The 133,697-nt window shown below is 40.5% G+C and overlaps 11 protein-coding genes and 1 long non-coding RNA gene across 15 annotated transcripts in view; 4 read left to right on the forward strand and 8 right to left on the reverse strand.

Moving 5' to 3' along the window:
* Positions 1–406: 406 nt before the first annotated feature.
* Positions 407–39,781, reverse strand: LOC6039054 (nuclear pore complex protein Nup153). Its single transcript, XM_038249664.1, is given in 9 exon segments — positions 407–1,959; positions 16,642–16,755; positions 16,958–17,098; positions 17,171–18,114; positions 26,290–27,030; positions 27,033–28,076; positions 28,175–29,903; positions 29,984–30,241; positions 39,094–39,781. Coding segments are annotated over 9 exon segments (5,463 nt in total). The 5' UTR covers positions 39,205–39,781; the 3' UTR covers positions 407–1,578.
* Positions 39,782–53,100: 13,319 nt separating this feature from the next.
* Positions 53,101–55,109, forward strand: LOC6039050. The gene has a single exon (XM_038248955.1). It carries the CDS (start codon positions 53,232–53,234, stop codon positions 54,891–54,893), a length of 1,662 nt encoding a protein of 553 aa, XP_038104883.1. The 5' UTR covers positions 53,101–53,231; the 3' UTR covers positions 54,894–55,109.
* A 5,982-nt stretch (positions 55,110–61,091) lies between these two features.
* LOC6039049 (forkhead box protein K1) lies at positions 61,092–76,223 on the reverse strand. Of its 4 annotated transcripts, XR_005277497.1 has the most exons (5): positions 68,693–68,838; positions 64,035–66,002; positions 63,639–63,973; positions 62,311–62,413; positions 61,092–62,238 (listed from the first exon to the last, which is right to left on the reverse strand). XR_005277497.1 is itself a non-coding variant. In XM_038255918.1 (4 exons), the coding sequence occupies exons 2-4, from the start codon at positions 65,906–65,908 to the stop codon at positions 62,075–62,077; spliced, it is 2,373 nt and encodes a 790-aa protein (XP_038111846.1). In that variant the 5' UTR covers positions 65,909–66,002; positions 75,871–76,223; the 3' UTR covers positions 61,092–62,074. The 4 variants fall into 4 exon arrangements, 3 of the variants coding, with proteins under 3 accessions (XP_038111846.1, XP_038111840.1, XP_038111851.1); XM_038255918.1 differs by lacking the exons at positions 62,311–62,413; positions 68,693–68,838 and adding an exon at positions 75,871–76,223; XM_038255912.1 differs by lacking the exon at positions 62,311–62,413.
* A 4,489-nt stretch (positions 76,224–80,712) lies between these two features.
* Positions 80,713–81,766, forward strand: LOC6037153. Its single transcript, XR_005279122.1, has 3 exons — positions 80,713–80,987; positions 81,091–81,601; positions 81,663–81,766. It is a non-coding gene; the product is annotated as an uncharacterized LOC6037153 (long non-coding RNA).
* A 2,969-nt stretch (positions 81,767–84,735) lies between these two features.
* LOC6039048 (proton-coupled amino acid transporter-like protein CG1139) lies at positions 84,736–88,745 on the reverse strand. The gene is made up of 4 exons (XM_001848674.2): positions 88,586–88,745; positions 85,422–86,515; positions 85,180–85,352; positions 84,736–85,116 (listed from the first exon to the last, which is right to left on the reverse strand). Exons 2-4 carry the CDS (start codon positions 86,513–86,515, stop codon positions 84,872–84,874), a joined length of 1,512 nt encoding a protein of 503 aa, XP_001848726.2. The 5' UTR covers positions 88,586–88,745; the 3' UTR covers positions 84,736–84,871.
* Positions 88,746–89,369: 624 nt separating this feature from the next.
* Positions 89,370–90,891, reverse strand: LOC119765051. The gene is made up of 2 exons (XM_038248134.1): positions 90,293–90,891; positions 89,370–90,230 (listed from the first exon to the last, which is right to left on the reverse strand). Coding segments are annotated over exons 1-2 (585 nt in total). The 5' UTR covers positions 90,877–90,891; the 3' UTR covers positions 89,370–90,229.
* A 760-nt stretch (positions 90,892–91,651) lies between these two features.
* Positions 91,652–93,037, reverse strand: LOC119770486. The gene has a single exon (XM_038265476.1). It carries the CDS (start codon positions 93,035–93,037, stop codon positions 91,652–91,654), a length of 1,386 nt encoding a protein of 461 aa, XP_038121404.1.
* An 8,204-nt stretch (positions 93,038–101,241) lies between these two features.
* LOC6039047 (proton-coupled amino acid transporter 4) lies at positions 101,242–113,889 on the reverse strand. The gene is made up of 5 exons (XM_001848673.2): positions 113,524–113,889; positions 104,836–105,216; positions 104,504–104,716; positions 101,607–102,234; positions 101,242–101,542 (listed from the first exon to the last, which is right to left on the reverse strand). Exons 2-5 carry the CDS (start codon positions 105,193–105,195, stop codon positions 101,316–101,318), a joined length of 1,428 nt encoding a protein of 475 aa, XP_001848725.2. The 5' UTR covers positions 105,196–105,216; positions 113,524–113,889; the 3' UTR covers positions 101,242–101,315.
* Positions 113,890–124,070: 10,181 nt separating this feature from the next.
* On the forward strand, positions 124,071–128,701 carry LOC6039046. Its single transcript, XM_038249219.1, is given in 4 exon segments — positions 124,071–127,611; positions 127,614–127,793; positions 127,870–128,023; positions 128,083–128,701. Coding segments are annotated over 4 exon segments (3,471 nt in total). The 5' UTR covers positions 124,071–125,042; the 3' UTR covers positions 128,651–128,701.
* On the reverse strand, positions 128,682–130,373 carry LOC6039045 (minichromosome maintenance domain-containing protein 2). The gene is made up of 3 exons (XM_001848671.2): positions 129,315–130,373; positions 129,022–129,257; positions 128,682–128,963 (listed from the first exon to the last, which is right to left on the reverse strand). Exons 1-3 carry the CDS (start codon positions 130,364–130,366, stop codon positions 128,701–128,703), a joined length of 1,551 nt encoding a protein of 516 aa, XP_001848723.2. The 5' UTR covers positions 130,367–130,373; the 3' UTR covers positions 128,682–128,700.
* Positions 130,356–132,180, reverse strand: LOC6039044. Its single transcript, XM_001848670.2, has 3 exons — positions 131,893–132,180; positions 131,540–131,837; positions 130,356–130,710 (listed from the first exon to the last, which is right to left on the reverse strand). The coding sequence occupies exons 1-3, from the start codon at positions 132,134–132,136 to the stop codon at positions 130,374–130,376; spliced, it is 879 nt and encodes a 292-aa protein (XP_001848722.2). The 5' UTR covers positions 132,137–132,180; the 3' UTR covers positions 130,356–130,373.
* Positions 132,181–132,409: 229 nt separating this feature from the next.
* The window catches only part of LOC6048613 (cyclic nucleotide-binding domain-containing protein 2), a 5,441-nt gene continuing 4,153 nt past the window's right edge, over positions 132,410–133,697 (forward strand). The window contains exons 1-4 of the mRNA XM_038265480.1: positions 132,410–132,433; positions 132,496–132,675; positions 132,761–133,009; positions 133,191–133,302. Coding sequence (XP_038121408.1) covers positions 132,410–132,433; positions 132,496–132,675; positions 132,761–133,009; positions 133,191–133,302 — 565 coding nt within the window. The remainder of the gene's footprint in view (positions 132,434–132,495; positions 132,676–132,760; positions 133,010–133,190; positions 133,303–133,697) is intronic.

Here is a 133,697-nt window from a genome sequence, read left to right on the forward strand (position 1 = left end):
ACCACATCATCAATTCTTTTTTAATTCCTTCACCCACATAGAGAAACGGACATTGAACGGACATGCAAAAAAAATGATCCTTTTATTTTGTTTTCACTGATGGATTTTTCCACTTTATTCAAATTTCATTTCATCAGCACGATTTCCATGAAGAGTACTTTTTGTTGTTGCTGTTGCTGCTGTGTATTTGTTTACCAGTGTGTTTGTGTGTGTTTTTGTTGTTGTTGTAGCTTATCTTAATAGTTAACTTCCCTAAAGTGGTCTCGTGCAGCAAGACGCGCGAAGCGCGCCTTCGCCCCACGGGAATCCGATAAAGTCTATACATTGAAGGATGCCTGAACAATATATCTCGCGGTAATAACAATTCTTTCCTCTCTTTTTTTATCGTTTAGTACATGTTTCTTTCCTTCTCTCTCTCTCTCTCTCTCTCTCTTTAGTATTTAGTCAACAGAAAAAAAAATAAACAGCGTTCAGTGTCGTCGCGTCCTTCCTAACATTCGACGTGTGTTTGTGAGTTTGTAACGTAAGTGAGTTTGTTTAGTGTGTGTAGTTTAGTAAGGTGCGTATGTGTTTGTTTTACAAGGATTTAAAGCCCTTCGCTCCCTCCGCCCGGTTCAACTCTCAAAAAAAAAGAACACGATTGCGTTGGAGGGATTCATTCGATTTCATAAATTAGTGTGCAGCGAAGAAAAATAACAAAAACAAAGGTTCGTTCCGCGAGTCCCTTCTTCCTTCCTCAACACTGTGTAGAGAAATAGGAAGCAAAAAATGGTGTCGGTAAGAAAGGGGGCAAAATAGGCTCTTAACGAACAAATATATTATATATTTCTAGCAATTTGGACAATGTATCGTCCACGCGAAGGGACTCTTGCTGCGGGTGCTTCTCGATCTGGCGTGTTGAGGAAAATAATCTGCTTAAATTCTCTCGTTTTTTTCTCTCTTAATTCAACTTTTTACACATACTTTCGCGCGCGCTCGTCTTTGTCTCAGTGTTTGTTTGTAGTTGGTTTATGTTTGTGTTTGAGTCCTCTAGTTTATCATCAGTTCCGATTATTAAAGCATCCTACAATCGTACTATTTGTGTAACCTTAAATAGTATTGTTTTTTTTTTCTTGTTTATCTTCCTTTCTTGATAATTACAGTGTGATTTCGATACTTTCTCGACCTCCTCTCGACGTTCAATTCGGCTCGAGAAGCCCTCTCCCAGCGTTATTAATTTCCTTTCTTCATTATCTATATCAAAACACTGCACAGCTGCTGGGAGCGAGCTTCGACTAGCACTGCCAATCAAACGATTATTGATTCCTGATTTTTTAAACTTCCCCTCCTTCTTCTTCTATTACACTCTAAATTTGATAAAGATCATTATTTAGATAGTTTTGTCTGTTTTTAACTTCCCCACTCACTGACCCCTGGCATGGCAAATACACTGCGTCGTTCCACAATCGCTCCCAAAACAAAACAAAAGAAACGTTAAATGTCTCGTTTTTTTTCTTTCAAGTTGAGAAAGCGCGAAAAGGCCATTGCGAATCTCCCCATTCGAATCTACTCTGTACAAAAGAGTGTATTTGCCACCGTTCAGTGAGCGCCACTTCCACCTTCCTGCTGACCTCCACCATTTCCGTTTCCGGCCATCTTCATCTTTAGCTCCGGCGAGACGTACTTGAATCGAGACTTGTCGTAGGAAGGAACCGCCGGAACCGCCGTCGTCGTTGGATTCGTTTGTGAGTTGATGGTGTTGCGGTTGTCCTTTGTCCACACTAGATTGGGGTGTTTGCTGCTGGTACGAGTTGTTGGTGCCGACGACGGGGGGAAAGTGCCGGCTGTTGCTGGTGCAGGATAGCGGCGGCGTCTTGGCGGCGATGACGTTGCTCCTCCTACCGGGGCGTCATACGTCGGCGGGCGCTGATTTTTCGCCGCTGCTGCTGCAGCTGGGTTTGGCCAGGCATACTTGTGGCGCTGTTTGGGACGAGGGAGGAAGAATTGTGAGATTAAGTATTAGACAAATGTATGACAAAACATTAAACAACAAGAAAAGTAAAAAAACACTTCATTGAATTAAAAGTTTTGTAAAATGTGAAAAACATAAAACAGGCAACAGAACAGTGAACGATGTAAACAAACCTTAGAAGCAACTTACTCAAGTCAGATAAATAGCTCAATTGGAAGTGGGCAAGCAGGTTTCAATCAACAGTTTTATAAAAAAAGTTGTTTAAATAGTGCAAACCACAAAGTTGGATGGAGTTAAGAGCGAAGGCTTAACCTGCCAAAGATATGAGATTTCCCCTAATTCTTGATAAGGATCTAAAAACTAAAGGCAAACATATCCCACTCACTTAAACATTTGGTTATTAGGTCCCTGTTAAAAAAAATCTGAAGCTGTTTTGCCTTCCTCACCTCAATGAGGAAAAGGTATAAAATGACTCGAAAAATGAACTTCTTTATTAGACCTCGTAGACCCACCTTCACGTACACCTATCGACTCAGAAACAAATTCTGTACAAATGTCTGTGCGTATGTCTGGATGTGAGTCCGTGCACCGAAAAATATGCACACGATTATCTCCGGATTGGCTGAACCGATTTCGACCGTTTTGGTCTCATTCGATCCGTCTTGGGGTCCCACAAGACCCTAGTTAATGTTATTAAGTTTAGTAAAGTACTTCAAAAGTTATGCTAAAAAACGATTCCGAATAAAGTTCGGATGATTGTTAAAAGGGTGGTTTTTGTAAGAAAACTTGTCGGAAAACGGAATCGACGTAACACCTTATAATGTGGCCCTCTTAAACCTTGCGGTTTCGTCAACGGATTCACAGGCGTGTATCGTTCTTTTTGCGACAAGACTCCGCCTCCCTGGTCTCCTAAGTGTGAAGGTATGGCACGGGGAGAGGGCACCGAAAACCTATATTTAAACTTAGAATTTTTTGCGTCCGCCTCGGGATTCGAACCGGCGACCTCTGGATTGTGAGTCCAGTGCGCGGTCCGATTGATCCACACAGGCAGACACATTTGCTACACATTTTTAAAAATGTGATATTTAATGTGTATTTAAAAGACCTTTCCAACGAGCCCAAAACGTTGAATATCTGACAATCCTATCAAAAGTTATAAGCACTTAAGAGGCAGTATTTGTAAATTCTGCTCGGTTTGTTCTAGAGGTCGTATCGAGGTGCTCCGATTTGGATGAAACTTTCAGCGTTTGTTTGTCTATACATGAGATGAGCTCATGCCAAATATGAGCCCTCTACGACAAAGGGTAAAACGGGCTTCGAAGTTTGAGGTCCAAAAAACCTAAAAAATCTTAAAATTGCTCGCATTTCCGTAAAACTTCATCAAATCCAACTCTCTTAGATGCATTTGAAAGGTCTTTTGAAGCACTTCTAAATGGGCCATAGACATCCAGGATCGGCTTGACTTTTTCTCATAGCTTTTGCAAACTACTGTTAAAATTTGATTTTTTTTAAAACCTTAATATCTTTTTCCAACAGCCTCCAACACCCATACTCCCATAGGTCAAAAGATAGGTAATTTCATGGACTATACTGCCGTTCTACGCATAATTGTCCCATGTCAGTTTTGGACGATTTTGACTTTATGACATTTTTGAGTTTAGTTTGATGTATACTTTAAGAAAAACACATAAAATCTGGTACTTTGTTCGCAAACTCATTAAAAACAACACCAAGTCTGTTTGTCCCATCGTTAAAGTTCTACGCATAATTGTCCCACCAAGTATTTTCTTACACGGAATCATAAGTTTTACTAAGCTTTATGTCTTGTTTACCTGGTGTATAGCAAGAGAATCACAAATAAGGATGATAAACTGCTAACTGGGGTGATTAGGGACACATAGGGCGAATAGGAAACCACGGGACAATTATACGTAGAAACACAGAAATCGGTCGAAAAAATTCAATCGCGTTTTTCTCAGTTGCACTTTTTTGAACATGGGACAATTATGCGTAGAACGGCAGTATAAGCCTTCGGAAATAACTTTTTGGCCAATCGCAGTTTTTCTCATCGTTTTTCGATTTTTCTATAACAAACTTTTTACAACGTTAGTTTTTGTCCTGTAGACCGTCATAGCGGCACATATTGGTCTCAATTTTGTCATATTCGGAATCCTCGGAAAATTTCACGTTAGTTAGAAGTATTGAAGTTGTAAATTTGATTTAAAAAATAATTAAATAAAACATTTTCGAAAAAAGAAATAGATCTTATTTACCTTGTGATCAAAACGTCAAATGCCGTATTAAGTAGGCGAATATCTGTTTTACCCCTAATCCGACAAAATGTTAAAAAATATTTTAATTCATTTTAAATGGCATTTTTTCCAATGAAATTTACAACTCCAATACTTCTAACTTACGTGAAATTGTCCGAGGATTCCGAATATGACAAAATTGAGACCAATATGTGCCGCTATGACGGTCTACAGGACAAAAACTAACGTTGTAAAAAGTTTGTTATAGAAAAATCGAAAAACGATGAGAAAAACTGCGATTGGCCAAAAAGTTATTTCCGAAGGCTTATAGTCCATGAAATTACCTATCTTTTGACCTATGGGAGTATGGGTGTTGGAGGCTGTTGGAAAAAGATATTAAGGTTTTAAAAAAATCCATTTTTAACAGTAGTTTGCAAAAGCTATGAGAAAAAAATCAAACCAATCCTGGATGTCTATGGCCCATTTAGAAGTGCTTCAAAAGACCTTTCAAATGCATCTAAGAGAGTTGGAATTGATGAAGTTTTATGGAAATGCGAGCAATTTTAAGATTTTTAATGTTTTTTGACCTCAAACTTCAAAGCCCATTTTACCCCACTTCCCTTTGTCGTAGAGGGCTCATATTTGGCATGAGTTCATCTTATGTATAGACAAACAAACGCTGAGAGTTTCATCCAAATCGGAGCACCTCGATACGACCTGTTACACATTGGTGAAAAACTCGCTCTTAAGTGTTATTTATACATTTTTTTTAGGCCGGATCTCAGATAGTTTGATAAAAATAAGCCTTATTTATACTCTTTTTTGAGGCTCTGTAGTGTAATAACATTATGAATGTAAGGAAGGCACCACCCACCTAAAGGTGGATTAAGTAAAGTTTTTTTTTCAAACGCTTCAGCATTTTCAATGAAACAGGCTAATTTGTTATGATCTTTAGAAACTTTACACCCTGGAGTTTTTTAAGCTCCAATAAAAACATTTTTTGTTTTACTTTTTGGGTGTATTTGAATACCCCTGAGTCCTGACGGTTTCAAAAATACCCACAAAACTAAAAAAGGAAAATTTGTTTTAGGCTGGTGAAAGTTTTATTATCATTTTCACTGAGATCTTTTCAAACACGCACGAAGCAAAATGATCATCGTTCGGTCAAAACGTTCATCGTTTGTGCCAAACGAGAGAGAATTGAAAGAAAAATGTCCATTTCCGGTCTCTTTTCGCTCAATTCTCTCCCATTAGCGTCGAATTCCTTCATTTTCTTGACATTCGCGTCCCATTTCCTGCTCCCTTATTCCTGTTTGTGACTTTTTACATCAAGGGTGACCAAAGTATGGCCCGCGGGCCAAACGTGGCCCGCGAGGTGTTTTTTTTTTGTGGCCAGCGGACCCATTTTGAATAATCATGTAAAATGGCCCGCTGATCACTTGTAAAGTGATTTTATACTTTTTCAAAATTAAGGTATTTTAAACTTTTGCTAATCTTTTTTTCTTTTTTGTTGATAATGTGTGATAAAAGTGAAACTAGTAAATATTTATCAAACAACTGAAGCTATCGACTGGTGGATCAATTCTCAAATTTAGTTCTCGGCTTATCAGTTCCAGTAGCAAGTAAAACGAAAGTAAACGAAAGCCCGACGTTTCGATATATATAATATCAATTTCAAGGGTTCTACAAACAAGACATAATACATGATTAAATTAAAACATACATGAATTACACAAAGCGAACAAAAAAAATCTTACAAAAAATGGTTCGTCATTTTGTATCGTTTCGGGCATAAAAACAAAAATTAGTTTTACTTGCTACTGGGACTGATAAGCTGAGAACTAAATTTGAGTTTTTTTTGAAATTCTGGCTTTCAGGATTTAGGCAGATCAAATAGTGAAATCGGAAGAAATATGGCTGTTGCAAGTATTTCACAAAGTTTTCGCCAATTATCAAAAATTGACTCGAAAAATCTCGTGCAAAAACAATTTTTTTTTTCATAAAATCTCAAAATATTCCTAGAAATTTGAGTGCAATCAGCTGAAATCAATTAAACATACATTTCTCTGCGTTTAGAATAATTTTGAGCATGTTCAGGTAAACAAAAAAAAAGATTTTTTGGGAATTTTCGATGAATAAATGATTTTTTGCTAAAATGTTCTTTGTTGAATCTTGTAATTGTAAAATTGTATTGAGAACACAAGTAAATTCAGATATTTTTTTTTCCAAATATCCAAACAATAAAATCAACAATACCTATAGAAAACAGCCATTATGTTTTCTATTTTTTTTTAATTAGCGAAAACTTTGAAAAAATACAAAAAATTAAAACTTCAGCTGATAGATGTATTTTCTAGCTATTTGTTTTTTTTTTAATATCTCATTTGGCCCGCAAGCTCATTTGAGCTTCAATTTGGCCCGGCCTCCAAAAACTTTGAGCACCCCTGTTTTACATGCATTGGAGTTCATTGCTCATGAAAAAGAGTTGCTCGTTTGAATATTGACGTTTTGCCAGTTTTAGTGAACAAAAAAGCAAACGTCGAAAAAAAAGTCACCGAGGACGGACAATTGGAAACAAAGATATGGTCGGATTTTCACCGAAATTATTGTTCCGGTTATATGTGTCACGCGTGATATGATACAACACTGAATTAACCACATGACCCATGTTCCGGAACCCAGATTGAGATTGGCCAAAAGAACCAAAAAAAATTCCAGTTTCTATGTAAAACTTCATTACAGAACTTCAACAATAATGCGGCTTTGATTTTCACAGAACTCAAAATACAGTCATCCCTCATATTCGGAACAGTTTACAGATCGGCTAATGTTCAAAAAATCATAGAAAATCGATAATTGAACATAATGATTCGCTTTTACCTTCATTTGAAAGCTGTTTTTGTGATCTTTCGAATGCTGTATCGAACAACTGCAAATTTTAACGTTTTATATCAAGTGTTTGAAGAAAAACTTTGACCCTTGAAATTCACAAATTCAGAACACTTTTTTCTACTGATATTACTTCAGCAGGTAAACGTTAGCAGGGAAAATTTTAGTTCTCGTATTGGCCACCAGATGGCGTCATTGAATTTCACTTTCCCTGCTCACTTCACATCGTCAGCAGGGAAAAAAATGTGAAGACAGCAGGGAAAGTGAAATTTCCCTGCTAACGTAAACAGGATTTTCCGAACTATAATTTGTATCGTAAATGCAATCTTTTCAACAATATATTTACTTTGATGTATTTAAATTGTTTTTTTTTTATGTATTGCAATGCCTTCAAATCTGAACAAATATTTTCCCTGCTAACGTAACAGTTAATGAGCCAGAAGATAATTTTAAAGTCATGGTCATGGAGCACAGAAATAGGCATTTTCAAACCAAAATATGAATTTAAGTTAAAATTTTCAATCAAACTTTTATGCAAAGGTACTCAAATATGTTGGTGTAAAATGTTTTCAAGGAATTCCTGTTATTCAAATGTTAATTTTACACTAACACATTTTACTACCTTTTCATAAAAGAACGATTGTAATGTAAGCTCAAATAAATATTTTGTTTGAAAAATACCTTTGTCATTCTCTGACATTTCGTGCTTGCCATTTCATTAGGGCACATAACTTTTCTAAACAAGAGTGTGTCCCTTTAACACCTTATGTAAACTGTGATTTGAGTGAAAGGGATACACTATTGTTTACAAAAGCTTTGTGCCCTTTTGAAATGTTAGGCTCCATTTAAGTTTATTTCTGGCTCAGTAACTGTTACGTGAGCATGAAAATATACATCCGATAACAAAGCCACTCCCCCATCCGCTAAATCAGGCCTGCCCAACCATTTTGGCTCAATTTTTATATTTTTGATCGTCTAATTAACAATTGCCAACATTTTCATGATTTATTTGATGGAATCGGTTCTCAGTTTATCAGTGAACATAACTTTGATAAAAGTTTGAAAAAGTATACATTTTAGTCATTTTTATCTCCATTTTAAGTCGAAAATCGGACTACTTTAAAAAAAACTGAGATTAAATTGCATTGAAAGATACAAAAAATGCTTATTTGATCAAATCAGCAGGAAATTGTTCAAATAATTACATTTTTCTCATTTAGAAAACAAAAAATCGTGCTAACGTAAGCAGCAAAAATAAAAAAAATCGTTTTGTTAATTGTAGTTATTTTTTTTTTTAAATTAACTATTAATGTGTTTAACTGACTTTTTTGTTGTATTATTGTGTTTTGATTTGATTTAGATTTTATAAAAACTAAGGAACATTTGGCCAAAACTGCTAGCGACATCCATCTGAATTATTTGAAAATTCATAATTTTTTTTCGAAAGTTAAATCCGTGTCTCATAGTTGATTCTTTTAACTGAAGTCGCGGACAAAACCACCCTGCTTGCGCATTCCAGAATTGATTTTTTTTTTCAAACTGATGTCCCAAACAATTCAAAAAAAATCTTTTCCCTGCTAACGTAACAGTTTACTGGGCCAAGTGTTACTTCAGCAGGGAAAGTGTAGGCCACGCCCCCACAACGTTGTTAGCAGTGAAAAAAGTGACGTCAGCAGGGAAAAAATCTGCCCATTTTTTTTATTATGTTTTCAAAACATATTGGGGCATGATAAATTTTTGTGGCTTTAATGTTTTTTTGCAATTATATATATTGCTTATAAAATAATATTTGCCATTTGCCCTGCTGACGATGTTTTGGCTCGCTTGCGGGCGTGGTCTACGTTTTCCCTGCTGAAGTAACACTTAACTCAGTAAACTGTTACGTTAGCAGGGAAAACATTTTTGATTTGTCTGGGACTTCACTTAAAAAATAAATTCTGGGACATCCATCTGAAAACATTAAAAATTTCGAAAAAAAAATTGAAATTTAATTTCTTTAAAATAACGCTCTTATACCAAGCAGTTAATGGTAAAGTGGTAATATTTGCTAGGAAATCCAAATCTTTAAGAGTTATCCAATAAGAAAAGATTGAATATTGTTTTTTCAAACAAAATATTCATTTGATTTTACATTACAGTCGTACATTTATGAAAAGGTTGTAAAATGTGCTAGTGTAAAATTAAATAGATACCTGGACCTTAGCTTGTACAAAAAAACAAAAACAAAACGCTTGGTAACTGTGAAGTTAGCAAGGAAAATGCTCATCACAATAATAAGCCACGCCCCAATTATAGAATTCGCTGCTGAACACTTGAAGAACAGGAATCATTTAAAAATACTTGAGTACCTTTGCATAAAAGTTTGATTGAAAATTTTAACTTAAATTCATATTTTGGTTTGAAAATGCCTATTTCTGTGATCCATGACCATGACTTTAAAATTATCTTCTGGCTCATTAACTGTTACGTTAGTAGGGAAAATATTTGTTCAGATTTGAAGTCATTGCAATACGTAAAAAAAAAACAATTTAAATACATCAAAGTAAATATATTGTTGAAAAGATTGCATTTACGATACAAATTATAGTTCGAAAAATCCAGTTTACGTTAGCAGGGAAATTTCACTTTCCCTGCTGTCTTCACATTTTTTTCCCTGCTGACGATGTGAAGTGAGCAGGGAAAGTGAAATTCAATGACGCCATCTGGTGGCCAATACGAGAACTAAAATTTTCCCTGCTAACGTTTCCCTGCTGAAGTAACATCAGTTTTTTTCTTACGATGTAAACAATCTTTTCTATCGCTCCATGGGTACATATTTAAAAAAAATAATGACTTCATATTCTGAAACCAATAAAACTCATCCTTAGTAATGTTTTATGAATGGTCTGCTAACTTTTTTGTTGAAATATCAGTTAAATTCAGGTGTTCAACAATTGTGGGAGAAACAATAACATCCCACAATTATGGAACAGGCAATTTGGAAGCAGCGTTTTGCTGAATAAAATAGTCTCGAAATGCAGTTTTTTGTTTTAAAAGTTCTACTTATATTAATGAAATAGCAAAAGAATGTCCAAATAAAGGTCCTAAAAATAGTAGGGTACACAGAAAAGATGCATTTGGCATGCTTTTGACAAATTATCACAAAAGTGTTCCGAATTTGTGGGTGTTCCGAATATGTGGGATGACTGTAGTGCATAGTGATAAATATCCAGGTTCCTTGGTTATCTCCTTTCAAAAAAAAATCAAATTTCAAAATATTTTTCAAGTACAGTCCAGACTCGATTATCCAAAGCCTCGAAAAAAATTCACTTTGGAAATGAAAAATAATAAACTTTGTCGTCTTATTTCAGCTTGTTGAGATTAAATGTGATCCCAAAACTGCTCCAAAGTGTTCAAAAAATCTATGAATTCAAGATGGCAACCAATATGATGGCCAACATGGCGGCTATGAAGTTTAAAAAAATAAATTTAACAGGCAATCAACCACTCAAATCAAGATCTGGACTGAAGTTGTACCACAGAGTACTCTGTGGTTGTACAAACTACTAGATTTTTTGGCATTGAAAAGTAGGCTTGCGTGAAAACTATGTTACCACACAAGGATTTTTCACTTCATGACCATTTTGAACAACTTTTTGATTAAAATGAACGAATTTAATTGAAAATAATAAAATGAGAGAATGAGTTTTTCTTAGAGGGAATTTTAATTAAACATTTTAGAGCTCATAAAATCAATTAAGCCACCGGAATTCTACAAAATTTTGAATTCATTCTTATCCTCCCTCTCCTTCCATCTGGTTGCTCTTCTGATTCCCCACTTCTGACGCAATTTTTCATCACGTTGAAAACAAAAATGGACTCTTTTGGCCACCCATCGCTTAGTATACGAACAATAAAAGCACAAAGCACTTAAATTTTCAACGAAAACTTTTAAAATCAACAGATCCAAAATGTTTCAAAACGAGTCACTTCAGCAGCAAAAAATATGTCACGCTTGAGCTTGAACAAAACCTTTTACTTTGTTTTTGTTTACAACTGCAGTGCGACAGTTTAGGGGGTCGCGATTGTTCACGCTCCATACAAAAAAGTTTTTTTTGTATGAACAATTGTCCACGAGGGGGGGGGGGATTGAGATTTCCAAAAAAGTGTCCACGTGGTTTGTGGATGGTCCCTATAGAAATTTCCGAAAACCACCAAATAACCTATTTTTTCAACATTTTTATTTTTTAAACCGCTGATCTTCCCAAGGATTGTACTTAGGGCAATGGTTAATATGGAGACGTTTATATAAAATTGACTGGGGAATCGATTCCCACTATCGATTCTGAAAAATTTTGACGTTTAGACCACCTTTCAAAAAAAAAGTTGTAGTAAATGATTTTTGTATTTTTTAAGGAGAGACATACCATCCTGCATTTTTCGTGAATCTTTTTGTAACATTGTAGGCAATTTCCTCAGAAAATTTTGAACAAAAAAAAAATCGTGACATCACTTTAAAAATTTGACTTTTAAACTTAAAAATAAAAAAATCTCATAGAAGTGGCGTGTATTTATATTTCAGTGTATTTTATTTTCAGAAAGTCCGTCCAATTTCCTACAAGTTTGTCTTTGACCACTTTTTGATACGATGAAACGGATTCGAGATTCAGTATTTTTTAAATCGCAAAATACAAAAATATTTAAATACCTTACGCCCTTCTCAAATGTTATTTTCGAGTACGATTGGCTCCATATACACAAAAATGGCTTACATAGGCCTAGGATAACATGTCTACAAAGTTTCCTTGAAATCGGAGAGAGTCGGGTACAAAAGTACTAGAAAAAATTGCTTGGAGGAGAACACGGGCAGATGGCGAGTTGCTCTCGGCAGCTCGGGACTCGCGACGAGGACTCGAGAGAGTGGAATGTTTCTCGCGAGAGCGCGAGAATACCAACACTGGCAGAAAGTGACAGCTTGTTCAACAGATATTTTTTTCGTTAAATTGCATGAAAATCAATTTTTTTTCGCAATAACAGACAGGCTCTCTACTTTTATCGAATTATACTGAAATTACCATTTAGGACAGTTATTGTTCAGTTTAGATGGCAGATTTTATTACCAACAACTGACATAAAGATAATGTTTTTACATTTTACGCAATAATTCGATGTACGAACATCTTAGTTTTAAAATATAATTTTCATTTTGTTTTCCATATAAAAACTTCACTGCCTTTTTTCACTGTAAGTATTTTCTCAGTGACAACCAGCCCATGTTTTCTTAACTTCGTATATTACACAAAAAATATAAAAAAAGTCACAAAGGTTCTCTGACATGACTATTATTGTTGTTTGCTGAAAATAACATAAAACTTCATTCAGTAAAACTCTGTGTTGATGAAAATTAGCGAATGATATTAAATTGGAAAAATCTTCAGTGAACATGTCCATGAGTGAGTTGTGCAGAAATAAACAAAATGCTTTTTCATGTTGGGATGTTACATAGTGAATTGGTGTTGTCAGTTAAATATTTTTACAAAAACAACCCTGAAAAAATTTTACTCATGAAATACATACATCGAACACGCAATCAAAAGGTTAGTGAACTATCTTGCACAAATGGTTGCACACTAAACAAAATAACTAATGATTTTGATCACACATAAAACATACAGTTAAAATGAAAGGGAATAAACAAAAACAAAAGAAATAAAAAAAACAAAAAAATGGCGGCATTATACTTACGCAAACGGATTCTGCTGTGGCATGATGGGGGCGGGTGCGGCACCAAATTGGAAGGCCGGCGCTGCGGCAACGACCGGTGCGGCCTGATGTGGGTGTGTGTGTTTTTGTTATAGATTTTTTTTTTCAAGGGTGTGTCAAGCGTATTTTTTTTGAAGGCACACGCACACACAGACACACGATTGTAGTAGGAAGAAAAGAAGAAGAAAAAAAACGAAATCGAATTTGCGTCTTTTAGTCGTGTGAAGTCATTTTTTTTTTATTTTGAAATGTTGGAGAGAAATCCCTCGTTGAGCAGAATCAGGCAAAAAGAAACAATAGTGAGAGAACAAAAGAAAGCGGCAGGCAGGAGACAAAAGGAAGGAGGGGCGGGGACAGAAAAACACCGGCGAGCAAATGTGAATGGAGAAAGTGGATGGTGTAGTAGTGGTGGTGGTGAGCTCGGTAGTACACTATGTTGCGTAAAAAATCTGATTGAGGATACTGTAAGGCATATTCGCTTCAGAAAACAAAAATCAACGGGGTTTAGGAGTATATCATAAATATCTGGTGAACTAAAAAGAAAACATTTACCAAATTTAGAAAACTTTGATTGAAATATAAGCTCAATGCGAAAATTAAGCAACATGTTTTTGTTTTTCTTTTTATTTTAACACCGAAAACAGATGTAAATTTAAAATTGCTCCGTCCCAATAAATTTTATGTACACGGAACAAATGTACACAGTAAAAAAAATTATTTTAGAAATCCAAAAATCTTTCCTGAAAGATTTGTGGTTCAAAAAATCATCATTTATCAATTTGTGTTGAATTTTACTTTTACATATTTTTAGGAAAAAATACGCAACAAAAAGTGAATAATCAACCATTTAATTTTCAACCTTCCATTTTTTTCTACTGTAAAGTTTTTTTCGCGGGAAATTAGCATGTAGCCTTGAGTAATGGGACAAACTTGCCTTGCGTTTTTCCAGGTTTGCTACTTAGAAATTTTCAAAAAAGTGCTCACGTTGTTTACGGATGATCCCATTACGAATGTATGACAAAAGATCGAAAGAATTAAGGTCAAATTGACATAGGTTCTTCTACAGTTTTTTTAAATGAGCCTAAATTGAGAAAAAGGTATGAAAAGGTGTTTTGAACGGTTTAATTTTCATTGAAATTAAGAGGCTTTTTGAAAAAAATGCCCACGGATTTTTGGATAAGTTTTTCAAAGGGTTGGAAGACATAAACTTTAAAGAAAAAAAAAATAAATAAAATTTAAAAATAACTTTAACAATATAAAAATAAATTTAAAAATCCAAAAATCACACATTTCAAAAATTTCAAAAGTTTAGAACATGCAAATAAAAATTTAGAAAAATTCAAAACTCAAAAATAGCTTCAAAACAGTTTGTACTCTTTAATCTGAAGTTCTCGTCAAAATTTCAAATCCCATCAAAAAAATTACATCTTTCTCAAAATTTGGGATTTAAAAATTTAAAGATTTAAAAGTTTAAACAATTAAAAATTTAGAAAATTATGAGAATTTAAGAATTTAAAAAAATAAAAAAATAAAAATTTAAAATTAAAAGATTTAAAAATTGAAAAATTAAAAAATTGAAAAATTAAAAAATTTAAAAATTTAAAAATCTAAAAATTTAAAAATTTAAAAATTTAAAAATCTAAAAATTTAAAAATTTTAAAGTTTAAAAGTTTAAAAATTTAAAAAATTAAAAATTTAATAATTTAAAAATTTAAAAATTTCAAAATTTAAAAATTTTAACATTTCAAAATTTAAAAATTTTAACATTTCAAAATTTAAAAATTTTAACATTTCAAAATTTAAAAATTTAAAAATTTTAAAATTTTAAAATTGAAAAATCTAAAAATTTAAAAATTTAAAAATTTAAAAATTTAGAAATTTAAAAATTTAAAAATTTAAAAATTTAAAAATTTAAAAATTTAAAAATTTAAAAATCAAAAAATTTAAAAATTTAAAAATCTAAAAATTTAAAAATTTAAAAATTTAAAAATTTAAAAATTTAAAACTTTGAAAATCTAAAAATTTTAAAATTTTAAGTTAAGTTTTAAAAATTAAAAAAATTAGGAATTTAAAAATTTAAAAATTAAAAAATTTAAAATTTCAATATTTCAAAATTTTAAAACTTCAAAACTTCAAAATTTTAAAATTCAAAAATTTAAAAATTTAAGAATTAAGGAATTTAAAAATTTTAAAAATTTAGGAATTTGAGAATTTAAGAATTTAAGAGTTTTAGAATTAAAAAAAAATAGAATTAAGAAATTCAAGGTTTTCGAATTTAGGAAGTCAGATACTTTTCAATCTTGAAATTTCAGGATTTTTTTATTCAGAAATGTTAGGACTAAATTCAAAAGTTTTAGGATTTTTAAATCAGAAATTTCAGGATTATTCAATTTTTGAATCAAACATTTTGAGAATTTAAGTATTTTAAAATTTTCAAATTTAAAATCTTTTAATTTTGAATTCTGGAATTTTTATAATTTTGATTTAGACATAGTTTTTTTTTATTTTAGAATTTTTGTTTTTCATTTCATTTTTTGTAAATTTTAACTTTTTACAATCTTTAAATTACATATTCGAGTAGGAATCTCGCAATCGAGAACGCCAAGGCAATGCTGTAGAGCGAATAACTTGATTTTTGAATTACACATCACAACTATCAAGAATAGTTTGATTTTAAAGAATGGAAAATCTTTGGAAACTATTTTTAGAAGTCAGTTTTTTCTTGTTGGTATTATGGTATAATGAAAGAATGAGATAACTCACAATATTATTACAAATAATATTGGATTGGAATATTATCGAAAAAATAGTATGAAACTAACAGAAGAGTAAAATAATTTTTACAAAAATATGTTTGAGGACTGACTGTTTCTGCAAATGTTGAAATACTTTAAATATGAAAAAATGCACAAAAACAAGGCAAACAAGTCCGCCTTAGCAGAGCGCATTGGATGGCACCGTCGACGAAATCGTTTTACATTTTGAGTGGTAATATTTTTAATATATTTTTAATAAGTTTGAGTACCTTCAGATATATTTATGCAACTGACTATACTAGTGCTAGTAGTGTTGGTATAGTGAGATTCCAGTGTATGAATGAATGACGGTGAAGATGACAAAAAAGGATGAATGAAGGACGCTAACTAGGCCAATCCGGTGTTGTGGGTGGTGGAGGAAGTGAGCAGTGAGGTGCGGATGCTGCTGTCTTGTGCTGAATGTGTAAGCATGTGTTTCAAACACGAAGCAGCGTGAACCAAAAACAAAAATTGAGGACGAGATTGATTTTTTTTTGATGAAAATATTTACAAAAATAAGCAAATGATGGCATTTTGCGTGTGGACGTTGCCGAGTGTGGACCGTTTTGTAATTGTTTTGGATCGCGCACGAACCACAATTTTTCCCTTTCGAAGGTCGAATATCCTGTTTGCGTCATTATGTATGCCACGGGTGCTGAATTATACAAACAGTTAGTTTGAGAAAATAAGAGGGTTTTGTTTTGGGAACTCTGTGCAAATCACGCGCAACAACATGCTTAAAAGGAAAACTGATGGTTATGCAAATGAGATTTGACCTCCGTCACGATTGCGTGCGTGCGTGTTGAAATGCAAATTTCAACTTTTAAAAAGTACTGGTTAGTTTCAGCAAGGTCAATCGGCAACGTTCACGCGCGGTCGTGACAAATTTTAAACTTTTGTGTTAAAGCAAAAAAAACGAAACAAAAATAATCGAGGGGTTAGAAGTGCAAAAATCAAACACACATGAAAAATTCACAACAAAAAAAAAACAGATCAAATCTTTGCAACGTACTTCGCCCATTCCTCCGAGACCGACGGTGGTGGCGCCACCTCCAAAGGTGAACATTCCACCGGCCGGGCCGGGCTGCTGCTGTTGGCCACCACTTCCGAAGGTGAAGGGAGCCGACTGGATGTGGTTGCCATTTTTGCGGGTTGGAGGTCGAGTGTTGGAGGAAATTCGAGGGTTCGTTGCAGGCGGGGCGGGGCGGGGCAGGATTTTTCAAGGCGAGGGAAAAGAGAAAAGAATGTTTAGTATTGAAACTTTCTACGGGAAAATTACTCGGTAAAACCTAGGGATTAAGTAGAGTAAGAAGTCGGCGCAAACTTACCGTTTGTCCCGCGTTGGAGCCGGCGGAAAAGTTAAAGTTGGGCGCCGATTGCGCCGAAAAAGAGAACGGCGGTTTGTGGCCACCGCTGGCGTCATTGTTGTTGTTGTTGTTATTGTTGCTGCCGGAGCCGAACTGGAAGGGCTGAAAATGAAGGTAAGGGTGGTTAGCGTTACTTACTCGATTGCCTCATCAACGGAATGCATATTAACTTACCGTGGCCGCCGGTTGGCTGTTGTTGACCGCGGAGCTTCCGCCAAAGTCAAACATCTTCTTCGCTTGCGGTTCATCGGTCGAAGCCGCCGTCACGGCCGCCGCTCCACCGAACGGACTCCCACTCGCCATTCCTCCAAACCCGGAAGGCGCCGCTCCGAAGGCTGGCGCCGACGATTGGCCAAAGATGGACGTAGCCGCAGACTGACCGCCCACTGTGGACGAAGCTCCGGTGGCCCCGCTGCCAAAGCTGCTCGAGCCAAACGTCGGCGTGGTGTTGCTACCGACCGCCGTCGCTGCGGAAGCTCCAAAGCCACCGAACGTCGTCGTCGTTCCGGACGACGCCGCCGGACTGCCAAACATGGGCTTGGCGGCGGCGGCGGCCGATGCCGCTGGAGATCCAAACACTGGCCCACTGTTGGTTTGGGCCGCTGGAGTTGGCGCGGGCTTTGCCGCAGCACTAAAGCTAAATGCAGGTGAAGACTGTTCCGCCGGTTTCGAAGCTCCGGTGAAACTGAACGCCGACGAAGCGCCTCCGCTGGCAGCCGCTCCAAAGATCGACGACGTACTTCCGCTCGTAGCCGGAGCCGGCTGGGGCGCTCCAAACGAACCGAACGTGGCCGTGGTGGGTTTGTCCGCGGTTGCCCCGAAGCTGGGAATCACCTTGGCGGCAGGTTGGCTGCTGCTTTGACCAAAGACGAAGCTGGAACTGCCGGTTCCGAGTGGGGTTGCCGCCTTCGGAGGTTCCGTCGGTTTCGTCGAGGCGGCGCCAAAGCTGAAGGTGGGCGCAACTGTGGCCGTTGAGGAGGTGGCGGCGGGTGCTGTCGTGGAACTGCTGCTGCTGCTGCTGTTTGCCGCTGGAGTCGGACCGACTGCCGATGCTGGCGTTGATGACGAGCTGAAGCTGAAGGCCGGGGTTATCGAAGGGCCGGTTGGCTTTTGAGCACCTGGGGATGGGAAAATGTATGTTTAATATAACTGTTTTAAGGTTGACTCGTAACTTTTGCTTTTGTTCAAAAATTACGTCCAAGTAAAAGGGAGGGGGGGGAGGGGGGTCTTGGGTTTGTGACAGCCCATGTTAAAGGTATAGGAAAAGTGCTTGAGAGGGGGAAGGGGGGGGGGGTCTGAGATCCCGAAAATCTTAAGATTTTTATCTACGTGGTGATTATTGCAATCGATTGTAATATTTCGATCGAGATTTCGCGATAGTAAGATTTCGATCAACCATCGACTATGGAGCTTATATCGATGCCTCTGTGCTATCTTAAGCAAACTAGATAGGAAAACCAGCAACAAGAGAGCACAGAGGCATCGATATGTGAGGCACAATGTTACTCTCGGGGTTCCAATCGAGCGACAAGACCTAGCAAGAACAAGGTTAAAATTACGTTAAAATATGTTTGATAACACTATTGTTCCAAATTTAAAAACTTTTGTGTTTATTTTTATTTAGGCCGTTGCAAATATTTTTTTAAACTAATTATTGCTAAACAACTGGACGGGTGTATAATGCGTTTTAAAAAACTTTTTTCATTAAAATTTTGAAACCATAGCTTTTGCACTTTTTTTTATTTTTATGAATAAATTTTTTTAGAAATGACAAATTTAAAAACTTTCAAAACCTAAAAATAATAATACATTTGTGAAATAAAAAAAAATCAGAAATTACCAAACTTATGAAAACTGCAAAATAAGAAACTTCCAAGAAAATATTGCCTATTTTATGCACACTTATACCACGAACGAACGGACATGACACGGGGTTTCAAAAAGTGAAGCAGGTTTGACATAAACAATCTCGCTTGCGCAGGTTTTCGCCAAGAAGAAGAAGTCTTGGCGAAAACCTGCGCAAGCTAGATTGCTTATGTCAAAATCTTCGCGCCACGTGGTCTTAAACGTAAACAAAGCCAGCTGATGTACTGTAATAAGTACTTCTGGAGAGAAAAAAAGTTTGTTTACATCGTAAGAAAAAAGTGTTCCGAATTTGTGGAAAAAAACGTAAAAATATACAGCCGGACTATACATCAATCGAAAGATCGCAAGAAAAGGTTTCACATAAAGGTAAAAGCAAATCGTTATGTTCAATTATCGATTTTCCATGATTTGTTGAACTTTGGCCGATCTGTAAACTGTTCCGAATATGAGGACGACTGTACTAGATTTTATATGTTTTCTCAAAGTATATACGATAAACTAAACTTAAAAATGTCAAAATGTCAAAATCGTCCAAAAATGACATGGGACAATTATGCGTAGAACGGTAGAATACTAATGCTAAATGTTTTAATTAATTATTGCAAAATACATTTTGAGAAATCATGCCTGATCGCGCAATGCTACTTCGTTAACTTGAGTGTAGATGGCGCAAGTGATAGTATGCTTCAGGAATTTGAAGAAAATTTGTTCCCGGTGTCATGTCCGCTCGTCCGTGCTTAGGCTATAATCATTTTTAAAGTCTCAACTGTCTAAGTTGTATGAGTTCAAACCTTGTTTACATTTTAAAACCGGCTATGAGGAGCCCTTGGTGCGAATGAAGTAATAGATTTGTTCAGTGTTGCGTTCCTCACGCGCTCACGCGCTCGTGAGCGCTCACTTTTCGCTCATTCGTGAGGAGGAGCGCTGCGCGAGCTAGCTCACGTTTGCCCGCGCTCACGTTTGCTCCGATTTTTTCAGCTCGCGTTTGCCCCACGCTCGCGCTCGCGCTCATTTTTCGCTCACGGAGCGCTCACTTTGGAAGTATCGCGAATCGTTTTACTTTTGAGACAGTTTTTGTTTTTCAATCTTAGTTAGATTTTGTACTTAAGGCGCAGCATGTCAGTGGAAACAAAGGAAGGGTATGAGCGCGTGAACAAAAGGACTGTAATCCTTAGAAAACTTAAAAAACAATGAAATAATTCAAGAAGATTTATGCTGGGGTAAGTTCGATTCTATGTTATATGCTTGGTTGATTAAAATATAAAATTAAACTGTTTTATGTACCTAAACAGTTTGTTGGCTATTCCAGCGTGCGGATCAGAATGAGCAACCATTAAACAAAAGTCATTCCATTTAATAAATCGTTCAGTGCTTGGAAACGGATGATCATTTTTATTAAGTTAATCTTTCTCATTCTAGAAAATAGGGTAAAATTGTTGAAACATTTATCTTTTTACAAAAAGCCTCCAAATTGCTAGTGTTTCAAATAATCTATTTGAATGAAATAATATAAATTGTCATTGTTACGTTTTAGCACATAAAGGGTGGTTCCTCTTCCGTCAAGTAAATTATATCTAACACTTCCGCTACCAAGCCTCTGAAAATATTCAATTACAGATTCAATTAATGATTTTTTGAATGTGGACATTCTCTAAAATGATCCGAATATGAGGGATGATTATAACTTTATAAAGCTCACTGCTGTTTTTATAAAGGTTCAATAAAACAAATTTTATTTTTTGATGTTTTAAACCACCTTGAGTCAAAACTCCGGATTCTAACAACTTAAAATAAACATTTGTCAATTAATTCAATTTTTTATACATATCAGTGCATCTCTTCACGTCAATGATTTTTCACATTAAGAATGAGTTAGCTCTTTGTTAGTGTTGTAATACAAACAAGTACGGGACACGACGTAATTATACATTTATTACAACAAACTACAAATAACAATTTAAAACGAAACTAAGACGACCCGAGCCGCAGACAGGCTGTGTCGCGGTGGACGGTCTACAATAGAATAAAGACAACACAAGTGACGACGACAATTTCTCCTCTTCCTTGCGCGCGGCTGGCATCGATCTTGTGTTGACGATCATCACAATGAGCCACCGCGCGTGATGATGTTGTGTCGTCAGGGTGGTCCTCCCAACACCTCCCCCCTTTAGTTTGAAGATGTTGTGGTGATCCTTCACGGGTGCTCTTCCAGAACGTGAAGAGTGGCGAAGAACTCCTGGCACTTGCTGAGGAGTAGCCTTGGATGGTGCGGATGTGGACTGCGAAGAACCACCCTAGTTGATCTTCAGCTGCTTCTTGCGATCACACACAAGAACGCCGTGTGGAGTTTGCGGGCTGCTGATGTTGTTGAGCGGGATCATCGATTGCGAGTCCTGGCGATGCGATTAGCAGCCAAGAGATGCACACCAGTCGACCCGACCTTCCTTTGGGTTGACCGGGGTCCCAGGGCCAAACAGTGCATCGACGAACGGTGAGGAAACTGCCACCGGCGATGATACGTTGCCGTCCGATCAGCTGCAGTTCTGCTGGCGATGTCATAAACGCTGCACGTCGACCCAAGGAGGTAAAGTTGAACAGCAGAAAAGCGTTGATTGATTGCCGGAGGGCCTCTCCCCCCGTTGATGATGAAGATGAGTGCTTGATGATGCTACACTCGGCAACCCCGTTGTTGTGTGGGTTGCGGTGGCCTGACCAGCTGGTTGGTCGGCCGGACTGCACGTCCTGTTTGATCTGGAGAACTGAGCCGGGTGGCGTTTCTCGCTTGGCGAGCGAAACGTACCGGAACGGGACGATGTCCGCAGTAGCGTGCTCTCCTGGACGCTGCAGTGCTTGACGTGGGTAGCTACCGTGCTGAACCTGTGCGTGTCCTCCAACCAAGCTGTCATCGATTTGACATGAACCGCAAAGTTTGCCTTCGTTGTTGTCCACCAGCTGAGTAGACGCCGGCGCGGATGTGATGCCCGGTGTGCTTGTGATGGTGGTGGACGACGGCTGAAGCGGATCGATGACTGTCAGGTTGGCGTGCTTGAGATCCGCCATCTTGTCGATGATGATCGGCGGAAGCACTGAGTGGTGCAGGTTCGTGGTGGATGTTTGGCCGGAATTACGGTGTGTGCTTCCGTTCCGGGCCAACTGGATGCACGGGTGCTTGAACTCGTGGTTGCTGGAACTCCGGCGCTTGATCCGACTCCGCCGCTTCTTCGCCGGGTTGATCGCAAAACGGTGGGGCATCCTCGGAGAACGCACGATCATGAACGAGCTCGTGGTCGGCCAGCTGGGTAGCTGCCTGAACGAGCACCGTCAGAAGCTGTTGTTGCTGGGTCAGGATCTGGAGCAACAGCGGAATGCTGTCCTCCGACAACAGATCTTCTTCCAGCAGCTCCCACATGGTCCACCTAACCTCACTCCGTTCGCGAACCGGAGGAAACTGCGGATTGCGGTCTTTCGCGCGGAACCGGCTAACCGACAATCCTCGTCGCCACTTTGTTGTAATACAAACAAGTACGGGACACGACGTAATTATACATTTATTACAACAAACTACAAATAACAATTTAAAACGAAACTAAGACGACCCGAGCCGCAGACAGGCTGTGTCGCGGTGGACGGTCTACAATAGAATAAAGACAACACAAGTGACGACGACAATTTCTCCTCTTCCTTGCGCGCGGCTGGCATCGATCTTGTGTTGACGATCATCACAATGAGCCACCGCGCGTGATGATGTTGTGTCGTCAGGGTGGTCCTCCCAACAGTTAGCACACTCAAGAGTAAATCATTCTGCCCCTTGGCTAATTCTGAATTTAAATAGAACGTATATTTGGGTTCGCCGACTACATCCATTTTATTGCTTACTTTTGTTTGTTTGACCACTTTCTTGTTTGTTTTTGCTGCCTGTGCTGAGATAGTTCTAGAAACTTCGTTTCAAACAGGCAGATGCTTCAACAGGGAAAAACAACTACCTACTTTGGCTCACCAGCTCACGTGAGCGCAAAACGCTCCGGTGAGCGTGAGCGAGCACGAGCTACCTGATAAAAACTCACGCTCCAGCTGGAGCGAGCACGCTTTCCGTGAGCGCTCGCTCATTCGCAACCCTGGATTTGTTCAACAAATTCGGCCAAGTTTACCGAATATTCAACTGCTGAACAGCTCGGCAAACTGAAAATTACCGAATTCGGTAAAAAATTACCGAAAATAAAGAAGGTAAAGAAGTTTGTTATTGTTCATCGTACAACCGATATTCGGTAAAGTTTTGTTAATTTTGACAAATGGTTTACCGATTTTTCAACTACCGATTTTCTCAACTGCTAAACAGTTCGGTAAACTGAAATTTACAATTTACTTTTTGGATTCCGGACAATTTTGAAATATTTGATTTTTTGATTTCTTACACATTTAGCTTTTTAACCGAATTCGATGAAGATTACCGAATTTTCAAATGCTAATCAGTTCGGCAAACTAAAAATTACCGAATTCGATTAAAATTTACCGAAATTTGGTAATGAAATTCATTATTTTCCATCGTACAACCAATATTCGGTAAAATTTTGTTCATTATGACAAATGGTTTGCCGATTTAAACTTTACTGAATTCGAGCATGAGCATGAGAGACCACCCATTGTTGTCCTTCTCCGTTGCTGAACAGGACCGTTATATGCTATTAGCACAACCAATCATACGCTTCAACGATCTAGTGGTGTTTCCCTTATCTACAGCATGATCGATTTAAACTTTACTGAATTCGGTAAAAAAAACTAAGTGTATCAGGGTGACAATAAAAAATCGACATAAGGGATACGTACCCCATAACCCGATTTCTTTGGCAAAATTTAGTATGAATTTTTTTTTTTTTGGTTCTAATTTTACAAGATGGCGCAACTAATCTGCCCACCATTGAAAAAACGGCTAATATCCACTTTTAGCAAAAACGAGATATTGGCACCAGGTGGTAGAGGATGTTCCAACGCATCTTCTGAAACTTGAATTTCACTAAAATAGTGTTTAGATTTGGCTGCCGATGCGAAAAACCAAACGGCTAATATGCCGCTCTTATGGGAAAATGTCCTTTAGATAAGTAAGTCAGACACCCCTTCAGTAAAACTCTAATAACTAGGCAGGGTTAATGCAGATCGTTTTGCGGTTCTTTAATACAGTTCATTGTCATAAAATTGTACATAAGAATCTCACACATGACAATGATCCGACATATTTAACACTATCTTATGGTGAAATTTTGAATTTATGCTTGTCCCCATACAGTTTTGCGAGTTTCCCCATACAAACTTCAGCAAAAAAAAAACGCGACCTTTAAAACATAGGGTAGAGTAGTCATCAATGAGACACGGGGAACAATGATAAAATGGCTCTCACAAGTCGTAGTTTCAACCAATCAGGCTCATATTTGGGGGAAAGGTGTGTCTACTGGATACACGTCTGCCATTATAGTGGCTTTGGTTATGGACGCTCCCTTGAAAAGTTATTCATAAATGTTTGATGCTGGGGTGTAAAAGTAAATTATGGACAAAAATTACTTTTTCGCTCATAGGCTGCCATTAACACCAAAACTAATATTTCTTCAAATTTCTTTCGACGTTCCATAGGGATTGAGTTGGGCTACAATGTCCTTTCATTAGGTTTGGCCAAAATTTAGAATATACTCAGTATCCAGGACTGTCTCATTGTTCCCCACTCATTTCAGCTCATGGGTAACAATGAGACACTTTGATTTTTCTTCATTAAACTTTTCAAAATCTATGGAAATCTTTCAAAACATGAATTAAAAGTGATTTTTGGCATATTTATAGAGTTTTAACTTCATTTAACCAAAAATACAAAGTTATTTGGTATAAATATACGAATTTTACAAAATTTAAATACTTTTCAGTATAACTTTTGTTAATTAAAGTTTCATGTTGGCAAAATTGCTCTAAAATGTTCAAGGCAAGTCACCTGCAATAGAACAATACAAAAACATGATGTTTTACTAGAAAAATCTTGATTTTCGTAGAGTGTCTCATTGTTCCCCAGCTGTCTCATTGTTCCTGCCAAGTGCGTCTACAATGAGACAGTTAAATAACTCTGGCTGTAGATGTCGGATCGATCTCATATTTTAGTCAATGTTAGAACACATTAAAAGAAAGATAATGCAACAAAAAGCTAAAAAAAAATGAGAAAAATCTTTAAAAGTTGAAAACCAAAAGTGTCTCATTGATGACTACCCTACCCTAACCGATTTTGCTCAAAATTTGCACAGTAACTTATTTTTTCCTATAGAATCGATATCTCTTACGAGCTGCCTATTTTTGAAAATTTTGAATTATTGATAACCGATTCGCACACATATCGATTTTTTTCCGATCGTCCGACGTAATTTGTCCATGGTAGATCAAAGAATGTAAAATATCATGAGATTTCAGAATAAAGATCATTTTAAAAAATTCAAACAGAAATAATTAATGTATAAATCCTAAAATTTAAAAATATGAAAAAATATTCAAAAATTAAAAAAAATCTAGGTGGTTTGGTTGAGCGTTTTAGCAAAGGCCGTCGCATTTTTTTTGGAAAAGCTTATTTTGAAATTTCTGAATTTTGAAAATGTTAATTTTTTTAAGTTTTCAATTTTTGGAGTGTTTAAATTTATGAAACAAGCTTTGAACACATGACTTTCTCGATCGTCAATCGTAATTTGTCGATAGAAGATCAAGTCTTGATTGATAATCGGGTAATTACAATCGAGTGCAATAGTCATCATGTTTCAAGTATTTTGTTTAATTTTTTTTTTAATTTGTAAAAATACACTATGTTTTTATTTTCTTAATACAGTTAGGCCGATGCAAATATTTAAAAAAGTTTTTGTCCCTCGGCCCTGGCCGAGGTCAAGGGGGGGGGCAAAAAAAATAAAAAAATATAAAAATTTAAATAACAAGCGATAGTCTACACATTTAAATGAAAAAAGTGTTTTAAAATACATTTTACACTAGTTCAGTTGTTTTGCAATCTCTAGTTTTCAAAAAATCTAAGATCTGACAAAAATAAAAATTGTATCGAAAAAAAAGATTTTGCATCGAAAATTTTCAAAAAAATTTAGGATTTTTTAATAAACCCAAACATGCTAAAAATGATTTTAAACGCAGAAGAATGAATTTTAATTTGATTTCAGCTGGTTGCACTTGAATTTACATTGAAATTTTGAAGTTTATTGTAAAAATATTTTTTTTGCCCCATTATTTTTTTAATTTTGAAGGGGGGGGAGTGACAAAAACTTTTAAAAATATTTGTACCAGCCTTATAATAGAAAAAAAAAACATTATTTTATTTTATTTTTGTAAATATCAAATAATATTCTTAACTTTTGAAACCCCTTAATTTTATGTATTTTTTCACCCAATTTAATCCCCGCACTTACCACCAAAGATAGGAACACTGGTCGCTGTCGTAGCCGCGGACGACGCCGAAGCGGCCGCCGTCGTAGCCGGAGAAGCACTGGAAGTTGTCGAGCTCTTCAATTCTGTGTTGGCGGCGCCGCCCACCACCGGTTTCGGCGATCCAAACGAGAACATCCCGGATGCAGGTGTCGTAGTCGCCGATGCCGGTTTGCTTTCCGCAGGTTTCGCCCCAAAGCTAAACGACGGACTGCCGGACGCAAGCGTTCCGAACCCGACCGTTGCCGGTTTGGTCGGTTCTGCTGGCGTACTAGAGGGCGAGGGAGACGCGGCGCGTTTGCCGAAGGTGATGGGAGACGATTCCGCCGGTGTGGTGGTGGCGGTGGGTTTGGGTGATCCAAAGCTGAAGCCACCGCTGGGGGAGTCCTTTTCGGGCGCTTCATTTGCGGGTTTTGCACCGAACGAGAAGCCTCCGGAGCCGAAGGTCGCCGGTTTGGGCTCGTCTTTCTTTTCGCTGGCTTTACTGCTGTCAGTAGTGTCGGCGGCAGGTTTCGCCCCGAAGCTGAATCCGGTTCCGGACGGTGGCGTTGCCGTTGTAGCAGTCGTACTGCTGCTACTTCCAAACGAAAATTTGGGCTTGTCGTCGGAACTGGTTGGTGCTGCTGCGGCTGCGGTCGGTTTGCTGCCAAACGAGAATCCTCCGGAACTTGGAGGTGGCGTAGCGCTCGAGGCTGGAACTCCGAAGGAGAATCCGGATTTAGGGATTCTTTACTGTCGGCGTTTTTGGGTGGGATGCCAAAGCTGAATCCTGAACTAGCGGTTGTCGAGGCCGCCGCAGGTTTGCTTCCGAACGAGAATGACGGCGCGTCCGTTGGGGTTGATCCGGGCTTGGCCTGCTCGCAGCAGGCGCACTTGCTGCGGGTGGCCTCGTTACGGGTCATGCAGGCACTGCACTCCCACTTGCCAGCGGCTTGCTGCGCGACCAAACTCTTGAAGCCCTGGTCGGAAGCGGGCGCAGCGGGCATCGTAAACATCGACTTGATGGCCGCCGGGACGGCGGAAGCAACGGCAGCAGCCGGAGCTGCGCCCGGCTTTGGACTGCTACAGCAAGCGCAGCTCGTTTTGTCCGCTTCGTTCCTGGTCATACAGTCGGAGCATTCCCACCGGGCGGATTGCTGGGCCACGAGCGCCTTGAAGCCGGCGTCGGTGGTCTTCGGTGCCGCCGTCAACGGTTTAACCGGCGTTGGCGCCGGTTTCGCACCCGGCTTGGGCGTTTCGCACGACACGCACTTGGTCTTGTCCGGATCGTTCCGGACCATGCACGCGTCGCACTCCCACTTGTTCGAGCCGGTCAGCTTGAACGCGTTGCCGAAGCCAGCCGCGGGGGCCGCCGGTTTGGGCGCCAGTGCCTCCAGACAGCTACCGGACTTGAGCGCGTCCAAACAGCTACCGCTCTTGAGCGGTAGAGGCGCCTTCACCGGGCTGACACTTGCCGCCGTCGCCGCAGGTGTAACGCTCGATTTGACCTTGGCCGTGTCCGGGTTAAACTGGAAGCCAGTCAGTTTCGCTGGCCCGCTTGCCTTTCCGAGTGGTTCCGGGTTGCTAAACTTGAAGCTGTTGAGCGTGGCGGGTTTGCTCGGGGTTTGGGGCAGATTCAGCTTGGCTGGCGACGAGAATTTGTACGCTGCTGCTGCGTTGGAGTCTTTCGAGACGGCGGCGGTGGCCGAAGCTGGCAAGATGGTGGCGTTGTTGGATTTGAAGGTGGTGGCGGAGTTGCTGCTGCTGATGGTGCTCATCTTGGGTTGGGTTTCTGTGAGAGTTGGAAGAGAGAGAATGTAGAATTTTAGTGAAATTTCAAACGAATAAGTACTGAAACAATAGGTACTGCTTTCAATAGGTAGGACTTACCGCTCGCACTGGTCGCCTTCTTCCACGCGGGTTCCCCGTTTTTGTTGGCTCCGTTGGTGGCCGCAACGCTGCTTCCCGACGACACCTTAATATCGAACTTGGGCACCGATTTGAGACCCGCCAGCTGCACCTCCGGAAGCACCAGCTGCGGCACGGGATTGCTGCTGTCCCGGTCGGCGGCCGACTCTTCCCGCACCCGGTGCAACTTGCTGCGAATCTTGTTGGTGTGCTTGCTGGAGTTGTTGTTGTTGGAGTCGTCCGGCTCGGCCGCGCCGGGCAGTTTGTACTCGGTCGGTTCGTTCAGGATCGTGCCGGCGTTGGACTCGGTGGCGAGTCGACGCACCGATTCGGTGTTGGTTTGGAGGCGTTTCATCTGGAGCAGCTGGGAAATGCTGGGGATTTGGAGCTCGTTGGTGGGGGGTTTGTTGGTGGATGTCGAGTTGGACGCGGAGGCGCTCTGGGGCCTGCTGTACGGGGTTCGCGGACTAGACATTCGTATGCTGCGGTTGATGGTGAGGTCTTCCTCGTTGAACCGCCGGCGGGCTTGCACTAGGCCGGGAACTTTGGCGGACGCCAGCGTGCTGTTGAGGCTGAGGCTGCTGCCCAGTTTGCGGGCTTCGCTGAGCGGTCCCGAGCACTGGTTCATGATCTCGAGAATACGCTTGGCGGTGTTGGACAGGGCGGACGTGTCCGACGCGAGGCTGGTGTTGGAAGAGGAAAAGTTGGAGAGCGCCGAAGCGGGCCGCATCTGGACGGGCACGCGCAAGGCCTTCTGGCGGATGTCTCGGCGAGCGCTGTAGGCGGAAGCTCCCCCGTACATGGTCTTGCCGTTGTAGAACGGCGAGTTTGCAAACAAACTGCTGTTGCTGCTGCCCAGCGAGGAACTGCTGCCGTACAGGGACGCGTTGAACGTGGGCCGTCCAGAGACTCCACCCGCTCTTCCAGCGTTCTTCGCCGAAAACAGACTCTTTTCCGTTTCCAGATGCGACGAGAAGCACAAATCTCCAGTCGAACCTCCCACCTTTAGCCGCTTGCTTCGGCTTACGTTGCCCATAAAGCCGGACAACCTCCGACTTCCACCCGCCTCAATCTGGTCCGACTGGCTCAGATTCAAATTCGATACGCTGCTACTCTCCGAAGCACTCTCGTTGACATTCCCGTTCGAGAGCAGTCCTCCACCACCTCCTCTTTCGACATCCTCCTGCCTCAAATCCTCGTTGCTACTTTGCTGCGGCAACGCCACGGAACGTCCAAAAACCGTACTCCGCGTGCCAAAGATCGGCGCCACAGGCGGTTCCGAAATCGAACGGTCCACCCCTGCGGGCGCCACCGTCTGCGGTATATTCAACCTCTTGCGGCCGCTCACTTCCCGAATGCTACGCCGCTGCCGGATCGAGTTTGAAAATCCCGACTCATCGTCGACCTCGGCCACCTCTTCGTCGATTGGATCTGCGGCCGTCGCGGCTCCAAAATTGTACGGCGCCGTCGCACGGTTCGCGTGGCTGATCCTCTGCTGAAGCTGCTGCCGCTGGAACAGTCCACCTTGGGAACTTGGCTGATGTTGCTGCTGGGGAGACGTCGACGGCGTCGACGAGGAAAACGCACTCCGACCCCTCGGAACCGTCGCACTCATCGGCAGCGAGCTGCGCCGGTCGATGGCCGAGATGTTGAGCCCGCTCGGGCCCGGCAGGGCACTCAAGTCGTCGTTAAAGTCGCCGAGCGATGTGTTCTGCAAGAAACGAATACAAAATTAGTCAAACTCCACCACAAAAAAAAAAAAAAAATAAATCAACCCCCCAAAAAACTTACAAATCTCTCCTCGACCCGCTTTTTCTTCCTGGTCGGCGGTGCCTCATCCTCGTCCTCCTCTCCTTCTTCCTCCTGCTGATGTTGTTCCTCCAGCTGTCGCAGCAGGTTCCCGTTGCGACCTGCTGCGGCCACGGGAGGCGGAGAACTAGACGATTCGGCCATTTCGCGGGGACGCTTCACCGCCGACGGCGAGAACCACTTGGACAGGGCGTCCGGGATGATGCTGGAGACGCGCGAGCGCACCTTCCGGATGATGGACTGCGGAAACAGAAGCAGAAAGGTGCGGTTGGTGTCGGATGGTGGTGGTGTTGGTGGTTGTTGGAGAGTCTTTTTTTTTTGTTGATAATTTGAAGCCGTATTTTGGGGGAATCGAGATGTGCAGCGATTGAGACCGGAATGGGAGGTGTTTAATTTTGTTCATCGAATAGGTGACGAATGGAGGTGAAGTAATGGGAAGATAATTGTATTAATTATTTATATAAAACATGAGTGGAGAAGAAACGAACAATACGGTACAGTTTATTGAGTTGTAAACGTTCGACGGCAGAAGTTGCTAATGAAATTGATTTACAACAAGGTTTTAGGAATAATTGGTACGAACAAGGTTTAGGAGAATCAATCACTCACACCAACACTTTTGTTCGCAATTCGCAATTCGCAATTTTCAGTGTAAGAACGGGCCTTGACCGATCTTATGCTCCAGGTTCCCAACGAACACGCACTGCCCTTACACCTACATCTCACCCTTGCTCTGAGTCAGTACGAGCAGCACGCTAGAACACGCTTTGAGTGTTCGTGCCAGGCATGCACACCTTCTTTTCCGGTTACGCATTTTAACTCGGCCGGGGGTGGTACATTACGTAGGGTTTGATGTAAGTATAAGCGCCTAACCATTTATAGTGTGCCTATCAACTTTCATTAAAGCAAAAACTGTTATATTTTTAGTTTGAGTTCAAAAACTAATTGTTATTTACTGTGTATTGTTTTCTCCTGAAATCTTTCCTAATGTTGAGTCGTGTTTATATGTTGCTATTTCTTTTGTCGCGGTGTTTTGTTACAATATTTTGGTCCTAAGCATTTTAGAAAAGTTTTTCAAAAGTACAATAGTAATATTTGTGTTAATTCTTTGATTATTTCAAAAATTGAGTAAGGGTTCGAACCTCATTTGTTTGAAGAAAAGGGTGAAGATTGAAAACAATGGACAGTGAAAGAAATATACTATTTGAAGTATTAATAGTAAAAGAAAGATATTAATTTATTAAGTAGATAATGAAATTAACAATAGTTAATAAAAAGAGGTAACAAACAAGCTTAGATTGTATTAAATGCAATTTATAGGGCAGATGAAAAATTATTCAAATAGATAAATAAAGATAAACAATATTGACATCGCTGCCAAATTAAGGAAAACAGACAGTTTGTTACAGCAGCATCAGTTGGTAAAATAGAGTGGAAAAGCGTTGAGAAATAAGAGAATCAAATGAGTAAAATCGAAATCAAATGGAGTTAACAGAAGCCGCGTTACAAAATCAGTGAAACAAAATAAACAGAAGATAGGTGGTAGATGAAATGGAAAGAAGAGAAACCCCGTTGTGCGATGTTTCAGGTACATCCACAGCAGTTGACTCAACATACTGCGAATCAAAACAATACCGTCTACAATCACAAATTACTTCCCTTTCCCACATTGTCGCGCCCCTTTCTTTTAGCCGTCTCGACTTTGACCCGCGGTGGTCAAAGGTTTACGATCCGTTTCCACAGGCCACCAGCTAGGTCATCATGAAAACCAAGCCAACGTGGAGGTAAGAAAATAGGACACTTGCAAGGAACCAGAGCTATACTGTCTCGATCAAGAAATGATCTAACAGGACTGCGGACGTAGTCAGTGACGCTCCTTCCAGGATGTTCCTCGCCTGAGCGTCAACTGAAGAGGTATCATCAGAATCATTCGCACTTGGCCTGCACTCACACCAACACTTTTGTTGTTATAAAATGGATAGGGTGGCCAGATTGAGTTTATCTGTTTTAGTATAATTTAGATTTTATAGCAAATTTTTCTAAAATCGAAAAAAAAATTGATAAAAGTAAAAACTAGACTACAGAAGATAATCCAAGCATACGAAAAGAAACCATTTACCAACCTCCGAAAAACCCGGAACATTTCTAGGATAATTTCCTCGTCAAATGCTACCGGTTTGTAATTGTAATTTTCGGATTAGTTTTCAAAAGTACGTAACTGCCCCTGAGCCTATAACATCCAGTACTTCAAATGCGTTTTTCTCAGCTTGCGGTTTTTGCATATGGGACATTTATGCGAACATAACTCCGCAATGAAAGCTCGAAACATTTTGCTGTCTGCAGCAAAAGTGTGTGATTTTATGTTATAAACAACTCTTCAGAACATAGTAGGTAGCGAAAACGCTATCCTTGCGAGTTATTACCAAAAACGTTACTTAATCCACCCTTAAGTGGTTGATGCCTTCCTCACATTCAGAGGGTAATGCTATCCAAAATAAATAAAAAAGGGCGGACCTTTCAGTGTTCTATCACCTTGATTCATTATTCATACTATCAGATTTGTTAGTCAGATTTTCATAATTCAGGGCTTATGACTTTTGATAGGGTTGTCAGATCTGCAATCTATCAAACTCGTTGGAAAGGTCTTTTGATCACCTATCCATCGACAGGTCCGGACAACGGTTTCATCGAAATATATGAGACTCCTCTAAAAACGCCTCTAAAAAGTGCATAAATAACACTTAAGTGCGCATAACTTTTGATAGGGTTGTCAGATCTTCAATATTTTGAACTCGTTCGAAAGGTCTTTCGAATACCTTTCTAAAAATGCATAACATGACAAGGTTTCTTACAAAAACCACCCTTTTTACAATCTTCCGGACTTTTGATAGAATTGTTTTTAGCATAACTTTTGAAGTACTTTACTAAACTTTATAATTTTCAATAGCGACTTATGGAACTCCAAGACGGATCGGATGAGACCAATACGGTCCAAATCGGTTCAGCCAGTGCCGAGATAATCGTTTTCGTTTTCGTTTTACGGAGCAAGGTGGGGGGCGCGGCCTCAAGTCAGTCCAAGTCCGGTTTCTTGTGGAAAAAAGGGTAGTGGCCGAACTAGTATTGCATACCAAATGAACACCACCGGAAGATATAGGGGATCGGGAGGGGGAAGGTGAAAGAAAATTAGTGTAGGTGTGAGTAGTAAGAATTTGGATGACTTGAGCAGTTACGTTAATCTAACTTTAAAACTGAATATAGGAAATCTGAAATTATGATTCAATCAAAAACTCAGTTGAGATTTATACAAAGGGAAGCTATGATGTATTTCAAATCTAAAGGTAATCAAATAAATTAACTGGAAAATGAAAGATGAAAACTAACTTGTCAGGGGCATTTTTTCTGGACCCCGTCCTGTCGCGTCCGTCAGTAGTCTTGTCGTACACTGCAACTAACTTTAATTTAACTAATCATTTATGTCCAATTATTCATTTCAGAAAAACTAACTAACTTGAAACAACAACCTCAACAAAACTGTCTGAAAGTAACTTGAATCTCAAATCCCCGAAATTTTAATTACAAAGCCAAACATTTCTTTGCCTATTTTTAAACCTGTCTTGCTGCTTCCAAAAACAATAAACATTAATGAAACGTTCATATTTTACAAGTTGAACACTCGTTGTTAAGACGAATATTTCGTGCCTTCCATTTCATTAGGGCACACAAGCTCTGCAAACAAGAGTGTATCCCTATCATATATCTTATGTAATTTGAGTGAAAGAGACACAATCTTGTTCACACCTGTGTGTCCTTTTGAAATGTTAGGCTCTATTTGATCGTCAAAACTCCAGTAGATCCTCGATTCGCAACAATGATCGATACAACCATAATCCGAAAACCGTTAGTTCAACAGATTAACGAATTTTGTCCGATATCATTTCATTATTGATTGATCGAGACTCTATGGATTTTGACAATTCAGAATGGTTAGTATACCACTTCAATTGAAATCAGAAATTCTGATAGCATTACTAAACTGGCTTACACATAACTGAAGTCTGGAATTATTAAACAACCTAGAAAAAATTACAAAAAAACTAACTATTCCTCCCCATTATCAAACAGTTTTAAACCTGTTTCTAACAGATTTTACGAACAAGAATATTGAGACTCGAATAAAAAATTTCAATATCTTGTAATTTTACATATTATAAAAGCTGTGATTTCTATCAACACAAGTATATAAATATAAAATAAATGTGTGATATATATCAACATCGGAAACCATCTTGGCAAATAGCCCTGAAACGACGGCAACGTGTGGTTCCATCTCCAGGGGGTTCCGCCAGTGCCGAGATAATCCAGTGCAAATTTTTTTGATCAACATCCCACCACACACACAGACATTTGCTCAGAATGTGATTCTGAGTCGATTAGTATACATGAAGGTAGGTCTAGGAGGTCAAATTAAGAATTTCGTTTTTTGAGTGATTTTATAGCCTTTCCTCAGTAAGGTGGGAAGGCAAAAAGTGTTTTTTTTTTTCAAGCATTTTTGAGAAAAGGAGTATATCTTAAGTAGATCAAGAGCTAGAAATTTGGCGTCTTTCATGAAATTTGCTCCTCTACAACTTTGCCCAAGACACCGAAGCCCTAAAACGTCATCCAACAAAGTTAGATTTTTAGCGGCCCTTATCAAGTATAATGGCCTATCTACAATCACTTAGCTTAGAACATCTAAGTAAAGTAGTTACTTAGGAAAGTCTGCAACTTACGTTCGTCATCCACAATCAACTTAGAAAACTTGCTGGGCTGATATACGTTGCAATGCAGTTGTTTGTTTACCTTTGATATGGAAACGTCAACTTACCGTAGATTTTGAAATTTTCCAAACCAAACGTCAGTTTCTAATTTGATTACTTTTCCATTGTAGAAACTCAGATTCATTTCCATTGATTCAAATTCCTAAGCTAAGTGAAATTTTCTAAGCTAAGTGATTGTTGATAGGCCATAACAACTCTTCCGCATACAACATTTGGCTAGGACGTCAAATGAAGGAGTTTCACTTAATTTTGATATTGTTCATCTGCACGTCCTTCAAGTGTCCTAAACTACAAACAAAAGAAATTTTGTTTCAATTTGGAGGAAAACAAAAATAAATGCTGGAGGTCACCGTGGTCTTATGGCAGAGGTGCTCAAAGTTTATAGATGCCGGGCCAAATTGTAAGCTCAAAAGAGCTTGCGGGCCAAATGTACAAAATAGATTATTTGAAAAAAAAAAAAAACATTTTTTAGCTTTATTTGGAATAACTTCGTTGATTTATTTATCTCCGTTTTCTATCTTAAAGTTACCTCCTTAACCTAATAAAAAGTTGTAAACTAACAGGCTCTCATCACAAATAAACAATCAATTACAATTATTTTGATTTGAAATACACTTAGAATGACATCTGTCAGTTCAAGTTTTTTTTTAATTTCTGTTAATTTTTGAACATGTTTGTTATTTAAAAATAAAAGAGAAAACAGAAAATGACAGTTTTCCATCAGATTTGTTGCTTTATTCTTTGTGTTTTTTTTTAATGGTTTTTAGTAAGTTTAAACTAAAATTTATTTGAAAGCAATTTGAAAGTTTTGTTTACATTGAAAATGGTGACATGAAATCTGATAATTTATGTAACGGCGTGATATTCGTTTTCGTTTTACGGAGCAAGGTGGGGGACGCTGCCTCAAGTCAGTCCATGTCAGGGAACATAAATCTTGAGGCCTTTATCCTGGACCCCGTTCTGTCGCGTCCGTCAGTAGTATTGTCTGTCGTACATGACAACTAGAAGCAGATCTACCAATGAAATAGTACACTTTGACCAATTTAACTAATCATTTATGCCCAATTATTCATTTCAGGAAAACTAACTAACTTGAATCAACAACCTCTACTAAACTGTCTGAAAATAACTTGAATCTCAAATCCCCAAAATTTTAATTACAAAGCCAAACATTCCTTTACCTAGTTTTTAAACAAGTCTTGCTGCTTCGAAAAACAATAAACATTAATGAAACGTTTATATTTTACAAGTTGAACACTCGTTGTTAAGACGACTATTTCGTGTCTTCCATTTCATTAGGGCACACAAGCTTTGCAAACAAGAGTGTATCCCTATCATACCTTATGTAACTGTCATTTGAGTGAAAGAGACACAATCCTGTGCACACCTGTGTGTCCATTTGAAATGTTAGGCTCCATTTGATCGTCAAAACTCCTGTAAATCCTCGATTCGCAACAATGGTCGATACAACCATAATCCGAAAACCGTTTGTTCACCAGATTAACGAATTTTGTCCGATATCATTTCATTATTGATTGTTGCTTGTTTGATTTTTCAAGCCTTTTTGGAAGGGTGGGGAGAGGGTTGGAGTGATAGAAGCTTTGTAAAATATTAGCAACAGCATTATTCCTGAAATTTTAACATTTAGTCTACCTGAATCTGATGGTAGTCAATTAGATTCGTTATCCAACTGTCATGAATTCAAATCCGGAGGTGGAAGGTTTCTAAGTGCAAAGTAAGTTTGAGAATCAGTTTATAAAAAGGTTAACTTAATATTTAATACTTATATTTTTGCTATTATTACAGTTGTGTACCTAATAGGGTGGGTACGGATTTTGAAAAGTTCTCAGATCAAGTTTTGGTGTGGTTCCCCTTGTATGGCATACCCATAGGGACTCACACGCTAAATTTCAGCTCATTTGGTTGAAAACTGGCTTGTCTCAAGCGGGTTCAAGTTTACATGGAAATTACTATGGCAAATTTTGAATTTTCGTTCATTCGCTCCCACAGGCCTGGGGAAAACATGTAGAAACTTCTAGGATAATCAGAAATGAGCGGAACCGCCTGGAGAACAACTTTCCCTAAGAGACCAGGTCGATTCGTTCAACCCCCATCGAGCTCAACGGCAATACATCCGGGGTTTTCGGAACCAACGGTTTTCCCCAGAAAAGCATCAAATTTTCCTTAGCATGCTATGAATGCTTGATAAACACCGCGACGCCACATGTCAGACAGCTACCACGAGGACTAGCATCGCCTATAAAAAAATAATTTTTATTACTTTTTGAACTATAGAATTATCATTTATGGAGATCCTGATACTATTTAGCTGTCCAAATAAGAAAAAAACATGTTATGGTGAAAATTTTACAATCACGTGGTAGCTGTTGACATGTGGCGTCGCGGTGTTCATCAAGCATTCATAGCATGCTAAGGAAAATTTGATGCATTTCTAGGGAAAACGGTTGGTTCCGAAAACCCCGGATGTATTATAGACATCACACCGTCTTTTCAGACTGAATTTACTAACTAAACGGGACAAACACAGAACACCCAGAGGAGGTTGCCGTTGAGCTCGATGGGGGTTGAACGAATCGACCTGGTCTCTTAGGGAAAGTTGTTCTCGAGACGATTCCGCTCATTTCTACATGTTTTCCCCAGGCCTGTAGGAGCGAATGAACGAAAATTCAAAATTTCCCATAGTAATTTCCATGTAAACTTGAACCCGCTTGAGAAATATTGTACCAGCCTTAGCAAACAATAAAAAAAAATCATTACAAAAAAGATTAACATTAACTTTCATTTTGAAAAATTATAACTCACTTTACAAATAGTCCACGGGTCATTTCACATGATCATTCAAAATGGGTCCGCGGGCTATACTTAGGTCACCCCTGGCCTAGAGTGCTCATATTTAGCTGGACAAGGCCTATTTTTCAAAGTTTGGAGTAGGAATCTCGCAATGGAGAACGCTAAAACAATTATTTTATTTTATTATCTTGACTCATGACTCATAAGTTGTTTTGAAAATTTACTCTAGAAATATATTAAAGAATCAATTTTAGGAGGTATCAAACTATGATAAACAAACTCGCACGCTGACGTTTCTGCGAAAAAATGCAGGCAAACAAACAAAGCAGGTTAACTACCAAAAAGTTTCTTTGTCATAGTCTAATACGTCCTTTAAGCAGTTTTTGTCCCGAACTGACACCATAGAAAAGCTTCTAAAATCCTTTTTTATTTTCTTTTAATAATTTTATTCAGTTTAATTTCCGATTCAATCCCTCAAGGACGCATTAGACTATGACTATGATATCAAACTTCATGGTATTCAAATACAAAATTGCAAAATTAAAACTTGCGTAGTAACTTTTCAAATTGGCATTCAAGGTTTCGTTCTATAGAAAATTTACTACGGATTATCTTAGATGTTTCGGCGTAAATATATTAACTGATCCTATATAAGTGCGTTTCAATCACTAAAAACTACATAAGTTATAAGCAGGATGAACTCTAGATTAAATTTTCAAAACAACCTGTCCCTTATGGGTTTCCTATACAGATAGGACCTTTTGAAAATTTAGTCAAGAACTGTATGTTTACAGTTGGTACATTGGACATTATACACAAACGCCAGATTTCAAAATAAATCGCTCTGGAATTTCTCAATAATCACGCTAGAATAGCAAAATCTTGGTCATATAGAATTTCATAAAAAACTAATAAACCAACATCTGGTAGCCCTACGACCACACACTCTCATTCACTACACAACTACAACTTTTAGCACACTCCATCTCGCTCTCACTACCGGACAGCGTAAAATCGACCTCCACTCTTCACACTGGTACGAGAGCGTAGTATGCGTAGAGTACTTTACGAGTGTTTGTGACCGTCTTCGCCCGTCGTCGGAGTAAAGCTGAAGCAAGGCTAACTCGAAAGAAGACTTGGAAACAAAATTGGTAAGAAATATAAAAATGTAGGTAAAAAGACGTCCCAAAAAGTGTGTGTGTGTGTGTGTGTGTGTGTGTGTGTGTGTGTGTGAGGGGTCTTCTCTCGAAAGAAAAGCAAAAAAAAAAAAAAGAAAAAGCTTGGACCCTGAAAAATGGGACAAAGCGAGACCCTTAGCGGGACGAGCGAATCCTTGAAGTTTCAGGACGTTCCGACCTCGTTCCAGGAAGGGGGTGATGGTGGGTGCGAGGGGGGTGGTTTGACCGTATGAAAATGTGCTTCTTCTCTGCAAAGTGGCCGTGCGCCGCACAGAAGGCAACTCACATTGTTGGGGTCATCGTCTGGGTTGCTGTCGGTGCTGGTGTTGAGCACGGATGCTGCTGCTGCCGCCGTCGTGGCCATCGCTGGTGACCGACTGCCGGAACCCTGAAACATCGGGTCGACACTCTGACCTGGCTCGTTAAAATCAGGAATCACTCCACCGAAAATTTCGAGGCCTCCTCGGATGGCGCGTGTGACTTTTTCTTCTTCCCTTCCCTCCCTCGCGCTCTCTGAAATAAGTGGCCACAACACAAAAACTCTTCACTTCACCGTCGCTATACTTTCGCGGACATTTTCCGTGGGGAGACACAAGTCACAATTCCCGCTGCGGGAACCACTTTTTCGCCTCGATAAAGCGCGCGCGGCCCCACAACCGCGGCCACACGCGAATTTCACTCCGAGAGCTCAACCTTCTTCTTCTTCTTCCTGGTCTGCTGCGCGCTGATGCTTGGCCCAAAAGGAGGAACCTGCCGGCGCTGAAAACGCCACCACGGCCGGTGCAAAGTAAGCTCCAAGGCCGCGTGCTACCCGCGGGGACACTCGCGATCCGGAATCACGCACTTTTGGAGGTGGCCAAATGCGCCACCGATTTCCAGAAGTTTTTTTTTCTTCCTTCCACTAGCTGCTCTGGTCACACACGCACACGCGACGACTTCTTGGTTCGATTTGAAGCAGCAAGGCGTTTTGAGAGTTTTTGACAGCGGGCGAAATTCAAGATGGCCGCCAATGAAAAGGGTTGCCTGATGACAGTGGGGTTGCCGGTTAAATACAAGAACTCTGTTCTTTATTTTGGAAAACTCTGTAGTGAGTTAGTCATAGTATTCTGTTCAAATGAAAATATCTGTACCTACTTCCCAATGAGAAATTTCACGCCCCGATTGGCCTTCGACCTCCCGCTTTTATCCAACAATCAGACTGATCAGGGCGTTACATTTCTCAGAGGGTCTTTTCAAAGCATCCAAATCAAATACTCAGAAAAATTAGGCATTTGAATTTTCAAATATAAATAAAATTAACAAAACGTTTTGTTGGTTTGAAACACAAGATTTTTGATGAATCTGAAAATCTGTATCATTCGCAATTTTAATATATCTGGCATCACTGTTATTACAGCTTTCATTTATTACGTAACGCATTTCGGAGGAAGGGGATCTAAAAATCACACATTTTGCTTAACGTCATAAAAGAACGCACCCAAAGCATGCGGCGAAATAAAAATAAAACGACGACGTCGGTTTGTTTTTGATTTGATTTTTCTTGCCTGGGGGTGGCGTCGGTTTTTCAAAATAGGGGAGATGGGGGTAAGACGGCCACCCTAAGGGAGAAGTCTAATAAAATTTACACAACAGATTATTTTGATCTCAAATTACGTACATATTTTTCTACTACTAGTCCATTATAGAAATGACATAAATTAGTTAGTCTAAAAACCAATTTTCAATACTTTTCAGGAATTTTAAAAATATAATTGAAATCGTATATATATGAAATACGCGGTAAGACGGCCACCCATGTGGGTAAGACGGCCAGTGCTATAAATTAACTTAATAACTTTGCTAAATCCACCCAAATTCCTACAAGGTTGGTTGAACAGACTTCTCTGAACATCATAACTATTTTGGTTGAAAAATCAGGTTTCAAATGTGAAGAAAAATGCTGTTTAAAAATTTTCATATTTTGGCTCAGTGAATTTCATATTATTGCGACCACATTTTATGAAAAACTGTGAATTTTACTACAAAACAAACACAATTTGATGCAAAATAATTAGTTTGTGTATTTTGATTAGAATAAGTAAATCAAAATTATGTAAACAATATTAAATTAGCGATTTTTATGAAAAGTTTGATAGGATTTCATACTATTCAATGAGTTTTGCTATATCACAGTAAAGAATGTTGTCGAAACGGTAGTTAACAGCATTTTGATTAAAAATGGATAGTTTTATTGAAAATGCGTTTCCTTATCTACAAATATGTCATAATAGTCAAAACCGTCAAAATATAACCTATATCAATTAAAATCTACAAATTACGGGTGGCCGTCTTACCCCGGAGGTGGCCGTCTTGCCCCAAATAAATTATTTTTAATTTTTTTGTAAATATCTCATCGCATTTTCTAAACTTTTTCGAGGGACATAATCTAGGGAAAACTTCAATTTAACATGAAAAAATATTTGAAGACAGGAAAACATATTGCTATCTAACAAAAATGCCTAAGTTGTAATTCATGAAAATTACATCCAGTTTCAAGTTCAAAAATTATTTGTTTATTTTGATCTATTTTTATACTATTTCAAACAATATTTTTGGCAAAGGTGACTCCATATGCATTATTTAGCATGAGGAACAGTATTGCTAAACATTTTAGTAATATTCATTAGTATACTTAGTAAAACAGTGGGGTGGCCGTCTTACCCCCAGCTCCCCTACCTGCACACACACGTTCGATGCAGGCGCCGTTGCGCGAAGATGCGCTTGAAGTAGGGGAGCTGGGGGTAAGACGGCCAGGCGAGGTAAGACGGCCACCCCACTGTTTTACTAAGTATACTAATGAATATTACTAAAATGTTTAGCAATACTGTTCCTCATGCTAAATAATGCATATGGAGTCACCTTTGCCAAAAATATTGTTTGAAATAGTATAAAAATAGATCAAAATAAACAAATAATTTTTGAACTTGAAACTGGATGTAATTTTCATGAATTACAACTTAGGCATTTTTGTTAGATAACAATATGTTTTCCTGTCTTCAAATATTTTTTCATGTTAAATTGAAGTTTTCCTAGATTATGTCCTCGAAAAAGTTTAGAAAATGCGATGAGCTATTTACAAAAATTGTTTAAAAAATAATTTATTTGGGGCAAGACGGCCACCTCCGGGGTAAGACGGCCACCCGTAATTTGTAGATTTTGATTGATATAAGTTATATTTTTGACGGTTTTGAATATTATGACATATTTGTAGATAAGGAAAAGCATTTTCAATAAAACTATCCATTTTTAATCAAAATGCTGTTAACTACCGTTTCGACAACATTCTTTACTGTGATATAGCAAAACTCATTGAATAGTATGAAATCCTATCAAACTTTTCATAAAAATCGCTAATTTAATATTGTTTACATAATTTTGATTTACTTATTCTAATCAAAATACACAAACTAATTATTTTGCATCAAATTGTGTTTGTTTTGTAGTAAAATTCACAGTTTTTCATAAAATGTGGTCGCAATAATATGAAATTCACTGAGCCAAAATATGAAAATTTTTAAACAGCATTTTTCTTCACATTTGAAACCTGATTTTTCAACCAAAATAGTTATGATGTTCAGAGAAGTCTGTTCAACCAACCTTGTAGGAATTTGGGTGGATTTAGCAAAGTTATTAAGTTAATTTATAGCACTGGCCGTCTTACCCCACATGGGTGGCCGTCTTACCCCGCGTATTTCATATATATACGATTTCAATTATATTTTTAAAATTCCTGAAAAGTATTGAAAATTGGTTTTAGACTAACTAATTTATGTCATTTCTATAATGGACTAGTAGTAGAACAATATGTACGTAATTTGAGATCAAAATAATCTGTTGTGTAAATTTTATTAGACTTCTCCCTTAGGGTGGCCGTCTTACCCCCATCTCCCCTAGCTGTTGCGTTGCGCGTGAAAAGGCAAGTCTGGATTTTTTTTAAAGGTCCAATAAACCAAATTTTCAGTTTTTGCTTTTTGGGTATTTTTTAATACCCCTGACTCAAGGCGGTTTTAAAAACACCCAAAAAGCAAAAACTGTAAATTTGGTTTATTGAACCTATTCAAAAAAAAAAACTCCAGAAGTGCTCTAGAGTTTTATTCGAGATCTCAAATTCTACATTCATGTCCAGCTTTTCAAGCGCAATGACAAACTTGTTGAAGGGGAATCAGTATTTTAGTTGTAATAATGGCGGTTCGTCGCTCTTCATACAATCCAAAAAAGCACGCAACGTGTACGAGAAGCGATCCGCCCTAATTCTCAATACAAACTTTGGTTTGGTTTTTTGATTTTTTTTTAAATTAAATATTTTTTTGTATTTTGTGTCGTCCTTCGTATGCTTGACAATGTGGGGAAACTTGTGTTAATTAGAAACATCAAATTGTGCGCTAGCCGTGTTAGGACCCTACATCTTCTTTATTGTATTTTTTGTTTTATTATTAACTGTTCACATTGATTTATCTTCTTCAAATTGTTTTACATTTTTGCATTGAATCGAATACATTTGGGTAAAAAAGAAAAAAAAAATCACTTTAACCGCTAATCCCGACCCAATGAGAATTTTGGCTCGAGTCTCGACTCGATTCAGGCTCGATCTCGAGCCAGATCGACTCGAGGCTCGAGCCAAAATTGGATACTAAAGCCCTATGTCAATTTTTATGTACAACGGTAAAAAACACGATCAAAAACCATTTCTGATCATTTTTTTTTTTCATTTTAATGCAAAAAAAATTATGACAAGACAACATTTTTTCGATGGATCAACTATGGTCCCCTTGGAACGAGCTGTCAAGTAGGAGCTTTTCTGTCAAGAAGGACCGCTAGGATAATTTTTCAAAATTGATTTAAAAATCCATTTTAAACTCATTGTGGTCGTACAAAGGGTCATTGTACTTAGAAAAATAAGCTTTATCGCTGTAAACAATAATATCAGCAATCCAAGCTTCATTTTAGGACCCAATTCTCAGTGGGCAGTCTCTAACTCAGTTTAATCATGCCACTGAGGAAAAAGAATGTAAGATTTTCATAAGACTACATCTTATGTGCTGCCTGATTTGAGTATCCACTAGGCTCTCGCGATTTTCATAGACAATCTTATGACCGTCACTATAAATTCATATGGTTATAACTAAACTTAACTTATGTATTTGGTCCACTGTTGATAGACTATGGACTTCATAAGAAATTCTTATGGAATTCGTCTGTGATTTTTCAATGGTTTTTGCGTATGATGCTAGTGTGAAATTTTTTGACATTTCAAGATGGCGAAAGGACGGATCGAGCAGACAATTTTAAACGCTCGCTACTTCAAATCGCCCCGTACACTGAAAAAATCTGACATAGCAAATTCACATGTTTTTTCACGTGAGCTTCTCTAAAAATGAACACGATAATTCAGAATGCTTTTCCTTAGACCCTAACATGATTTACATGTCACATGGATATTATAATCATTTGAAACCAGCTGATTGCTAGCGTAAGTATTTTCATTCTTTTATCGCATGGTGTTCACGTTAGATTCAAGTGAATTTCTCTTGGATTGGCCCCATCAGTCTTTTCCTTTGATAGTGAAGTGGAAACCACGTTAAAACTGTATGTTTTGAATTTGAAAGTCAAGTGTCGGTTTTTTTTTCGGAAATTCATTAAGCAAGATGGCGAGTAGGAGTAAGACACGTTCGGAGCTCGTCCCGAGGCCCACAAGTTTCAATTGATTAAAATTAGGATTTTATCATGAGGAATCGTGTTTGGTCACGGTAAGCACTTTGATTATTTTAAAATATTGCTAAGCTGAAAAGTTGTTCTATTTCTTCTTAGGAAACCGAGTAAAAAGTGGAGTGCAAGTGGACCGAATTTGGATTAAGCTTCGAGTGCGCACAGTGTCCAAAGAGGCCTCAAAGAAAAATCTGGCGATTTTTTGCTACCAGTGACTGAGGAACAGCCAAAGGCAACCAATCGATGTGGCAACGCAAGAGAATTCTTGGTAGAATTCTTGGTGGATTGTGTAATTGCGACCTGGCCGGATTTGCCGAGATGTGCTTATTTTCTTTCAGTTTTTTAACTAAATAAAATGTGATAAATATATTTTTCAAAAATAATTGTTGTTTTTATTCGATATTTTACCTACGGGATTTTTTTTGCTTGCTGTCCATTTCATATTCAAAAGAATTTCACGTGCTAATTAATTGTTGTGACATGTGAATCTCACATGTTTTTTCATTTCATTTCGATGAGAATTTCACATGAATTTATCGGTTCTCGGAATGAAAAATTTCTATGTGATTTACACACTCAGAAAAAAGTACTGGCAAAATCCATAAGAACGTCTTATAACCTTTCGACATCAGGATTTTATTCGGATGTCATAAGATTTTCTTATGGCTGGGAGGGGAAATTTGACAAAGCCGTCAATTAAGATTTCCATTGAGTTATCTTATGACATTCATAGATGGAATTGTGTACAGTATATATGGCAATACTCATGGAGATTATATTAATAAACATTGTTTTTTATACCCATTTTTTCTTATTTTTAATTGAATGAAAACAAAAATTTATTTAAATTTTAAACGTATATATTTATAAATTATCGTAATATATATATTATATACCCAACACTTCATTTCCTTCCGCTGCTCGTCGTCCCGTTGGTTTACGCAGCCTCCGGTTTAATCGTCTTTTGCTAGTGATTCGGCATGTTCAGCCGGATGGCCACCACCTTCGGCATGACCGCGTCAATCAAACTTAAACCTTCGACCGCTGCTCGGAACTGTCCTCACCGATGCTATTCTCCGGATCCTTCTGGAGGATGCTGGGGAGAGCCGCCGGCGGAACCAACGGCCATTGATATTACCTAAAATACCAAAACAAAATATTCAAATTCGAACCAAAACTCACGAAACACCCGCCACAGAACTTTCCTGTGTCTTGGAGGTCGCGGTAAAACTCATAGCGGCGGCGGCAGCTTTGTGAAGTAGTTACCGGAACGAACTACGGGGCGATTTGGAGTAGCGAGCGTTTAAAATTGTCTGCTCGATCCGTCCTTTCGCCATCTTGAAATGTCAAAAAATTTCACACTAGCATCATACGCGAAAACCATTGAAAAATTACAGATGAATTCCATAAGAATTTCTTATGAAGTCCATAGTCTATCAACAGTGGACCAAATACATAAGTAAAGTTTAGTTATAACCATATGAATTTATAGTGACGGTCATAAGATCGTCTATGAAAATCGCGAGAGCCTAGTGGATAATCAAATCAGGCAGCACATAAGATGAAGTCTTATGAAAATCTTACATTCTTTTTCCTCAGTGCACATGACATTCATATGCGAAGTCGAATGGGGTAGATTCATGTGTAAAACATGTGACATTACTATGTGCCTTTCTTTCAGTGTATAGTTAGTATCGAAATCGAAACACAACTACACTCAAACCCCGATGGTTTGACACCAACTGTTGTCAAACGAACGGGGTCACTTTTTAGTTTGACACCCCTTTTACACGGAGTTCACACACACTACTGAACGTTTGTTTTGATAGTGTGCGAGGGCGCCGTGTAAAAAGTGACAGTTCGTCACTTTTTAGTTTGACTTTGACCAACCAACGGGGTACAAACTAAAAAAGTGTCAAACGAAAAAGTGACCAACCACCGGGGGTTGAGTGTACCTCAAATATATAAAACCCGACACGTTTTTCCGAAAATAACACATTCCTCCATGGCGCCTTTCTTCGACCCGTTTGGTGCATCTCCAGCGCGGGTAGCAAACATCGAAGCAAATCAAATTTGCACCCGACGTCAACCCCACCGCGCCCAGTCACGAAATATTCTAGCAGAGCTGATTCTGTCAGAATCCTGCTAGAACGGTAGAACATTTCTGCTAGAATGCTGTAAGAATATCCAGCTCTGTAAGAACTCTGCTAGAATCCTGCTAGAACGTCGTGACTGGGCGGTACCTGTCGCGGTAGCAAATTTGCTCTCAGTTCTTCGAGATTTCACTTTGCTACCCGTTATTCTGCTGGTTTGCTACTGCGACAAATGGAATGATGCACGCACGGGTCCCCCAGAGACCGTTATTATGAAAAAAAAATTTCCACCCAAACCAATGATTGGACATGGTTCCTGGGACCATTCTGCACCTCTGGGCCGAGTTTCAAAATATTTGCCGGCAGAAATTTCGAATACGGTCAGTTTTAGTGTTTTCAGTAGAAATTAAGGAGAAATCACATGTGAAATGCGTAGGAAATGATCAAAATTTCAATGTTTCAACACCAAAACATTACTAGTCATGGTTTTAAATTGTATTAACATGTAGCAGAATGATATAAAAACGATTTACAGCTCTGACTTAGCCGGATTAAGCGAGGGGTAGCTCACTTCGCGTTAGAAACAGAAAACGCACCAAAACTGGCTCGAATTTCAAGAACGCAGTACAACGCCTTGAGAAGGCACGATAAGGCAAGCTAACGCGCGTTAGCGCTCATAGGGCGGCTTGTTTCAGCTCGAATGAAGAGCTGCGAGATAAGATCTTGCAACCTTGTCATCACAGATCGAGCAGTTTTCCCCTAGTTTTGGCAACCCGGCGTTTGTTTTGATTTTTTTCAAGCAGTTGAAATGTCACAACCTGGACACAACGAAAAAAAAAAACTATATTGTGTTCAAAACTTGTGCTTTTGCACAACTGGACTGGTAGGCAGAAACCGGTGCGGTGCGTTGACCGCGGCCTCTGCCGAAGGTGCAGGAACAAGTGCGATGGTGTGCAGCTGAAAAACATACGATTTCCGGAGGCCGTGTGGGAGATAGATGTGATGGAAGTTCTCCAGAAAGGTTCCGACCGACCAGTTCCGATAGTGCGTGCGTACCAAAAGGTCCCCGAAATGGACAAGCCTCCGGAGTGTAGACTGCGGCGACGGTCGAGTCCAAGAGGAATGGTTTCGGAAGTAGGCAGAAGAGCGGTGGCAGGGAAAAAATGGAACCGATTCCATTAAAGATAACCTGTAGGCAGCGGGAGTTACGACATTAATGGCCACACGTGCGACTTGGAGCAGCTGATGATAACAGCACACCAAGACGTGGGGCCCTCGCGGGATGATGCTGGTGGTGATAACCATTTTGGAGGGTAAATATTTGAGGTAAAACGCATAAATTGGTAGAATTTAAAGGAATTTCTTTTTGCAGTATCGACGCGGTCGTGCGATGCGAAAGAGCGTCTACCAGCTGGCCAGTCTCCTGGCTACTTTGATCGTCGGGTCGTAAAGGATAGCGAGCTACGTGATCATCAGGTTTGGCTTGGCTCAGTTGGTGAGGGTTAAAACTGAGGAAGGCGCGCAACGTGTTGCGGCACGCCAGGTCGGAGACCTACGGAGGGTTAAAGTTACGGTTTCCGGTGTGGATATTGGCGTTATGGTTGTCGGCCATTGATGTCCTGAACGATAGGAGGATGACACAGGTGAGGCTTGGTATCGACTCCGCAGTGAGGGAAGTCAGGAGCCGTTTAACCCCTCAAAACCGACCAGAAATCTTTCCTTTGCCCACATTTGGCAATATATATATATATTATTTTTAAATCGTAAAATAAACTGATTTCAAGTATGATTCTGGAAGTGTTGTTTTTATCATTACATGTTTGTTTGAAACTGTTCTTTATTTTATTTTGTTCTCTATTTATAACATTTCCGAAGTCGTATCCTGCACTTTAGGCACTTTTCCTCAAGCGTTTCATGCTCCGTCAGAGGATTCAGCTGGTATCGTCGTTGATGAGCGGTGGTGTGGTGTGGTTGCTTAGGGTTGTCGGGGTTCCGTCGCGGACGTGTGCGGAAGGAGAATTTGTGAAACCTGTCGAATGACCTAACGGCAGGTTCCCGATCGAAGACGCTGGAAGAACTGTACTAGAAAACAGAGGGGAAATTGGGCAATTGTTATTAATTACACATACTATACCATAGCCGGAGATTCCTGGCCACCTGCCATGTTCTGATGGCGTCGCCGACTTCGGCTGGAGCGGGGATGTTGGCGTGATGGTGGCGTCCGCAATCGGGCCAACCGGGAAAAGTCCACGTTACCCCACTGGGAAAGTTCGCATTCCAGCACCAGAATGCGGTTCTGGAGCTGGTTTGACGTCCAACGTCGAGTTTTCCTAGAATGGGGCGTCGGGATTGCTTCGCCGAAAACAGACTTGTTTTCGATGGTTTGAATCCTGCCGCTCTGTTCTGGCTGTCCGTCTTGACCGAGGAGGAGGCTCTCTGCGAAGGAGGATGAAGCGGAACTGCTAATTCAGACACCTTTCAGCCTAGAGCTTTTTCGCCGGAAAAAGCACCGGCTGTTAATAGTTTTGCTCTGCTTGGAATCGTCACGTTATCCTTCGAAAACCACGTCAATTCCGGGCTACAGTTCTGCAGCCCCGGACATAGAAGCGCTTGGCGGACCGTTTTTCTTGCGATTTCACTTTTACCGGAAGTGGCTCATGTGGTCCCGGTAAAGTGGGTGAGAAGGAGGAGAGAATCTCATAACAGACAGCTCGTCTCATTCCGAGCTTAGGAGCAAGTGCGTTCAGAGTCACCGGTGCTGCTCCCGAGGATTTAAAGTTTGTATCAACGGCCTCAGCGGTTGCGCTGGACGATGTTATCGCGATCGGCAAGGGAGTCATATTTGTGGAACTTGCGCTGTTGCAGATCAAGGACACGGAGATAATAGAGCCGGTTCCGTTCAAAATCGTAAAGTTTTCCTCCGGCATTATGCCATTTAGGGCCAGCGGAAACGTGTTAGTCTTCTGCGATGAAATATAAGCGACCCCGTGTGAGGGCTCTTCGGTAGAGGCGCTTTGTGAACCGCTTCTTCGCGCAAAGGTTGCTTTTTCCGGAAAAAGAATCCGTTTCGCGAAATACAGTTGTGAAAAGGTACAAAATCTATCCAAACAAACTGCTTGAATCATTTGACAGCGAGAACTGTCAATTGCACTTGACAGTTCTTGTTGTCAAAAAATCGAGCAGTTTGATGAGAAAAGGTGACCAAAGGGAACAGAAAAGGCGAGCTAACGCGCGTTAGCACAAGAAAAGGTCAGAGAAGGCGAAATAAGAAGAACGAATACCGAAAGGTCTTGTAAAAGGAGCTTTATCGCTCGGTCAAGGTGGAAGTGAACCACCCCTCGGGATTAAGCCTAAGTCAAGTGACTTAAATACATTATTTACAAGTTTATACCTTAATATTTAAAAACACTCCTGCATCAAAGAATTTTAAGTCAAGTAAAACTAAATTGAACAAAAATAACTTAAAATGGGGTGACTTTGAGCCAAGGGGTGACATTGTACCAAATTTTACGATTTTATAATAGCCAGATAGCTTAACAACAAGCTCGATAACCTTGAATTGCAAAGTATAATCGTTGCAAATATTGTTCGTAGATTATGTTGTCCTCTGCCATAAAAAGTTCAATAAGTACGCAACACTGAAAAATAAATAAAGCTTTAGTTTCATAAGCCTTACAGTTTCACCCCGACAAGAGTTTTAGGACACAAGTCACATTGAAAACTTACATCGCCTGTACATACTTGACTATACCGGGTTCGGTGGTAGAGTGTTAAACGTGGTTACCTCTAACCCAGTTAGGCTGGTAATGTTGTAGAGCGATCATTTTGATTTGATTTGATATTTAACTGTACTATTTTCATGTTTTCATAAGATATGCCAAGCTTGTTAAAATATGGATTGTGTTTTCACATTGGGCAGAAGTAGGATTTTTTTTTGTTGAATACATTATTAGTGAACGTTCTTAATTATCAACAATATGTTGTATTGAATTCAAACTATGAGTGTTTCAAAATTAATTTAATCAATTATAAAATGTTATTTTATGACGATAACTGCAATATTTGAAAATAATTGATTGGTTTGAAATATTAATCCTGTGGGAAGTTGTATCATTAAACATTTGCTAAGTATAGTCATTACACATGATAACAAAAATATATGAGCTAAATGATATCTGGAGTACTCTCCGGATTTCATTCGTAAGGTTGAAATTTGTAAGCGATTTAAAACAAAAAAGAACAATTTTATTCTAATTGCAATGTCACAAACTTGCCACGACACAAAATTTGTTTCCCTAATATTTTGATTATTTTATTTGATTTCAGTAGGAATTGATTCAGCACTGAAAAATGCGAGCATAATTTTAAAATTTGGAGGATTCCAGGAGATTTCAAATTTATTTTAATTAATTCAATTTTAAATCAACACGCTTTATTCAAACAGAATAAGCAGATTTGCGTAGCAATATCATCAAATTGCGTTGGGGGAACATAAATAAACCAAATTAATCCGTCTACAAATAAATAAATTAACATAAAATTCAAGTTTATCAAAGCAATCTTTATGAGTTTATGGGTACAATGTCACCCCTTGGCTCAAAGTAAACCCATTTTAAGTTATTTTTGTGCAATTTAGTTTTCCTTGACTTAAAATTCATGGAGTGTTTTTAAATATTAAGGTTTAAACTTGTAAATAATGTACTTAAGTCACTTGACTTAGGCTTAATCCGGCTAAGTCAAAGCTTTAAATCGTGTTTATATCGTTCTGCTACATGTTAATACAATTTAAAACCATGACTAGTAATGTTTTGGTGTTGAAACATTGAAATTTTGATCATTTCCTACGCATTTCACATGTGATTTCTCCTTAATTTCTACTGAAAACACTAAAACTGACCGTATTCGAAATTTCTGCCGGCAAATATTTTGAAACTTGGCCCAGAGGTGCAGAATGGTCCCAGGAATCATGTCCAATCATTGGTTTGGGTGGAAATTTTTTTTTTCATAATAATGGTCTCTGGGGGACCCGTGGCACGGAAAACTGAATCTTGCACGGAAAAAAAATTAAATTGTTTTTTATGTGTAAAAAAATCAAAAAATTAAAAATAAAAAAAATAAAATAAAAAAAAATATCAAAGAAAATAAAAAAAAACTAAAAAAATTATAAAACTGAAAAAAATTAAAGAGATTTAAAAAAAAATATAAAAACCTGAAAAAAAAAATTAAAAAATTAAAGAAAATAAAAAAAAATCAACAAAAAATAAAAAAAAATTTTCAAGGTGGCAAATTTGATCTCGGTATTCATGAGCCGGGTGCAAATTTGATTTGCACCCCAGCGCTGGAGATGCCTTTATGTATATTAGGGTGTTTCATCCAAACAAAAAAGTTCTCAGAATCAGGCAAACCGAGGTTCCCCTAGTAGAGGATACCCATAGGGACTCTCATGCCAAATATCAGCCCATTTGGTTGAGAATTGGCCTGTCCCCAGCGGTTTAAAGTTTACATGGAAATTGCTATGGGATTTTTGTGCTTTTCGTTCAATCGTTCCTACAGGTCTGGGGACAACATGGATTCACTCGGAATAAAGACAGGTGTGTAGGGGATGGTCCAATGAACAAATTCCAGAAGGAATTAGGCTTGTTCATTCTGTCCCCAAGGTGCGCATTGGATCGACGTCCGGTGTCTCCAGAATCATCGATTCACCCTTCAAATGTACGTATTGTCCTTAGTATGCTATGACGGCTAGGTGAAAACCTGTGAAAACCACGACGCCCCATATGAGACGGTGAACACGTGGAGAGGCATCGATTGCATTATTAACACAAAATCATCATTTTATGTTATTTAGAATAGTTGAAATTCTTCCAGGAACATCAATAATTATAATGTTAGTACTTTAAAGAATGTTTCTGAGCCAAAACTCGAGTAGATGCTCTGCCACGTGTTCACCGTCTGACATGGGGCGTCGTAATTTTCTCCTAGCCGTCATAGCATACTAAGGACAATGCGTACATTTGAAGGGTGAATCGATGATTCTGGAGACACCGGACGTCGATCCAATGCGCACCTTGGGGACAGAATGGACAAGCCTAATTCCTTCTGGAATGTGTTCATTTGACCATCCCCTACACACCTGTCTTTATTCCGAGTGAATCCATGTTGTCCCCAGACCTGTAGGAACGATTGAACGAAAAGCACAAAAATCCCATAGCAATTTCCATGTAAACTTTGAACCGCTGGGGACAGGCCAATTCTCAACCAAATGGGCTGATATTTGGCATGAGAGTCCCTATGGGTATCCTCTACTAGGGGAACCTCGGTTTGCTTGATTCTGAGAACTTTTTTGTTTGGCTGAAACACCCTAATGTATATATTTTAATGCACCTTCGGTTTCGCTTCTGTTTACTTCTCTGCCAAACAAAACACACACACAGCGCAGTTACTCTGTCAAGGTTCCCCCATGTGCGCGCACACCTTCAGTTCAACCCCACTCCAGCCATTGAGAGCCGGAGTTCAACAACACCATGTTGTATTATCATTCAACTGTTCTACCGAGTTGGAGGTAGAAGCGTTCTAATTGAAGAGCATGGACACTGACTGGGGCGCGCTTCCCCTGGAACCGCTGGAGCGCATCTTCCGGCAGTTAAAGTTCAAGGATCGACTGTTGGCGTGTTCGCTGGTTTGTCAACATTGGAATAGAACGCTGTTTTGCTGTCCGGCGTTGGCCCGAGGGATTGTGTTGGGGATTAGCGGTGACCAGCCGGCACAAGTTCGGGAGGCGCTCCGTGCAAGTCAACGAAACTACAGGCAGCTATCGATCGTGCTGGGCGGCGACGATGATCAACCTGACAATGGTAGTGTGAACGAGTTTTTGACGGAGGTGGTGGGTTTGTGGAACGTTCAGAATGTTTCGGTAGTGGGGGAACCGACTTCGTTGCTCGATTGCTTCCGGTTGAATGGGGCGTTGTTCGGTGGGATTACGGAGTTGAGTCTGGAGCTGACGAAGAACATCGATTGGTCGCCGTTTGGGAAGCAGGACGTGATGATGGGAGAGTTGAAGAAGCTGCACTATTTACAGATGTACGTGGGTCGTGAGCGGGTTAGTACGGCGTTCCGGTTGATAGTGCCCAAGCTGGAGTCGGCGGGGATTGTGCTGGATTCGATGGCGAACGAGGAGGCACTGTACTGGGAAGATCCGCTGATTGATCTGGAGGGTTGTGACAAGTTGGTCTCGCTGGAGGTCGACTTGAATACGACCATGTGGGAGCCATTTTTCGCCGTGGACAGGCCACACCTGGAACGGCTGTTGATCCGGCGGGCTAGTGACGAGTTTCAGGAACGAGACTGGGACCGTATTTTCCAGCACATGCCGAATCTCCGGGATGTAGAGATGGTCTTCTCGGGCGATGTCATGCTGGCCAGTTTGAAGCGAAACTGCAAGAAATTGGAGAAGTTGGTACTGAACGGATTCTGTTTTCACGACGGTAGCTTCGCCAGCAACATGGGCTGGTCTGCCTCGATGAAGCAACTCTTCATGGATGGTTGGCTTAACGGAGGTGTCTACTCGAGAGATCCCGCGCTGAACCTCTCGGCCCTGGAAGATCTCCAATGGAAGTACGTCGAACTAACACCTGCCCAAGGCTACTTTACCCTTATCGTCCCCAAACTACGGAAGCTCACTTTGCGTGGCTGCGACTACAAACGGTTCCACTTGGAAGTCGGTCCTCACCTCGACCGCGTCGATATCGACTACTACGGCCCACAGCAATTCGCCCCCAACTTCTTCTCCTCCCTGCACGCCGTCACCCAGCTCATCCTGCACATCAACGGAGACTCGTTCCGGGTAGTGCAACACCTCACCTACACGATGCAACTCCAGCGGCTGGAGATGATCTGCGGTACCGAGCACCGCGGCTACGAAATCAACAACCTGTTCACGGCCTTCGTCAAGCACTGTCCACTTCTCGAGGAACTTACCGTGCGGAACGAGCACGAGAACCAACTTAAGCTGGATTACGAAGCATTTGCCCTGCTCGAATGTCTTAAACTCCTTCGACTTTTAACCTTCCAATACATAACCCTGACGAATGTTTCCGGAGCGGCGATTCGAATGGAGCGCCTGGACCGGTTGGACGTGAGCGGGTGTCGCGTCCAGGATCCGCACGGGATGCTGGCGGGCCGGTTCCCCATCGATGGGCACGTGGCAGCCACCGAGAATATGGAGTGGACTTTGAGTAGTGCGCTGTAACCGGTTTTTTTAGAAGTTGAGTGTAGTCCAATTTTATAGCAATCGAAACATGAAGTTCAAATCGGAATTGAAACGCGTAGTTCAAACAATGCAGTACTGTGGAAAGCCACCTCAAACATCACATTTTAAAAACTATTTATGATAATTTATTGTAACGATTGTATACGAATGCTCTTGTGCAAATCGACATATCCTAATAAACTTTTACATTTCAGATTCACGCTTTTTTTCTGAGAAAGAAATAGCTAATAAGTAGGACTCATTCAAATTCTCCATTAGTTGACAAATTTTAACAACTCCATTTCAACATTTGAGGTAGCAAAAACCACGCAAGAACCTGTCGGTGTGGGATAATAACTTGCATACTTTCTAATATTATTTAGTAAATCGCATCCAGTCTGAAGATCCGCTTTCTGGAAGACCTTGAGGTTTGTTTACGTCCCAAGTTCTCACTTGTCATTGTTGATGATCATTGAAGCGGCCAGGCTTCAACACTCGGTTACGACAGCTTGTAAAGAGTAGACGGGTTTTTGACGTGCGTGCTAAAGGCATCGTTGCGTGCCTCGAGTTGTTTGACAGATGGAGGTGGAAGAGATCTCCGAGAGACAGATGATTTTCAACTAATCCCCTGAAATTGGAAGCGGAAGAAGTCCCCTGAGGAACTGTCGTCCGAGTAGGAAAAGTGGAGCAGAATCTGCTCAACAACAACAAGTTCAGACCGCTAGTGACAAACAAAAACAACAACCCTGGCGGTTCCAAATTTGGTTGTAAATTTGCTTTCGACCCGATTTACAAACTAACCCGATTTGGAACCAAGGTGACCTGCTTCTCTGTCAAAGATTTTTACAAGATGCAAGAGCTCCTCAAGAAGAAGAATGTGGAATTCTACACCCACGAACGACGGAGCGAACGATACCATCGGGTAGTTGTTAGTGGTTTACCCGATGAACTTAAACCGTATGAGGTCAAGTACCTGCTGAAGAGGGTCGACAAGCTGGAGGTGCATGTCATCAAGCGGAAGGAAAAGTCCACCGTGGACGAAACTCCGTACATTGTGGTCTCCCCCTAGGGATACCAGAAGAAGCTTTCTGCAATCAAAGTTGTGGCAAGCACTATCATGCGGTAGGAGGCCTACCGGAACAAGCGGCCGAACTGTCACCTCAAGGCCAGGTGCAACAGCTGGGGGGGTCCCCACATGACGAACGACTGCCAAGTGTAAGAAGCTGAGCCGAAGCGGTGTGCCAACTGCAACGGAACGCACGAAGACATAGACCGAAGCTGCCCCAAGCGTGCGGATATCATCCGGATGCGGCATCAGTCATCTAAACCGAAACAGCAGAATTCAGCACGTCCGGCGTTCACGCCGGCGAAGTCCCGCAAGCAGGAAAGAATGATCAATAACCTCGAACCACAGGAGACGCTGACCCTTGCGCTGGAGGCACGAAGGAAGGAGGTGAGGAGGAGCTCTACGGCTCTGCGGAACTGTTGAAGAAGTGCAAGACACGCACGGAGCGGCCAGGCTTACTATGTAGCATTTACCGCAGATTCTGTGAACGAATCACATTTCACAGAATCTACACGGGGAGGAATGATGCGTGGACATACCGTGTCAAAGTAACGCCAAAGGGTGCCTAAATTTGAACAACGAAGCATGGTTTCTGCATTAACTTTATGGGATACAGTACTCGTTCGGCAACTGGGCGTTGTTTAACTGGACTGTTTTTTTAACGGGGCGCTCGATAACTGGGCTGTAGCCCTCTTAAAAAGCAGACAAACGTCAAAAACCAAAAAAAAAAAAACAAAATGACCGAGGGGTCATAGGATGCAACAATCAAGTGTAATAGTTAAAACATTTTTATATAGGGTATTTTAACCCCCTAGTAGAGCCGAAGCGCATTTTTCACATTTTTTCAATATTTTAAGCACTTTATCATAACCTTTTGTACAAAACAATGAAATCAGAAGTCTTTTGAACAATTTTGACTATTTGTTTCATCAGCTGTTTGTTTTTGAGCAGAAAAATAGCCATTTGAAAATAAAGTGTTTTTTGCCTGTTATGGACCCCCTTTTCCTATAGTGGACCCGGGTCCATAATCCGATAGTGGACCCGGGTCCACTATAGGCTAACTGTTATTTTTATACCAAATTTCAACGATATTTGATGTTTTGATGCATGGTGTAGGTCTTATGATAGATATAATTAATAAATGATGAATATTGCTCACTTTTCCTGATAAACAAATATGTTTTGTTAACAATTTTAGCTTAAAACAACAAAAAACCTAACAGACATTTAAACACATTTATTTCCGTAAAGGATCAGATAAAATGTTTCAAAAACTACTGTAAACATAAAAATGATTAAAAAAGTAATTTTGTTGCAATTTTTTTTTTCATATTAATTACATATACAATTACAAATAGTTGACCGAAACAAAACAATAGATTTGTTTACAGTTACTGATAAAATCAGGCGTGTTTACTTTCCAAATATGTTTTGTTATTGATTTACCATTATAAAATATCATTTCAAACTTCAATTTTGATGTTTCAGTTGAGTACAATAAAGTATAGTTTTTATTAATAATAAATTCTTACGGCTTCAGCATTTTTGATACTTTTAACATGAAAACAACTATATTTATACTCATAATTGAAAAAAGTTTGCAATCAGGTTGTTTACAATAAGCATTTATTGTATGATTAAGAGACACTTTTGCTTAAATACACAGTTTTCTTCATTTTTGAAGGTTAAATTAACAGGGGTCCACTATTGGAAAAGTTTGGATTTTCGTTGTCCTATATTAGACCCCGAATTTTTGCTCGAAATTGAGCAGTTCTTCGCTTTATTTAAGTAAAGTTACTTAAACTTACATTATTTCGACTTGCTGAAGTTAAATAATCAGTCCAAAAATGATTGGATAGCTAATTCAATCATAAAATATAAATGCAGTTTTGTTGTGAAAATGCTAGTGGCCTTGGCAGATTTCAGATGTCGAACTTAAAACATTTATTTTGGTGAAAAGGACAAATTCAATGTTAGTCAACATTGTTTTGAATGATGCTGAACAGGCCAAATAAATGATTTGTACACAACAACAAGCTTGAAATTGTGATTTTATTGAATTTTTCATCAAAAACCCTTCAGAGGCTCTACTATAGGAAAGGGGTCCACTAATGGATAACGTACCCTATGTTTTTGTGAAATTTAAAGTCATAATTTAAGGAAACTTGAAAAATTGGCCCTGAACAAAAATTCAAGTAACTTTTATTTTAAAATTAAACCAAAAAAATATAATACATTGATGGTCCGTTCCCTCGGCATTTTCCGTTCAGCCCAGTTAGCGAGCAGGATTCGGAACAAGTAGGTACTGTATTTATATCGAAAAGTACATTGGTTTCGATTTTTGATCTCCTTGCGGCAAAAGTGGTCCACTTTTTACGAGAATTATTTCTCAGTCAACCATCTGCTGCAGCGGACGTCGCACTGAGCTGAAATTAGAATTTGAAACGAAAATATTAGCAAAACCGCAAAAGAATAAATGCAGAGTTTTTGCCTTCCTCACAGTACTGAGGAAAGGCTATAAAATCACTCGGAATATGAACTTTTTAATTAGACCTCCTAGACCTACCTTCATTTGTACATATCGACTCAGAATCAGCAGCTGAGCAAATGTCTGTGTGTTTGGCTGTATGTAGACATGTGTACCAAATCAATGTCACTGGAATATCTCGTCACAGGCTCAACCGATTTTGGCCGGAATGGATTTAATCGATCCGTCTTAACGTCCCCTAAGTTGCTATTTAAATTCATGCAGTTTTATCATGTATTTAAATAGCTATGTTAAAAAAACTTTTTCATATTAAATTAAAATTATGGTAAAAAAGGGTGGTATTTTTCATGAAACCCTCACATCTTATATATTTTTAGAAAGCATATGAGAAGACCTTTTATATGGAGTAAGAATTTTCAAGATCTGACTTACCTATCTTAAATTACAAGCAGTTTAAAAAATGGTCTGAATTCACATAACCTCAACTGGTCGGGTCTAATCGCCACGAAAAAGCCGTGTAGAGGGATGCCATTTTCCTCAAAGGCCGTGTCTGTATAATCTTGACAATAAGTCAGTAGGTTTTTTTTACTCATCACTTATTTTTATTAGGACCGAGATTAGGACCTCTTAGGTGCTGCGAACGCTAGGGGAGATCCATAAACATGTGGACACTTTAGGGGGGTTGGAATCACTATAAATGAGAGGAAGGCACCAACCACTTAAAGGTGGATTAAGCAACGTTTTTTTTTGAAAATCATATCAACATATGAAACACAATACTATCGCGGGAGTCAATAATTAGATTTCACGCGTGCTGATATGACCACAGAAGAATGAAGAATGGCCGCATGACAGCCGCAGAACAAATTTTCGGCTGTTGTCAAAGGTTGCCTTGAGTTTTCAGCTGACTTTTTGGAAAATATTGAAAAAAAACAAGTTGAAAGCCAAATCAACGCGGAATTTCAGTTCAGCTTGCTGACTTTTATACCACGGTAGTTCGGCTGCTTTAACCTCCTGTCAGTCGAAGCAAAGGAGAATCGTGATTTTATCTGGCAATAGAGTTATCTACGTGCGCATGTATTGCGTGTACGTACATGAAAAAGATTGAGGTTAAATTTTGTACCCGCCAGCAAAACAAATGGGGTGCTAGTGTGCGTGAGCTCGGGCTTAGATAACTCTATAGAGTTATCTAAGGGCGATCTCACGCACACTAGCGCACCGTTTGTTTTGCTGGCTGGTACAAAATTTAACCTCAATCTTTTTCGTGTACGTACACGCAATACATGCGCACGTAGATATCTCTATAGAGTAATCTACGTGCGTATGTATTGCGTGTACGTGTACGAACGGGGTCACTTTTTAGTTTGACACCCTCTTTACACAGAGCTCACACTTACTACCAAACATTTGGTTTGATGGGTAGTGTGACATGCACTCGAAACAAGGATCAAAGCAATCGAACATCATCAGATGAAAGAAGCGCTTATTAGATAAATGTAAAAAATCGAAGCTCTATCTGTCAGTAGAAACATTTATAGGATGATTAAGGCTACCAACTCTTGCTTAGCAAAAATCCGTACACTTTGCCGATATGACAGCATGGTATAACAAAAACTGTCAAGGAATTATTTATATAAATTAAATTAAATTTGAGATTTGAACATTTAAAACTGTGTCGTTTTTACAGCTTACTGAGCGCTTATGATTTGCACGTTTAAATAATAAATAAACCGTGATTTGAATCAAAACAGTACGTACTTCATTTTTTTTTGTTAAACGTTTAAAAGTTCACGAAGTGTCAAGTTTGCTTTTACGAATAATATCGTTCTCAGTGTTTTCGCAAACACATTTCCAAGTTTTTTTTTTATGAAAAGGTCCTATAACATGTGAAACACAACAGTTTAAAGGACCTTTAAAAAAACTCTAAATTTGTTAATTCAAATGTTCAAAAGTTTTCACAAGTTTTAGAAAGCCGTTCAATGGATCAATATGTTTAATAAGAAATTTCTAAAAGAACAATTCGATTTTTTTAAAGGACCAACATATGAAAGACAATAGTTTATAGAACCTTTTTTTTAAACTCTAGAATTATTGATAATCATGTTTGTATTGGGGAAAACCCGGAAAACTTCCTTTTTAAATCAAACTCACTGTTAAATAAAAAAAAAATGTCTAGTTAACAAAAGCTTTGATCAAATAAAAAAAGAAATTCAATGTTTAAAAAGTTGTTAAAATTCTGTACAAATCCGTATTATGCGAAAAATCCCTACAAAAATTCCGGCCTGTTAAAAATCCGCGAAGAGGGTCGAAAATCCGTATGGTAAGGAAAAAATCCGTACAGTTGGTAGCCTTAAGGATGATAATGCATTAAAATGCAAGGATACATCACAAACGTTAAGGCAGCCAGGCCTACTGCGCGAAGGTTGCCGCAGAGAGGGTTCGTTGGACTAAGTTGAGCTCGGGGAAGAATGCTTAAACAACAACAGAGTATTTAATCTAAAGAGAAGAAAAAAATACGATTACAAACGTTCTGAAGTAAAGATTTCTCGATTAAGGCTGGGAATTAATCTTTGTTTTACTATAGTCTATTTTTTTTAATAAGCAAGGCTTTCGGTTACGCATTAGACCAGTAAAGACTCCGTCAGACATCACGAACCCAACAGTATAATAACAATCGACTTTCCAGATGCATGAATGTGTGTGTGTGTCGCTCTTTCTCATGTTTGCCTCTTCCTCCTTCTGTGTGTATGTGAAAGAGTGTTTTGTGTCAGTGTGCACGCGTGTGTCTGTGTGGATGTGGATGGATGAGTTCGGTGGCGATTCTTTTTCGCTACTTCCAACTTAAAATCAGTTTGTTCGTTAAGCTTAAACATTTTGTTAGTCTATCTGTGTGTGTGTGTATTGGTTTGTTTGTGTGGTTTTGATTCCTACTCAACAACACTCGGTTTCGGGGTATTTTTTGCGCAGATGTTGTTGCTACTTTGCTTCTGTGGGTGTGCACGATCGTTTCCAGAAATCTTGACAGTTTGGTTCGCTATTGTTCACTCCGCTCGCGTTTACCACTCTCAAAAAGTGGAAACAACGGGCACGGAGAGCCATTTCACCGAAGAAAGTGCGCCGCGGGCGGACAAACAGAGGTGGACCAGAGTTTTTTTTGTTTTGTTTTATAGTTTTATCTAAAAAGCAACAACATCGACATTTTATACAATCTTTTCGTTAGCCTGTTACACGCTCGATACATTCAACTACAAACCACTTCTACTGAAAGAATAGATTTTTGTTTTGTTTTGTTCTACTCTGAGAAGGTGCACGTGTGGTGACCGTGTGTGGTTGGGTGCTCTTTCTCTTCTACTTTGTGAACTCCGCTCTCTTTGTTTGTTACAAACCAATTTATTTGCTCTAGCCAGGTTTGATTCTTGCACTAAAACAATATTACATACGAACACAGTAGCGGCTTGTTCGCGCTTTGGACTTACTGTTAGTAATAATATATATAGAATTGTTGTTTTTTTTGTTTATATCTTTACCATACAAATAGTTTTTTTTTGTAAGAGTGTTTTTGTTTTTTTTGTTTGTAAAAAGAAAGGTGGAAAATCTCACTGCGCGCTTGGTTACGCACGATTGTACCTACAGATTTGCTGTCGATGAGGCCACCACCTGGGCTGTTGACGGTTGCGGTTGTTGTTTGATGGCGGACCTGTTGCCACCGCCGGCGCCACCATTGTTGGCCGACTCCGGATAGACGCCGCGCTGTTTGGTGGATGACTTTGAGGGAATATCTGGAAATTGAACTGAAGAAAAGTTTGCGTGTTAATAAATCTGCATTGAATCTTCAAAATTTATAGAATCAGAAAGAAACAAACCTTGGACTGAAGAAGATGGGGTTCAAATAAATGCTATTTAGGTCTCTAGAAACGACGTGTACAACAAAAAAGCAAACTTAAACCATTGAATAGTTGTTGTGTTCTGAGTAAAGAATGGGAAAACAAAACAAAATTAATAAAGCGATGAAATTGAGAGACGACAAATCAGAGGATCAGTGTGGTTTGAACAGTAATTCGCCAATGCTGTAACTGAAAGATTGAGAAGTATTCTATGATATCACTTGGTAACCTTGATCAGCGAGTCGTTTGTTCTTTTAACTGTCTACTGTGTCGTATTTCACTCTACAGCACCTGTGCAACAGCCTTCAGGTCATGAGCTGTCTCTAGATTCGTTGCCAGTTGTCTGGGTTACTGATTTGAACACCAACTTAACCGAATTGGTTAGCTTGCCTTAGAGATGTAACAGCTCGTGGTTAATCCTTCTCCTCCATACATTGTTTCCACAGAGAACGAACAATCTAATCAGCGTTACCTAGATGGTGCACTTTGTACGCCGGGAAAGGTTACTAGACCTTAAGGTCTTGTGGAGTCCATAGTAAACCCAAGTACCGGTGATAATGCGCCTCCGAAGTTCCCTGTTGCAGTTGTTGTCCGACGTAACGTCACCTCAACCTCGAACTCGTCCCCGTCAATCGTCACTCTCGGTTCTGTGCGAGCCCTAAGGGACTTGGTTCCTTCTGCCAGCAGATCTTTTGTCTTCCCCACATTGGGCATTAATCCAACCTTCGGGGCCACCCATTAACCACAAACAGCTTCGCTTAGAACGCATCCTTCTCGGCATTACATTTTTCCTTGTGGGAAAAAAATGCACGTTGAAGATTTGATAGTTGAAGCACTAGCCTCTAATCCTCAGTCTTCACATCTGGTCGAAGCTGCGAATTTGAATTTGTTCCGGATCGCTATTGAGTTTTCAGAGATATCTGTCATCGCAACACTATCCGGTTTCTTTTCGCGTCACAGATCGCGGGGTCAGATTTCTCTGAAATCCGTATACTCGTTCTTGATAGTTCGTAATTCCTGTGTTTTCAGTATGGGACTGAATTGAAGCAGCGCTACATAGTCTCGAGGTGGAGCTATCACCTTGAAGTTACCGAAACCCAGCTTCGTGTATCGTGATGACCTAACGAACGGTCTAGCTGAATTTGCCTTTCTTCACAACAGTAGTAAATCCGTCATTGCCATTGTCCTCAGTGTGTGGTGTAAGTTGACTAACTGTAACTCAAAATTAGTTGGGAACCTTACCAATTTGTTCAGCTATTGGCGAATTACCCCCCACACCACTCAAAACCACACAACGCGCCACTCACCCTCCTGCCCGGGATGGCCGGCCACGCTGGTGCCGGTGCTGCTGTGCACGTACGCGTTCGCCGCCACCATCTGGCCGGGCGAACCGGGCGCCGACTGCAGCAGCAGCTCCTCGTCGATGGGCGACCCCTCGCGGCTCTCGGCCATCGGGTCCATCGGCGTGGGCGAAACGGGCGCCGACTTGGGCATGCCGTACGGCGTCCGGAAGCACTGGCTGCCCCGCTGGCGCCGCTTGCGGTAGCTTTGGTCGATCAGCTTCAGCTCGCTGTTCGGGTCGATCCGCCAGAAGCTGCCCTTGCCCGGTTCGTCTTGCAACCGGGGCACCTTGATGAAGTAGCTGGAAAGACGAGAAAGGAACCACGTTAAATCAAAAGAGGACGCTTTCGTGCAGTACTCACCGGTTCAGGCTGAGGTTGTGCCGGATCGAGTTCTGCCAGCCCTTGTTTGCGCCGTTTCGGTAGTACGGGTAGTTCTTCGAGATGAACGAGTAGATTCCGGATAGCGTGAGCTGCTTCTCGGGCGAGGCCGAGATCGATTGCACAATCAGCTGGGCGTAGCTGTACGGTGGCTTCTCGTTTTCGAGCGACTGGGACGTGGCGGGTGGTTGGAAGTCGTTGAAGCTGGAGTTGCCAGCGCTGAGCATCCCCATGCCGCCCCCGCCACCGTCGTGACCGAGCACACCCGGTCCACCGCCGCCGACGCCGACCATGCTGTACGCGGAGAAATCGTGATAACCCTGACGGGGGCTCGTCGGACAGCTGTTGGCCGCGCTGATCGTTCCCGTTGGCGACGGGTACGGACTCTTGCCGTTGTCCCGGATGCGCCCGCTCATCTCGATGTGTTCCATCGAAGACGACGAACTGGGCGGTTCCGGCGGGATAGAGATCTTCAGCGGAGCGTACATGCTGCTGTTGTTGCTGTTCGACGAAGGTGCCTGGTGGATGTTTCCGGCGTTGTTGCCACCACTCGCGGGACCACCAAGTCCCAGGTTGCTGCTACTGCTCGCCGCAAATGGTCCACCGATGGTTTCCAACAGGTCCCGCGGGCCGTCGGTGGCATTTTTGTGGTACAGGTTCTCGAACTGAATCTTGATGTTTGTACTGGGAAACCGGATGCTGCACACTCTCGGCAGCAGGAACGGTTCGGCACCTTTCCGGTGGAACACGTTGTCGATAAAGACGCCGTTTTTGCTCAAGCAGGACAGGTAGAACTCGCCGTCGGTGTGGTCGTGGTGCAGCAGCAGATGTTTCCGCGACACGAAGCTGTTCCGACCGACGTGAAAGTCCACCTGGGCCCGGGACGAGTTGCGTCCGATCTCGATCAGATCCTCCGATATCAGCAGAATGTTGTCCTTGCTGATGAGTCGCGCGATAAAATTGTTCTGATTGATGTTGGCCAGCGAGAGGGCAGCCGCCGCCGGAAGTTGGTGGTGCGACTGCAACTGAGCAGCCGACGCCGGTCCGGATGAGATGCGTGAGCTGACCGAGTCGGTCGTGCCGGAAACGGTCGGCGACTGGGAGGGCGAAATCGACCGCGACGGTGGCGTGGACGAGTGCCGATGCTGGAAGCCGGCCAACATTGGATGGTGGAGTGGCGGGTTGTGCTGCTGCGGCTGCTGGTGGTTGCTGGCGGGTTCATGGATCAACTGTTTTCGCAACTGGTTCTGCTGCTGCTGTTGGTAGAGTGCCTCGATAATACTTTGCTCCTGCTCTTCGATGGACTCTTGACCCGCCGCAGCGCCAGCGCCGTGGTGAACCACCTTCCGGCGAGGGTCTTCCTCGTCGTCCTCGTCGCTCGGATAGCCGGAACCGTTGTTCTCATGCTGCTGCGGCTGCTGATTGTCCAACCGCAACCGCTTCCGCTGGAGCCGATTCTGGTGAGCCTGCTGGCAGAGCGCCTCAATCACGCTCTGTTCCTGCTGCTCGATCGATGGCTGAGTTTCCACCACCTGCTGGTGCTCGATGATAACGTTCACCGGATGGTTCGGATCGCTTGTCGGATCGTACTCGATGATCTGCTGCGGGTGGTGATGGTGCGTGCTGTAGTCCAACCCCGCCACCGACACGGACGACGAAGACGTTGGCGAGTCCATCGATTCGATCACCTTCAACGTCGTCGTCGGCGGGCCCTTCTGGGACAGTGGCTGCTGCTGCTGCTGCTGGTGGGAGTAGTACACCTGGAACTGGTGCTGCGAGGGTGACGAACCCGGCGCCGCCGACGGCTCTTGCTTGATGACATGCTGCGGGATGTGGAAGTTGTTGTTGTCGGTCATTCTAGGAGTGATTGCTGCTGGCTGCCTTTGTCACTCTGCTAGTTATGCTGCATTTAGAGACACAATCGGACAAAGTGAGGTGATCTGCGTGAATCTGGTCGAGAAAAAAAAACAAGGAAAAAGCAACAATTATTTGTGAAATTTCAAGACTGTGTAATAATTAGGATTTCCAACACATTCCCTACGTTCAATACAAAGCTCAGATAGTTTAACTTATGAAACAGTTAAATGTTTTAAAATAATGCTTAGAGTTTTCAAGTATGTTATAGCTTCCCAAACGCCGACGTAAACTTCAAGTACCTAGAATGTATACTATTTGGGCGCAATGTTAATGTTTACCAAACACGTAATTAGGTACAAAGGAGTGTATAGTTGTCGATTGCTACTCGACTAAGTGGTGGATTAGCCACTTTTATAATCTTCCAAGTCTTAGTAGTCATCTTATGTTCAAAGCAAAAACTTCAAAAAAATAGCATCGTAAAAAACGTAAATCTAGTAGTAAAATATAAGAAAATCAACTGGAACAAACTTACAAAATTGTCTTCAACTACAAGAACATTTGTATATAATAATCAGTAAACACAACAGTATGCACTTCGAAAACAGTGCTTAACTTTAATGAAACCAAAGTTACTGAGCAAGTAAATCCAACTGGAAATTTCTGCCAACTCAAAATCAAAATCCTTCGGCCGGCTCAGAGATCCACCGGAACAGACAATTCTCCGGAACAGCAAATCCACCAAAACGACTCTTTTATTTAGCTTCTAAAACCGTAAAAACTCCCCACTTCTTATACAATCATAATTTTAAACTCAAATTCCATTTGAAACTATAATTTTCAACAGTTAAATAGTTTAAACCTCACGACGCGCACGGCTTGCCTCAATCTCCATGATTTTGCACGAGAAAATTGGTCTAAAATTCTCGATAAAATACTACGTCATTTGTGGATGTCACCAAACATCTTCCCCTTTAATCCTTTTACTAATGATAATTTTGACTTGGGAATCGGTTGGCTGAGGAAGAACAGGTACTTAAACTTCACGTCTGTGTTTGGGAAACGCATCTTTTGTTCCGCTAGGTATTTAAGAGACATATCAACGAAAAACATAGATCAAAGATGTGATCACCATACTGCCCATGTTCGCATAAATGTCCCATATGCAAAAAACAGCAAGCTGGGAAAAACGCATTTGAAGTTTGTCCCACACATAAGGCTACGTGTTAAATTTTCACGAAAAAACTGGATTTTCTCCTGATTTCTAGAGCAAAGTACTGGATGTTATAGGCTAATTTGAAAGAGCACACGATTTTGAATCAAACTGCATCAATAACTCAAAAGTGATGGAAATGCATATGGGACATTTATGCGATCATGGGCAGCATACCTCAATATAATAATTTGGAAAATAATGTTAAAGACCGACACACTCTCGTGGACAATTGCCCGTGCAAAAAATAAAACTTTTTTATATGCGGCATGAACAATCGCCTGAATAGTCAAAGCAGGACATAAGTCTGAATAGTCGTATCGAGCTGTCAAATCGCAACATGGTGTTAAACTTTATGTGAAGTTGCTGTGAAGCTTACCAAGGCGTTTACAAAAAAAATAACTTAATGTTGCACGCACAAACTCTAACTTTCAATTTCTCGATAAGGCGATCAAAAATTAACAAGCTGGTTCCACCAGCCAGTTCTACAATAGAGAAGTAGGCAATACACAGTAAACAACTGGGTAAACATCCTTTTGCCACAGACATAGTTAAGCCTGTGCTTCAGGAAAAAAAGTTTAAATCCGCAGCATTTTCTGAGTTATTAAATTTGAGCTAATCGAGTGGATGCCACACGCACACAACGAGTTAATATTTCAACAGGATCATAATTTGCACTCACGGCGCAACATGTCCACAACAGTAGCGTGTGACCTGATAAGCAGACAGCAAAAAAAAAAGTCAGAATTAAAATACTATCAATGAGAGGGAGAGCCTCGTACACACTACTATACTACGCGATACTATTATACCCTGGTACAATCAGTCAAATGAGGGTCAATAGTATAATAATACGAAAAATGACCACCAGCCAACCCCTCGCGGCTCGGCCTGCAGCAGCAGCTTGCGCTTTTTCTGTGTTTTGTTTATGGTTGCTCTGAGTGAGCGTTCTTAAAATATTTTCCTACTTCTCTCGCTCATCGAAATGGAATGCTTTTCAAGAAGACTATTAATGACACTTTCCGCAGCTTATTAAGGTGCGGCGGCGTCGACAAACGAAACATTTTCGCACTTGCCAGCAAGAAATCGATAATGCTCGCAGAAACCCTTTCCGGTTTTTGTTTACATTCTGCTGGTTGCCCTGCTGAGGGCGCCCTCCCAGAGGTCACTTTGACGCGACGCAAGCGGTAGCAACTTGACACACACGCACTTCTGTGAATGGTTGCCTGCTGGCGGTGAGGTTAGAATGAATGGAAAATTACACAACCCAGTCGCACCTGGGATCCGGGCAATTAAAATCGATAAAACTCCCGACGACGCAAACCACGTTTTTCCTTGGCACCGATATTTTCCACTCTGGCAGCGAAAATTTTGCACAACACAGCTTGCTTTGCAAACAAAAACACGCCACCGCCCGACGACGACAGCAATCCAGAGCTTGCTTTGTTTACAATCACAGAGTTGAAAACTCCTCAGGTTTCCATCACCGCCCTTCGAATCCGTCCAAAACGGCGCAAATCGGGCGCCCCGCGAGCGATTCCACCGTCCACCCCTGCAGCACACCCCAACTCACCGGAAGTGATACCGTTGGCACCGGGGCCGGCGACTTGCACAGCGAAAAAAGCGACTTTTCCGGCCGATTCCACGACTGCGAAGCCACACGCACTGCACTGCAGCTAAAAAAGGAGCAATCAAAAGCAACCAAACACGCACGCGAGCGACCAGCCCCACTGACTTTTCAACACACGAATACAGGCAAAAGGAGTGACAGCCAGCTTTGAGTAAATGCGATTGGCGTAGGACTGCGTTAAAAAAAACAAAACTAAGCCCAATCTGCCTCTTTTGTAAAGCGGTCTCTAAACAGTGAAAGAACCGTAAATACCTCGAGTTCCAGAAGGATTTAGGGTTGTCCATTCTGTCCCCAAGGTGCGCATTGGATCGACGTCCGGTGTCTCCAGAATCAACGATTCACCCTTCAAATGTACGCATTGTACTTAGTATGCTATGACGGCTAGCTGAATATTACGACGCTCCATGTCGGACGGTGAACACGTGGCAGATCATTCACTCAAGTTTTGGCTCAGAAACATGCTTTAAAGTAAAACCACAGACAAACAGACGGGACACTCGAGTGCCGAACCATCGTCCTTCAAAAACGGCTATTTCAAATGCAATTTTGTTTCGGCATCCACTTACCCGGCAATGATGGCGCTGCTGTCGTGACAGCTCGCCCGTCTTTTCTCAGTGTGTGTGATGCGTGTTTTTTTTTGTTTTTAGGTTGAGCGTGAGCACGTGTGAGGCAGCAAATGAAAACAAAAAAAATATAATGAAATTCAGAAAATCCAACGGTAATCCACTATCCAGAATTTGCGGGTCAAATTTGGGGAAGTTTCGGTCAGAGTCAGATGAGCGTCTGACTAGCGAGGGCATCGCTGCAGGTGCTGCCACATGATTTGCCTCACGAGGTTCTGCCATCGGAAACGAAACCGACCCACCGTAATTTTCGGCCGTCGGTCTTGATTTATTTATTTTGGTTTTGTTACTGATGATCAGCAACAACAACATTTTTTCGAATTAGCTGTTAATGTTTACAATCGTTAAGGCTTGATTGTCTCACGCATACACTGACATGACACATGACAGTAATGGGTTTGTATTGGTGTGTTTGGGCTGAGCTTCGGCATAAGCTCACCAGGCAGCGCTGACGTCGCCGTGATTTGGAGATTTGATGAAGGACGATGGATTTCAAAAATAATTTGTATGGAGAGTCACGTCTGTTTGTCTGTGGTAAAACTAAAAAGTGACCCCGTTCGACAACAATTGTTGTCAAACCAACGGGGTTTCAGTGTAACATAGTTTTGCCAAAAGCGGTATACGCACTTCGGAAGGAACCGGTCAAGAAAAAAATCAAATGGGCAGCAGCGGCAGCGAAAGCAAGCCAAAGAGGGTGAAGAAAAGCGCCAAGAAATCTTTGTTCACACTCTGTAGGGACCCTTGTAAGAAACGCCAAAAGCACGCAACCCTAGTGATGGGTCAATCTTTGATTTTAAGGGGGAAGCACCGAGGGTTATCAGGATTTGGATCACACTAATATGGAGTTTTGTGCTCTTTCTGAGCTCCGTACTAGCCTGGTGCTTAATAGTCTCTTATCTTTCTAGTTCAGGAAGCATAAAAAATGAAAAAGTAACTGTTAGAATATGAAAAAAATAACAAAAAAGACAAGACAAGGATGTGATAAAATTAGCCTAATACTATCGTAAACAAATAAAACTTTACAAGATAAATGCACGCACAAAAATTGTGTAAGTTTGAATAAACAAAACAGTTTATTAAAAACAACTATCACGGTTTGTAGGCGTCACAAACACATTTTATCATTTCGAAAATCACCGTTTTTCGGTTCGACCTCGGGTTCGACCAACATTTTGCCGTTTTGACAAACACGTTTGTTGTTTGAAGCTAATCTCATTTAAACGTGTTAGGAAAATTAACAGTGTATGTTTTCAATCCAACAAGATGGCCGAAGTGAAAAATTTGGAATTCTGGGGATGTTTACGAAATAGGTAAGTGTGTATTGTATCAGGTATTTAATTAAATAATAAATAAACCTTATATTGTTCTGTTCCAGTCGTTTTTTGTGTCATAAAACTAGGCTGGAGGAAACTATGTCCGGATATAATGAGGTAAAAGCCATGTAATTTTGTCTTCCTAAGGGTTTCGATTATTTCAGAAGTTCCTTTTTTAAGTAACGTGCACCGTGTCTCCAGCAGCAGATATTTCTTGTCGGCGTCAAAGGAAAATGATTGTGAAATAAGTGTGACCGGAATTCTCCAGAATGTGTTGCAATTATAAGTGAAAATAGTGAAATAAATCTTTTCAATAAACCTAACATTTCTTTTTACATATTAAAATAAAAAAAAGAAGAAGAAAAGGCTATCCAGATTTTGTCATCATCATAAAACTGATCTTTGATTCAACAATCATGTTTGTTAAATCATCCCAAATGATTATTATATTTACAAACATGTCAGGCCATGGCAATGACAAACATGTTTGTTGAAACCACAAACATGTTAGGTTGAATTTGGCAAACATGTTTGCCGGCCTCGAGATGACAATCGTGTTTAGCAGCTGTACCCAACATTTTGCCTAGTTCACAATCAGATTTTTCTGCGTGTGGAAATTGAAATAACAAAAATGAAATAAGGAGAACATAAAATAAGAGAACTTAAGTTTTTTGTAGAACAAATAAAAAGCTCAAAACAATGTATATATTAGGGTGGGTACGGATTTTGAAAAGTTCTCAGATCAAGTTCTGGTGTGGTTCCCCTTGTAGGGCATAGCCATAGGGACTCTCACGCCAAATTTCAGCTCATTTGGTTGAAAACTGGCTTGTCTCAAGCGAGTTCAAGTTTACATGGGATTTACTATGGGAAATTTTGAATTTTCGTTCATTCGCTCCTACAGGCCTGGGAAAAACACGTAGAAACTTCTAGGACGGCCAGAAATGAGCGGAATCGTCTGGAGAACAACTTTCCCTAAGAGACCAGGTCGATTCGTTCAACCCCCATCGAGCTCAACGGCAATACATCCGGGGTTTTCGGAACCAACGGTTTTCCCCAGAAAGCATCAAATTTTCCTTAGCATGCTATGAATGCTTGATGAACAACGCGACGCCACATGTCAAACAGCTACCACGTGATTGTAAAATTTGCACCATAACAGTTTTTTTTCTTATTTGGAGGTTTAGAATACAGCTAAATAGTAACAGGATCACCATAAATGTTAATTCTATAGTTCAATAGTAATAAAAAGTCATTTTTCATAGGCGATGCTAGTCCACGTGGTAGCTGTTTGACATGTGGCGTCGCGTTGTTCATCAAGCATTCATAGCATGCTAAGGAAAATTTGATGCTTTCTGGGGAAAACCGTTGGTTCCGAAAACCCCGGATGTATTGCCGATGAGCTCGATGGGGGTTGAACGAATCGACCTGGTCTCTTAGGGAAAGTTGTTCTCCAGACGATTCCGCTCATTTCTGGCCATCCTAGAAGTTTCTACATGTTTCCCCCAGGCCTGTAGGAGCGAATGAACGAAAATTCAAAATTTCCCATAGTAAATCCCATGTAAACTTGAACTCGCTTGAGACAAGCCAGTTTTCAACCAAATGAGCTGAAATTTGGCGTGAGAGTCCCTATGGGTATGCCCTACAAGGGGAAACACACCAGAACTTGATCTGAGAACTTTTCAAATTCCGTACCCATCCTAGTATATATAAAAAAAACTTTTTTAATGTTAAAGGTTTGAAGAGGCCTTTTAATAAATACAACCAAGACATCTTAACCCTACTACTTTTATAAATGAAAACATTGCCAAGAAGTCCTATTAAAGGTAGCTTTTCCGGCGATAGAATCAGCAAGCTTTTTGTTTCCCATTCCAACAACTCCTTTCGCCAGGCAACTAAAGCGAGTACTCCCCTAGTAACAAGTTTAACATTACAAATTCAATTCTATTTTGGACGCCAGTTTTGATTTCATTTCATTCCTCACCGCATATTTATTAATCTGCGGAACGCGAAAGTGGACGATGCTTTCCTTCAGCGCCGCCCCGATACCTTCCGATTTATATTTATATTATGAAGACGCGAATCACCGGCGGCGGCGTAATCGCCTATGTTTACATCAAGCACAACAAAAAAAAAGCCGCTCGACTGATTGTGACGTAGTACTGCTACACTAGTTTAGCACTTGCGAACGTGATAAAGACTGTTCTAGCGTTAGGACTTAGGAGTAAAATGGAAACATAAATATTTGAACTGCGTGGCTTTGCGTAATGATTAGTACGGCGTGCGTATCAGGGTGTTACTGAACTGTTTTTTGTGTAAAGAAGGATTTGTTGGTAAAAAAAATGAGTTGACCGTTCTATTGTTGAAAACAGAGTTAGGGCTCAACGAAGAATAATAATGTCAATATTGCGCGAGAAAGAAAGGAAATCTTCAAAAAACGACGAAGTTTAGCTCTATAACGAGCCGTCGTTCAGCATCATTTTTTCTCATCTCCAAGAAAAAACGTCCCATTCGGAAGACTACAGGAAATATGTCCATTCCCATCCTACTAAGTGGCGTGTTTGGATGATGCTGGATAATCTGGAGAGTTCCTTGAAATTTCTAACCCCAAGTACACCAACCATTAGAGCAGCTTTTTGTGAGCATTTCTGTTTGATTGAATTTTTACTAAACGATATTTGTATTCCTTTTACAAGCATTTTACAAAAATATTTCCCAATTGTATTCTGGTCTGACGAGAATGCATTGGGCCACGCCCATTTTTCTATTTTCAGCTTAGTTATTTTTTTCTTCCAGCGCTCTTTTGGCTGCCACCAAGTTGCATTTATGGAAAAAGTAACACTGGCTTCGACCGCCAACTGCGTTACGTAATAAAAGAACGCTCCCATTTCATTTTTTTCTTGATCGGTTCCTTCCGAAGTACGTATACCGCTGTGCAATCAAACTGATGAGAAATGGTGCGTCAAAATAGAAATTTTGATTAAAAGTGCATTAAATTTGATCTTGATAAGGAAAACTTCCTAAGTTTTCCTCAACCATTAATTGGAGTAATGTGGATTTAATTGTTTTGCTTTGAAATATGATAGTAAAAGGTTGATAAGGCTCCTATTTTGCCTTCCTCACCTTACTGAGGAAAGGCTATAAAATCACTCGGAAAATGAACTTTTGAATTAGACCTCCTAGACCTACCTTCATTTGTACATATGGACTCAGAATCACGAGCTGAGCAAATGTCTGTGTGTTTGGCTGTATGTAGACATGTGTACCAAATCAATGGCACTGGAATATCTCGTCACAGGCTCAACCAATTTTGGCCGGAATGGTTTTAATCGATCCGTCTTAACGTCCCCTTAGTTGCTATTTAAATTCATGCAGTTTTTTCATGTATTTAAAAAGTTATGTCAAAAAAACTGTTTCATATTAAATTAAAATTATGGTAAAAAGGGTGGATTTTTCATGAAACCCTCACATGTTATATATTTTTAGAAAGCATATGAAAAGACCTTTCTTGTGGATTAAGAATTTTCAAGATCTGACTTACATATCTAAAATTACAAGCAGTTTAAAAAATGGTCTGAATTTACATAACCTCAAATGGTCCCGTCTGATCGCCACGAAAAAGCCGTGTAGAGGGATGCCATTTTCCTCAAAGGCGGTGTCTGTATAATCTGGACAAAAAGTCTGTAGGTAGTCTGTTTTTTTACTCATCACTGAGAAGATCCATAAACAATGTGGACACTTTAGGGGGGTTGGAATCACTTTAAATGAGAGGAAGGCACCAACCACCTGAAGGTGGATTAAGTAACGTTTTTTTACATAAAATCATCACGGGTGAGATTGAGTCTTACAAAAAATGTATAAATTTGTATAATTCAATTTCACCCTCCAGACCCAATGTCACCCCTGTTGACGGTACAACGAAAAAAGGCATGTCAGAGAATGATTTCTGATCCCTTATTTTGATTTTCAAATCAAAAAAAATCGGCAGGCTGTCATATTGCGATAAATCAACTACACTGAAACCCTGATGGTTTGAAACCCTCTTTACACAGAGCTCACACTTACTACCAAACGTTTGTTTTGATAGTAAATGTGAGTCCCGAGTAAAAAGTGACAGTTCGTCACTTTATTAAATCAACGGGGTACAAACTAGGGGAACTATTAGGTTTTACGCCGACTCGGTTTTTAGGTTAGAAATTCGACAGCTTGGCTGCACTGCTTACATTTTTTGCACGTGTGTCTCAGTAAAAATGTGTGTGCGTGTGCGCTCGTGACGTCACGCTGTAAAACCTAATTAGGTTTTACGCCGACTCGATTTGGAGGTTAGCAAGGAGGGCACTGTTTACATAGACTTAGCACAGTTCGACGCGCTCGTCGATTTTGTTCGGGGAAAATCGTCGACAATCGACGATGACCATGTAAACAGTGCACACGAGCTGTCAAATGACGTCATGGTGTAAAACCTAATAAGCCTAACACGTGCAAAAAAAGTAAACAGTGCAGCCAAGCTGTCACATTTCTAACCTCAAAACCGAGTCGGCGTAAAACCTAATACCCTTTTTCAGCCTATTTCTATTATCGGCCTATCGGCCACTTTGATCACGCCTTCATAAAGTGTTTTAGACTGTTCCAAAGTAATAAATTGCTCAAATAAAAGTGAGCAAGCAACTCTACTTTGTTGATACGGAAAACGGCAAAAGTGGTGAGAATTGGTCGAACGGCTTAGAGTGATTAAAATGGGTATATTTCCCCTAAGTGTCTAACGAAAAATTGATAAACCACATTCTGTCAAGAAAGGCCGCGATCCTTTTTTTTCTTTAAATTAATTTAAAAATCAGTTTTAGACTCTTTGTTCATGCACAAAGTGTCATTGTGCTCAGAAAAATAAGCTTTATCGTTGTGTGTAATTAAGTAAGCAATCTAAGGTTAATTTTAAGACTAAATTCAACGTAGGAGCGCTGTTGTGTCAACATTAGATTTTCAATGGAATTACATGCTGTTCCCCAGAACATTTTTTTAAAGACAAAGCAAAATGCAACAACGGCTAGCCATATGGATAAGAAAAGCACACACATTTCTTAGATTAAATACGATAAAAATAACCAAATTCTTAATCAAAGTTTTTTTTTTCCTGATCTAAGGGATCTTAATATCGTCTAATTAGGTAATGATTAAAACGCAAACTTACATCACTCTTGCACGAGAATTTCAAGCTTCCGGATCTCGAACTGTGTTCTGCGGGACACAGACAAGCAGGCAGGTGTGTTGTTTTTGTTTGTTTGTTTACGTTCGCTGGCAACCGAGCCCGAAAAAAAGCACATGCACTCAAGTTTGTCGGAAGAAAACCGCAAAACACTGCCAAAATTCGCTCGTTTTTCGCGAAAATTCCACTCAAATCACACTACGCGGGCGTAAAGGGGCTCGATAAACACGCTGGTGATGGGAAAATCGGCGATGAAAAGCGTTTTTCACGACTCGGAAAAGGAAAATGCGGAAAATGTAAACACACGCACGCACGCTGCTGCCAGGCTCAGATCTGAGATGTTTTGGCAGATTGTTGTTTTTGTTTTTTTTAACCCGCGTCAGCGATGGCAGATCTTTTCCCTGAGAACTCTGTACGTTTTCGGAAAAGTATGTGCTATGTCTGCTATGGCAGTTTCGTCCGTGGTGAGTTTTTAAATTTGTTGTTCAACATAACCGTTATTTCTTTGGCTAGTTCTGATTTCGGTTCTTAGTTTTTTAAAACTAATGAACTAATTTATTAATCTTTTCAACAAATCAAATTGTTCGCTTTACCTTAGTCATGAAATATTCTAGCAAAGCTGGTTTGGCCAGAATCCTGCTAGAACGTTGGAACATTTCTGCTGTAAGAATATCCAGATCTTTTAGCTAGAATCCTGCTGGGACTACCTTGGCGAGATTCCTACTCGAAACTTGGTGGCTTTAAACTGTGAGGCAATCCAAACTACACCGAAGCTCCCATCCACCCCGGGATTCGAACTGACGACCTTTAGATTGTGAGTCCAACTGCCGACCAGCGACTCTACCGACGCATGTTTTTTTTTGCCAGGGGGATGACTCCTACACCAGGACTGAGCAAATGACCTAACCTCGAGGTTAGGCCTGGCCAAAATTAGATCCCCATTCGACGGAAGGCAAAACTAAGTCTTTATTTAACGTGAAGACTTCCATCATTGTCATGATTTTTCGTTCAAAGATATAATTTTTGCGTCGCTTTCAATATTTTGACAAAATTCCTTCAACAAATTGTTTAGAATAGTGCTTTACACATGCTGATTCCTTTTGGTAACGATTAGCCCATTCCTGGTAAAGTTATGGAAATCGTCATTAATCAATAATTGCCAACTAGGACGTCAATGACTGTGTCACAAAATTATATAAATTTTGAAGCACAATTGATTTAGATCAAAAATTCCTTCAATGGCTTCAAGATGGGAACAACCGGCACATGCTGATTCATTTTGGTGCTGAAATTCGTTAAATTGAATTTAATACAGAATATTTTATAGTGATGATCAATTTTCTTCGAAAATGATCAACGGCTTCACCTTAACTCAAAACTTAATAAAAATGGGCTGAAAAGCTGTTGTATTTTTTATAAACGCAATATTTTGATATTCACCTCACCAGGCATTTACAAAAATAGACTCGCGAGAGTGGGCCGGCCCGGTAACGGTGTTCTAGCAGGATTTTTTCAATGTTTACATTTGCATATTGGACCGTATCAAAAATAAGTCCAGAAATGTTCAATATATAAACTTGTGACTCAGCTGAAAAAACCTGATTTTTCTGAATATCTGGCAATGCTGTAACGAACAAAAACGGCGCGTTATTTGTACTTCGTTTACGGCGAAAGTTGGTCCGTTGGTATTGGTGCACGCAAAAAAAAAATCAGGCCTGTATGAATCAACAAAATATTTTGTTGTTGTCACTTGAAGATTTTTTGTTAAAACAGACCCTAAAACCAACTGAAACAACTCAAAATTTTGAGTTGATTTTTTTGTGTATTTTGTTAAACCCTGTTTATCCAAGGATCTGACCCTCATACACTGAAAGAAAGGCACATGATAATATCACATGTTTTACACATGAATCTGCCCCATACTACTTGGCATGTAAATGTCACGTGAAAATCACTTGAAAAAAAAATCAATCGCACGAACTTGCAAACCTAAATGTAAAACACGTTAATTTGACGTGAAAGCTCACATGACTTTGGAATGATGTGCACATGAATTTTGAATGATTTTGTAGTGTATATGGGATGGTTTTCTAGTGAAATTTATGTGTTCTTGAAATTGTAGTATAGTTATATATATTTTTAAAAAGATTTTTTGTTGCGATTACAAACACACTTTATTGCACAATAAGTATTTTTTTTAAATAGATTACTCCAATAAATTATTTAAACAAAAAACCAACCGGACCGATGGCCTTTTTTACATATTTTCACGTATAACTCTCCATTAAAGGGTTTAATTTAAAAAAAAACAAGTTCGGCGTCGGCGGCACAGTTTTCTCGTAGTAGGTGCACGGGCGACGGAACAGCTTCCAGGAGCGCTTGTGGTGGTATCGCTGCAGCTGCGGAAACCGGACCTTGGATTTGATTAACAGCTTGATACGGGCTCGACAGTTCCAGAGTGGAGTCCCCCACCGAATCGACCTTGATTATCCGGATCGAGTGGCTAAAGGCACTGTGATAGGAAACCATCTCGTTCAGCACTTCGATCATGATTTGCTGAAAAACACGAAGAATATTAATATTTATGCAAATTCGAACTGGTTCATTAATTTATTACTTACCAACAAGTTATTAGACGAAAACATTCATTTTAAAACCAAAAACAAATATGAATTTGTTCACAGAAACGACTTCGTCGATTTGAGCACGTCCGTCGTTCTTCGCCATGTTATACGAATGAAATTTTTTTACCGAACACCGTTCAATGCCTATAGGGTAGAGTAGTCATCAATGAGACACGGGGAACAATGATAAAATGGCTCTCACAAGTCGTAGTTTCAACCAATCAGGCTCATATTTGGGGGAAAGGTGTGTCTACTGGATACACGTCTGCCATATTAGTGGCTTTGGTTATGGACGCTCCCTTGAAAAGTAATTCATAAATGTTTGATTCTGGGGTGTAAAAGTAAATTATGGACAAAAATTACTTTTTCGCTCGTAGGCTGCCATTTACACCAAAACTAATATTTCTTCAAATTTCTTTCGACGTTCCATAGGGATTAAGTTGGGCTACAATGTCCTTTCATTAGATTTGGCCAAAATTTAGAATAAACTCAGAATCCAGGGCTGTCTCATTGTTCCCCACTCATTTCAGCCCATGGGTAACAATGAGACACTTTGATTTTTCTTCAATAAACTATTCAAAATCGATGGAAATCTTTCAAAACATGACTCAAAAGTGATTTTTGGCATATTTATAGAGTTTCAAATTCATTTAACCAAAAATACTAAGTTATTTGGTATTAATACATGGATTTTACAAAATTTCAATACTTTTTAGTGTAACTTTTGTTATTAAAAGTTTCATGTTGGCAAAATTGCTCTAAAATGTTCAAGGCAAGTCACCTGCAATGGAACAATACAAAAACATTATGTTCTGCTAGAAAAATGTTGATTTTCGTAAAGTGTCTCATTGTTCCCCAGCTGTCTCATTGTTCCTGCCAAGTGCGTCTACAATGAGACTGTTGGATAACTCTGGCTGTAGATGTCGGATCGATCTCATATTGTGGTCAATGTTAGAACACATTAAAAGAAAGATAATGCAACTAAAAGCTCATTAAAACATGCTAATGAAAAAAATAGAAAAATCGTTGAAAGTTGAAAACCAAAAGTGTCTCATTGATGACTACCCTACCCTACATTTCAATCTCAGGTGTTTTTTTCTTCGAAATTATGGGAAAAGTCAAATGGGGCAAATCGAAGTGAAATTCATGTGAATCTGAAATGAACACCTTGCGATAAAAGAATGAAAAAGGATTAGCTTGCCATCAGCTGATTTCAAATGAATATCACATCCATGTGACATGTTAAACATAATCGAGTCAAAGGAAAAGCATGTGAAATTGTTGTGCCGAATTTTTGAGGAGCTCACGTGAAAAAGCACTTGGTTTTGCTATGTCAGTTTCTTTCAGTGTATACTATTTTTCCTCGATTTTTCCAGATATTTTTTTTACTATCTTTTGCATATACCTTTAGTATACCTTTAGTTCCACCCTTTTTTATGGAGAGTAATTCGGGACCATCCATAAACCACGTGGACACTTTTTTGGGAATCTGTTACCCCCCCCCCCCCTTCGTGGACAATTGTCCATACAAAAAAAACCTTTTTTGTATGGATCGTGGACAATCGCCATACCCCCCCCCCCCTTAAGTGTCCACGTGGTTTATGGATGGTCCCTTCGTGAAAATTCCCAAAAAAGGTCGATGGTCCGTTTGGTTGTGTTTGAACTTTTTGTAATTGTTTTTTATATCAAATATTTAAAAAAATGTATTAAAACTTGTGCAATAAAGTTTATTTGTAATCGCAACAAAAAATCTATTTTAATATGCAGAAAACTATACATGCACTTTCAGAACTCATGAATTTCACTGGAAAACCATCCCATTTATACTACAAAATCATTTAAAATTCCTGTGCATATCATTCCAAAGTCATGTGAGCTTTCATGTCAAATTAACGTGTTTTGCATTTGGATTTGCCGGTTCGTGCGATAGATTTTTTTCAAGGGATTTTCACTTTACTTTCACATGCCAAGTCGTATGGGGCAAATTCATGTGTAAAACATGTGATATTACTATGTGCTTTTCTTTCAGTGTATATATTAAGGTGGGTACGAGGGGCGCGACAATAGTAAAAAATTTAATTATTTAATTAATTAACTGCCAAAATAAATTAATTAACGAGAAATTAACGTTTGTTTACGATCAAAACATCGCCACCTCTTTTTCCACCACATTGATTTGACAGCTTGACATTGCGAGTGTTGTTGTTGTGTTTGGTGCAATTTGTTTGGCGCCGATAAGTCGGTCTTACGGGAATGTTTTCTCCTGGTGGTGGTCCATCGTGAGAACATTCCGGTGGACATTCCGGCAGCGGAGACTCTAAATTATTACAAAATTGGAGGCAGCGGCGATCATCATCATCATCATCATCATCGATCGCAAGAATAACTACAACCGAGGTGGTTGCTAACAGTCGCGACGGCGTTTGCAGTAGACACCCGGATCAGCAGCAGCACCTGCAGTAGGATTTGTTTCCCCAGGTGAGCGTTTGATTGCGGCAGGTGATTGTATCACTAACTTCGGTGAAACGTGGCATAATCCGGCAGGTTTGCTCCTATTTTTCTGTGTACTTACTCGTTTCAGGATCATTTGCCACAAAATGAGTTTCCGGAAAGTGGTTGTGTCAGCCTTCCCGTCGGCAAACCTTTAACGATGATGGTCCCAGAGTTTTCGTGATTACCGTCTGCCGGAGAACGACTTTGGCATGATCACCGGGCCAACGGAGGATTTGACGGTGGATACAGGAACGATGCAAGTGGGTAGACGATGAAATGACTGCGACGGAAGAGGTCGATCTACTCCCAAACTCGCTAACGCGCCGGACGATGTTCTGTACTGCCTCCTCCCGAGCCAGGTGTGCATCTCCCAGTTGCAGTCAGGCGTTTTGCGACAACGGCGTCGAAACGAAAAGTTCAAGTTCCGTCTGGAGATTCCGACAATTGAGCTGGAAGCCGCTAACGTTGCCGGTGCGGATCGTACCCGATCAGCGATACGAAAACGTCCACCGAGCCCGATACGTTCGAGAGTAGAATTTGGCTAGGCCATCTCGGAGTTGTAGGTGCTTCCCGGTGGTGAGTCCGAGTTCAACGAGAAGGTATTATAAAAGTTGATTTAGTTGGACTCCAATGATTAAATTCACTGCTGCATTCTTTTAGGCCACCTTCATCTACGTGGCGTTAAAGAGACAAACGTTCCAAATCAGGCCGGTCCACGATTTATGAATGAATTTGCTTTGAAATATAAACTAAGGTATAAAATAGCTTGTATTTATTTATAACAATGGGCAAATAAAAATCACTATTCAACACAAGTTCCGAGCAGGGAACACGCAAAAAAGTAATCGTTCTAGAAAGGTGTGATCTTGTTCTGCTGCGACAGCTGAATCACCAGCTGGCACTGCTTGTCCCGTTCGCTCGTCAGATTCGCGTACACTTCGTACTCCACGGATCGGTTCAGCTTGCCACGATGGTGCTGCATCTGTTGCTGGTTCTGGAGCAGGTGCAACGGGGGAATCATTTTAAACGGTGGAGAAAAGTTCACTGGAATCGTCGACGGCGGCTGATGCCAGGAAATCGTCTACCGAACAAATGCGCATCTAAACCGGATTAGACAACGGGAAGCTTGGCGGAAAACCGACTAAGAAACCACCTAAAACAAACACAGAATTAATCAGCAATCTTCCATCGTTCAAAATCCCCTCCTTACTTTGCTCCCCGCCTATGGTGCTGCTGCAAACTCTCCCAATAATGCTGCTGCATCGCCGGAGGTGGCGTCGGACACTGCGACCTCGGCGGGTCTGGCATGCTCGGCGTCGTCAACACGTTCAGTTCCAGCTGCAACCTCGCCTCCCTCTGTTACATTCGGACCAAATCCTCGTGCACTCCTCCCAGTCGTTCAGCCGATGCCATTCCATTGGCTGAGTTTCGAAGCCAAAGATTTATGGCAACAACCTCAAATCCCAAGTATTTCATAAAAAAAATCTAGCCCGCGACGTATCTTCTTTCTAAACCTAAATCAAAACAAACTTGACAGTTGTGCGAGCGAAAGTGACACGAGGCAAATCAAAGTTTTCAAAGCAGGTGTGGTGCTGTCAAATATCAAATGACGCGAGAAATTTAATTCCTTAATATATTAAACGCAAAAATTAATTAATTAAGGCCAATGTCACGCCCCTCGGGTGGGTACGTTTTTCAAAAAGTTCTCAGATCAAGTTTTAGTATGGTTCCCCTTGTAGGGCATGCCCAAATATCAGTTAATTTGGTTGTAAACTGGCTGCGCGCATCAGGGTTAAAGTTTACATGGGAATTACTACGGGAAATTGGAACTTTTTGTTCAAACGCTCTTACAGGTCTGGGGAAAATCACGCGCCAACTTCTGGTATGGTCAGGCCTATGGGGAATGGTCTGGAGAACACTTTTTCCAAAGAGAGCATATGGATTCGTTGTCCCTAGTCCTGGCGCATCGGCAAACAATCCGATGTCTCCGGAATCAACGGTTTTCCCTAAAAAAGCATCAAATTTTCCTTAGCATGCTATGAAAGCTCGATGAACACCGCGACGCCATACGTCAAGTTGCTACCACGTGGTTGAAATATTTGCAAAAAAATACAAATTTGCTATGCAAAGATGAATTCGACTAAATAATATCAGGACTACTCGAAATGATCATTTTCTAATTAACAGAAGGTTTGCATTTGAATATTCCAGCCGTTTCTCACCCACGTGGTAGCTCCCTGACGTATGGCGTCGCGGTGTTCATCGAGCTTTCATAGCATGCTAAGGAAAATTTGATGCTTTTTGAGGGAAAACCGTTGATTCCGGAGACTTCGGATTGTTTGCCGATGCGCCAGGTCTAGGGACAACGAATCCATATGCTCTCTTCGGGAAAAGTGTTCTCCAGACCATTCCCCATAGGCAGTGCGTGGCCGAATGGTTACGCTGTCCGCTTTGTAAGCGGATGATTCTGGGTTCGATTCCCATCTGCTGCAACCTTCCATCGGATGAGGAAGTAAAATGTCGGTCCCGGCCTTGGTTGTTAGGCCGTTAAGTCATTCCAGGTGTAGGAGTCGTCTCCATGCCATAAGTACAAACAACACACCAAACCAAGCCTACTCCGGTGGAATCGCTGGCGGCGGTTGGACTCGCAATCCAAAGGTCGTCAGTTCAAACACTGGGGTGGAAGGTTCCTTGGAGTAAAAGAGGTTTGGGTGCTCTCCCCATTCAAGCCTTCGGACTCCTAGGTTCGAGCAGAAACTTGCAATAGAGACCACAAAAGACCCGGGGGTCGTTAATGTGGATGGTTTGATTTTTTTTTTGACTTGAATTTCTCCACATTTAACAATAATAATATCAAAATAGTACAAAGTTTTTCTTGACGATCCAAGCAATATATCACAAAACACTAAACTAAAAATAAAACAGATTCAATTCTTTGAAACAACATAAATTACGTTTGATTCTGCCTGACCGTTGGTTTAAAATAAATTCTGGAGTTTTTTTTAAAAGGTCCAATAAACAAAATTTTCAGTTTTTGCTTTTTTGGGACTGACTGACTCAAGCCGATTTCAAAAACACCCAAAAATCAAAAACTGGAAATTTGGTTTATTGGACCTTTAAAAAAAAACTCCAGAATTGCGCTATTACTCACTCAATTTCCGTCGAAAATGTTTTAAACTAGTTTTAATTGAACACCAAAAAGGTAAATTGTAAATTATGACCGATGCGCATACGACCTTTCAAACGCTACGCGCTGGTAGTTTATGTACGAACCCTTCCAACACGTAACAACACATTTCATTCGTGAATCAAGAAATATTTGAATTACAGCAGCCCACTGATAAATGTAACGAGTCGACCAGTCTAATTGTAGAATAAAATCGAGCTTACAAGGGCCAATCAGGGCGTTAAATTTCTCAGCGGTAGGTTCAGGTACACTTTAACGACCCCTGGGTCTTTTGTGGTCTCAATTGCAAGTTTCTGCTCGTTTCTAGGCGTCCGAAGGATATGTGTAGTGAGTCACCCAAAACCTCTTTTACGCAAATGAACCGACGTTTTACTTCCTTTTTAGAAGGCCAGGAGGATAAGTCGGGAATCGAACCCGCGCCCCATAGCAACTAAGGGATCGGCAGCCGAAGCCGCTAACCACTGTGCCACGAGGCCCACATGATCCTTACTTGATCTTTGCCAACAGATTTCTACTAGGACTTTCTCATACAGTTACAGAGTGTAGTTTACAGTAAAATTGGTCCACTCTATTTCGATAAAACAATATTCTAAAATCTTAACAATCAAAACAACTGACCGAGCTTGTTCAGCCCGTCAGTACCCGTGTTCGAGGATCACTGGTCGCGGCTCTGCACGACCTGCTACAGCCACTGTTTGACAATGTTGGATAAGCTTTCGTAGCTTCCGGTGAAGAATCCGATCAGGGCCAGCACCAGAATGACCACGTTCTTCGCCACCATCCATCGGCCGGGCCGCTGCTTCGGGTCCGTGTACGCCACGATCAGCTCGATGATGGGCGGAAACACAAGCGCCAGGGCCGTCGAGCAGAGCGCCCCGATCAGCGAGATGAACAGACTGAGGTTCGGTACGCATTCCGCAATAACGACTGGAAAGACAGGAGGGGTGGTGGTTAAGTTGTGTGGTCAGGTCAAATTGCTATTGGACTTACATGTTACTAGAACCATCACGACTCGGAAGCCCATTTCCGATAGGGTTTTGTGTTTGGTAATGTTCAGCCGGCACTCGACCGAGGGCCACATGATGATGATGGCGACGAAGAACTGCAACGCGAAACCAAGCAGAACACCGCTGGAAATCATGACCTTGACACTTTCGGCCAAACTATTGAGAGAGAGAGGGGATGAGTTGTAGACAAGAGAACAGATGTTAGAATGAGTCGCAGGAGCTTACATTTCGTTTTCCGGTAGATTGAGCGTCATGCTTCCGGCGACATCTTCGCCCCATTGTAGATAACCGATGAAACCGAAAGCCGTAAACAGCAGTATGATGAACACCATACCGATGTTGAGTACGCCGAAGGTTTTGCGGAACTCATGTGGGTTCTTCATTTCATTTTGAAGCGGTAGGACGAGAGCGATACCCTCGAAGGCGAAGACGGCCGTGCCGAAGAACAACGGTAGCTTGTTCCAGTCCGCAACGAAGTTACGTTCGGTCAGCGGTGGTAGATCTATGGAGGCGTAGTAGAACGTGATGCCGACGCCCAGGAACATGCACACGTTGGCCAGCATCGAGCAGTACGAGAGGAACTTGAGCTTGGTAATGATCGAGGTAAGGATGATCGGTATCAGCAGTAGCGCCATGTGGTAGTGTACGTCCAGAACCATGTCGTAGCGATCGAAAATCTGCTTAAAATTTGAACTGATGAAGACAAAGTAGATGCAGCAAAAGCCGAGTTGGGTCACGCAGATGAAGATGTTGACGGCCATCTTCATTGGTTTGGCCCATCGCTGGAACCTTGGTGGACCTTGTTCGAAGCAGAGACCAACAGTTTCCGCAAAGTCCGGCGGACGGCCTTTGTTCTGTTGATCGTTGTGCACCTTTTTGGCACAGTTCAGCAGTATGTGCTGACAGTGGACGCACACGAAGCCTATGAACAAGGTCAGTACCGTGGCCAGTACTAGTCCACCGTTCTTGAACGCATCGCCCATCGCGAAGCATCCGGTTCCGATGTTGCCCTTGAGCATGTGGATCATCGTTTCCGCGTAGGTCGTTTTGTGATGGGGCTGGACTCCGTGCGTCGTGATGACGTCCTCCGTGTAGTCATGTCCTGGCTTCTCCCGAATGTGGTGGTGGTGAAGATGGTAGTGATGGTCGTGTCCGTGGTGTGGTCCGTGGTGATGTTCTGCCCCATTCGAAGTCGTTGTCCTCTTGCCGTTGAGATCTTCCAGTACAAAACCGTTGTTGACGGCGCCGCCGTTGGCGGTTTCCGTCCCGTTGCTAGTTCCATTCGGTTGATGATCGTCTACCGAGACATTGATGGGCATCTGCGGAAAGAAGCGCTTATTCAATAGAGCTGACAATCGGCGTATGAAAACGATTAGATCTGGTGTTGAAGGCAATTAGGCAGACTGTGCAACGATTTGCATATCCGGTAGCGTGCTTCATTCCGAACATAGTCTTGTTTTTTCTTTACCCTTGATTGATAAATCTTGGCGTTTTGACAAATTTAAATCATATCAGTTATTTTAATATTTAATAGTTAAGATTGAATTGATTTGGTTCTAGAATGCAATGTAAATATATCCGACAAGTTTGTTTGTTATTTGATAACCATTGATAAATCTCGGGGTATTGACATTCTTAACACTAAAACGCTCGGGTAGTCATTTGACTTCTATTTTTTTCTTAAAAATCTTATAACTTTTGATAGAACTGACCAATTTGGATGCTTCCGGTTGCAAAAAGGTCCAGATTTGTCTACATTTTGAACTGTCAGATGGGGGACAAATATGGTCTACTTTTACCGGAGTATTCCGGATTCTGTTGGGTTACCTCTACCCTCCTGTATAGGTTGTTGGTCAATATAACAATAACTTTTTCAAAGAACAGTGCCGGAAATGATGCAATACTTTAAGGCATCATCCTAATAAATCATCCTGCATAGATACATGACATGGTCAAAACCTACGGGACACCCGAGCCGGTTCCAGTTGGGGACCAATCCACATCAGCTCAGTGAACCGTTTTCGGATGGAACCTGTTCCGGTATCTATGCAGGATGATTTCTTAGGATGATGCCTTGAAGTTGAAGACATGACGACTTGAAGACAAATCTGAATCTTTTGCAACCGGAAGCATCCAAATTGGTCAATTCTACCAAAAGTTATGAGGTTTTTAAGGAAAAAATAGAGATCAAATGACTACCTGAGCGTTTGAGTGATTTTTTTTTTGATGTTTTTTTTAAACATAAAAATGTTCTTGAATGGTTATCATTGGTTTGACTGATTCTAGAATGCAGTGTTAATTTGAAAGATCAATTTGTTATTTAACAACCCTTTATTAATTAATCTCGGTGTTTTGACATTCGCCTGTTCAAAATCACTTATGTCAGTTCTTTTTTCAGCAATAAATATTGGTTAACTTTAAAATTGAGATTCATTTGATTTAAATAAATCCATCCACTTTCGATAACAGTGCTAATTAGCACGACCTGTTAGTTACGCTACCTTCCACCTGACCCAACAATTCACACAGCTGGTGCATTCCGGTAGAAAACCACCGCCTCAAACGAGAGGCGATTAGAAACGAGCAAATTCATAGAAAAAAAGTAAACAACGTCTCGTCGTTCTTTGCAACCTGTTCTAAACAGAGCCACGTGGCCGGCCTTCAACGTGCCTCAAGTCCAACGGGATGGTATCAATTGGTGAGGGGTAATACACCTGTTTATTTTTTCTTTAAATGTTTATGGTGATGCTAGCTGTCAAACTGGCCTGTAGCTGTCAACGAGCGCACGCAGTGTCGATGTTAACCTCACTTGTCAAACATCATGTAAGATAATAACTTTAATTGAACGCCAGAGTGCAAATCTATGACAACAAAAAGTGAAAATTTGTACACACACGCATAATTCAAAGGTTTTGCGCACATTCGAATGTTGTTTGTATCGTTAGGGGTAAATAAATAGCTGGCGAAAAAGAAAAAAAAAAAACCGCGTTGATGTTGATGTCTTCTGCCGGGTCGCAAACCGTCAAACATGAACTCGAATATATATTTTTCGGCAACATTTCTTCTGCAAAATATTTCGTACAAGTCTTCTATTTTTAACACGTTTCGACCATAATTTTCGGTTCGCTGCCCCTGGTGGTGGTGGTGGCGGTGGCGGTAGTCGATGAAGGTAATTTGAGAAACGGTTTTTTTTTCGCAAAGAATTTTACTAAATTTGGCTAATCTGGTCAGATGACACCGCAGGGTTGCTAAATATTTGCGCAGCTTTCACCACGCGACGTGATAATTAATATTCAAACAACGCACAATAACTGTCGTTTTTTCGCGGGAAGTGCCCTCAGGTGATAATTGGCGGGGTTGTTTTGTGACATTAGTCGTTGATTTATTACCTTAGTGTTCACTGGCACAGTATTGTAGCAAAAATAACCGTCGGTCGCGTCCCGCGTTCGTATGTCACGTTTCGTTGTTTAAAAAATTTCGCACTCTTGCCGATCGCCGCCAGGTCCGGAACAGAACTAAACGTTTGGTTTGATAAGTCGGCTGGTGTCGGTTCAGCTTATAAGAGTTTCAAGTCTCTCAGATTTCTCATAATTACGCGCGCGCGCACACTTGAAATACTCAATCGATTATCGTGCGGGATCAATGGGGGCAAAATGGCCCCTCTTGGACAAACTGCCAACACTGATTTCCTCTGCTCGACGCGCGTTTTGACAGCTGTGCGAGGGGTAGTTCAAATCCAAAGGTCCCGGTGTACCCCACATGTCCTACCCCCTTACAAGCTGAGTGAGTAAAGCGCGCGGGAGATTTTCCCACCCTCAACCGTATGTTCTTGACCGTTGTACACTATACTCCGGAGTTAGTAGCAGCAGTCTCCCATGTCGTCAAGAATCGAGAGTAAAAGTGCGATTAGTGAGAGAAATTAAACCACTGTTGCGCGGGGTGGTGGTGTTGTGACGGTCACCAAGTGGTTCCAGTAGTTGCACTGTCGGTGGTGATAAGGAGTTTTGCATTCTTGTTCCATTGGGGGAGTGGGAAAACGAGTAGGGGGTGGATGGGTTTACGTACGTGTTCTGTGGTACTTGGTACGGTTCGATGGGGCAAATTGGATCAAGAGGTCTGTGACGTACGGTGGGAAAAACTTAAGTCACTTACGATTAAGAGGGTGTTCGGGCCGGGGCTCGAACTTGCGCCGGACGTTGGAGGTTTTGCTTCCCACCTTCGTTGGTGGCACCTGAAGACCTCGGAGACAGGTAACACCTCACTACCGTACACTATAGGCACTCGTACTTCGCACTTTCCACCGTGAAAGTGTCGTTGTTGCTTCACGATCACCTTAACGATCACACTCAGTCCGCTGGACTTGTTTCAGCGGCACTAGAGACAGATCACTACGCGGCGAATCTTCACGATTTGGGTTCAAATTGTCGAACGATTTCGGATCAGAAATAAACTCGATTTTAATTACTGCACGACTTGTGTATTGGGATTTGGCAATGTAAAGAACAAGAAGAACGCGACGTTTGTGCTTGCGAGATGTATTTCGTACTGTCCTGGTTCTCGTATTGATCTTCTGTCTAGGCTACTTTTTACCAATTCTGCTTCACACGGTAGAGATACAGATTCTCCCAACTGAGAGATATCAGCGAGGATGATGATACCGTGTAGTAGAGCAACTTCGGTATTTTGCATGCAGCTAATTTTTGTGTGTTTAGTTCATAAGTAAATTCAATTAACTAACCCTAAATGTGAGTGTGTGTTTGTGTGTCTTCGAATGCATTCTGTGTAAATTGTGTGCTAAAACTAATTCGACCTATTTACATCTGTACAACACCTTCATGGTCAGTTCAGATCTGACCATTCCGGCCACCTTGAAACAGCCGTGGCTATTTCAAAACTCTCTTCTCCTCTCTCCTTATCTTCGGCATCGTTCGGGAAGACTTCGTGTCGCCATGACACGATCCATTGATGAAATTCCTTCAGGGCGTGGGTGGTTCATTATTGACGAACCGACCTGCTTGAATCACGTGGCATCATCTGAAACAACAAAGACCCGGTAGACCGAACGTTTGGGTTAGAGTGAATGGAACGGTGCTCACCAGTTCGCATTCCTTATGCGCATCGAGCAGTTTCGGAGTGCTCTACCGGTCTTTGGAGTTTCTGCAGCTCTTGGTGGTGGTTGACTTGACTCGCGTGCATCATCTGGAACAGCAAAAGACCCGGTAGAACGAACGGGTGGAGATGGAGCGAATGGAACGGTACTCACCTGTTCACATTCCAATTTCGCATTGAGCATGTTTCGGACAGCTCGACCGATCTTTGAAGATTCTGCAAATTCGGCTTTCTGCAAGCCTTCTCCTGCCGTTGATACTTCTCCTTTGTAGACGTGATGCTTGTAGAACTTCTTCTGCCTTGGCGCCGGACAGCTTTCAGCTTCGGCCAACTTGCGGAGGTGTGGTTGATTGAAGAACGTGAGCGATTTTGACGGAACGGCACGGCATGTGCGCTTTGGCGATTTGTTGGTCAGCTGCATTTCGGTCTGCCGTTCGATCATCTCGTTTCCTGCACCGTTGACGGCTGGAGATGTTTGACCGAAGCACGATCGTAGATCTGCTTGCATGAACGAGCTGGCTAGCGGGTATCCGAAACAACAGTGGGGCTTGGTATTGTTGTCCTTACGCATGTGGCTGAGGCGAGCTTTCTTTGCGGGTTTCGTAGATGGGACTTTTTTACGGCGGCTTGCGTGGGTAGCAACGCGATGCGCGGCACTCTCGCGGAGTTGCCGTGGGTGACTTGCGGATTTTTCGACCGAGGAAGAAATGCGACGTATCTTCCGTTGTGAGTTTGAGTGGGAGTGGAGGAACTTTGTTTGGTAGGATGGCTTGCGTTTGGTTTGGCAGTTTCGAGCTCCAAAATGGGTTGAGGAGCTACTAGTAAAGTTCGAGCGGTGGTGGAGAAGCAGCACAACGTGGACGCTTCGTCGGACTTGGTGGGAATCTTGCCAGTTACTGTCCATCCGAAATGAGTTTCGACAAGTAACGGAAGTCCGTCACCGATTGGCTTGCGTTGTCCGGTGTGAAGTTCATGGTAGAATTCTCCACCAATCAGGATGTCGATCGCTCCTGGCCTGTGGAAGTGAGGATCAGCTAGTCGGACATCGGGCATGTTCCAATGAGCGATGTCTACTGCGCTTCTTGGGAGATTGACCATGGGCGGTTTCATGATCAAGAAATCGAGGGTGGTGGAGAATTGGCTTGTTAGCGACTTGACTGTGGTGGTGATTTGTTGGTCGATCTTCTTGGCAGATTCTCCTAGTCCAGCTACGGTGACATCCACGTTCTTTCTGCGAATGTTGAGCAAGTCCGCCAGGTTGTTCGAGACGAAGTTGGACATCGATGCCGAATCTAGAAGCGCTCTGACTAGGAGTTCTCTCCCGTGGTGATCGGTGATTAGAAGGTTTACTGTTTCCAAAGAACCGTATCTTGCTTCGCTACGATTGGAAGGCTGGTTTCAGAGGAATTTCCTAATCCAAAGGTTCCAATGGTTGTAGACGGGTTGTGTTGAGGAGCTGTGGAATTGGAAGCCACAGCTGCGTCTTGAGTGTGGTCCGGTGCACCTGGGTCGTGCAGCAGCGTGTGGTGCTTCGCTTGGCATATTCTGCAGGAGAACTTCGATCTGCAGGCACGCGCTTGGTGATTTTGGCGGAAGCAATTCCAGCACAGGCTTCGTTGGGTGACCAGCTCGCGACGCTGGATCACTGCAAGCTTAGTAAATGCTGGACATTCGTATAACAGGTGCTGCTTCGAGCATGACGGACACTGCGGTGTGTACGTCCTTGTTTCCGATGTGGCTGCGTTTGCGATGAACTTAACTGATTGGGATTTCTTCTGACTAGCGCCGGCCACCTTGACATTGCCGGTTTGACGGTGCTGCAAGTCACTTGCGAAAGACTTCAGCATGCGAACGTGGTTGTTCAGGAACTCTATCAACTCCTCGTAGGTCACCACCTCCTTCTTGCTTGAGTCCTGTTCCCAAGCACGTAGGGTAGCGTAATCCAGTTTGTCGCTGAGAATAAATACGAGCGGTGTATCCCACTGGTTGATCGGCTCTCCAAGCTTCTCCAGGGCTTTGACATGTCGCTGGAAGTCGTCAACCAACGTGTTCAAATGTTGTGCTGATTCGCCTTCCATTGATGGCAACTCGTACAGTCTTCGGAATAGGGTTTTTCTCAGCGAGCGTTTGTTGTCGTACTTCTTTAAGAGTTCCTCCCAGGTCGGCGCGTACTTATCTGCTTGAATCTCAACAGTCTCGAATTGTTTTCTGGCGGGATCCTCTAACGATTGTAGCAGGTATTGTAGCTTGTTGACTACGGGGATGTCCTCGTTGATGTGAATCATGGAAACAAAGTTGTCTCGGAATGAAATCCATCTTGATTCGTCTCCATTGAACTTGGGTAGATCAATCTTGGGCAGCCTGTGATGGAATGTTGACGGTCCTTGTGAATGAGTAAAGCTGGAGTTCAACGAAGTATCCGCATGCGCTGTGTGGTGATCTGCCTTGGAGAGCAGGAAACCTTTGGCTTCACAAAAAGCATCCTCGAATTCGCACCGCACCGCTAGATGTGCTTTGAAGGTTTCCGGTTTGTCCAGCTGCTCGATTTCCGACTGCACGGAAAGGAATTCCTTGTAGGTCCTGTTCAACGTCTCTAGTCGCACCGGTATTTGGATAACATGCTTTTCGTGATCGTATGCAGCCACAAATTTCTCAACCAACTCTCGTGTAGCCACAAGTCGCTCTCGCTTTTGCAGCAGATCAACCAGCTTTTTATCCGCCTTGGTTGTCATCTCCACACTCCACTCTACTCACTCACCAAACGAAACGAAACGCGAAACGATTGCGGCGGAAATACCACTTACCGTCGCGCGTGCGTGGTATTCTACGCGTACGCGAACGAAAACGATCGAAAGGGACACAAATCAAAACGTGTTTCCAGCGGTGGTGAGCCCTTTTCGCGATCCGCGAATCCGCTAAACGCCACCACCCAAACGCAAAGTCTCGAGTTTCCTCCTAGAGACAGATTTTTTGTTGAAATTTATCCAACCACCAAAACTTGGCGTGCCCACTTTTGTTTGCGTCACTGTAAGTGCATTCCTTGAGTACTTGCCCACTTTTGCTTTACTTGCCCACTTTTCGCTCTCTGTGCCTCTCTCAGTGAATCAAGAGCACAGCGCGTAGAATTTGAGCTGCGTTTGTCGCTAATTCGTAGAATTATGCTCTTTTGCCTTATGCTTTCACTTTGCCAAACATGCGATTTTGTCATGCAATTCATCCACCATTTGCAACCAGCCAAATTAGTGCAAATGTGGGAACCCGTCAACGGTAGTAGTACTAGATCGAGTGCCTCACCTTTTGTGGTCAAGTTCCATTGACTTCTTACCAACACCGCTACAGCGCTATCCGTATTTCGTACTGTCCTGGTTCTCGTATTGATCTTCTGTCTAGGCTACTTTTTACCAATTCTGCTTCACACGGTAGAGATACAGATTCTCCCAACTGAGAGATATCAGCGAGGATGATGATACCGTGTAGTAGAGCAACTTCGGTATTTTGCATGCAGCTAATTTTTGTGTGTTTAGTTCATAAGTAAATTCAATTAACTAACCCTAAATGTGAGTGTGTGTTTGTGTGTCTTCGAATGCATTCTGTGTAAATTGTGTGCTAAAACTAATTCGACCTATTTACATCTGTACAACACCTTCATGGTCAGTTCAGATCTGACCAGAGGGTATGATAGGGTATTTTAATCATTAGTGGACCCCCTAGTAGAGCCGAAGCACATTTTTCACAAATTTTCAATATTTTAAGCCTTTTTTCATAACCCTTTGTACAAAACATTGAAAACTGAAGTCTTTTGAACAATTTTGACTATTTGTTTCATCAGTTTATTTGTTTTTGAGCAGAAAAATAGTCATTTGAAAAAAAAAGTTTTTTCTGCCTGTTATGGACCCCCTTTTCCTACAGTGGGCCCGGTTCCACTATAGGCAAACTGTTATTTTTATACCAAATTTAACCGATATTTGATGTTTTGATGCATGGTGTAGGTCTAATGATAGATATAATGAATAATAGATCGATTTTGCTCACTTTTTATCATATGCAAACATGTTTTGTTAACAAATTTGGCTTTAAACAGCGAAAACACCTAACAGACATTTAAACACATTTATTTCCGAAAAAGATCAGAGAAAACGTTTCAAAAACTACTGTAAAAATAAAAATAATTAAAAAAAGTAATTTTGATGCAATTTTTTCATATTAATTACATAAATGGTTGACCGAAACTGAACAATAGATTTGTTTAAAGTTACTGATAAATCCACGCATCATTATTTAAAAAAAGTTTTGTTCTTGATTTATTATTATAAAATATCATGTTAAACTGCAATTATGATGCTTCAGTTAAGAGTCAGTATTTGTAAATTATGCTCGGTTTGTTCTAGAGGTCGTATCGAGGTGCTCCGATTTGGATGAAACTTTCAGCGTTTGTTTGTCTATACATGAGATGAACTCATGCCAAATATGAGCCCTCTACGACAAAGGGAAGTGGGGTAAAACGGGCTTCGAAGTTTGAGGACCAAAAAACCTAAAAAATCTTAAAATTGCTCGTATTTCCGTAAAACTTCATCAATTCCAACTCTCATAGATGCATTTAAAAGGTCTTTCGAAGCACTTTAAAATGGGCCATAGACATCCAGGATCGGTTTGACTTTTTCTGATAGCTTTTGCAAACCCATACTCCTATAGGTCAAAAGATAGATAATTTCATGGACTATAAGCCTACGGTATTAACTTTTTGGCCAATCGCAGTTTTTCTCATAGTTTTTCGATTTTTCTACAAGAAACATTTTACAACGTTAGTTTTTGCCCTGTAGGCCTCCATAGCGGCACTTTTTGGTCTCAATTTTGTGTCATATTCGGAATCCTCGGAAAATTTCGCGTTAGTTAGAAGTATTGGATTGGTAAATTTGGTTTGAAAAATAATTAAATAAAACATTTGTGTAAAAAGAAATAGATCTTTTTTACTCTGTGATCAATACGTCAAATGCTGTGTCAAGTAGGCGAAAACCTGTTTTACCCCTAATCAAACAAATTGTTAAAAAATATTTTAATTCATTCTAAATGGCAATTTTTCCAATCAAATTTACCACTCCAATACTTCTAACTTACGTGAAATTTACCGAGGTATCCGGATATGATAAAATTGAGAGGCCTACAGGGCAAAAACTAACGTTGTAAAATGTTTGTTGTAGAAAAATCGAAAAACTATGAGAAAAACTGCGATTGGCCAAAAAGTTAATACCGTAGGCTTATAGTCCATGAAATTACCTATCTTTTGACCTATGGGAGTATGGGTGTTGGAAGCTGTTGCAAAAAGATATTAAGGTTTAAAAAAAATCAATTTTAAACAGTAATTTGCAAAAACTATGAGAAAAAGTCAAGCCGATCCTGGATGTCTATGGCCCATTTTGAAGTGCTTCAAAAGACCTTTCAAATGCATCTACGACAGTTGGAATTGATGAAGTTTTACGGAAATGCGAGTAATTTTAAGATTTTTTAAGTTTTTTGGACCTCAAACTTCGAAGCCCGTTTTACCCCACTTCCCTTTGTCGTAGAGGACTCATATTTAGCGTGAGTTCATCTCATGTATAGACAAACAAACGCTGAAAGTTTCAACCAAATCGGAGCACCTCGATACGACCTGTTACACATTAGTGAAAAACTCGCTCTTAAGTACAATTGACTATAGTTTTGATTAATTATATTTTTTTACGGCTTCATCATTTTTGTTACTTTTAACATGAAAACAGCCTTATTTATACTCGTAATTGAAAAAATTATGCGTTTAGGATGATAACAACAAGCATTTATTGTTTGTTTAAGAGAAAATTTTGCCTAAATACAAAGTTTTCTTCATTTTTGAAGGTTTAATAAACATGGGTCTACTTTTGGAAAAGTTTGGATTTTCGTTGTCCTATATGGGCCCCCCTTTTTTTGCTCGAAAATGAGCAGTTCTTCGCTTTATTTTAGTAAAGTTCCTTAAACTTACATTATTTCGACTTGCTGAAGTTAAATAATCAGTCAAAAAATGATTGGATAGTTAATTCAATCATAAAATATAAATGCAGTTTTGTTGTGAAAATGCTAGTGGCCATGGCTGATTTCAGATATCGAACTCAAAACACTTATTTTGGTGAAAAGGACAATTCAATATCAGTCAACATTGATTTAAATGATGCTGAACATGCCAAATAAAAGATTTGTAGACAACAGCACGCTTGAAATTGTGATTTTTTTGAATTTTTCATCAAAAACCCTTCAGAGGGTCCACTATAAGAAAGGGGTCCACTAATGGATAACGTATACGAGATTACAGTGATATGATTTGTACGAATGATTTTAAACCGTTCAATTGTTTAACCATTATTATTCAATTGTGATACATGTCGGTTGGAAGGCAAATGATTAATAGTTTCCAAAATATTGCCGGCTAGAAAATGAGGTATGCCTCAAAATTTTCATTCATTGCATGGCCATATCTCATTCCCGCCTTATCCTGCTGGCCTTCAATCGGATGGAGAAGTAAAACGTCGGTCCATTTGCGTAAAAAGGTTTTGAGTGACTCACTACACATAACCTTCGGGCGCCTAGAAATGAGCAGAAACTTGCAACAGAGACCATAAAAGTGGATTTCCTGACAGACGGACGGGGCCGACAACAGCCCGAAAACCGCCTGACGGGCGACTTTGTTTTTTAGATTGTCCTGCCATTGCACAGTGTTCGGAATGGCAAAATTAAGTGGAATAAATTGATAACTCCTTTATTTGACGTCCTAGCCAAATGGTGTCTTGCGAAGAGTTGCTGTACTTGATAAGGGCTATCTTTTGAACTTATTGACATACAGGGTGACGACCTTCCAGGGTGTCAACCAAAAAGTAACTTTGTTGGATGACGTTGTAGGGCTTTGGTGTCTTCGGCAAAGTTGTAGAGCAGAAAATTTTATGAAAGTTTGTCGAAGGCGCTAAATTTGTAGCTTTTAATCTACTCGAGATATACGCCATTTTAGCAAAAAATGGTCCAAAAAGCACTTTTTTGGTGATAACTCAAAATGTTTGCATTTTAGCGGCCTACTTTGTTTTGAAGAGTTGCTTATAATATAAAATTACACATCTTTGCCCAAGACAGCAAAATGTTTTGAGCCTTTATTGAGGAGTTATAATCATTTTTAAGTGAATTTGAGCCTATTATCAAGTTGCTATGTTTTCAAAATGGCGCATTTTGGCGCAAAACCAAACAAGGCACCTGAAAGTACACACTTTCAACTACATTTTCTTAAAATATCTCCGTGTCTATCGGTGTCTATTTTTAGATAAATCAATTTGAATTTGACGGTTTTTAATCAATTTATTTATAATTTTTAAGCAAAATCTTATTGAAAACGTGGTAATAATCGGTAAATTGAAGGGTAAATTGATCGATTTTTATGGAAAATACATTGTCTATGCTTAAAATTATGACACACATTCTAAAATTATGAATAAAATCATGTTTAGCCCAAAAATAATGTAAGTTAAAATTTTAAATAATTGTTCGTATTTAAAATTCAATATTTCCTTTTATATTTGGTCACTTTAGTAAGGTCGTCGTTTTTTCAATAAACAATGTATTTTCCGTAAAAATCGATTAATTTACCCTTCAATTTACCGATTATTACCACGTTTTCAATAAGATTTTGCTTAAAAATTATAAATAAATTGATTAAAAACCGTCAAATTCAAATTGATTTATCTAAAAATAGACACCGATAGACACGGAGATATTTTCAGGAAATGTAGTTGAAAGTGTGTACTTTCAGGTGCATTGTTGGGTTTTGCGCCAAAATGTGCCATTTTGAAAACATAGCAACTTGAAAATAGGCTCAAAAGCACTTAAAAATGGTTATAACTCCTCAATAAAGGCTCAAAAAATTTTGCTGTCTTCGGCAAAGATGTGTAATTTTATGTTATAAGCAACTCTTCAGAACATAGTAGTCCGCTAAAATGCAAACATTTTGAGTTATCACCAAAAAAGTGCTTTTTTGGACCATTTTTGTAAAAATGGCGTATATCTCGAGTAGATTAAGAGCTACAAATTTGGCCCCTTCGACAAACTTTCATAAAATTTTCTGCTCTACAACTTTGCAGAAGACACCAAAGCCCTACAACGTCATCCAACAAAGTTACTTTTTGGTTGACACCCTGTAAGCTCGTCACCCTGTATGTCAATAAGTTCAAAAGATAGCCCTTATCAAGTACAGCAACTCTTTGGAAGACACCATTTGGCTAAGACGTCAAATGAAGGAGTTATTAATTTATTCCACTTAATTTTGCAATTCCGAACACTGTGCATTGTTGGACGCTTATGTTTCGGATTTTTGTGGTAATTAAGTGTAAATACAAGTAATTTTATTTGCAAACAAGTCCAACTTTATTTTTTCTGGATAAATACTGATCTTTACAGTTTTTGTTGTCGTCTTCGGCTTACTTTTGCTTGCCAATATTGGTACAGACTAGCAGGTACAGTTTGTCTTCGTCTAAAAGAAAAGAAGTTTCAGTAAAATATTACAACGAACAAATATAATCTGAATTTATTTACCACTTCCTCTACCGCCTCGTCGGTTATCGGCACAGACTGATGTCCTCTTGGAAAGATCTTCACTTTGCTGAGTTCGTTTTCGCACTTTTTCATACGATTTTTTCAGTTCGACTGAAAAAATTGTAAACATCAATATTATTTTAAAGCAAAATCTTTACGTATGAAAAAGTGCGAAAACGAACTGAGCAAAGTGCGATTTTCATGGTACGTTCGTTTGAACAGCCAGTGTGGCACTGAGTGCCGCACTCGTCGGTGTCAGTTTTGGTTCAATCGAACGTCATCTGTCAGTGTGCTTGGAACTCGCATGAAACTGAAAAAATATTCGCGATTGCCGTTCAAAAGCCAAACGACATGCGACACCTAGTGTTGAGTAGCAGAACAGAGCGAAGAATGTCGATTGAAATTTCAGCCCTTTGAGGTTATGTATGCGAATTCTGATTTGTTAAATTCCAGCGTTCAAAACAACTTTTGAGCAAAAATTCGAGCTGATACTTTGTTAACTTTTGATGCTCTATCATTTTAAACAATATTATTTTTTCAAAATTATTTTTTTTTCAAAATTTTGTTATTGCGTTAATTGATAGAGGGCAAAAAGTTTACACTCGTACTGCTTGAATTTTTTCTCAAAAGTTGTTCTAAGAGCTGTAAAATCAATTTTAAGTTTGCATTCCTATGTAACCGAACAGCGAAAATTTGAATCGTCATTCTTCGATGCTTTGCGCCATCTGTCGGAATTTTTGAGCTTTTAATCGCGAATTAAAAGCTCAAAAATTCCGACAGATGGCGCAAAGCATCGAAGAATGACGATTCAAATTTTCGCTGTTCGGTTACATAGGAATGCAAACTTAAAATTGAATTTACAGCTCTTAGAACAACTTTTGAAAAGAAAAATCAAGTAGTACGAGTGTAAACTTTTTGCCCTCTATAAATTAACGCAATAGAAAACATTTGAAAAAAAAAAATATTTTGAAAAAATAATATTGTTTGAAATGATAGAGCATCAAAAGTTAACAAAGTATCATCTCGAATTTTTGCTCAAAAGTTGTTTTGAACGTTTGAATTTAACTAAACAGAATTCGCATACATAACCTCAAAGGGCGGAAATTTCAATCAACATTCTTCGCTCTGTTCTGCTACTCAACACTAGGTGTCGCATGTCGTTTGGCTCTTGAACGGCAATTCGCGATCAAAAGCTCAAAAATTCCGACAGGTGGCGCAAAGCATCGAAGAATGACGATTCAAATTTTCGCTGTTCGGTTACATAGGAATGCTAACTAAAAAATTGAATTTACAGCTCATAGAACAACTTTTGAGAAAAAAATCAAGTAGTACGATTGTTAACTCTTTGCCCTCTATAAATTAACGCAATAAAAAAAAAAATTGAAAAAAAATAATTTTGAAAAAATAATGTTGTTTAAAATGATAGAGCATCAAAAGTTAACAAAGTATCAGCTCGAATTTTTGCTCAAAAGTTGTTCTCAACGCTGGAATTTAACAAAACAGAATTCGCATACATAACCTCAAAGGGCGGAAATTTCAATCGACATTCTTCGCTCTGTTCTGCTACTCAACACTAGGTGTCGCTGTCGTTTGGCTCTTGAACGGCAATCGAGTGCGGCACTAGAGTTTCAATTCCAAGATGGCGGCGAAACTCGTGCGGAATTAGCGCGAGTTTCTTCAAAGAAACACTTTGACAGCTCTGAGTGCGGCACTCAGTGTGGAACTAGCCATCAAACGAACGTACCATCAGTTACAGAGCAGGGAAGGCGGAATGGTGCAGGGAAGGTGGAATGTTAACATTAACCTTAACATGTAACTAGGGTGGTCCAAATCCGGGCTTTCTCGGGCCTACCTTAACGATCTTGGCCAGAGTCGAGGATCATAAACTTCAAAAAATATTTGCAGCGGCCTAAAGTGAGAAAGGCAAAACTCGCTGTTTGTAGTGCCAGGTTCGTTGGAATAAGCTTATTTTTTTGCTGGACGTCAGGTTTTTTCCAGCTTATGCCGAAATTAACCAGCAGATTTTGCTGTTTGTTTGGCAGTTTTGATGAAAATTATGTGAACATAGTAAGCGGATGATCATGGGTTCGATTCCCATCTGCTCCAACCTTCCATCGGATGGGGAAGTAAAACGTCGTTCCCGGCCTTGGTTGTTGTTGGACTCACGATACGAAGGTCCTCAGTTCGAATCCCGGGGTGGAATGCAGACGTGCATCAGCACTTTCTTATGCATAAAAAGAGGCTTGAGTGCTTTCCCCATTATCAAGACTCCTAGGTCCGAGGTATAGATGCAATAGATACCACAAAATCTGGTTTGTTTTTTTGTTGTTGTCATCAGCAAAAGAAAACATCAGTATTATTTTAAAGCAAAATCTTTAATTGCATTTAGAATATCACAAAATAAATCATAAAAATATTTCTAAAAAAGTGTCACAGCTCCTTGAGACTTTCGAAAGTCCCGGTGAGAAAGATAAAGATGGCCAGGACAAGAATGAGACTGTTTTTGAGCCACACCATCCAGCATATTTTTCCGTCCTGAGCCAAACCCAGGATAATCTCCAGCACGGGGGGGAAGACCAACGCCAGAGCTGTCGAACAGAGAGCACCGATTAAGGAGATAAGCGCGCCCACGTTGAGAATGCTTTCGGCCACGATAACTGTGGGAATAAAGATGATGGATTAGAATAAGGGTGGCGAAAAAAGGAATCAAACAGGACTTACAAGTGACCAGGACCATCACCAGCCGGAAGACCAACTCAACCCGCACGGGGTGTGTCTTGCTGTAGCCGATCTTCGCGTGCACCGACGGCAGCATGATCTGGATCGCAACGAAGAACTGTAGCGCGTAGCCGAGTAGGATCCCCAGCGAGACCATGACCTTCACGCTCTGGGCCAGAATGTCCCCGGGTGGCAGGTTCAACGTCAGGCTACTTTTTACGTTGTCACCCCACTTAAGATAACCTAGAAAACCCAGCACGGTGAAGATAACCGTTACGATGGCCATTCCCACGTTCAACACGCCCAGCGGACGTCCAAAATCCGACGGCTTTCGCATGGCGTTATGCAGCGGAAGGACCAGTGCTATTCCTTCGAACGCGAAGATTGCAGTTCCAAAGTACAGCGGAAGTTGACGCCAGCTGGAGAAGTATTCCCGTTCGCTGAGCGAGGGCAAGTCGCGGACGGCGTACGACGCCGTTATGCAGATTCCTAGCATCATGCAGATGTTTGCGAGGGTCATGCACCAGGCGAGGTATTTGAGGTTCCGGATGAGCGTGGGCAGCAGGATTGGCACAAAGATTATCGCCATGTGGACGCGGATGTCCAGGACGACGCCGTAATAGTCGTAGATCTGGGAAGAGAAAAGGTAAATGTGAGGACTTGGATGTTTTAGATGAATGTGTATAAAACATATTGCATAAGTTTGATGATCCAATATTCAGATTATCCTAAATTTGAAACTTTGGATAATCAAATGTTGCTAAATTTCTTTTTTTTCTTAATTTGATTTGTCTTCTTAAAGTCGAATCGCCGCCATCTTGGCCCTCATCTTGGATAAAAAATCCAAACTTAAGAGCATTTTTAAAGTCTTGTTTGAGTTCAACATTAACCAAAAAAGAAAACGTTTTTTGTGATTTGGTAATTGAGCAATGCTCTACGGAATCGGTATTTTTTCCAATTTTAATTCTTGTATTTTTCAATCCGGCTGAAACTTTTTTGGCACCTTCAGTATGCCCAAAGAATCCATTTGGATCATTAGTTTGTCCATATAATTTTTTATACAAATTTGACAGCTGTACATTACAAAAAAATTACTACACTGGAACAAAAATTATGCACTGCAAATTATTTTTGAATGATTTTTAATTTAACTTGATTTGCAAAAAAAAAAACTTTTTTTTAATTTTTTTTATTTTTTGATAAGTTTTAGGGGACATAGTTTTAGGGGACATAAAATATAATAACTTTTCAGAAATTTGCAGAACGAGCAAAAAATCGTTGACCGAGTTATGAATTTTTGAATCAAAACTATTTTTTTCAATAAATCGAAATATTGGTCGCAAAAATTTGTCAGCTTAATTTTCTGATGTAAAATCAAATTTGCAATCAAAAAGCACTTTAGTGAAATTTTGAAAACCGTACCGTTTTCAAGCTATAGCTATTTTTACGTAACTTTTTTGAAAATAGTCGTATTCATTTGTTTTTTTTTTTTAAATTAGTACTCATGTTTGCCCACTTTTGGAAAAAATATTTTTAAAACGCTGAAAAAAATCTCTAAATTTTGCTTTTTTGAACTTTGTTGATACGACCCGTAGATGCTGAGATATGGCCATGCAATGATTTAGCAACGCGCCATTTTCTAATGCTATATCTCAGAGACTAATGGTCCGATTTTCAATATTAAAATATGAAACATTCGTGAAATTCTTTTCGAAAAAGTATTTTTTTTTCAAGACTAACATTTTAAAAAAGACCAAACATTCAATATTACGCCCTTTTGAAATGTCAGTCTTCATTTAAGAAATAATAATATTGTTTTCAAAAAGTTCAGAAAATTTCACGAATGTTTCATATTCTAACATTGAAAATCGGACAATTTTTTGCTGAGATATCGACATTGGAAAATGGTGGGTTGTTTGGGTGAGACTTGGAAAACAACAATTTTCCTGTTTTCAAATCTTTGCATGACAATATCTCAGCAACTAAGGTCGTATCAACAAAGTTCAAAGAAAGCAAAATATAGAAAATTTTCTCAGCTATTCAAACATATTTTTTTCAAGAGTGGGCAAACATGAGCACTTGTTAAAAAAAATTAAAAACTGCGTCTTTATCAAAATGTCACTGATGTGCTTTTGATTGCATGTTCGATTTTATATTATAAAATGAAGTTTCAATTTATTGAAAAATTCAGTGTAGATTCAAAATTCATAACTCGGTCAACGATTTTTGCCCGTTCCGGAAATTTCTGAAAAGTTGGCATATGATGTCCCTAAAACATATCAGAAAATCAAAAAAAAAAAAAAATGTTATTTGCAAATCAAGTTTCAGAGACAAAAAATGAAATTAAAAATCATCAAAATGTTTTTACCGTGTATCATTTTTTTTAGTGTGGTTCTCCTTATCCATACCAACAACTTTGCTGGCGACACCAAAGCGATCAAAAAATTACTTCAAAAGATACAGATTTTTGAATTTTCATAAATGATTTTTGTATGGACAGCTGCCAAATTTGTATGGAAAATTATATGGACAAACTAATGATGCAAAGTGGCTTCTTTGAGCATACCGAAGGCACCAACAAGTTTCAGCCGGATTAAAAAATACAAACAAAATCGAATGACCGAAATCTCAGAGAATTACTCAATTGTAGAATGAATTCTTAAATGAAGAATCGCAATAAAGGAGAAAATTGTGACGTCAGAAATGAACTCAAATCACTCAAAGTTCATTTTGTGAGTGACTTTAACATTTTGGCCTAGTTTGACAGCTACCTCGTTCCCAGGTTTTCTGTGGGAGAGAAAAGGAGGCGAATACTTTAAGAAAATCATACCTGTCAAAATTCCTAGCCTCAAAATTTTGTCGCGAGTTGCTTTTCTCCTCTATAGTCTTAACTTGCTTACCTGCTTCAAGTTATTACTGATGAACCCAAAGTAAACGGTACAAAAGCCCAGTTGAGTGATGCAGATGAACACGTTAACGGCCATCTTCATGTACTTGGCCAATCGGCGCGTCCTCTGGGGTCCATGCTCGAAGCACAGCTCTACCGTTTCCGCAAAGTCCGGAAGCTGTTTGGCGTTCGGCAGCTTGGCCTTAACCTTGGCCGCGCAGTTTAGCTTAAATTTAGAACGAGAGGAAATGTTATTTATAGCCGGATCGTGATTGATACAATGTAAACTCCACAGATAAACTGACAACTTTTTTTTGTTTTTTTGTCTGTGCTAGACACACTCACCAGTAAATGTTGGCTGTGAATGCAGGTGATTCCGAGCAGGACCGTCAGAATCGGTGCCGCCACGATGCCACCGTTGAAGAAGGCCTGTCCCATGGCGTACAGGCCGGGCCCGACGTTACCCTTGAAGATGTGCATTGTGGTCTCCAGGTAGGACGTGGGATGATCGGAATCGATACCGTGGCCGCCACCTCCACCACCACCACCACCTCCGTCGGAATCTTTGCCATCTTTTCCGTTGGTGACACCAACCTCGGAGTCGTTCATCTCAAACGCCGGGTTACTTTGTCCGTTGGTGCCATTTTTGCCAAGTGGTTCCGAGCTGGATGGTGGCTTTTTGGAGGGATCGATTAGGCCGGGCATTGCGCTTTGTGGGTGGGACGGCTGGAAATGTAGAGCAATAAATGTAATACCATTTAGTCTGTTTCAATTAGTCAACATCAGTTTAGTGGATAAGCATCGTGAGCTACTGTTTGCGATACATAGTACAGCGCACTCGATTCATTGAATGAGCCATAGTAGATTATTTTAGTCGTAATATCACACGCGCAGTATACTTGAATGAATGGTTGATTTATCTTTAGACTGGTTTTACTACAAATCAGCACAGCTTTGCTGATACACGTGAATAGCAGGGGGATTTTTTTTTCATTGACTTGGTCAGCTAGAAATACGACTTTTTAATACATCTTGTAACAAATTCACAACTGGGTCGAAGAAATTTATGAAGAAGCGATAGTCATGATAAAAATTTCAAAATCTATAAAAAATATGTTAGCAATAATTAAAATGGTGAGTAGATTAGATTGTGCGAATTTCCAAAGGTTCCATACATACATTTATTTAAAATATATCTTCTCAGACGTCATAAATTTGAAACATCAAAGATCAGAATCAAATTATGCGCTCTACAGCAATGCCTTGGCGTTCTCGATTGCGCGATTTCTATTCGAAACTAAGTGTCCAAAGGCTTGATTGTTGAGGCAATTGCAAACCTCTTTTTACACCTTAGCTTCCATCCATCCCGGGATTCGAACTGACGACCTCTGGATTGTGAGTCCCAGCGACTCCACCGAGGCAGGACCCAGGGAGACGACTCCTACACCTGGACTGAACTAACGACCTAACCCTTTAGGTTAGACCAGGGCCAACATTTACTTCCCCATCCGACGGAAGGTGTGGTCAGACAATAAATCTCGTCTCAAAAAATGCCACCGGGACCATTTGGGATCGAACCCAAGCCGACTGGGTGAGAGGCAACCACGCTTACCCCTACACCACGTTCCCGGACATCAAAGATCTGGCATATTTTAAAGGAAATTTTTGGCTTTGATCCTAACGGAAAAAAATCTATTGAAAATTTGGTTGAAATTCCGAAAATGAAGACAATGTATCGTCTTTAAGATGAAACGGGACTGTTCAACTCAAATCAATTTCTGAACTCGACAGATTGCTTGCTATCGTTATATTTATCGTTTGCAACAGAACTTGTTGAAGTTGTGCCATTTCCCTTAAAACCAGACGTGCATCGGCACTCAATAGCACTTCACCACATTTTGAGATGATTGCCTTCGAAAACCGGCAGAGTGAATCTTTGCTCACTGTGCATCAAAACAAGCTTTAGTTCGATGCTTTTAATAATCGTTGTTCACTATGCAATTTGGATTAGCAATAAATTAATAGTGATTTGAATATCACAAAAAAATCAATGTGCTATTTAGCACTCAAATAGCACTTCATCACTAAAACTAGCGAATAAGTGAAGATAAAGGTTTCGGTCGTTCAGAACCTCATAGTGAAATGTAAAAAACATACTTTAGGCACAAAACAAATTGATATGGTGCCTTTTCCAAGCCATGGCCTTAAAAAATCTGTCAAGTGCTATTGAGTGCCGATGCGCGTCTGCTTAAAACTACTTTTGAAAACTCGAGTCGTGGTGTCAATATGGCGCTGCCTTCCCGTTTCACATTAAGCCAATCGTTTGTTAACTACACTCAACCCCCCGGTGGTTGGTCACTTTTTCGTTTGTCAGTTTTTTTAGATTGTACCCTGTTGGTTTGACAAAGTCTAACTAAAAAAGTAACTAGGGGAAATTCTCGTATCTTTGGCAGGTTAAGCACTCGCTCCTAACTCCATCCAATTTGCTGATTTTCACCATTTAAACAACTAATTATAGCAAAACTTTTGATAGAAACTTGCTTGCTCACTTGCTATTGAGCTATTTATCACTCGATTTCAATTGAAAACGCTTTTTATGAGCTGTAATTGAATGTCAAAGTGCTGATATGACAACATTAGAGGCACGATGAAATTAGATGCTGTTCTCCTAACTGTCACTTTTTACACGGGACTCACATTTATTATCAAACCAAATGTTTGGTGGGCAGCGAATGACCGAAAGGTTAAAGCTGCCGGAAATAAAGTAATTAACAACAAATGTTTGGTAGAAAGTGTGAGCTCTGTGTAAAGAGGGTGTCAAACCTGTCAAACTAAAAAGTGGCCCCGTTCGTTTGACAACAGTTGGTGTCAAACCATCGGGGTTTCAGTACATTGATTTTAGGCATTTTAGGTGTTAAAATAAATCAAATTTGGGGCCAACGAAAGGAAATAGAGTACTTATTGCGCTTCTTTTTGTTTCGTCGTTCGTTATTTGTCGTGGGTGACTATGATCGACAACGACCAACTTGACAAAATTTCATTTTGTAAAATCATGATAACACGTGATGGTTAGGGGAAGGTGGGGCAAGACGACCATATGGGGCAAGAGGAACAATCGCTCGTAAGGCCGTAATTTTTACAATTTTGATTATTTCCAGTATGAGGAAATGTTGCTAGCAATGCAATTAGCTGATTCTACTACCACATAACCGCCAAAACGACGTAAAAGCCACGGGGCATAAGATTGAATGAAGTTTTTTTCAAAACCTTTGTTTCCTTATAATATCTGGAAAGTACAAAATAAGGCTGAGGGTTCGTTTTAAGGCTCATTTTATCAAAATGCTATTTTTCCTAGATCAGTAGTGTCCCTACCAATGACTTGCACGTATTATAAAGTATGATTTATGTTTTGGTTATTGTTATAGAGAGCTTTTTAAAAATCTTGTTTATGTGGGGCAAGTGTACCATATGGATTTTTATTATGGAAAAAAAAATATGAATTGCTGCAGTAACATATTTTATTGTGAAAAAATACATAAAAGTTCCTAAAAACTGATAAACAATTGTTTAAAAAATTGTCCATACACGATATAACAATATCATGAAAATTTACTATTTATCATCGAAGTAATATTTTTTTTCGTAAGAACGGTCATATTTTTAGCAAAATATTATTTTTAAATCTAAAAATGAAAGAAACGTTTCAAATACATCCTAATCTGATGTATCTAAGTGATAATAGTTCAATTGTTAGTAAATCAGCATGTTTTTTCATGCATTGTTCCTCTTGCCCCAACGGGTTGTTCGTCTTGCCCCACTAGTTGAGTAGAACGTACGAAAAATCAAAAAAATTAAAATCAATTTTTTACATTACAAACAGATTTTTTTAAAAACTTGTTCTATCAAAGTCTCAGTCAAGACCTGGATTAAGATGATTCTAAAAAATCCGACAGATTTTTTAACGTTTTTAATGGTTTATAACGAGCATTTCCTTAGCTTGTTACACTTGCCCCACTTTCCCCTACAAGCAAACCCCATACCATACCCATATATCAAAATTTGTGTATTTGTTTGTGCAACATCTTTGTAGAACATTGTCATACTGTCAAAAATCAACCTTCAATGGTACAAAAACACAAAAAAATGTTTTGTTAAAAAAAAAATGTTTGTGGGTTATTGTTGGTTCAAAAAGTACATCAAATTTCCCTTCAAATGACATGTCTCAAAATTTTTTACAGTTGAGTAACAGAGGTTTACAACTACTTTCACATTGAATTATATAATTATGAAAAATACGTTTTTTCGGATATCGAAAAATGGTCCTCAAAGATGCCATATTGATCAGAATATTAGTTCAAATACACCCATGGTAGACGGCCGAGCAAAATTCAAATTCTCATGTAAAACATGTGCTTCGGCCGTTGCAAATATTTTTCAAAGTTTATGTCGTCGTGCGGTGCGAAAAATCAGTGGGCAAAAATATATTTTTAGAAAACATAAAGGTTTAAAAAATAGGAGATAAAAGTCTAATCAACTGAAAACAATTTAAAATTCCTTTTTCCTGCGTTAAAAATCATATTTAGTATTTCTGGGATCGATTAAAATTATTTTGAATTTCTGTAAAGTTCCATTAAAGAGTACTGCAAAAAGATTATTTTCGGCGAAAAAAAACGCCGATGCTAAAATATTTTGAAACCTAACGATTGCACAACAACCTCCCCCTCGACTTTGGCCAGAGTCAAGAGACATAAACTTTAAAAAATATTTGCAAAGGCCTGCAGGAAAATAATACTCTCAATTGATATCTTCGTTTGTCAGTTTACAAATTTGAAATTTTGATTTGAAATGTCTTTCCTGTAACAAATTTAGCGTTCTTTTATTTCAACGAATCATATTTACGCCCAACTTTGCGTAGTAGACCTGGCCATTAAAAATACTGATCTATTCGAAATGCTTTCAAAAAAAAAAATTACACTGGAGTTGGATTTTTCATTCATCAAATTCCATAATTTGATAAGAAATGATTAATTTGGCATTCGTTTACATCAAACATTCTTAGTCTAAATTACTATCCACACCTTCAGAGTTCATTCATCCATGGAGCGTGAACACTCTGACTCAAGCTAGCTTATAGTAGTGGTGGTAGCGTCGCGGCGCCCAGTTAAAGGTTTAAATTTAGCCAGAAGACAAACTCGTCAATCGTCGCCTCCGCCGCTGTCCAAGCCGGTTCAATTGGCTGATGGCGGCAGCAGACGCGAATAAAAAGAACACAACAAACGCCACGATAAATGGCAAAGACGTGCGTTGCGCAAAAATGTGCACATGTCTCAAGGTGGTTTAGGTGAGGAGGTGTGTAGGAGGACATTTGCTGATTTTTATGTCAAAACTGTTAAATTTACCGTGGCATCATGACACTGCATTTTTTTCTGACTTTAACAAGGTTTTTAAAACTTATTATCCGAAAAAAATCTAGGTAAACACCCACAGAACGCCATCTTGGTGGCTGCCTTGATCATTTCTCTTTCTCTTGGTGCTGAATCATGCCGATCAGATGGTTTTTGGAGGAGAACCGGTTCCACCTGGGATGGTCAATGCATGGCGGTTTTTGCAAATCATTGCAGGGATACCTATACGGACGTATGGAAACGTCTTTTTGGGAGGGACATTGTACCTCCAACTAATGAACTCTACGTGAGAAACGGTTGCATCACAATGATTTGGTGTCAAGCAATGCTGGAAAGTTGAATAGTTTTCGATCATCATGAATCGTTGTTTTAGGCCATATTGGCACGTTTAATTGTTATGACTTACGGTTTTAAGTTTAACAGAGATGTGCACTTCAATCCATGGTTAGAAGAAATAATGCACATAATATTGAACTACCACGTATAATTAAAAAATTGGAAAAACTTCGGATTTGAAAACAATCATAGTACCTAGTTGCATCTACAATAACTTACATGAAAAATAAGGCATGTGATTTTCAGTCTATTTACACCTTAACACGTGTGTTTAAGTGTATCGTGCCGGTACTTGACACATGTAATCAATCCGACTGGTAGCTTGTTTGGACAGTTGCAAACGTGCCTAATCAGAAGATTATGATCACCAGGATGGCTAGAGATGGTCGATTTTTAAGAACATGTTTTTTTTTCGTGCTTAAAACTGGTCTAAAACGTGATTTCCGAGCAAAAAACACGTTTTAGCCCAGCTTTGAGGACGCTGTAACTTTTGACAGGAGCAAAATACACGTGTTTCCAAGAACAAACTTAAGATAAAAAAAATTCGGCAAGTCTGATAGTTGGCACCATGAAAGAAGGGCTCTTTCTAGACATTTTGCGGGGTCCGGCGAAAAATTTCGTTGGGGAATTTTTCTTCAGAAAAATCGACGAAAATCGATGGGATCATGTTAATATCCATCAAATTCCTTATGAATATGCCTCAAGAGACTCTAAATGACATCTGACCAATAATTGGTCTTGAATAAAAAGTTTCCTAACCAAATTAACCAGATTTCTTGCTTTCTTCGAAATAAAGATTATCTTAAACATTTTAGAATCAATCACATTGTAGAGAACAGTTTTCTGAACAATTTCCATAAAAAAGTATCAATTTTGGTACAATATAAGCCGAGATATATCCAATTTCGTAAAATAAAAAGTGACTTTCTCCAAAATATCTGGATTTAATTCCCATTCAAACGATGAATACTGCCTACTGAGATTTTTATGAGATTCTAACAAAATAATTTCCATAAATTTCAACAAAATTTGGTATAAGTTTTATGTTTCAACAACATATTTTCACCCTTTAGGCAGTGTTCATTGTTAAATGGGATTTAAATCCAGATATTTTGGAGAAAGTCACTATTTATTTTATAAAATTGGATATATCTCGGCTTATATTGTTCCAAAATTGATACTTTTTTATGGAAATTGTTCAGAAAACTATTCCCTACAATGTGATTGATTCAAAAATGTTTTAAAATGTCCTAGTGTTATATGGCAGAGGATTAAAAAAAATTGGGAACCTTTTGAATTACAAATAGCTTTTGAATGAAATTCTCTATGTTTAGCAGTGTTTTATGCTCAAATTAGTACCTATCCGGGCAGTCTTTTGCTGTATTTTCATTAAAAAATGTATGAAGAAAAGATATTTATTCGGTCGTATTGAGGGTTCCAGCTTGGATTTTGGAGTAATCTAAAGAAAGCTAGAAATCTGGTAAATTTAATTAGGAAACTTTTTATTATTGGTCAGATATGTCATTTAGAGTTTCTTGAGGCATATTCATAAGAAATTTGATGGATATGAACATGATTTCCATCAATTTTAATCGATTTTTTCTGAATAAATCCTATAAAGTCGAAAAAAAATCTTCAAAAAGAAAAAGTTGCTCTAGACACCCGGACGAAACATTTCGCCGGACCCCGCAAAATGTCGGTAAAGAGCCCTTCTTTCATGGTGCCAAATATCAGACTTGCCGGATTTGTTGTCTTAATGTTCTCGGAAAAAGACACCGTGAGAAAGCACCATTATTTCTTGGAGAAAATTTTAGAGAATTTCTCAATTTTAACGCGATTGAGTAGTTTTAAACCAACTCAATCGCGTTAAAATCAAACAAACTTTGTTCTGATTTGATTTGATAATTTTTAAATGTCCATGTAACGACGACCAGTATAATGATCACTTGATTAAATTCAAAATAGCTTTAAGTGATTACATATACAGTAGTTATTGATAGTAATTCACGAAGCCTGTTCCAAAACTATGTATAAAATCGACGAGTGCTGAAAAAATCGAGTTTTGCAACGAGTAGCAAACTACATTTCTTACAACTCTGGTTTGAAAATAATAACTATTCTTGTCATTTTACAGTGACCAAAATGGCCTACCAATTGTCACCAAAAAATATCAGTGTTCACTCGAAAAAGTTAACTTGGCCGAGCCTTGTTGGATAAATGTACTAAAAACAATTTATGAATAGAAGTTTTCAGTGAAATTTTTGTTTTACCATTTTAGTTTAGCGTTAAGAATGGTTAACTCAATAAAAAAACAGCTTTAAAAAGTATTACTTTTCGATACAAGTGCTAAAAAACTTTTAAGTAGTTACTGTTATTTGTGGTGATGTAGGATGTGATGAAGTAGAACATTTTATCACTCTATAATGACAGCAAAAGTGAGTATTCTCAAAACGGAAATTTGCCAAAATGAAGGTTTATAAAGCTATTATACAACGGCAAAAAAACAAACTCGCACTTTTTGACAGTTTGCCAAAATCGCAAGCTCCCTGTCAACTCAATCAGAATTCTGAAACGGAATTCAATTTGAGCCGTTTGCTAATTCTGCCTCAAATGCAACAACCAGTACGTACACGGAACCGGTTGTTGGACTGGGCTTGTTTACGACAAACTAAAGGAGGTATTAGACTATGACAAACAAACAACCCCGCTCTTTTTGACAGTTTGGTATTTTGTTCGTTTGCCTGCATTTGTTGGCTAAATCATCAGCCTGCATACATTACATTACAAAAGTCCACTTCGGATAACACCGACCAACAAAATTTCTGCGCAGACTCAACTCGAGGAGAAGCATGAAGTTTGGGGTCCCCAGAAACACGAGCACTTTGAATTTTTCAAAGATAGTTAGACAGGGCCGAATGGGTTTTCTCGAATTTCCCTGGAGAATCTCGTTGGAGAAATTACTTTTCCTGAAAAAATATTGTTGCATAAACTTTATGATTTGAAATAGGGGTTGTGAAATATTGAACAACTCGATTAGATTTGATTAATTTTGGGTCACTGAACTCAAATTGGAAGTTTAGAAAAAAAGTATTTTTTTTGTTTTTCGATAACCCAAGTTCCTTTGAAGACCTTTGGAAATCGAAGTTCTAATATTCGACTGGACTTAGCTTACAGCTTAAAATGAAGATACTTTAGCACAAGTATTTCTTGAATTTAACAACAGTCAATGAATTGTTATCAACCAGCTACCCCAATCAAAGTATCATCTCAGGTAACGTACAAGCCATCTTACCTTGCGCACACACGTCGTCCCAACTCTTTATCTCACGTTCTCTGCCGACCACAGCCGATGATCGTGATGATGACGATGATGCCGAACAGACTTTACTCGCCGTATCGTATCTCTCGTGAGCAAACACAAGTTTGTAGACGACGCCAGAGGTTTTTGAACGCGCCACCGCCGCAGGTCGTTAAAGTTTTACCGCCAAAACCTCAAACACCAATTAAACACGCTAAAAGGTTGGCCTTAAGTGAAAGTTCTTTAAACAAGTCCCGCGATACTAAGAGCCGCGATGGTGATCTGCCCAAACAGCTGCCGGATAGTTAGCTGTGGTCCAAACCGGACCACGGACGACACTCGACTGTCGGCTCGCGGATGCCGGCTTCAACGAGCTACCTTCTCCTCCTCTTGAACAAGTCACGGCAGGATTCATCAGACGGGTTGGTGGTTCATTCGTCATAGTAAATGATCCGTTCGATAAAGTGCAGCCGGCGGACGCTTGAGGGAAAGAATGCATGCTGATGAAGGGGGTCGTCCATGGATCAGGCACCTGCTTACTACTACTGCGTTGCTAAGTTCACTGCTAACCAAGCTCGTCCTACTGGTTATGCTCGCCGTTCTCCACGTGGTGATATTAAGGAAGTCGTAAAATGATCCCGTTCGAAAGCAGCACATGCTTGAACACCACGTGGTTCTTGGATGAGCCCCAAATTCTGTTTACAAAACAGCAAAACAACGTTCATTGTAAAGCAGGTCGGTGACGTTTTGGCGCTGCAATGGTTGACCTTCAGGAAGCAGGCGTAGCCAGAACTAAACATCTAAATACAAAAAGTGATAGTAAGTTGCGCGGGTGTACAAGGGAGAAGTAAAACTAAGACGCTAGTACTGCTAGTAGTAGGAGGTACTATAGAAACGTTGGACTTGCTCTCTCAATGATGGTGGATGAGTACGACTTTAGGACGGGATGGGCCTGCAGTCGGAGGGTGGTTCAGCTGCAGAGATGATAATTACCGGATTATGCAAATCCGGTGTGAGATTTCCGAACCATTTAGCGCAGTGACAAACGGGCGAGGTTTGTTTTTGTTTGTTGTTGACGAGGAAGTAACATTGAGTGGAAGAGAAGGACGCCTTATCGAAAGATGATGCTTTTATTTATAGAAAAAATGAGAAATTAACGAAAATAACAGCCATATTTAAGTTTTTTCTCAAAATACAAATTTTGAGGAAAATAAACATTTTTCAAGCGCAAATTCACTCAATTTCAGTTCAAAAAGATTTTTAAGAGCTGTAATTTAACATCAAAGTGTTGATATGCCATCATTAGAGGTACGATGGAGTTAGATGCTGATCTCATACGAAGGTTCATCTACGTTTTTATGAACACCTTAAAAAAACAAAAATATATTTATTTTCAACAAAACTAAACTTTAATATCGATACAATTTGAAAACGAAGCATTATATGAAAACAAAACAACCGGGACCGAGGAGTAGGGTAGGGGAGAGTGGGGAGACTTGATCCCCTTTTTTTGTATCGCACATAACTCTGTCAATTTTTCACAAAACTAGAAACTTTTTGCATGAATTGAAAGCTTAAACATTCATCTATGTTTGGCTAATAAGGATATTTCATCAGATGAACTCTTCGAATCATGCCAAGCGTTTTAAAAAAATATTTTAAACCGGCATTTTAAAAATGTTAGGGGTAACTTGATCCCCCTTTCAACATTTTGAAGAAATCTTAAGCAAAATGTTTCTTATTCATCCAAACTTTTAAGTTTCTATAAGTTACAGCAATTTCACATAAAACCTGTACGTTTGTGTTCAAAATATAACAAGTTTATTATGTTAAATATTTAAAAACTTAAAATATTATTTTTTAGACCAAAATTAAGCATGTTTACAAAAGCTGGAAATTTTTGTTTACCAAACTTTTGAAAAATGGTTCAAACTGCAGTAAGTTATGTACAACTATACTAAAGGAAACTATGTATGAAACCCCAGCTCAATTAATTAATCTTGAGGCTGATTCCAGTGACTGTAAAAATGCAGGGGTCAAGTCTCCCTAAACGCACTTTTTTAAACAATTGATTGTAAAAATTGTATGACGATAAATTTAACATCAAATGCGTAAGGGTTTTGGAGTTGATAAGTTTATCAAACAATTCATGCATATTTTTTTTTTTTTTAATGATTTTTGAGTGTTTTCTATACATATCAATACAAAGAAAAAAAGATCTCTTCGTCGCCATCGTGCTAACTTGTCGTACGTGCATTTTGGACCAAATTGAGTTAAGAACGCCATTTTGTGCAGCTCACAATGCCTCACCTTTTGACCTTCACAGATCCCCAAAATTCGATTTCAATCCTGAGATATTCAACAAAAACCGAAAAACTCGTGCATTTTCGTCACTTTACATATGAAAGTAGTTTCAATCTTGTCGTGCTATCTTGTCACTCCATGAAAATTGATGTAAGTGCGACAAAGGCCAAAGGATTTCAGGCCAGGAAAGTCAGGATGCGTTTGTCGCACGTACAAGCTAGACTACCGTAAACATTTGTAATTATAACTCGGGACTCCAGCAACCAACTTCAACCAAACTTTGAGACAATGCACAGAATGGTGAGCCAAACAAAACGTGTTTGTTATTGTTTACATTGCGTGCTCTCGTTTTTGAATATTCAAGGTCAAACATTAAAACGCGTTTTTCTCGGAACGTCAAAATGGCGGGTGCGACAAGATAGCACGACGACGTCGTCTTGGAAGTTTTTTGCAGCTCGTTTTAGAAAAATGTGTGTAATTGAATCTAAACATTTTTTAATTTTAGTCTTTGTTTTCTACAATGAGTTTAAGTTAATTTCGCACAACTTTCTAGAACAAAGCTAATTGTTTTACCCACATGCTGACGAGATACAGGCTTGGGATCAAGTGTCCCCGGGGATCAAGTCTCCCCACTCTCCCCTAAGCGTGGTTGCCTCTCACCCAGTCGGCTTGGGTTCGATCCCAGACGGTCCCGGTGGCATTTTTCGAGACGAGATTTGTCTGACCACGCCTTCCGTCGGATGGGGAAATAAATGTTGGCCCCGGTCTAAACTAAAGGGTTAGGTCGTTAGCTCAGTCCAGGTGTAGAAGTCGTCTCCCTGGGTCCTGCTTCGGTGGAGTCGCTGGTAAGCAGTTGGACTCACAATCCAAAATTTTTCAGTTCGAATCCCGGGGTCGATGGAAGCTAAGGTGTAAAAGAGGTTTGCAATTGCCGCAACAATCAAGCCTAATGGACACTTAGTTTCGAGTAGGAATCTCGCAATCGAGAACGCCAAGGTGTCGTAACTCAGGCCAAGTCTCTCTTTTTTCCAACTCCTGGAAGCGAACCTTTGTTTTGTTTCATGATCCCACCACCCACCACATAAAACTAAACTGTTCGCTACAACGTTAAACGCCAGACTGAAGAACCGTTCCTCAATCCCGAAACCCGAAGGCCCTTCCCGACACAATCGTTCCATAAGCGCACAAACACATACAAAGCTCTCTCAATTTCCCTCACCCGAAGCTCATCACCCTCATTCTCACGCCACATCCGTAGCTCTCGCTTTTCGCTCTCTCTTTTCCTCTACCAACGTGCGCGTTGCGCAGACTTCAATCTGCCCTGTCGACGGGCTCACACATATACAGTTGCACACGCGGAGCAGGCTTATTTCATTTCTCTTGCTTCGTGTGCATCTTCGTTGTCTTTCAGAGAATCTCGCAACATTCGGATTTCGGCACTAACATTTCGAAAGGCCACAGGCAATTTCTTAAATATTTTACGTTCATTTACAAATTCTGTCAATTCTATCATCATTGCCCGCCCTATCTGCGACACAAGGCAATGCTATAGAGCGAATAAATAATTTGATTGATATGAAAATAAAAGTTCTTTTCGATTGAAAATTTTATTCTCCAAACTGTTTTGTTGTTTTAACACTCCGCGCTCAAACTCAATCCTATTCAACGCATCATCTTGAGCATGAGCATGGTTGACTGCCAATGAGCTGCTACTCCGTTATTGACAGATCAGCTGAAGTTAAACAATGAATCAAAAATGATCAGTGGGAGCCAACCATCCGTTCACTGTTTAACCCCTGAAGACCCCGACTTTATTAGTCAATACCGGCGCCCTCCCAAGAAACCTGCAGTTCAACAAAAGGGAGGAATGTTAGTCCGATAGTTGAAGTTGCAGACTCATCAAGCACATAGTTTTTCGCTATATACTTGTTGATACCGCTTGAGACCGTTGAATCCACAGCATCTCCTTCAAGCATCACGTGATTATTTTTTTTTTGGGTTAGTAGGATGAGGTATTGGCTGTTCGATGCCTCCCGAGCTACGATGCTATGGGGAGGACTTTCATAACAAACCCGTCGGCGAGCCTTCCGAGCAACGATGCTATGGGAAGGTCTTTCTAATTAGCACACCAAAACACTCGCGCACAGGTATTTAAATACTGAATAAATGTAATTTTTCATCACGATTACCCAGACGACATTGATGATATAGGAAGGACTTTTTAACAGTCATTTACAGTAATACTTAAACTTATTTTAATGCAACAATTCACACGACGTCGTGCCTCCCGATCAACGATGATGTAGGAAGGACTTGAGCAAGCCAATCAGGATGAAACACGAAATAAAATTCTTTTCTTTTCACACACAATGCCACATAATTGACCGCGCTTCACCACCCAACTAATTGAACTGATTTTCTTCTGCTTGTGGGCAAGCCAACCAGGATAAAACACGACATAAAATTCTTTTCTTTTCACACACAATGCCACATAATTGACCGCGCGTCACCACCCAACTAATTGAACTGATTTTCTTCTGCTTGTGGGCAAGCCAACCAGGATGAAACACGAAATAAAATTCTTTTCTTTTCACACACAATGCCACATAATTGACCGCGCGTCACCACCCAACTAACTCCAATCCTATTCAACGCATCATCTTTGCGGTTAACTTTGGGCAGTTGGCCGTTTAAAAAACAATAATGGTCGAAGTTATCTTCACTAGGTACATTCTCCAGGATGCTGAAAGCATTGCTGCGCTAGAAATAGATAAGATTCGAATAAATTAAGCAGAAATAAAGTTTCTAAAAAAATCTAGTTATTTCGAAACCAGCCCAAACATGCTAAATATGATTATCATCGCAGGGATATTTAAATTGTGTTATTTTTTATATTCAATTAGTGTTTTTTCCAGCGATCTGCAGATCTGCAATTTAGATATTTGGAGAATCTTTCAACTGAGATCAATTCAAGATTAAATTTTCAAAAGGTCCTATTTGCATAGGAAACCGATGACTCATAGGTTGTTTTGAAAATTTACTCTAGAATTCATAAACCTTGCAGGAGGGTACATATATCTAAGTTTCCAAGTGCCTTAAGTTCATAGTTTAGGTATAAAACCAACTAAGTTCAAATAAGATCTAGTCTCAAAAAGTAATGACAGAGTTGCCGGTTCTTCGATCTTTTGGGCACGGTTCAGATCTGGGTGATGAATAGAGAGAATGCGTAACGTGATTTTTGAATGACCCCACTTTGTTTACATCTACAAAGTAGGAGTCTGTTCAGTGTTCAAGCACAAGCAAGACTTTTTTCTTACTGGTAAATGAACTGTTATATAATCAGTAGTCTGTGTTTTATTTAGTCTAGTTTTTGACAATTTTTGCTAGAAAATTGACGCGTTTCGATCGGTTAGAAGAGATATTTCTTTTTTCCGGATGCGGCGAGAGTGTCATTCTGCGATGTCGCAAATAAATTCCCTGGCTGATTTTGGAATCCTGCAGCTCTTCCTGGTCCAGCGAAAAAACATCGCTAATTCTAGCGAAGCTGATCCAACAAGCAGAGAAGATTTTCACTAAACTAGGTTTCCAAACGTAATCAAACAAACGTCTCCATAAACAACTTCCATTCATAATTATAAAAAATGACGATCTCGCCTTCAACTTTCATAAGAATTCTTGACTTCAACTTCAGTTCCTCAAAAGCCACACATGTTTCATTCTTGCAAAAAAAAAACAATTTTAATGATCGATAACAATACTCTCTACTTTTGGCGAACAGTAAATTGGTTCCACTTTGACAGTTCAAAATTGAGGCCGTTTCGCGAACCACTATTCGGCACCCAGGTTCAGATAAATGAGATACGGCTTCAAAAAAGGACATAAATATCACTTAAGGGTACACAGCAGCCATCTCAAGGAACATTTTTAAACCAACTAGCCACCACCTAGTTTTATTAAGGTTTTATGGTAGCATCTTGATTGCTTTATAGTTTTATTTGGACATTCACCGCAACCAATAAGCAAGAGCTAATTAATAGGCTATAACAGGGTTTTATGCCTCGGACATAAAACCTTGTGACAATAAAAGCTAAATGGTTTTATGAAAGTTTTAAGAGAGTCTTGAAAACCCAATGACAATGCCTTGCCAAACGGTTTTATCGTATGCTTCTTTAACACCAAGGGTGGTTTAGCTGTCAAGTGCCATTTGGCATGCGAAAAGCTTACTTGAAACCCCAAGCTTATGTTTACAAAATAATATTTTTTTATGTGCGAGTTGATTTTTTTGGCTCTCTCCCCTACATTTATCAATTAAATTTCAACCGCAGCTGAATTTGAGCCACCAATTGCGAGAAATAAGCTTTGAAATTATTTTAATTACCGCCAATATCTTTTACACTCAAACCCCGATGGTTTGACACCAACTGTTGTCAAACGAACGGGGTCACTTTTTAGTTTGACACCCCTTTTACACGGAGTTCACACATACTATTAAACGTTTGTTTTGATAGTACGCGTGAGCGCCGTGTAAAAAGTGACAGTTCGTCACTTTTTAGTTTGACTTTGACCAACCAACGGGGTACAAACTAAAAAAGTGTCAAACGAAAAAGTGACCAACCACCGGGGGTTGAGTGTATTTATCATCGCCATTTTTGAAAACCATCTCCATTTTATAATTTGGCAAGACAAAGACATATTTTTGGCAAAAAAAAAATCTATTTGGCATATAAGACGTTTGAAGACGTATGAAATGTCATTTTTCCAAAACTCCTGACTAGGGTTTAACAACGGCTTTATCGAGGCTTTTAGGATGTTGTTACGATTCAGTTGTAAAGCCTTGAACTCCTATGCTGGTTTTATAAATAGGCCGTGACAACCTTTTGCGGAGGTCTTTTTGGGTTTTAACAGAGGTTTATCGGGATTCTGGGGAGGCTGTTACGACTTGGTGGTTTTAATGTTGGTTTTGGCTGATAGGTTTTATAGCGGTTGTGACAGCTTTGATAAAGCCTAAAATGTTACTTGGGATGGAAAATGTTGTCTTCTTATTCCAAATTTGTTGAATTTACGGATCCAATTCGGAAATAATTGATTAGAAAAACTGTCAAATAATGTTGAAATTAAGTGGTCATAACTTGTGACAGGGTTGCCAGATCTTCGTTTTTTTGGACTATATGTAGGATGATGGACATAATTTTCGTACAGATGAAAAATGAACATAGGGAGTCCAATATAATAGATAGGACCCTATTATAGTTTCCATTGAAAACAAAATTCCTAACCAAAAATAGAAAAAAAAACACTAAAATACAGGCCGATGCAAATATTTTAATTTTTTTTTTCCTCGACTCTGGCAACATTTCAATGGGAAAGTTGCTGGAAAATGCAATATACACCAGTAAAGAAGGTTAGCAATCATTAATTTTCAAAAATCTAGGTTTTGACGAAAAAAAAAACTTTTTGCGTTGCTGTACATAAAAAATTCACAAAAATTGAAAATAATTTGTTTACAGCTGATTGCTTTCAGAATTTCTTTAAAATAAAAAAAAAAAAATTTGCCAAATTTGTTTATATTTTTAAATATATTTATCGATAGTTCATATTAAGGAACTTATCATTTGCTATACTGCCCTTGATTGCATAAATGTCCCATATAAATTTTCATAGCTTTTTAGTTATTGATTGTTCAAATTCGTTTGCTCTTTCAGAAAAGCCTACAACATCCAGAACTTTGTTCAAGAAATCAGGAGAAAATCCATTTTTTCGCGAAAACTTAACAAGTAGTGTGGGTCAAATTTCAAATGCGTTTTTCTCAGCTTGTCGTTTTTGCATATGGGACATTTATGCGGACATGGGCAGTACAAGTTTTCAAAAAATTGAAGATTTTTTTCGGAAAGCTTGGAACAAGTATGCTCTAATTGGATAACACTTAGAATAGCCCGATGTTATCAATTTTTAATTCTATGTAAGGCAACTTAGGGTAGAGTAGTCATCAATGAGACACGGGGAACAACGATAAAATGGCTCTCACTAGTCGTAGTTTCAACCAATCAGGCTCATATTTGGGGGAAAGGTGTGTCTACTGGATACACGTCTGCCATTGAAAAGTTATTCATAGATGTTTGATTCTGGGGTGTAAAAGTAAATTATGGACAAAAATTACTTTTTCGCTCGTAGGCTGCCATTAACACCAAAACTAATATTTCTTCAAATTTCTTTCGACGTTCCATAGGGATTGAGGTGGGCTACAATGTCCTTTCATTAGGTTTGGCCAAAATTTAGAATATACCCAGAATCCTGGACTGTCTCATTGTTTCTCACTCATTTAAGCTCATGGGTAACAATGAGACACTTTGATTTTTCTTCATTAAACTTTTCAAAATCTATGGAAATAGCATAGCATAGCATAGCATAGCATTGGTGTCTACCCGTAGCTGCTACTTCGTTATTGACCAGGACCCCCAAACATTGCTCCGTGGACCACAGATGAAAAGTAGGAACCAATCATCACCCCTTCGCAATTTTCAAAGGTCCCTATCGTGCTGATCAATACCGACGCCGGCCACGACCAGTGGTAAGACACGGGGAAGTGGATGGGAATGTTAGCCGATACTTGAGTGATGGGACCGCCAAATCGACTGCGTCTCCGACAAAGTATCACATGAGTTTTGAGGGGTTAGTAAGATGGGTATGAGGTCAGGATTCACTGTGGTAGGTGATGCGACCATGAGCAATTTGTTTATCGGTTGAAATTTTAAAATCTTAGGCAGCCGGCTGCGAAAGATACCTATCTAGGGATTTAAATATAGTATTAATTCGACCGCGATTCTCCAGAAATTCTCCGTCGGCGTGCCTTCCGATCAACGGTGATGTAGGAAGGGCTTCATTCATTAAAACTATTTTATATCATAAGCCTTAAAACATATCCGTCGACGTGCCTTCCGATCCTCGATGATATGGAAAGGACTTAATTCAGCAATACGACTTGCTTGTCTCAAAAAACAAAAATCGGATCGTTTCTATCAAAACTATACAAAGAGAACAAAAATAAAATTCATCGGCCAACGAACGCGCGAACAAAAAATAAATGAAAAAAAAAAAGAAGAAGAAATCCAATCACCCCATGTACACAAATAGCGACACAAAAGAGACGGAAAATAGCACGAAAAAACAGGACTACGCGTCCACACAGGCACCGCACTACTCACTTTTCAAAATCTATGGAAATCTTTCAAAACATGAATTAAAAGTGATTTTCGGCATATTCATAGAGTTTGAACTTCATTTAACCAAAAAAACAAAGTTATTCGGTATAAATATACGGATTTTACAAAATTTAAATACTTTTTAGTATAACTTTTGTTAATTAAAGTTTCATGTTGGAAAAATTGCTCTAAAATGTTCAAAGCAAGTCACCTGCAATGGAACAATACAAAAACATGATGTTTTACTAGAAAAATCTTGATTTTCGTAGTGTGTCTCATTGTTACCCAGCTGTCTCATTGTTCCTGCCAAGTGCGTCTACAATGAGACAGTTGAATAACTCTGGCTGTAGATGTCGGATCGATCTCATATTTTGGTCAATGTTAGAACACATTAAAAGAAAGAAAATGCCACAAAAGCTCATTAAAACATGCTGATGAAAAAATGAGAAAAATCATTGAAAGTTGAAAACCAAAAGTGTCTCATTGATGACTACCCTACCCTATTGTACGATTTTAAGTAGAAAGAAAAAAGTTTTTAGAGGTAGAAAAAGGTGGACAGTGCGTAATAACAAATCAAAAATATACTCATTTTAACCATAAGTTAAACTTAATTTGCCGTGTACCTATTTTCTTTTTTCAGAAAACTCCTCACTAATATCTACAACTTTGCCGAAGACACTAATTCGTTCAGAAAATTCCTTCAAATTATACGGACTTTCGCGCCAAATAGGCTTCTTTGTTCATTGGAAAAGCCTTCACAAAGGTTGTGCCAAATCAAATAATACAAATAAAATCTATTCCGGAATTCGTGGAGAATGATTCCCATACAATTTCAAGGGCTTATGAGTTACCGTGGTTAAATTTGGACCTCCTTAATACACATCAGTAGGAGAAAAATTTACTTTAAATTCGAAATTCTTGTACCTATAAACTGTAAGGACTCGGCCCTATTTCCATCAAATTTGCTTATTTGCACTATTTGAACAATTTATTTGTCAAAACTTTTGAGAGAAAGTAATTTTACACATTCCAGATTTGCTTGCGTTTTGCCAATCTTCCTACTTTTAAACACTTTTGATGCATTGGCAAAGATGCACGTCATTCACGAAACCCAGGTCTCCTTGTCTGTGGCTGCCTCGCGATTAGCAATAGTGACACAATTATTTATCGCGTCCACCCGCGCGCACCACACACGCGACCGCTGCCAAGTTTAATTGCTTTATTCTGACCGAACCCAGTACCTTCTGTGTGGTTTGGCCTTTGAAAGTGCCCTAAATATTTATCATCCCGCTATTAAGCCGCATGCAGTAAGGAAGGCGGTTGGCAAACACTTGTACGAAGATCAGACGGGAGACACAGGACAGGAGATGAACAATTAATAGTTTAGACAGCTTAAATTTCGTTACTTTTGAGGCGAATCTGCGCACGTGTCGTGGCTGTTTTGAGACACTTTCTCGAAAAACGGTGAGCAGCTCGGTCTATTATAGCTGAATTGAACAACTTTTACTTAATTTGCCTTAACGAGGCAAAAACAAACTTTTACTGTTCTGGAAAAACAAACTGTTACTTTCGGTCGTGCTCGAACTAATGGCCTGTACTCTCTGTACGCAAGGTAATTCGCGATTGTCAGCAGAAGGAACCCCCTGAACTTGGCTGCGCGCCATTATCTTGCGATGAGATGGTATCAACTACGCTACGTTGGAACTGGAGCGCATCCAAGTTCACATGTGCGGTCGCTTCTTCCATTGTCACAGAGCCTGCTCGGTTCTTCTCCCAGAAAGCTCGTCAACCGTTTCGTGCGTAACTTACCTGTGCGCCAGTGCCTACTTGGACGGGATAATCGCGAAATGGTTCATTGCGTTTCGTGATTGCTGTTGCTGAGGTTCAGATGTCGCTTTTGGTTGATCGTTGGGTTGCTTGGATGTGCGCTGATGAAATCAAGGTTAGTCTACGGGTAGTGTTCGGATCGATCGGTTCGGGGTTTTTTCCGTTGGTGTCTCGGTTAGGAAAATGGATGAGAGTGGTTACTTGCCACTGGTAGTGTTGTGTGTAGTACTTGGGAAGAATTCAGCACTGAACGCGGTTTATGTGAACAACCAAAAGCTCGACCGGATTGAGGTGGACAAGATCAAGCTGTTGAGTCCAACGGACGCAAGTGTACACGAGGTGACGAAGAGTGACCTCATAACGAAGGATAACTTTACGAACCCACTTCAGTACTATCAGTATTTAGTGGGGAATGACCCCGAAGGATACGTCGACCTGCTGTGGGGCAAGAACAAAACTTATATGCCGTCCATCTTCAGGACTACAACCACTTCAACAACACCAACGGAGAATACCATTAACTACGCAGATGACATGACACCCATCTTGAACACGCTGAACAATACAACGCCAATGTACAAAGGGGACTATTACATCCCGACGACTACAGTCCGTCCGGTGAAGCAACTCAAGAAACCCAAAACTAAACCTCTGCCAGCAACAAATCAAACAAGACTAACGAAAGAAACGCTGGAACTGCTGCGGAAGTATTTTGCTATCAACTGTACGTTGACACCTCTGCAAGACACAACTACGACTCCACTTCCAAAAACTGCAACCAAGAAGTCTAAACTGAAAGCTAAAACAAAGAAAGCACCAGCAACAACACTAAAGACGACATTGAAGTCAACAACAACAACAACAAAGCCGACTGCGGAACCCCCAATAGTAGCCAACAAGCTGCTGCATCGAGCGAAGCCCAAGAAGAAACCTTTCCGACCCGTAGTCTACGTAGAACACCCCGTCATGGCGACCATCGGAGGCGTCCTCGAAAGTGTGTACAACTACATGCAGGATGCGATGGTCAGCACGGAGTACATTTCGATCGAAGACGACGACCAGAACGGCAAAGCCAACACCAAGAAAGGCAAGAAGATCAAGCGGGATTCCGTCGCCGACGGCACGACGCCCTTCCCGATCACGTCCAAGCAGTATCAGTCGGACACGAAGCGGGTGACCATCGCGGGAATTCCGCTGGGAGGCGTTGGGGACAAGAACAAGCTGACGACAAACATTCACGTGACGAGCGAGTACTCGCCGGCGACACCGGCTACGATTCCGCTGTTGCCGATGCAGCCGAACGTTGACAATAAGGATGGAAGCAGCGAGGAAAGTGGGTCGGAAGAGGGAGGGGACTATTACGGAGGGTTCGCGAATACGAGTTATGAGGACGAGGAAGAGGAGGACAGTGCGGAGGGTGAGGAAAGTGATGAGTACGCGGGTGGCAGTGAAGAAGCTGTCGGGAACCAAGCGGGAGTGGTTGTGAATGACAAGGACTATGACTACGAGGACGAGAAGAACGATGTGCTGGCGAATAGGGAACCGGTGCAGGTGAAACGGCAGAAGCAACCTGGGAGCGTTGAAGAGTATAGTGATGAAGAGGGGGATGATTACGACAGTGCAGAAGATACGGGTGGTGGAGGTGGATTCTTCACGGGGATATTTTCGTCGATTGGACGCTTTGTGCGATCCTTGGGATTCGCGCCGAGAACTACGGTAGAGTACGATGACTACGATGAGTCACGCAGCACTACGCCACGGATACTTGATCTGAAGAAACGACCAACACGGAGTACGGATCCTGGTGAACAAACGCAACTGGAGCGAGTACACGAATCGACGGAGAAGCAGAATCCGTGGTATCACTACCCGCCGTACATGTACAATGAAATCAACGAAGAGCCAGAGATTCAGATACCTGCATCGGAGCCGAACGTTCCTCCGCAAGAAGAAGACAACAGTGACTGGTTCCAGTACATGATGCCGTGGGATTTCTTCAATCCCTGGTTACCATGGGACGATGCACCGCACACTCAGGTTCCGATACAGCCGGTGGAGGTGACAAGCACTGCTGAACCCAAACCTGGCTGGTTCCCAAACCTTTTCGGAGGTGCTACAACGGAAGCTCCTGCCACTAATCCGACGACCCCCAAGCCACTGATTCCGTTCCTACCGGCATCGGATCCGCTGCAGAAACCATCAACCTGGATAAACGTGATCGCTCAACACGTGTTCACGACAACTCGAACTCCAAAGACAACAACTCAAATCCCTTCGAACACTCACATAACGAAACCGACCAAAGTGTCCTACAGCGGGTATCAACTGTGGCGCGTATATCCAAAGACCCCGGAGAACGTTCGCTACCTCGAGGACTACCGATTCTCGCCGGAAGGCATCAAGCTGCAGTGGTGGAAGGGACCAAGCTTGAGGGGAGCAAACGACATCCTGGTACCTCCGCACATGTTGGAACCGCTGGCGGATTATCTGCAGGATGAAGATATCACAAAGGAGGTGGTCATCCGGAACCTCGGGCAGGCGATCCTGTACGAGAACCCCAAAATGACGCGACGCGAGCAGATCGAGGTGGAGGTGCTGACCGGACATCCGTTGACGTGGTACCGGTACCATCGGTACGGTGACATTGTCAAATTTATGAACTACCTGGGGCGCAAGTTTCCGCGGAACGTGGAGCTGATCCACATCGGAAGAAGCTTCGAGGGGCGTCCGCTTACGGTGGTGAAGGTTGCTTTTGAGGGAAGCGGTCCAAGGAGGACAAGGACAACGTCAAGGGGAAGCGGAAGAAGAAGGTGAAGAAGCGCGGACAACGCAGTGCGATATTCGTTGAGGCTGGAGCGCATGGCAGGGAATGGATCGGGCCGAGTGTGGCCACCTGGATTTTGGACACGCTGACGAAGATGGTTGCGAGTAATGGTAAGTGCTTTGTTTACCTTTTGTATGGACATTTGACAGATTCATAGAGTGATGTTATGTCGTTGTTTACTTGCAGATACCGAGCTGGAGAACATGAAGGCAATGGATTGGTACATCTTACCGGTGCTGAATCCGGACGGTTACGAGTACAGTCACGAGTACGATCGGATGTGGCGCAAGACTCGCTCCAGACACAGCGAAGCTCATGTTCCGGGGATTCTGAATTCAGCGTGGGTGTCTTGCACACCGTTAACTGATATCCGGATTTTCATATACATATTTCTTCCAGGTTGAGCTGGCTCCAGTCGCACAGTTCGCTTTCGGTCAACACCGACCAGCACTGCATCGGAACGGATCTCAACCGGAACTGGGACTACCGCTGGAACGAAGAGGGAGTCTCCAGGTCCGCTTGCAGTGAGCACTACGCTGGATATAGAGCGTTTTCCGAGCCGGAAGCGAAGGCGCTGTCAAAGTTTCTTCAAAACAGTCGTCGGAACATTCAGATATTCGTGTCGCTGCATTCGTACGGTCAGACGATTAGCTATCCGGGTGAGAAGCGTTCCCAAACGAATGACGAGCAGTTTAGCAACGTGCACGAGATGGCAACTGTAGCGGTGGAAACGCTGCGAGGTTCCGGCAGTCTTGCGGCGTACCGAGTGGACAGCCAGCACGAGATGTCGTACGTGAGTTCCGGAACATCGACGCAGTACGCCCGGTTTGAGGCCGGGATCAAGTACAGCTACACAGCAGAGTTGCCGGATACGGGAACGCATGCTTTTCTGCTTCCACCGTCGGGAATCGAGACCGCGGCTAGAGATATGCTCGAGCTGATCAAGGGAATGGTGGATTATATTTAACCTGATACTGTACAATTAGTAACTTATTGACAATTAAATTATTTTAAAAACTACAAAATCGTCGTATTGTTGAGAAAATCTCCCAACCAAGTGTCAAAGTTTTGCAGGTACTGTTCCAGATCATCCATCGACTCGAGGGAATCGACTAGCGGGGCTACATTACCTGGGTAGGAGAATGCGGAATGAATGAAGCGCTCGCAGGTCATGATCGCGACCAGGGCATCCAAGCGGGTAGCTTCCTTCCGAAAACAGAGTCTCGTGTGGGCTTCCGTCAGCTTGGACAAAGCCTGGAGCGATGATTGTGAAAGGGCTTCTGAAAAGAAAATGAGATTTGTTTATAAATTAAATTCTTAATGTCACTGCAATCTCACCTGGAACCCTAACGCGCGTCCTGGCGCCGTACTCTTCCAGCAGCTGGATGATCTCCGCCGGAATCACCACTGACTGGAAGTAGAGCATGGCGAAAAACTGTCGCACATCTTCCTCCGGGACCAGCGGATCTCGATCCTCGATCAACTCGTCGTAGTCCCGCAAGGACTGCTCCAGCAGAAAGTCAATCTCCGCGTCAGCGGTTTGCTCCGGCAGAACGATCGGGATGCCGAAGGTGCTGAAAAGTTATTTTTAGGTTATGTTTTTGACAGCTTCAATATTCCCAAAAGCTCACTTCAAGAACCCCACCATGGTGCTCAAGTCCTGCTTCGTCCGGCGGCTGTAGTTCCAGCAGGTCCAGATGGCGCACTCCAGCGGGTACGCGATCGCGTGGTTCTCGATTATCACCCGGCCGGACTCGATCTCGCGCAGAATCCGCGTTGCGTTGACCGGCTTCTGCATCGCCCAGTCGCCGATGTAACACACGCCGGTCCGAGCCAGCGAAGTGGCGCCACACTCGACGAAGCTCGACTCTTCGAGGACGCGACCGCCGGCAATGGGATCGGCGGCACCGATCACGTACCGACGGGCCAGCTGGCCGATGGCGGTCATCAGGAGGTTCGACGCGGATGTGTCCGCTCCGATGGCGATCACGTGGAACGGTGGGACGGGGGATGACTTGTGGATCGAGGCTAGGCTGAGGACTAGGCCGAACTTTAGCGCGGTGTGGGTGTTCATGGGAAAGAGTTCCGGACACAGCTGGGCTGCGAGGGTGTACGAGAAGCAGTAGTCACTGTACTGTTCGGTTATTGAGCTATACAGGTTGCGGATCGAAGCTGGAATCTCGGAAACTTCCTGGATGAGTGGGATCGAGGTTTGAGAGAACCGCTGTTCGGATTCGTCTGGAAGTTCTGTGGTAGCATCCGTAGTTTGGGTCGGGTCATGGGTTGTGTTTTGAGTACGATAAATCTGGGAAAAGGTTATCTCTCGGTTTGTGTTTTGGGTATGATCTGTTTGGGAAAAGGACCACTGCTGGGTAAGCTTAGGTTGTTCAAAGACCATCGTCGGTTGAATAACATCTTGCGGTGCTTGCGTTTCCGAGTTGACTGGCGTTGGAACCCAGGCGTTTGGTTGGGATGCCTCGATCAATAAACCTTCCTCTTCAAGCACAGATCCAATGTAAACGGTATTATCCGAAATTTCCTCCTCCTGACTGAACAGCTCATCGGACGAATCCGATTTCAATCCTCTCTCTCCCTTCGAAACTTGTCCTCTCAGCGTATCAGTGTCTTTGCTGGTCTCTCCCAGCTCTTCCGGATCGCACATTAACCCGACAGGAAACTCCATCCTTCTCCTAAACTTCTTCAATAGCCCACGCGTTAAAGAGCAGATTCGGCGGGTTGAACACCCCCGTGATGACGTACTCGTGGCCCAACCGCACCGGAACGCACAGATCGTCCGCCAGCCGGACGGAAATGCTCTGGTGGATCCGGCCCACCTGTACCGGCGTCCGGAAGGCGTCGGCGGAAAAGGCACGCACCGAGTAGTAGTCACCGACGGTGCGGATCCGCAGGTTCTCCTGCAGGACCGTTTCGTTGCCGCACTCTTCGCACTTGGGAGCCCGCCGGATCTCGCCGGTGATGGCGAGGTGGGCGGCGGGATAGTCCGGGCAAACCCAAACGGAGTGGAGGCTGAATTAAGATTTTTTTTGAGGATATTTCTTTTGTTAACCGAAACATACACGGAGCAATATGAGTTTCGAAAATTGTGAACAATTGTTCATGAAATTAGGAACCACGAACAAAGTTTTCAAATTTCATGGCGATAAACTGTCAGCATTTCAGATCGGCTATTTGGCGGCCATGTTTATTTTAGGAAAACATTCAAATATTGATTCAGAATGTTTCAAGCAAAACATGGTTTTCTTTGTGTTGTTTGCAGACGCATTGTACATACCGTGATTATTTTTTCATTTCAATTAAGGGAGCGTTCTTTTATTACGTAACGCAAATTTTGGGATTTTCGACCCCACTCCCCCCTTCGTAACAAATCGTAACAGATGAGCGATCCCCCCTACCCCCCTGTAACGCGTAACACAAGGTCTTTTTGCATATTTTTATGAGTGCCTCTATGAAAATTTTGCGTTACATAACATAATTTTTCATCACACCCCTCCTCCCCCAATTTTCGTAACATTTCGTAACAGACGTCGACACCCCCTCTCCCCCTAACTGCGTTACGTAATAAAAGAACGCTCCCTTACTATTTCTGGAACCTGAATCATTGACAGCTGTCAAGCTGTTTACGATCTTAAAAGTAATCAATACACGGAGAAATAAGAGTTCCGAAAATCGTGAACAAGCGTTCATGAAAATAGGAATCATGAACAATGTGTTCAAATTCTATGGTATGTTTTTGAAAAACTCTAGCAAAACAATTCAGCAGGGCTGAAGGGTGTTTGTAAACAATAGAAACAATGAGCGTGAGCTTAATAATTCGCAAACGGAGGTAATTACTCACATGTACTTCTGCAGCGAGCTGTAGCCCTGCACCACGCACCGGAATACGGTCAGACCGGTGTTGACGTTTTGAGGTTGCGCCCGAAAGAGGTAGCACTCGCGCGGGGGAAGCTGCAACCGTACTCGGCAGTAGATTTGCTGCAACCGGACAGTGATCACAGGCGAAGGCTGTTGTTGTTGCTGCTGTTCCACCGGTTCCAGCTGGGCAAAGTGAGCGTTTACGACGGACAGGACCACCTCCTGAAGGGCCTGCTCGAAGTAGATCGGTGCCTCGATGATTGTCCGAAGCAGAGATGGATCTATAGAAAGTAATGATTAGTTGTAAAACTTTAAGAAGTTTGCTGATGGTCTTACCAAACTTGGCCAGCGATTCGTACTGTAAGGGCAACCGCACAATCAACGGTTTCAGCAGAAGGTCCCGATCACGGTGTTCCGCCAAGTATTGCCGGTAGAATTCGGCGCAAACTTGCTGCACGTGACCGACGAGGTCTGTTTGGACAAGGAAGGTAGCGATCTGTTCGCGGAAACCCAACTCCCGTTTTAGCGCTTCCAGATGGCACTCGGTTAGGACGGATTGGTCCGCAATCGAGGAGGACATTGGACAGGCGTTTGAGATTTGCGCGTGAGGAAAGAACGAGCACGTGCTTGACAGTTTGAAAAACGGAAATCGAAGGAGGCGCCTTGTCAGTCATGTTCTGTCAACCGAGGTGTCAACGGTAGCGCTGCTCAAGCGGTCGGTTTTGGAAGCTCTGTTTGCTCTCGGAGAGAAAAAAGCTCGTGTGTAGAAGAAGAGAGGAAGCTTTTACAGTGGGCTGAATACGTAGAATTTTGAAATTTATTTGCAAGAAATTTGATAAAAAAGATCTGAAATATGTCTTCCAAAAGGAAAGCTGATGTAATTATTTGATAAACCATCTATTATTTTTTAACATTACAAATCATAAACTAAATTGACAGGAGGAAAAGTTGCGCCGTCGTCGGATGGTGCGGTTCCGCTTCCGGTGCCTCATCCGTACGGTCATGTGCAACAACTACTGGCTGTCGGAGCTCCCAAAACAGGAGCTGGGCGAGAACACCCGGCGGAACATTGCCATCATAACGCGGAGAAAGGGTCGGAAGGGACTGCTGACGATTATGGTAAACACTTTAAATATTCAAACAGTTTTTAATAACAGATCTGTCAAAAGTGCTTGATTTCTGTAAAATATTTTTTTAAACTTAGGAAAAGGCCATTATGAACCAGGAGGCCGCAGATAGGACTCCGGCCCAGCGAGCTCAACTCTGTGCCATTTTTGAAAAATTGGACTGTTTGGCACGGTTTCCGCCGGAGGTCCGTGAAGAGCTGGCCAGCTGTGCCCGCTATCAGTATCTGGGCCCGGGACGGATGGTGCTGCGTGAGGGCCACGAGGCGCACGCGGTTTACTTTGTGCTGAACGGTGAAATCACGGTCAGCCGGCTGTGGTGGGATCCGGTTGGTGTTTTCTGGGTTTTTAAGGGGTCATTCATGAATTACGTGATTTTTTGATAACAACTTTTGAACTGATGAGTTTTTCTTGCAAAAATCAAATTAAATTGATTATTTGTATGGAACACAAGTAGCTCATGGATATCCTCCGTACAAACCCGTGTACTACAAGTTGAACAACTTCCAGGTCTACAAACGCCACGTTGACGTACCATGCGGGGTTCGCGTGCCTGGCGAAATGTTTGGAGAAATTGCGTTCCTTTACGACTGTCGGCGGACCGCGACCTGCACCACGGCGAGTGAGTATCGAAAATGGTTGTATTTTGTGGGCTATTTTTCTGTGGCAATATGTGATCAATGGGGAAATTGATTTATAAACATACCCATGCGAACATCGTAATTCCTTAAGCTGAACTAACCAAAAAATATCGTATTCAATAATGGATGAGACAGTGGCATGCAAAGTCACTTTTGTTGTTGTTCAACAAGGTAGAGGGATTTAGAAACGAGATCACGAGACTTTTCTGAATAGCTTTTGAAGAACTTTGCTTAGCTTTATAATTTTAATATAGACTTATCGAATGATAAGACGAATCGAATGATATCAAATCGGTCCAAATCGGTTCAGCCAGTGCTGAAATAATTGTGTGCATATTTTCTTCCCAAATGACGGTACCGCTTAAAATTCGTATAT

This window comes from Culex quinquefasciatus, chromosome 1 (genome assembly GCF_015732765.1).
Source record: "Culex quinquefasciatus strain JHB chromosome 1, VPISU_Cqui_1.0_pri_paternal, whole genome shotgun sequence".
Taxonomy (NCBI): domain Eukaryota; kingdom Metazoa; phylum Arthropoda; class Insecta; order Diptera; family Culicidae; genus Culex; species Culex quinquefasciatus.

Bases quoted from the DNA above. Each gene is read 5' to 3' on its own strand.
- LOC6039050 (XM_038248955.1), top strand. From the start codon at position 53,232: ATGGACACTGACTGGGGCGCGCTTCCCCTGGAACCGCTGGAGCGCATC.
- LOC6039049 (XM_038255918.1), bottom strand. From the start codon at position 65,908: ATGACCGACAACAACAACTTCCACATCCCGCAGCATGTCATCAAGCAA. The intron at 63,974-64,034 runs GTGAGTACTGCA...TCGTCTTTCCAG, and splicing joins CACAACCTCAGCCTGAACCG to CTACTTCATCAAGGTGCCCC. The intron at 62,239-63,638 runs GTGAGTGGCGCG...ACTTTTCTTCAG, and splicing joins CGGCCATCCCGGGCAGGAGG to TTCAATTTCCAGATATTCCC.
- LOC6039048 (XM_001848674.2), bottom strand. From the start codon at position 86,515: ATGCCCATCAATGTCTCGGTAGACGATCATCAACCGAATGGAACTAGC. The intron at 85,353-85,421 runs GTAAGCTCCTGC...CTCTCTCAATAG, and splicing joins AATCTACCGGAAAACGAAAT to TTTGGCCGAAAGTGTCAAGG. The intron at 85,117-85,179 runs GTAAGTCCAATA...CTGTCTTTCCAG, and splicing joins CGTGATGGTTCTAGTAACAT to TCGTTATTGCGGAATGCGTA.
- LOC119765051 (XM_038248134.1), bottom strand. From the start codon at position 90,876: ATGCGTAAGGACAACAATACCAAGCCCCACTGTTGTTTCGGATACCCG.
- LOC119770486 (XM_038265476.1), bottom strand. From the start codon at position 93,037: ATGACAACCAAGGCGGATAAAAAGCTGGTTGATCTGCTGCAAAAGCGA.
- LOC6039047 (XM_001848673.2), bottom strand. From the start codon at position 105,195: ATGCCCGGCCTAATCGATCCCTCCAAAAAGCCACCATCCAGCTCGGAA. The intron at 104,717-104,835 runs GTGAGTGTGTCT...TCTAAATTTAAG, and splicing joins TTCACAGCCAACATTTACTG to CTAAACTGCGCGGCCAAGGT. The intron at 101,543-101,606 runs GTAAGTCCTGTT...TTATTCCCACAG, and splicing joins GGTGATGGTCCTGGTCACTT to TTATCGTGGCCGAAAGCATT.
- LOC6039045 (XM_001848671.2), bottom strand. From the start codon at position 130,366: ATGGAGTTTCCTGTCGGGTTAATGTGCGATCCGGAAGAGCTGGGAGAG. The intron at 129,258-129,314 runs GTGAGCTTTTGG...ATAACTTTTCAG, and splicing joins ACCATGGTGGGGTTCTTGAA to CACCTTCGGCATCCCGATCG. The intron at 128,964-129,021 runs GTGAGATTGCAG...TTTTCTTTTCAG, and splicing joins GACGCGCGTTAGGGTTCCAG to AAGCCCTTTCACAATCATCG.
- LOC6039044 (XM_001848670.2), bottom strand. From the start codon at position 132,136: ATGTCCTCCTCGATTGCGGACCAATCCGTCCTAACCGAGTGCCATCTG. The intron at 131,838-131,892 runs GTAAGACCATCA...TACTTTCTATAG, and splicing joins CGAATCGCTGGCCAAGTTTG to ATCCATCTCTGCTTCGGACA. The intron at 130,711-131,539 runs GTGAGTAATTAC...ATCTTAATTCAG, and splicing joins AGCTCGCTGCAGAAGTACAT to CCTCCACTCCGTTTGGGTTT.